At 45.4% G+C, this 122,699-nt stretch overlaps 4 protein-coding genes across 11 annotated transcripts in view; 3 read left to right on the top strand and 1 right to left on the bottom strand.

Annotated features, from left to right (window-relative positions):
- Window positions 1-15,751, top strand: part of slc26a11 (solute carrier family 26 member 11) — a 28,942-nt gene extending 13,191 nt beyond the window's left edge. For all 4 annotated transcript variants that reach the window (XM_072558797.1, XM_072558796.1, XM_072558798.1 and 1 more), the window contains exons 6-17: window positions 1,056-1,198; window positions 2,451-2,626; window positions 3,725-3,797; window positions 4,798-4,848; window positions 5,711-5,771; window positions 6,617-6,672; window positions 6,843-6,983; window positions 8,893-9,020; window positions 10,048-10,147; window positions 12,174-12,307; window positions 13,964-14,051; window positions 15,263-15,751. In XM_072558797.1, coding sequence (XP_072414898.1) covers window positions 1,056-1,198; window positions 2,451-2,626; window positions 3,725-3,797; window positions 4,798-4,848; window positions 5,711-5,771; window positions 6,617-6,672; window positions 6,843-6,983; window positions 8,893-9,020; window positions 10,048-10,147; window positions 12,174-12,307; window positions 13,964-14,051; window positions 15,263-15,336 — 1,225 coding nt within the window. In that variant the 3' untranslated portion in view covers window positions 15,337-15,751. The remainder of the gene's footprint in view (window positions 1-1,055; window positions 1,199-2,450; window positions 2,627-3,724; window positions 3,798-4,797; window positions 4,849-5,710; window positions 5,772-6,616; window positions 6,673-6,842; window positions 6,984-8,892; window positions 9,021-10,047; window positions 10,148-12,173; window positions 12,308-13,963; window positions 14,052-15,262) is intronic.
- A 1,765-nt stretch (window positions 15,752-17,516) lies between these two features.
- Window positions 17,517-28,886, bottom strand: arl16 (ADP-ribosylation factor-like 16). The gene is made up of 5 exons (XM_072558801.1): window positions 28,516-28,886; window positions 23,976-24,033; window positions 20,259-20,375; window positions 19,464-19,579; window positions 17,517-18,117 (listed from the first exon to the last, which is right to left on the bottom strand). The coding sequence occupies exons 1-5, from the start codon at window positions 28,575-28,577 to the stop codon at window positions 17,940-17,942; spliced, it is 531 nt and encodes a 176-aa protein (XP_072414902.1). The 5' UTR covers window positions 28,578-28,886; the 3' UTR covers window positions 17,517-17,939.
- A 20-nt stretch (window positions 28,887-28,906) lies between these two features.
- On the top strand, window positions 28,907-79,444 carry hgs (hepatocyte growth factor-regulated tyrosine kinase substrate). Of its 4 annotated transcripts, none has more exons than XM_072558792.1 (22): window positions 28,907-29,065; window positions 38,279-38,363; window positions 42,112-42,187; window positions 46,379-46,471; window positions 51,003-51,126; window positions 53,743-53,795; window positions 54,676-54,744; window positions 55,122-55,246; window positions 57,226-57,252; window positions 59,914-59,998; window positions 62,912-63,010; window positions 63,241-63,336; window positions 64,968-65,006; window positions 65,120-65,263; window positions 65,388-65,601; window positions 66,919-67,091; window positions 68,614-68,754; window positions 70,249-70,426; window positions 72,648-72,781; window positions 75,225-75,338; window positions 75,736-75,831; window positions 76,620-79,444. In XM_072558792.1, exons 1-22 carry the CDS (start codon window positions 29,029-29,031, stop codon window positions 76,731-76,733), a joined length of 2,316 nt encoding a protein of 771 aa, XP_072414893.1. In that variant the 5' UTR covers window positions 28,907-29,028; the 3' UTR covers window positions 76,734-79,444. The 4 variants fall into 4 exon arrangements, with proteins under 4 accessions (XP_072414893.1, XP_072414894.1, XP_072414895.1 ...); XM_072558793.1 differs by having other exon boundaries at window positions 65,391-65,601; XM_072558794.1 differs by lacking the exon at window positions 57,226-57,252.
- A 7,000-nt stretch (window positions 79,445-86,444) lies between these two features.
- mrpl12 (mitochondrial ribosomal protein L12) lies at window positions 86,445-98,514 on the top strand. 2 transcript variants are annotated; one of them, XM_072558803.1, is made up of 5 exons: window positions 86,445-86,614; window positions 89,274-89,457; window positions 91,725-91,799; window positions 97,197-97,331; window positions 98,066-98,514. In XM_072558803.1, exons 1-5 carry the CDS (start codon window positions 86,565-86,567, stop codon window positions 98,180-98,182), a joined length of 561 nt encoding a protein of 186 aa, XP_072414904.1. In that variant the 5' UTR covers window positions 86,445-86,564; the 3' UTR covers window positions 98,183-98,514. The 2 variants fall into 2 exon arrangements, with proteins under 2 accessions (XP_072414904.1, XP_072414903.1); XM_072558802.1 differs by lacking the exon at window positions 86,445-86,614 and adding an exon at window positions 88,528-88,619.
- Window positions 98,515-122,699: the final 24,185 nt, after the last annotated feature.

A 122,699-nucleotide genomic window follows, 5' to 3' on the forward strand; every position in this document is an offset into this window, starting at 1 on the left:
TAATGATCATTGTGTGCTTCAGAGTTTTGTCATTGATTAAAGTGGTTTGGAACACCCTGAGACGCACGCGTAGCGTTTTGATTTAATTTGCTTTCACATAAAATATTTAAAGTGCTGTGGTGGTAGTGTCTCTACCTTTGAACCAGGAAGCCCAGGTTCAAGTCCCATTTGGTCCGGAGGTGTGAAATAGTATCTCTCAACCAGGTTGATTAAGAATAAATCTAAAATACTTGTAGGTGCGCTAATGATGGTTTAAGCACCTCCTGTTCTCCTTGTCTTTTGAACTCTGTTTTGGGTTGTTTTTCTTTCAAAATGTTAGGCACAATATGTTTTGACTTTCCCAATCTGCGACTTTCTGATTTTCACTATTTGCAGTAAAGCTTTACATAGGGACATGCTCAGACTGGGAGCCACAGCGTTCCCTCTGCCCCTCACTCTCTGGGCAAGATTCGAGATGCGCACACACACTCTCTACTTTGCTGGGAAATAGTGACAATGAGGACTATCCTCTCATTTTCCTCTCGCCCCATCCCAAGATTCCTGACTTTTCCCATGCGGGATCTTCCTGCTCTCTCAGCGACAAGAGGCGGAGAACGAACGGGGCTGGATTAAAATAAATCTTGAATCCTATAGACCCCCACAATCCAGTGCAGGAGTACGTCGAGGGAGGGACGTTAATACAGTTAATGGTGGCAATGATGGTCGTTGATTCACTAACCAAACACCGGGTAGGGTGATCGTAGCATGTAATCAATGTCGTGGTATTGGGTTGGGTCTGGCCCCAGGGGGAGAGATCCCTTTCAGACACCAGCCAGGCTGTATAGTTGAGGAGCAGTGACGGCTACGTGTCAATCAAGTAGGAAGCTCCCATTAAAAAAGGGGGCATGTTATTATGGACAATCTCGTAGGGGGGGATATGAGGTGACGGGGTTTGGTGAAGAAGCAGGGCTGAAGCTAGCACAGACCGAAAGGGGCTGAACAATCTATCTTTGTGCCTGTCCTTCCACGTGGTGTCTGATGTGTTGTCCCTCCTCCTGGTTTGTCCCTCTGTCCAGGCTCGGTGACCTCGTGCTCGGCCTGAGCTCCCTCTTGCTGCTGGTGCTGTTGAAGATGATGAAGAACCACCTTCCGAAGCAATCGCATCGTCTGTCGCTGCTGGACAGGGTGTGCCACGCCATTGTCCACTTCGTGGGCACAGGTCGGTCGGTCAGTCAGTCAGTCAGTCTGTCTGTCGCTGCGTCTCCCCACCGTTGCTAGAATTGGAGCTGGTTATCCTGGGAACGAGTGGCCTGAGTGTGTCTGATTGGGTGGGCCGGTCGTCGCTTCTAATCAAAGCCATGGTATTGGGTCGGGTCTGGGCCCCAGGGAGGGAGATCCCTTTCAGGTCCCAGCCAGGACGTTTAGCTGAGGAGCAGTGATGGCAACATGAAACCTATCATCCCCCAGGGAGATGGCACCTTGCTCTGCCTTGGGGGAATCCAAGAGTGGCAACAGTTCAAGAAGGCAACCCCCCACCACCTTCTCAAGGGGCAACTATGGATGGGCAATAAATGCTAGCCCAGCCAGTGACACCATGTGCTGTGAGTGAATTAACTCCCTGTTTCCTGATCGATGCTACGATGGTGTGCTGATTTTGGAGGGGAATTCCTTTTTGAGGTTGGTATGTGAGATTAGAAAATATTACTGTCGGCTGGCAAATCAACTCAAGGTGATCTCTCTTGATAAGGAAAAGTATTCCAACAACTCTTGAGGATTCCAGCTCTCTCCAAGTATGGACAGAGCCTGACAGAGCTAAATTCCTTTGTTGTTTCCTGTTCTGCTCAATGTGGTCTTTATGCGCAGTTAAAAATCGCACAACACCAGGTTATAATCCAACAGGTTTATTTGGAAGCACTAATTTCAGGACCTGATGAAGGAGCGACGCTCCGAAAGCTAGTGTGCTTCCAAATAAACCTGTTGGACTATAACCTGGTGTTGTGTGGTTTTTTTTAACTTTGTCCACCCAAGTCCATCACCGCACCTCCAATCATGTCCAAGTCCAACATGCCATTTGCAACATCGCCTTTACATTTCATTTTAAATCCCACTTTATTGATGAGTGCAGTAATTGTTTCTAGTTGTGTTATTGAATAGGATTTCCTTTTTTTTTTCCTCAAGGGAGCTTTATTTTGGGGTCTTTCAAAAATCTGTTCAGTATGAGGGGGAGGGGGAGATTGGGAAAGGTAATAGGAGACTGAGACGGGGAGTGAGAGCGTGTGTGAAAGAACACAAGTGTTCCCTCAGCTCCCTGCAACCTTCAGCCACCTTTGTAGGGTCAAGCTCCGGGCAAAGTACAAATGGAGGTATACCAGAGGAGAGTTGCATCGTAGACTGGAATGGCAAAGAGATGTGGTGTCCTTTTTATGTTTGAGGATTGGGTTTAGTTGGAATGACCCTGTTCCCTTTTCCAGCCCGCAATGCTGTGGTGGTGATAACAGCCAGTCTGATTGCGTTCTGTTTCGAAAGTCAAAACCAACACGTGTTCACTCTGACCGGGAAGTCCACCCAAGGTCTCCCGCCTTTCCGGCTCCCAACCTTTTCGGATACAGCATCCAACAGGACTGTCAGCTTTTCTGAGATGCTTCAGGTGAGTGCTGGCTGTGTGAGCCAGTCCAGCGTGAAATCAAACATGATCCTGCACTGAAAACCAACCCGCGTTCACGTCCGAAATGCCAATTCTTCATCGACAGAAGGTCGGAGCCGTTTCCCTCCATTATCACCGCCACCTTCCCATCTCTTGGAGTCATACAGATGTAAACAGACCCTTCGGTCCAACCGGTTCATGCCGACCAAATATCCCAACTTAATCTAGTCCCACCTGCACGTTAATGGGGTTAGTGGGAACTTGCATCGATATGTAAGATTTCCAAATGATTACCCAGTCCAGATCTTGCCCAAGAAGCAACAATCACAATAAAGTCACTGCTCAGAGTGAAACTGATCTAACTGCTGTTGCTAGAACAACCGAGGATGAAACATTATTCAGATCTTCTTTATTTAATCAATCTCTCTAACACTATGAATATCACCTGATTCAATATTCTCCCATTAAATATTTCGCTATTCAACACCAATGGATGTTAATTGTATATTAGAAACAAAAACAGAAGTTGCTGGAAAAACTCAGCAGGTCTGGCAGTATCTGTGAAGAGAAATCAGAGTTAGCATTTCAGGTCTGGTAACCCTTCCTCAGAATGAAACTTAATTCTGATTTCTCTCCACAGACGCTGCTAGACCTGCTGAGTTTTTTCAGCAACTTCTGTTTTTGTTTCTGATTTACAGCATCTGCAGTTATTTTGGTTTTTAATTGTATATTGATTTATTTATATGCATTCAGTGGGCAATAATTGGGTTTTGTTTGAGCGTGTGTAAAGAGAGAGTTACTGAAACTGTGTGGGGTTGCATTTGGAGTTGTATACTTTTAATGTGCCACTCTTTAATAAGTCTGAGTGATAGTGTTTTAAAATTTGTTCAAGGGTTATGAGCATTATTGGCTGAACCAGTCTTTATTGCCCGTCCCTAAATGCCTGGGGGGCAGTGAAGAGTCGACCACATTTGCTCAGGGTCTGGAGTCACAAGACTCTTATTCACCAATTGGTTTTCTAGAATAAAGCAGCAGGGTTGGTGCTAAGTTGATTGTTAATCTGATCTTGATGCTGTACCAAATGCTGTCTGATCTTTCTAGAATTTTGGAGCAGGATTGGCCGTGGTGCCCCTGGTTGGGTTTCTGGAAAGTATCGCGATTGCCAAAGCTTTTGGTGAGTAACCAGCAAAAGTAACCTCACCGAAACCACGAGCAGCCCCACTGTTCCTTACACTGCTTGTTCACTGTTAGAGCAAGAGGACACCATTCACCCCACCTTCTCAATCACTCCATTCTACCCTGCCTGATCTGTACTTCGTCTCTTTGCCTGTCACTGCCCCATGTCCAACCTCAAACCAACAAAGTCTCTCCATTTGATCGGAACAGTTCCAAATGGGCTACTTTATTTCGGGAGGTGATGGAGGAGCGGGGAGGAGAGAGAGAGAGAGAGAGTTTTGAGATTTCCACCATCTCTCTTGACAGATTAGTTCCTGTCCTCACCCCTGAATGAGACGGAAGTGGGTACTGCAGGTGTTGGAGATTAGAGTCAATATTGGAGTGGTGCTGGGAAAGCACAGCAGGTCAGGCAGCATCCGAGGAACAGGAAAATCGATGTTTTGGGCAAAAACCCTTCGTTAGGAAGGGCTTTTGGCCAAAACATCAATTTTCCTGCTCCTCGGATGCTGCCTGACCTGCTGTGCTTTTCCAGCACCACTCTAATCATCACCCCTGAATGACCCCAGCATGAATTTTAAGGTTCTATCCATCGTTTTTAGTTCTGGAAAAATAGTTTCTGACCATCTTCTCCAAATACTCTGATCATTTTTACACATTTCCATCACCTACCTTTTTTCAAAGGAACGCAACCAAGACTGTTCCAACCTGTCTGAATGTAATCCTTTCAGCTCATAGTTGCTTCAGTGAATCTTTTCCGTGCCTTGTTCCAAAACCGCTATCTCCTTCATGAGGTTCATGGCTGTCAGTGTTGCCCTTCAATGACCTGCAGGGTCTGTCTAGAGTGCACAGAGACTATGCAACACTGACTCAGGTTTCTAAAATGTCCCCACACTCCCTCGCTTTAACTCAGGAGGATTCGGGATGGTGTATGTCATTGGACGTTGTTCACGCTGAGCTGTCAGGAGTTTCACTTTAATGACTTCTCTATGTTTTTGCAGCCAGTCAGAACAATTACAGAATTGATCCAAATCAGGAGCTCCTTGCAATCGGTAAGGGCTGGCGTTTTTGACTCACTGTGGGTTTATTCACCGTCTCCAGTCAGAATCTGGTGTGGGCACCCTTCCCCAATGAAGAGAATGGCACACTTGGTGCCAATTTCATAGAGATATACAGTGTGGAAACGGGCCATTCTGCCCAACTTGTCCATGCCGACCAGATATCCTAACCTAATCTGGTCTCATTTGCCAGCACTTGGCCCATGCCCCTCCAAACCCTTCCTATTCATATACCCATCCAGATGCCTTTTAAATGTTGTAATTGTACCAGCCTCCACCACTTCCTCTGGCAACTCATTCCATACACGTACCACCCTCTACGTGAAAAGGTTGCCCCTTGCGTCCATTTTTAAATCTTTCCCCTCTCACCCGAAACCTACGCCCTCTAGTTTTGGTGGGTGATGGTTTATTCTGAGCCTAGAGATGACCCTGCCCCAGGGAGGCAGTAAGACTGTCAGTTACCCCCCCACCCCCCCCACCCCCAACTCATGCTGAGTAGAGAAAGGGCCACTCCATGTGAAGCATTGGGCTAATTTCTGCAAAGCTCACCCTCCAGCTTCCTCCCAGTGGAAACTCCGTGAGAAAAGCCCTCCAAGATGTCAAACAAAAAGAAAATCAGAGTTTGACAAAAAAAAAAGACCCATTTCAAGGAAGGTTTGGAGACAGTGACACAACTCCTGCTTTTTGAAGGGCTTTCCAGATCGAAGTATCAGGATGCAGATTACCTCAGTGTCTGGCATTCCCCGGTGTGTCCCCTGTCCCCACTGCCCCAGTATTAGACCCCTCCCTCATGTCTCCCCTGGGACTGACTGAGCCCCTCCCCCCCCCACTGACTCTGGTCTACTTTGGGTTTCAGGTAGCGCAAACATTCTGGGATCTCTAGTTTCGTCTTATCCCGTAACCGGGAGTTTCGGAAGGTAGGTCACAGTTAGGGAATGGGTAGGCTGGGAGGAGCTGGGTTCAGGGAGGGAACCAGGAGCGAGGGGCTAGGGGTGTTGGTGTAGAAGGGGTTTCTGTGGTGCCATTGCCATCACAATGCAGCCTTTACTCAGCGCTTGGAGAAGCAAATATCCCTGTCACCACCCTCTTCCCCCCAAGCAGCTGGCTAAAGTGACAGAAAAGGGGCATTGTGGAGAACAAGAGGTGGGGGTTTGCTGAGGAGGGGAGAGGGATACCGTGCCCCAGGGTGGAGAGGGAGTGAGAATCGACCACCATCTCAGGTGGGGACAGGGATTGGTGTCACAAACAAAACGAGAGGTTGCTGGAAAAGCTCAGCAGGTCTGGCAGCATCTGTGGAGAGAGAGAAAAACAGAGTTAACATTTCAGGTCAAGTGGCAGTACCACAGAACATCTCTCCACAGATGCTGCCAGACCTGCTGAGCTTTTCCAGCAACTTCTGATTTGCAGCATCCGCAGTTCTTTTGCATTTTTAATTAGTCGGGATTGATGTGTTTTCTGATCATTCCTGTGACAAGAAACACACCAGTTTGGAATTGTCTGGGTGAACCTGTTAATTCACAGTCAACTGTGCTGTGGCTGAACTGGTTAAAACTCTTAAAAATGGAATAGTGTAGGAGAGATGGGCTTCAGATTGGTTCCACAGGTTGGCGCAACATCGAGGGCCGAAGGGCCTGTACTGTGCTGGAATGTTCTATGTTCTGTGTCAGAGGCTATATCACAGCTGGTGGATCCCAGTTTCCCCCCTCAGTTTCTGTTATAACGGGGTGTTCAGACTCTGTTTCTCTGTGTTTCTATCCCTCAGGACTGCAGTAAATTCTCAAACAGGTGTGTGCAGCCCTGCTGGCGGAATAGTCACTGGTGAGTCTGGCCTTTAGAACGTTAATGAATTAATCACCGGCCCTTTTCTGATCCCGGGTTGGCTCCACATTAATGCAATGTTTTTTTCCAACTTCCCCTCTGTGATGTCGGCCTGTCAGCCGGCTTGTCCGACCCTGCACATTCCCTCATGTTTTTTGTTCTTTCCCCAGGAGTTATCGTGCTGTTGTCTCTCGCCTTCCTGACCCCTCTCTTCTACTATATCCCCAAAGGAGCTCTGGCGGCTGTCGTTATCTGTGCTGTGTCCGGTGTGTTTGACTTGAGGATCGTTGCCACGCTGTGGAGGGTAAAAAGTAGGTGCTGGATGTGACCAAAGGGAAATCTCTCGCTGCTAACCTCTGTTGTTTCTACTCTCCCCTATTGTAGTCATGACTTGGAGGTGGCAGAGTTGAACTGGGGTGGACAGAGTTAAAAATCACACAACACCAGGTTATAATCCAACAGGTTTATTCAGAAGTACGTATTGTATGAAACAGGCCCTTCAGCCCAACTTGACTGTGCTGCTCAATTTTAATCTAGTCCCGTTTGCCTGTGTTTGGTCCATATCCTAAATATTTCTGTTCCAGACACTCACCACTGTGTGTGTGTGTGTCTGTGTGTGTGTGTCTCACTCACACCTTAAATCTATGCTTGAGACTCCTCTACCATGGCTGTCTGCCTTATCTGTTACCTCTCATGGCTTATTGACGTCTATAAGGTCATCCCTCAGTCTCTACCCTCCCGGGGAAAAGAAGTCCCAGTCTATTCAGCCTCTCCTTATAACACGAACCTTCCAGTCCAGGTAATATCCTGGTAAATCTTTTCTGCTCTCTTTGTGGTTTAGTAATTCCCTTTCTATATTCGGGTGACCAGAACTGCATGCAGTACTCCAGATGTGGCCTCACCAACGTCTTGTACTGCTGCAACAAGACGTCCCCAACTCCTGTACTCAAATGGACAGACTCTTTGGCTAATGCATTCACTTTAATCTTGTGGTGTGGCTTCTGATTCTCCTGCTAAGAGAGTCTGCAGGTAAATAAAGTTGTAAAGCTCTGCTTTCAGGCTTGGAACATGAGTCAACATCACTTTCATCTCTCGAGGGTCCTCTTGAGATTTTTTTTAAAGTTTTCGGGCTTTTTTTTGTTCGAGGGCTACTTTTGTATTCTGAGTGACCCAATGCCGTCAGATTGTGACAATACTGCCTGCACCTGTATTGACATTTGGACACTCTGTCAGATGCAGAATTAGAATGGATCATCATTAAGCCCCAATTCTCAACTTTCTGTCAAATTTGAGGCAGTTGCAAAGCCGGAGAGCGTTACTTTCCTCGATGTCACCCTGTACTCAGATTGGGACAACAGGCAGAAATTGAGAAGACTTTTCCCTAATAACTGACATGCACTTTGACACAAAAAGCCGCCACTCTCGTCACACCTTCTGCAGGCTGGGGAGGTCACAGCGAATGTGTTTCAGTCACATAGCTGGAATATTTTAACTAGGCAGCTACTATTTACTGCATCTCTGATTTAAGTTCAATAATTAAGTGTTTATTGCAGCAAGATCCACTGCATTGTTTCCAAGCCTAATGACTCCAGAACCTACACAGCCTTAAACTAGAGATTCCACTTTAAAATGCAAGAACTCATTCCCTCCGTGTAGAGTCACAGAGTTTCAGTCCAATATCCTAAATAAATCTAGTCCCATTTGACAGCATTTGGCCCATATCCCTGGTTTAATGTTTTCTTGGATCCAGGAGTATTGTTTATGTTGACGGGTTTTAAACTGTTTATCTTCTTTACAGCCTCCATGTTGGCAACCTCCCTCGAACTCCATGCCTTGCTGTAGCCCCCTACTCCCCTTGCAGTATCCTTTTTTTTGGGCACTCCTATTTGCTGTTTGTGGAAGCTAGCTGTGCAAAATTTAGTTGCCACATTAACTTAGATGTGTAAGAGCAAGTGTGTGAATAATATATCATCGGCTTTAAAGCACTTTCAATTGAGAGAGGTGCTACATAAATTCAGGTTTATCAATGTGATCTCCTTCAACCCTGAAGCATTGTGATGCTTGTTCGCCCCCATGTGGCTGAAATGTGTAGTGTTTGATTCCCAGCTCTCCCTTTAATCCCAGAGTGTTGTTATTTTGTTTGCTGCGGGAATAACACCCCTCTCCCCACCTCAGAACTGAGCACATCGAGTGATCCCGTAATCTATTTATTTTCTCCAGAACTGGACCTACTCCCTTTCCTAGTGTCATTCCTGGGTTGCTTTTGGGAAATCCAGTATGGAATTCTGGCTGGAGTTGCTTTGTCTGGGATAATTCTGCTCTTTAACATCGCCAGACCGGAGATGAAGGTAATAGTGTCTGTCTGTATTTGGGGATTGACTGACTGTGAAAGTGCCCAGTTTACCAGCCTGGCACAGTCTGCCCACATCACAGGGTACTTTTTTGTTTCTTATCCCCAGTGGCTGTTTTATCAATTCCTGATGAAGGGCTTTTGCCCGAAACATCGATGTCGAAGCTACTTGGATGCTGCCTGAACTGCTGTGCTCTTCCAGCACCACTAATCCAGAAGCTGTTTTATCATTGGCCATTGGATTACACTGACTGGATGGTGCTGGCAGGTCAGTTAGTGTCGGATTAAATTCCCTACAGTGTGGAAACAGGCCCTTCGGCCCAACCAGTCCACACTGCCACCTCCGAAGAGAAACCCACTCAAACCCATTCCCCTTCCCTATATTTATCCCTAACTAACGCATCTAACACTGTGGGCAATTTAGCATGGCCAATTCATCTGACCTGCACATCTTTGGATTGTGGGAGGAATCCGGAGCACCCGGAGCAAACCCACGCAGACACGGGGAGAATGTGCAAACTCCACACAGACAGGCAGGAATCGAACCTAGGACCCTGGGTGCTGTGAGGCAGCAGTGCCAGCCACTGTGTCACCCATCTGTGTCTGGCCCTCTGTCTGTAAATCCTGCCAATGTGGTGTTCAGGCTTGTAAGAAAGGGGTTTGTGTGTGTGTGGTACTCCACTGCCCCAGGGCAAGATGGGGGAGAGAGAGAGAGAGAGAGAGAAAGACCACACAAGGGGATCACTCAGCCAGTAGCCTGGGCTGGGGAGAGTGCTTGAAAGTTGTAATCCTGTCTATTATAACACTCTTTTTCCAACAAAGCAGAAAGGTAAGGGTCTGTCTGTCTGTGTCTGTAAAGTCCTCATTCTCTGTTTGGATTTCAGTTGTATCTGTGCGGCTTAACCCTTTATCCAGTATAATGACGGAGAATAATGAGCAGTGTGAAAATGGAAAAGTGTGGAATCTTAACTCACTTCTCTCGCTCGCTCCCTCTCTTTCTTTCTCTCTCTTTCTTTGTTTCTCAGATTTCTGATTACAGTACAGTTGTGGTACAGTTCCAGAGTGGTCTGAATTTCCCTGCTGTTGAATATGTCAGTGACCTGCTGTACAGGCGAGTATTAGAGGGTAAGTGGCAGCCTCCATGATCCTGCACTCGTCCCCAAGGTTCTCCCTTCTCAGTGGCAGTCCAGGGACTGAACTAGCTCTTGTTCTGACAGCTCCCTCACTGGAATTGGTGCCCAGACATACTGCTGTGTTTAGATTAGTGTGGTGCTGGAAAAGCACAGCAGGTCAGGCAGCATCTGAGGAGCAGGAAAATCAACATTTCCTGCAAAAGCCCTTCACGTATTCCTGATGAAGGGCTTTTGCTCGAAATGTTAATTCTCCCGCTCCTGGGATGCTGCCTGACCTGCTGTGCTTTTCCAGCACCACTCTAATCTAGACTCTGGTTTCCAGCATCTGCAGTCATTGTTTTTACCATACTGCTGTGTTTGGTAACTGTGATTTCATCACCCATGAAGGCAACATCCGAGTGACTGAATTTGAACAGATCATCCCACAGGGGCACAGAACTTGGAGCAGGAGTACATCATTCAGAGCTTGTTCCCCATTCCACTTTCCCTGTTGTTATAATTATATTTAAATGTAGAACAGTAGTGAGACTGCTGGTTTGTGATAGAGTGATGCCGACAGTGTGGGTTCAATTCCCACACCGGCTGAGGTTACCATGAAGGACTGTTTTTCTCAACCTCTCCCCTCATCTGAAGCATGGTGACCGTCTGGTTAAATCAGTAGTTTCTCTTTTTCTCTCTTTCTCTTTCTCTCTCTCTCTCTCTCTTTCTCTCTCTCTCACACTGTCTGTCTGTCTCTCTCTCACTCTCTCTCTCACACGCTGTCTCTCTCTCTCTCTCTCACGCGCACACACACACTGTCTCTCTCTCTCTCTCTCTGTCTCTCTGTCTGTGTCTCTCTCTCTCACACAAGCTGTCTCTCACATCTCACCCTCACATCTGTCTCTGTCTCTCTCTCTCTCACACACACTGTCTCTGTCTCTCTTTCTTTCTCTCGCTCTCTCTCACACACTGTCTGTCTCTCTCTCTTTCTCTCACACACACTGTCTGTCTCTCTCTCTCTCACACACAAGCTGTGTCTCACATCTCTCTCTCTCTCACATCTGTCTCTGTCTCTCTCTCTCACACAGGCTGTGTCTGTCTCTCTCTCTCTCTGTCTCTCTCACACACACTCTCCCTCTCTCTGTCTCTCTCTCACACGCGCGCTGTCTCTTGCTCTCTCTCTCTCTCTCTGAGAGAGCATTCCTATGGTCTAGTTGGATTGTTGTGACTTTACCTTTCCCTTGTAAACTGCAATCTTGGTCCAGTTGGATGGCTTCAACAATCCAAAATGTCTCTGTTGCACAATTGCTTTTGTACTTAACCCTCTATCGAACTCCTTGTTGAATCATCCAGCTTTAAACAGCTCGATCTTTGCTTCCCTGGTTGGTCACAATTTCCTTCCATCCTAAATTATGGATTTGCCTTCCCAGTTAACTTGCATTGAGACAGAAGCCACTGATGGGATTGTTTAGAATCGACCTCCCTCCATTGTTCAGATTTTCACTTCTCTTGGACTCCTCTGTAGCTCTCACAGGCTGTTTTGATCAGTGTCCAGTTCAACACTGCCACCCCCTCTGCCCACTCCCTCCCTCATCACCCTCGCCGTCCACTCCCTCTCTCTTCCTCCCCCATCCCCCAACCCCCACTCACCCCTCTCCCTAGCCGTCCACACTCTTTTTTTTTTTTTCCCCCCCCCCCGCCACCGTCCACTTCCCCCGCTCCCTCCATCTCCCCCTTCCCCAACATGCACCCCCCCCACCCCAACATCTACTCCCACTCTGCCCACTGCCCACTCCATCTCCTTCCCCCACCCCCCCACCACTGTCCACTCCTTCCCTTGCTGCCCACTTGCTCCCCCATCTCCTGGGTCACCGGACCTGCAGCATTAACTCTGGTTTCTCTCCACGGATGCTGCCAGACCTGTTGAGCTTTCCCAGCACTTTCTGTTTTTGTATTTGAAATGGTGGGGAGGAGTTCAGTAACAGGCTCCAAGATGACCAGCTGCCTGCTTTAATGAAGTGTGACATTTCCTTGCATAGCCTCCCCTCCACGGTGTGTGATTCTTGACGGTCTCCATGTCAGCAGCATTGACTACACGACAGTGAACGGCCTGCGGGAGCTCATCCAGACATTCCAGCAGCACAACGTCTCTCTACTCTTCTCTAATTTTCGGGTACGTGCTCCCAACACTCTTACACGTCCTGTTCATCCCTCCACCATTGATGGCTATGTCTTTAGTGTGTGCCACACTGCCATTCCCTCCCTAAAACTCTCCACATGTCTCCTCTTCACCCCAGCCTTTAACGTAGACCTCTCAGGCCTGCTTGGGGTTACCTGTTTGAAATTCTCATGGGGCCTGGTTAATTTTTGTTGTTCTTTCCTTGCTCTTTGGGACATTTCACCCCATTAAAGGCACTATATAAATGCAATGTTTTGTATTATGTGTGTGGTGAATTTAATCCTCACAATGAGCTCTTGATAATGATTGCCTCTGTGTTTCAGGCACTTGTCCCACCATTAAGCATCTCTCTGAGTCCGATGCAACATATTGTGTGTGTGTGTGTCTCTGATGTAAAGAAATAACAGCAGGAGTAGGCTATTCAGCCTCTCAAAGCTGCTCTGCTATTCCCTAGGATTATGGCTGACTCTCTGACTGATCAAGGTTCTGTCTCAGTCTTAAATATAGACAGGCTGTCTGTGGTATGGAGTTCTAAAGCCTCTCAACCCTCAGAACAAATTCCTCTTCATCTCCCGTCTTAAACTGGCGCCTCCTTTATTCTGAGACTGTGCCCTAGCCTCTCCCACGAGGGGAAACATCCTGTCAGCATTGACCTCTTACAAATCCGATACATCTCAATGAGGTCGTCCCTCATTCTTCTAAACTCCGGTGAGTAAAGTCCCAACCTGTTTAACCCTTTGCCCATAGACAATCCCTCCCATCCCAGGGATCATCCCAGTGAACCCTCTCTGAATTGCCTCCAATGAAATGATAGATTTTCTGAAATAGAGACCAGAACTGCTGACAGTGCTCTATATGTGGTCTCACCAGCACCTTGTACAGCTGCGGTAAGACCTCCCTACTCCAGCCCCCTTAGAATAAGGGCCAACATCCCATCAGTTTTCCCAATTGCCTGCTGCAGCCGTCTGCTACCCTTCTGTATATTGTGGACAAGTTTCTCCAAAGTCTCTTTGTGTTGCAGCTTTTGGCACTTTTTCTCTGTTTTAAGTAATATTCTGTTCTTTTGCTCTCCTTACAAAATGAACAACTTCACGTTTTCCCACATTAGACTCCCATTTGCCAACGTGTTGTCCACTTCCTTGACAGCGCTGCCCTGAGGTAGCGCTGTGCAGTCTGAGGTTCGATGTACATAAATGTAAATGACACGACGTTGCTGGGAGGGAAAATGTCCAAATCTTCCATTTTTTTTAAATACCCATTTCTCCAAAAATCAACCAGGAGTGGGGCAAAATAACGGCCTGCCTAGCAACGCCAAACAATACAAGGTGTGGAGGAGCCAGTGTTGGACTGGGGTGTATAAAGTTAAAAATCTCTCAACACCAGGTTAGAGTCCAACAGGTTTAATTGGAAACACTAGCTTTCAGAGCGACACTCCTTCATCAGGTAACTAGTGGGGCAGGACTAGAAGACAAAGAATTTAAAGCAAAAGATCACAGTGTCGGTCTATAACCTGGTGTTACGTAATTTTAAATGTCCAAAGTGATTTGCAATCACTGGAAAATGCGATTAGATTAGTTAGGTGGCACTGTTTAGCTGGGACAGAGACAGTGGGCTGTTGACCTTTATGACTCTGACTCTTTCTTGTTTCAGCCCAAGATTCTGTCGATACTGACTTCAGCAGAGATCGAAGGATTGAGATATTTTGATAGCACTGAGACAGCGCTTGGTTATTTACACGGTAATAACTTGCTTTAGATTATTGGGATAGTCTTCAGCCTTTTGCTCCTGTGTAGGTGGTCGTGGGCTGGCTTGCAATGAAACCCCAGGGAGCGGAGTGAAATTGGCACAAACCCATGACCTGCCAACCCACGTTATGGTTTTTATCATTGGTATGGGGCTGTGGGAGCTGCATAGTCACTTGCAATGTGAGCTTGAAGTGACAGACTGTGTCATGAAACATCCTTGTACCTTTGTTTCAGAATTCTTCTCCCCACCTTGGTACCTTGTGATGGTGTACGCCTCAACATCACTGCTCCTCTTGTTCACTAGCGCAGAACCATTACAGAGCAGGGTACTGGGTCCTGTACTGATTCTCCTGTCCTTTTCTCCACATCCCCCGCACATCATTTCTATTGAAATAATCGTCACATGGCCTCTGAACTACTCCCTAGTGCTGCTCGATCCTTTTACACAGGAGCCTGAGCATCAGCCTGTTGCTGTCAGACACAGGCTGATGTCCTCTGGATTGTAGTCACTCAGGGCATTTCTTTCATCTCCCTTCTTGAGGTCTATTCTAACTTTAGAATCGGGCTCTTGCTGGTCTCCGTCTTTATACTGCACACTTCTGTATCAAACAAAAGATGCATTTATTCCCAGTCCATTTAATCTGATAGTCCAATGCTGAGAAGGTGCTGCCTTTCAGCTGAGAAGTGAAACTGAGGATCTCTCTGACCCCACGGCACTGCTTTGAGAGAAAGCAGTGGAGCTGCTCATCCATGTTTTGCTCAGTATTCATTCCTCAATTAACTTCATTTTTTTTTTGAAGTTAGATATTGTTGCTTGTGGGAGTTTGCAGTGCATGGATTAGCTGCCCCATCTTTTGCATTGTAACAATGGTGGGTTATTTTTCAATGTGACTGTGTGCAAGTTGCTATATAAAGGCAAATTTCTTTTGTTGCCTCCCTATGGTGCAGTATCTTAGCTAGCCACTGGGGGGAGCGCCTGACTGACTTTCCTTCCCATGTTCCATTTCCACAACATGTTTGAATTCTGACTCATTTAAGATACTTCATTTGTTTTCTCGTGAATTTAAATTTGAGAGATCATGTTGAATGGGCAAAACTGTGTGAAATAAGCATCAAACTATATATTGGGCAAGTGGTCAGAGAACAGTGAAGTAGCAGTCTGGTTAGGAGATGTGTTCTGACAGGGTACCTTTCCTTTGTTCAGGAGATGACCACACACACGAGCTGGATGACAGTGAGAAACCGCTACTCAACCAGACTGAGAGACTGTACTCCTAGTCCGAAAGCACTACCTCTCTGCCAAGAACTTGCTGCTCCACAAACCGTTCAGTCTGATTAATGGTAAAAATAATACCATTGGGTAAGACACTGTGTGCCCGCTTGGATCACAGTGACAACAGCTCCTCAATGACATAACTGACCCTGAAAGGTTTGGACCCCTCCATTAATGGCGATTAGATTTTTGAACATCTTCCAAAAATCTCTCGCTCAGTCTCTTCACGTTAGTGATTTTTATATTTTCCTATTTTAAATGTTAACCAATTGATTTGTCTGAACCCCAGTGTAATTTTATAATTATCATGGTGTTTAGCATCTTTTTTTTTGACCATTACTAGCTCTGCATCCAGACTCCAGAGATTGGATATTGAAGCCAATAGATGTGAAGCTGGGAAAAGGCACAGCAGGTCAGACAGCATCTGAGGAGCAGGATGTTTCAGGCCGAAACCCATTGCAGCCTGAAACGTTGACTTCCCTGCTCCTCGGATGCTGTCTGACCCGCTGTGCTTCTCCCAGCTTCACACCTACTGACTCCGGTTTCCAGTATCTGCAGTTCTTACTGCCTCCATGCCTTTGGATATTGAAGGTTTGCTCTGGGGAGGCTGGTGGGAGGGAAACATTGCAACAAGCAGCTACTGTTTAGTCAGAACACGGGTCTGAGCCTCCACTAACTCTCTCAGTCAGAGCTCCCAGTCACTGAGCATAGTGTGTGCTCTTCAACTGTGTGAATCCTGGCCTCTTTCCAGTCCTGATGAAGAGTTTATACTCAAAACGTCGATGCTTGTCAGATGCTGCCTGACCTACGGTGCTTTTCCCGCATCACATTTCTTGACTCTTTCTGTGCTGGATCAGAGTGTAAATTTCCTGTATACTGCAAGATTGTAGTGTCCAAAACTATTGCTGTTTGACTGAGGCAGTCCAATTTAATAGTTAAATCACATCGCTGCTCAAGCCAGCGTACGCTTGCACTCCTGGGTTTTGTTCATTATTGCACACTGGTTGTGATCTCCACGCCCTGCCTCTTCCCCCTAAATATAAATCTAAGTGGAGGTCCCTTGCAGGTTGCTGGGTAGGCCATGTCCCACAGCGGCTGAGGAATGAATTAGTTGCCAGACACCGTAGTAACTGAGGGAATCATAGAAGTTACTTCAGCAGTTTTCACTCGAGGAAAGGGTCATTGGTCAGACTGAGTGACCATTTTGTCCCCCCAAGAGCCAGCTTTTCAGACAGTCACACCTGATCGACACTTCTACACTCTGTAAATATTTCTCTTTGTCCTGAGGGAAATGTTGCGTCTATTGTAAATTGAGAAGCTTCACCAACTTGCTTTTTTTTTTAAAAAGGGAACTTTCCAGTTTTTAATTGTTGAAAAGTCGAATTGTAAGGCTGTAGCCTAGGCCTTTATCCAATCTCTTTTTCTTAAAAAGCACACTGTCGGCGTGGAAGGTTTGTTGCAATTCGATGATTATTTGAATAAGGCCACATTGAGCACCAAATGGACACTCGTGGTCATCACTCACGGGGCTTTGTTTTTAAGTACTACATGAAACATTTTCCCTCCTCCGTAAATGATCTTCAGTTAAAATGTGAGGCAGGTTCTCAGGCTCCAGTAACAACAGATATTTCATCATCACAGTGGACCAAACTACTTCTGAAAGTATTCCTTTTTTCCTTGATCACAGAGGGTCCTGTTTTAAGAGATATTATATTACACAATCAAGGGATATGGACATTGCTGGCTGGACTAACATCTGTCTCACTATCCCTGATTGACCCTGAAGGGATCAGTGAGCTGTTGTCATGATCCCTGCAGTCTGGGGGGGGGTAAACCCAGTGATTTTAATCAAAAGGTGTCAGAATCTGCCTGGAATTTCTCTGAAGTTAAAGGTGCAACCCATGAAAATGAAGTTTTCCGTTTACTAGTCCTCCTCGTATCTTTGTAATGTGCTCTTCTGAAGGATGACGAAGATTTATCTGTTAATAATTGTGTTCATGTTGATTTTAAGATCTAAATTTTACCTTCTCTAATAAATGACTGGCATTAGCAGAGATGGATGATGCTATCTGTGTACTGGGTGGTATAAAACACCGAACTGCACTGTCATCCTACAATACTGTGTCTCTGACTGTAATCCCCAGTGACTGGGGCAATATGAAGAAATAGACTAACGTTACACAGCAAGTTTTGAATAGATTTTAATAACAGGAACTTTAGAACGAGCTGATTTTTTTTTGTGGCTGTGGTAGAGTTACACAAGGATATTGTGGTCGTACCTTGTGTAATTAGACAAAAGCCTGGCATTGTTTATAATGAAGCTGGAGACGATGATCATTTGATTCTGCATTGACATAACTGTATTGCTGAACCCGTCGTTGCTTCCGTTCTTAACTCCAACAACTTGAATCACTGTGTAGATGCATCACTCTTTTTCTCTCACACAAAGTCCTACTCGCAATTCCAGTCTAGAATTTACATCTCCAGTTACAAAGGGCAGTGTCATTTCCTTCATACCAATTGCTTTGAGTTGACTGTTCTATCCCATCAGTCTACCTCTGGGTCCTTCTTCTTCTGCTGTGAGTGGGATGGAGGGTTCTGTCTATCGTCAGGGTAGGCGTTTGCCCTTGCGATGTGAGTGAAGCCATTTTAAGATCTCATCCAGCCCACTGCCGTCCCACGCACTAACTTCCAACACACTGATGTTCTGTTTCGCACAAGCGATTATATCATCCATCCTGAACAGGCTTTTCATTTCCACTAGCGACATGGAGCAGGGCAGATCACTGAAATGAAAAGAAACTCTATTTAGTCCCCTCCACTCCGATACACAGAAAGGATATTCAGAAACCTCTCTCGATCTGAACCATTGCTCTGAGTTTTATTGGTTAGGCCACTTTTGGAATACTGCATGCAATTCTGGTCTCCTTCCTCTTGGAAGGATGCTGTGAAACTTGAAAAGGTTCAGAAAAGATTTACAAGGATGTTGCCAGGGTTGGAGGATTTAAGCTACAGGGAGAGCTTGAATAGGCTGGGGCTGTTTTCCCTGGATTGTCGGAGGCTGAGGGGTGACCTTAGAGGTTTACAAAATAGACAAGGTTTTTTTTCCCTGGGATCAGGGAGTCCAGAACTAGAGGGCATAGGTTTAGGATGAGAGGGGAAAGATATAAAAGAGACCTAAGGGGCAACTTTTTCACGCAGAGGGTGGTACGTGTATAGAATGAGCTGCCAGAGGATGTGATGGAGGCCGGTACATTTGCAACATTTAAAAGTCAAGTGGATGGGTATATGAATAGGAAGGGTTTAGATGGATGTGGGCTGGGTGCTGGCGGGTGGGACTAGATTGAGTTGGGATATCTGGTCGGCATGGACGGGTTGGACTGAAGGGTCTGTTTCCGTGCTGTACATCTCTATGACTAAGATGTACAGCATGGAAACAGACCCTTCGGTCCAACCCGTCCACGCCGAGCAGATATCCCAACCCAATCTAGTCCCACCTGCCAGCATCTGGCACATATCCCTCCAAACCCTTCCTATTCATATACCCATCCAGATGCCTCTTAAATGTTGCAATTGTACCAGCCTCTACCACATCCTCTGGCAGCTCATTCCATACACGTACTACCCTCTGTGTGAAAAAGTTGCCCCTTAGGTCTCTTTTATATCTTTCCCCTCTCAGCCTATCTATGACTCAATATTGTTTAGATGTAATGGCTGGTATTATAGTACAGAAACAGGCTGTTCAGCCCAGCTGATCCATTCCCCTGATGTGTACCATGGATCTCCTTCCCAGCCCCCTCTGCCTAACCCATGTAATGCCATCGTTTGCACCAGCTATAGGTTTAGGCAAAGTTCTGTTTAGAATTAAATAAAGTTCCCTTTTCTCTGCCCAAACTTCAGGATGATCAGCTTTAACCAGGCTGTGGCACCCGATTCCCTTGCAGTGTGAATTCACCCCGACAAAGCAGTGTGAGAAAAACAGTGCCCCAGAACTACCACAAGAAAGGACGGCTTAAAGTAATCAAAGCTGTAACAGAGAAAGGAGATTCTTGTAATAACTGTATATTCTGGGTGCAAGATCTTAGGGCTGTGTCTACACTCTATGACACATCCTATTGTTATCCATACTCACATTTTGTTGAAGAGAATGAGAACTGCCGTCTGTTGCAGTGGCTCAGCAGCTAGAACCGAGAGCAGCTGAATGCAGGAGGCGGAAACCTGAGTGGGATTTGCAGCATCGATCACGAACTAAGAGGAAAACATTCACCATTTTAGAGGCAGTGGAAATGGTTATCAACTCACAGCCTTGCTGGAGCTCTTCAGTTGCCAGGTTGGGCCTGGTCTCTGTTGCAATGAAATGACATGGGAAATCTCCTGAGCCCAGGACTGCTGACTGGGGAAGTGGGAAAGCTAGAGAGAGAATCGGCTCAGATTGCGCATGGCACACTGCACTTGTCTGTGCAGATTGCACATAGACATGTCGAGCATGTGCTCTTTGGATGAAGAGATATGCTTGAACATCAATTCTCCCGCTCCTCAGATGCTGCCTGACCTGCTGTGCTTATCCAGCACCACACTGTTTGACCCTGATCTCCAGTATCTGCAGTCCTCACTTTCTCTCCATCTACACAGACATTTGCCCAGCTTCCAGGCTGTCCTCAGGTGGAGGGGGATGAATATGGCAGGGAGAACACACAAAGGAAGCTAAGATCCCATCTGCTGGGAGATCAGGGCATGGTGTTAATGCCACTTTGTTAGTGCATGATATTTTTTTTCTGTCTGCCATCTGAGGTTTATAAATAAGATATAAAATCAGGAGGACAATTTTGGACAAGAATAAGCCATCGGTTTATCTCTCTACACAACTAGTCCTTGTACTTTCCATTAACAGTCAACTAGTGTGAGGATTCAAGTAGCCAATACTCACTATCACAGCCTCGCAATCCCTGTAGTAACTTGGCCAGATGGGGGCCATGCAGCCTCCCAGTTCCCGAATGGTAATTCTCCTCTTGTTAATCATGAGGTCAGTTAAATTTGTTCCCACCTGCAGGCAAAGCAGATCGATTGTAAAAGAAAATAAATGAAAATGAGATCAGACACTCTTTGGCATGGTGAGCTTGTGTTCCAAGACACAGTTGGGAGTATTAATCACCAGCATCAGAGTTACAATCGCACAGAATTTATAGCAGAGAAATGGGTCAGTCAGCCACACTGGATGGTGATGTTCCACAGCAGCCTCAGCCCTATCTCCATAGCAGCCTCCTCCCAGCCCTGTTTCCCTGACATTGACATACAGACCCTTCGATTCCTTTCCCCCACTTGGCTGATTTCGAAGAAATGGTGCTACCCACCTCTTCTCCTCCTCCACATGGTCAGAAGTTCCATGCTCTGTGATGGTATTTGATGGAACCATTTTACAATGACCTGGAACTCTCTCTACCAGGTTAGTGGAAACGGAGATAACTGATTATTTCAAAAGGATACTGGATGGTAACTTGAGGGAACTAAATGTATGGGGCCACAAGGACAGATCGGGGGTGGGGGAAGGGGACTGACTGAATTGCTCCACAGGGAGCTGACCTGAACTAAATGGGCCAAATGGCACCCCTCTACTCAGAATGACTTTATGCTCGATTGAACGTTAAATTAGATCAGTAGGTTTTAATATTATATCATTTCCAGTCTCTCTGGTTTGTAATCTTTCCCATGAGGTCAAGCTATTCAAGTTCCATTCCAGCCTCCTCAGCTGTTGGAGCACAAGTATGGTGTTACCTGAAACTTGCCTTCCATTTACCCACACTCCTTATTCTGCCAGAATCCCATAATACTCATCTTGTTTCCACTGGACAAAGGCAGCAACTGTCATGTGCAGATGCTATTCAATACAATCATGGCTGATCATCCGACACAGTACCCTATTCCCTCTTTATCCCTTTACTCTTTAGCCCAAATAAATATATTTAAATCCTTCATGAAAAATGTTCAGTGTTTTGGCCTCTACTGCTTCCTGTGACAGGTGGGAAAAAAAAATTCTCCTCTCCTCAGTTCTAAAGGGTCCACCCCATATCCTTAGGATGTGACCCTTGATTCTAGACTCCCCAGTTTTTGGACCCCATCATTCCCGCGTTTAGCCTGCCTAATCCTGTTAGAATTGTTTGGGTTTGTGTGCGATTCCACCTCCTCCTAAACTTCAGTGAACATAGTCCTAAGTGATCTAGTCTCTCTTCATTCGTCATTCCTGCCATTCCAGGAATCAGTCTGGGAAATCTTCATTGCACTCCCTGCAGAGCCAGAACATGCTTCCTCAGGTAAAGAGGCTGAAACTGCACACCAGGTTCGAAGGGCTGAATAGCCTACTGCACTTATTGTCTATGTTTCTCATGTAAGTGAGCTGGCCTCTTGTCTATCACTGACGCTGCAGAGACAATCCCTCCACCTGTGTGAAAGACAATAGCAGTCGAAGAATGTGGTGCTGGAAAAGCACAGCCGGTCAGGCAGTATCCGGGGAGAAGGGGAATCAGTGTTTCGGGCATAAGCCCTTCATTCCTGATAAAGGGCTTACGCTTGAAACGTCGACTCTCCTGCTCCTCGGATGCTGCCTGACTGGCTGTGCTTTTCCAGCGCCACACTCTTGACTCTGATCTCCAGCATCTGCAGTCCTTACTTTCTCCTGAAAGACAACAGCACTCGGCTGAAACAGCTACGGCCACATCTGAGAGAAGTTGAGGTACAGGATATGAACAGACGAAGGAACCATTTGTTCATAAGTAAGAATCTTACAGCCTGAACCAGCTCTCAATTGGCATGATGCAATTATACTTAGTTATAAGGTACCAGGCCTGATGAGAAAGCAGTCCGTAGCAGGACATGCACAAGATGAAGAAATTCAGGCTGTCTTGCAAGGTGTAAGATCATCAGGAGAAAAAGCCTTCCTTAAACTGTGTCAATGCCTCTATCTAAGTGACAGCTTTGCCTTAATTTGTAGTGCTAGTGTCATTGCCACAGCTCAAACTAGCTTGACAAGTTCTTCAAGTTGCTGTCTTTCAGACAAGACATTAAGTGCTGGTCCTATATGTCTATCAGATGTGAATACTGCACCACCTGATCTGCCTGTGTTGCCCTCCCTAGTATCCTGTGGTTTCTAAGCGACACTGCAACTGTAGAAGCTCCACTCTGGGCTGGGACTTCACTGTAGGGAGTGCTGCACTGTCAGTGGCTCCATTCTTGCACAAGTTTAAATCAGAGTTTGGCTAATGTCCATCATTTTCCTCCAGCCAAGGTCACCAACAATAGATTTTAGTGCCTACTGGAATAAGGCTTCTTGAATTGAATGAGCTTTATTGTCAAATCTACTCAAAACGTTTATACGTCACCACTTACAGCACCATCTTCGGTACAAAGGTACCCAGGAACGTCTTCTTTAGTTACAAGATCTTGGAAAATACAGAAATATAATGTCCCCCAGAACAGCGGTCTTCCAACTCACCCCAAACTGGCACCTAGCCTCCAGTCTGCAGTCGGCCCTGGATCCAGACTGTGCTGGGCTTCATCTTGAAGATCATGAGGCTGGGAGATCACTTTGGTATCATCTCAAGACCAGCAGTTAATTTACACATTTGCTGTTATGTTTCTAACATTACAACAAAACTGCATTTCAAAAATACTTTGCCGCCTAACTAACCTAAACAACATTTGGAAATGTAAGGCAGCCACTCAGCCCCTTTAGAGTACTGCAAGACTCATTTGTTAACAACTTATTTGATCCTGAGATACTTACAGCCAACACAGGAGTACAATTTCCTCATGGGTCTTACAATCTTTGGTTTAATAATTGAACAACTGTGAGAAATCTAAACACTAAGTATGATGTTAAAACTCCCTCAAACAGTAAAGGGGGAATGGGGAAATGAAATGGCAAAGTTGTGCCAGATTCAAAATTGGGGTGAGGTGATGGCCTAGCGGTATTATCACTGGTCTATTAATCCAGAGAAAGTGAGGACTGCAGATGCTGGAGATCAGAGCTGAAAATGGATTAATAGCTGAAAATGTGTTGCTGGAAAAGCGCAGCAGGTCAGGCAGCATCCAAGGAGCGGGAGAATCGACGTTTCGGGCTTCCTGAAGAAGGGCTTAGGCCCGAAACGTCGATTCTCCTGCTCCTTGGATACTGCCTGACCTGCTGCGCTTTTCCAGCAACACATTTTCAGCTATTAATCCAGAGACCCAAGTAATGTTCTGGGGACACAGGTTTGAATCCTGCCATGGCAGATGGTGGAGTTTGAATCCAATTACAAAAAAATATGGAATTAAGAGTCTAATGATGGCCGTGAATCCATTGTCGATTGTTAGAAAAGCTCATCTGTTCACTAATGTCCATTCGTGAAACTGCCATCCTTACTCGGTCTGGCCTGCATGTGACTCCAGACCAACAGCAATGTGGTTGACTCTTAACTGCCTTCGGGGGCAATTAGGAATGGGCAATAAATGCTGGCCTGGCCAGTAATGAACGAATAAAAAAAAGGTCACAATGTGCACTATTGTCAATCAGACAGTTGCTTTAAGATGCTCCAAGGATTCCAACTCAGAATAGATAAAGCTTTGTGGCAAATCCTCTATTGAAGACATTGAGAAGTCGGTCTGACAATACCGTGGGCAGTGTAGGTGGAGGCTGTTCCAGTTCCTCAGTGCTTTCTTTCAAACATATCTGTGCAAATGGGTCAAAGATCCAAAAAGTGAAAATATTGAAAGATATGAAATGTATTTTTTAAACTAGATAAATTCATGTCATATTCTGCAAATATTCATGTCTGTGATGTACCTCAACAGTCCAAACTTGAACATGATTTGTCTTTCCTTTAAAACCATAGGCACTGCATCATTTTTAAAGGAAGTTATGGCTTCTAGTCCCACTCCAGGGACTTGAACACTAAACTCTGGGCTTCCACGCAGCGCAGCATTGAGGGAGTTAAAAAAAATGTTGGAAGAATTCAGCAGATCTAGCAGCATCTGTACAGATAGAGAGAGAGAGACTGAGAAAATGTTGAGTCTGATATGGCTCTTCTTCAGAACTACTCTGATTCCTTCCCAAAGAAGAATAATATCCGACCTGAACACTAAATATGTTACTTTGTCTATAGGCACCAGATGACCTGCTGACTTAATGATGTCTAAAATCACTGTCAAACCAATTAGATTTAAAATCACAGTCAGACTCAATACTAACCAAAATCACAAACAGACTGAATGCATTTATCATGATGGTCAGCCTTGAGACTGGCTTTAAAGAGACTCTCTCTGCAATGAGGTTTTTACATAGACATACATTTTAAACAGACTGTTAAAATATTGTCCCAGAGAATGTTTGAAATATTATCCCAAATAGAGTGTCTGTTTAAATATTATCCCAGAGAAAAGGTCCATTTAAAATATTATCCCAGAGAGACAGACTCTGAGAAAATATTTTGAACAGACCCTCTCTCTCTGGAATGATGTTTAAAACAGACCCTCTCTCTGGGACGGTGTTTTAAACAGACCCTCTCCCTCGCGCTCTCTGGGATGATGTTTTAAAGACTCCCTCTCTCTGGGATGATGTTTTAGACAGACCCTCTCTCTCTCTCTGGGATGATGTTTTAAACAGACCCTCTCTCTCTGAGATGATGTTTTAAGCAGACCCTCTCTCTCTGGGATGATGTTTTAGACAGACCCCTCTCTCTGAAATGATGTTTTAGACAGACCCTCTCTCACTGGGATGATGTTTTAAACGATCCTCTCTCTAGGATGATGTTTTAAACAGACCCTCTCTCTGGGATGAAGTTTTATAAGACTCCATCTCTCTCTGGGGTGATGTTTTCAACAGCCGCGCTCTCTCTGGGATGATTAGATTAGATTAGATTAGATTACATTATAGTGTGGAAACAGGCTCTTCAGCCCAACAAGTCCACACTGACCCGCCGAAGCGCAACCCACCCATACCCCTACATTTACCCCTTACCTAACACTATGGGCAATTTAGCATAGCCGATTCACCTGACCCGCACATCTTTGGACTGTGGGAGGAAACCTGAGCACCCGGAGGAAACCCACGCAGACACGGGGAGAACGTGCAAACTCCACACAGTCAGTCACCTGAGGCGGGAATTGAACCTGGGTCTCCGGCACTGTGAGGCAGCAGTGCTAACCACTGTGCCACCGTGCCGCCCACAGTCCACACTGACCTGCCAAAGAGCAACCCACCCAGACCCATTCACCTACATTTACGCCTTCACCTAACACTACAGGCAATTTAGCACGGCCAATTCACCTGACCTGCACATCTTTGGACTGTGGGAGGAAACCAGAGCACCCAGAGGAAACCCACGCAGACACGGGGAGAACGTGCAAACTCCACACAGTCAGTCGCCTGAGGCTGGAATTCAACCCAGGTGTCTGGCACTGTGAGGCAGCAGTGTTAACCACTGTGCCAACGTGCCAACGTTTTAGACAGACCCACTCTCCCTCTGGGATGATGTTTAAAAGACTCCCTCTACCTTTGGGGCAATGTTTTAAACAGACCCGCTCTCTCTGGGATGATGTTTTAAACAGACCCTTTCTCTCTGGGATGATGTTTTAGACTGACCCCCTCTCTCTGGGATGATGTTTTAGACTGACCCCCTCTCTCTGGGATGATGTTTTAGACTGACCCCCTCTCTCTGGGATGATGTTTTAGACTGACCCCCTCTCTCTGAGATGATGTTTTAGACAGACCCCCTCTCTCTGGGATGATGTTTTAGACAGACCCCCCCTCTCTCTGGGATGATGTTTTAAGCAGACCCGCTCTCTCTGGGATGATGTTTTAAACAGACCCTTTCTCTCTGGGATGATGTTTTAGACAGACCCTCTCTCTCTCTGGGATGATGTTTTAGACAGACCCTCTCTCTCTGGGATGATGTTTTAGACAGATCCTCTCTCTCTGGGATGATATTTTAGACAGACCCCCTCTCTTTGGGATGATATTTTAGACAGATCCTCTCTCTCTGGGATGATATTTTAGACAGACCCCCTCTCTCTGAGATGATATTTTAGACAGACCCCCCTCTCTCTGGGATGATATTTTAAACAGACCCTCTCTCTCTGGGATGATGTTTTAAACAGACCCTCTCTCTCTCTCTCTGGGATGATGTTTTAGACAGACCCCCTCTCTCTGGGATGATATTTTAGACAGACCCCCTCTCTCTGGGATGTTTTAGACAGACCCTCTCTCTCTGGGATGATGTTTTAGACAGACCCTCTCTCTCTGGGATGATGTTTTAGACAGACCCTCTCTCTCTGGGATGATGTTTTAGACAGACCCTCTCTCTCTGGGGTGATGTTTTAGACAGACCCTCTCTCTCTGGGATGATAATTTAGACAGACCCTCTCTCTCTGGGGTGATGTTTTAGACAGACCCCCTCTCTCTGGGGTGATATTTTAGACTGACCCCCTCTCTCTGGGATGATATTTTAGACAGACCCCCTCTCTCTGGGATGATGTTTAGACAGACCCCCTCTCACTGGGGTGATATTTTAGACAGTCCCCCTCTCTCTGGGGTGATGTTTAGACAGATCCCCTCTCTCTGGGGTGATGTTTAGACAGATCCCCTCTCTCTGGGGTGATGTTTTAGACAGACCCCCTCTCTCTGGGATGATGTTTAGACAGACCCCCTCTCTCTGAGATGATGTTTAGACAGACCCCCTCTCTCTGGGGTGATGTTTTAGACAGACCCCCTCTCTCTGGGATGATGTTTTAGACAGACCCTCTCTCTGGGATGATGTTTTAGACAGATCCTCTCTCTCTGGGATGATGTTTTAGACAGACCCCCTCTCTCTGGGGTGATGTTTTAGACAGACCCCCTCTCTCTCTGGGATGATGTTTTAGACAGACCCCCTCTCTCTGGGGTGATGTTTAGACTGACCCCCTCTCTCTGGGATGATGTTTAGACTGACCCCCTCTCTCTGGGGTGATGTTTAGACTGACCCCCTCTCTCTGGGGTGATGTTTAGACAGACCCCCTCTCTCTGGGGTGATGTTTAGACAGACCCCCTCTCTCTGGGATGATGTTTAGACAGACCCCTTCTCTCTGGGATGATGTTTAGACAGACCCCCTCTCTCTGGGGTGATATTTTAGACAGACCCCCTCTCTCTGGGGTGATGTTTTAGACAGACCCCCTCTCTCTGGGGTGATGTTTAGACAGACCCCCTCTCTCTGGGGTGATGTTTTAGACTGACCCCCTCTCTCTGGGGTGATGTTTTAGACTGACCCCCTCTCTCTGGGGTGATGTTTTAGACTGACCCCCTCTCTCTGGGGTGATGTTTTAGACAGACCCCCTCTCTCTGGGGTGATGTTTTAGACTGACCCCCTCTCTCTGGGGTGATGTTTTAGACTGACCCCCTCTCTCTGGGGTGATGTTTTAGACTGACCCCCTCTGAGATGATGTTTTAGACATATCCCCTCTCTCTGGGGTGATGTTTTAGACAGACCCCCTCTCTCTGGGGTGATGTTTAGACTGACCCCCTCTCTCTGGGATGATGTTTTAGACAGACCCCCTCTCTCTGGGGTGATGTTTTAGACTGACCCCCTCTCTCTGGGATGATATTTTAGACAGACCCCCTCTCTCTGGGATGATGTTTTAGACAGACCCTCTCTCTCTGGGATGATATTTTAGACAGACCCCCTCTCTCTGGGATGATATTTTAGACAGACCCCCTCTCTCTGGGATGATGTTTAGACTGACCCCCTCTCTCTGGGGTGATGTTTTAGACAGACCCCCTCTCTCTGGGATGATGTTTTAGACTGACCCCCTCTCTCTGGGGTGATGTTTTAGACAGACCCCCTCTCTCTGGGATGATGTTTAGACAGACCCCCTCTCTCTGGGGTGATGTTTTAGACTGACCCCCTCTCTCTGGGGTGATGTTTTAGACTGACCCCCTCTCTCTGGGGTGATGTTGTAGACAGACCCCCTCTCTCTGGGGTGATGTTTTAGACTGACCCCCTCTCTCTGGGATGATGTTTAGACTGACCCCCCTCTCTCTGGGGTGATGTTTAGACTGACCCCCTCTCTCTGGGATGATGTTTAGACTGACCCCCTCTCTCTGGGGTGATGTATTGAACAGGGTTGATGTTAATCTCTGGTTTTCTCTCAGAGGGAAGGCCCAGCCTCTGGTTAAAGGATATTGTGCAGCCTCTTGAGCAGCAGAGTCTTCCCCACCGCAGTGACTCCCAGCAGCAGACACATGGCTCCAGTTCCGGACTTTATGGTTTTATGGGGATGTTGGTGAGTGATTGTCCCGAAACTAAAATTAAAAACATTTTAAATTAAACAGATCCCCGTGACGTCATAGCGGCGCGCCCGCCACCTCTTTCCGCTTTAAACATTTTCACATCCACCGGCCGCTTCCTGTCTCCGTCTCCGAGTCACCGCCGCTTTCCGCCAGTTAGTGATTTATCGAGTTATTGATTTATTTTCAAATTGATCGGTTTTGTTGTGATGTTCTCGAAGGGAGGGGTCCGTGCTCGTGTGACGTCAGTAAGCGGCGCCCACCAGCTGCGGGAGGACCCCCCGGAGTGACCGGAAGTAGCTGGCTGTGGAGGAGCCGGGCTCGGCGGCGGCTGCTGACGAGAAACAGAAACAGAAACAAACCCCCGAGAGCAGCAGCGGCGACAGCGACAGCGACAGCGACACGAAGATGGGGAAAGGCAGCGGCGCCTTCGAGAGGCTTCTCGGTGAGAGGAGGGGGCGGCCGCGGCGATGGCGACGATAATCTTCGGCCTTCTTTGTGTTTCACTGCCGACGTTTCACAAACAGAAGCCGGAGGCTGCGGCCTGGAGCTCGGGGCCTGGGGCTCTCGGGCCTGGGGCCTGGAGCTGGGAGCTCGGGCCGGGGCCTTGACCCTGGACATGGAGCTCGGGGCCTGGAGCTGGGAGCTCGGGCCTGGGGCCTGGAGCTGGGAGCTCGGGCCTGGGGCCTGGAGCTGGGGGCCTGGGGCTCTCGGGCCTGGAGCTGGGAGCTCGGGCCTGGGGCCTTGACCCTGGACATGGAGCTCGGGCCTGGGGCCTGGAGCTGGGAGCTCGGGCCTGGACATGGAGCTCGGGGCCTGGGGCTCTCGGGCCTGGACATGGAGCTCGGGCCTGGAGCTGGGAGCTCGGGCCTGGGGTCTTGACCCTGGACATGGAGCTCGGGCCTGGAGCTGGGAGCTCGGGCCTGGACATGGAGCTCGGGGCCTGGGGCTCTCGGGCCTGGACATGGAGCTCGGGCCTGGACATGGAGCTCGGGGCCTGGGGCTCTCGGGCCTGGACATGGAGCTCGGGCCTGGGGCCTGGAGCTGGGAGCTCGGTAAAAACAATAACTGCAGATGCTGAAAACCAAATACTGGATTAGTGGTGCTGGAAGAGCACAGCAGTTCAGGCAGCATTCAAGGAGCTTCGAAATCAACATTTCGGGCAAAAGCCCTTCATCAGGCTCACTGCCTTTATTCCTGATGAAGGGCTTTTGCCCGAAACGTCGATTTCGAAGCTCCTTGGATGCTGTCTGAACTGCTGTGCTCTTCCAGCACCACTAATCCAGAAGCTGGGAGCTCGGGCCTGGAGCTGGGAGCTTTCCTGATGCCTTTTCCTTGGAGGGGAAGCGGCTGCTGGAGCACCCTTCTCCCGGATTGTGTTTCCTGTCAGATTCCCAAAGGGGTGTTTGTGGCGGAGGCTGGTACAATTACAACATTTAAATGGCATCTGGATGGGTATATAAATAGGAAGGGTTTGGAGGGATATGGGCCGGGTGCTGGCAGGTGGGACTAGGTTGGGTTGGGATATCTGGTCAGCATAGACTGAAGGATCTGTTTCTATGCTGTACTTCTCTATGGCTCTCATGAGTTTCAGGGTTTGGGATAATAGGAGCTGGTTCAAGCTCCTCCTGTAGAGATCACTCCCACAGAGCCATCCTGTTGACAGTCACAGCTACATCCCTCTGTCATGGTCATGGTCAGTCCATGAAGGACTGGGTACATTTTAACCTGAAGTGGATGATAGGTATGAAAATCACGGGACTCGGGTACGCAGGGAATATTGGTGAGGATGGTGTTGGAATCTCACTCTGAGCTTTGCACAGAGCTCTGATGAAAGAAGCAAAAATGAGAATCAGTTTGGCAGACTCTGGACTGAAGAGACACGTTGGCATCCTGAGTCTAGATCTTTACATGGAAATTTGATCTTGTTGATAAAGGGGAGCAAAAACTTTGGAGAGGACAGTGAGTGACTATCAGGAATGTTCCTGTAATATGGATATTAGGAATGGGAAGTGCTGTCCAGTTATGGGCAGATTAACTATGTTTTTAATCATAGGGTGTTGGGGATTTGAAGTCACTGCTTGGAAAGTTGGTTGAGGCATGAATTCTTGTAGTATTTTAAAACTCCTTTGATATATGCTTGAAGCATCATAGTTTACAGACTATAAGCTGGGAAATAAAGTTAGGTTGGACATCTCTTTAGTTAAACTGACACATAATGAACCAAACAGAATACGTTTGGTTGTTGATTTGATGTTTCAACACAGCATATGTATTGAACATACAGCTATGTTATGGTTCATCCCTGGAGCAGGTATGACTTACCCCCAAACCTCATTCAGAGGCAAGAATACTACTACAATGGCACTAGAGCCCTGTGTGGAGCATACAAATTGATTTCTATTGACAGTTTACAATATCTGATCCCTGTGTTAATCTGCTTTCACTTTCCCACGTCTGTTAATGAGAGATGCTGTTTTTGTTTAATGATTAAGGAAGCATGTATCACTTTCATCATCAATGACCTGTATGAATTGTCATTTCAAGAATTATTAGGGCTTAGTGCATCAAGACCATTCAGAGTCAGTACACATGCTACCTGATAGATTATGGGTAATCTTTGTAGAAAATTGACTTCTGTTTCTTGAGGTTTAGGGAGCCAGTAGGTGATTTAATGGTGGATTTGTTTGGATTTTGAAAGAAATTATTAGAAACCTTGTTGTAGTTGTGAAGGAGTTCTTTTAAAAGATTTTTTTCATGGCATTTGGATATCGGTGTCACTTGTCCATCCCCAATTAAACTAAATTGTGGCCATGTCACAAAAGACAGTTATTGGAGTCAACCACATTATTTTGGATCAAGTGTATTGTGCTGAGGTAAGAATGACAGATTCTCCAGTAAATGTGGAGGATTTATCATGGAAAATAAGGGAATGGCAGAGGAAACAAACAGAAATTTTGCAAATGACCCCAAAAATAATTGTAAATTTGTAAGTGAAAGGAATGGAGGCAGACAAAACAATTATAATTACCAGGGAAATGCTGCTGGTAACATTATTAGAACTAAAAGCTGACTAGTCTCCAGCTCCTGACAGACTTCATTCTGGATTTTAAAACGCGTGGATGCTAAAATAGTAGATGTATTGGTTTTAACTTTCCACACTTCTCTGGATCCTGGAAAAATCTCTTCATATGGAAACATAGTAAATATAGTAAAGGAGGCAGATCAAAAATACAGGTCAGTTAGCCTAAGTCTGCCATGGGGAAATATTGGAATTTATTACTAAGGACGTTTTCAGTGGAGCACGTAGAAAATCAATGCAATTGGGCATTGTTGTCATTTTTTTGTGAATGTATTGGAGTTTAGTGGCAAGCAACTGGATAAAGGGAAGCTAGTAGATCTGTCATACATAAATTTCCGAAAGGCACTTGATAAATGCCACACCAAAAGTTAATATGTTACCTAGGGTGTAAGGTGTAACATATCACCATGGATAGAAAGTCGGTTAGCTAATGGGTACTAATCACCATAAATGGGTCATTTTCAGTTTGGCAAGAGTTGTGTGCAAAAGGGATCAGTGTTGGATCATCAACGTTTTATAATTTATATCAGTGACTGGGTAAAGGGACGAATGTTTGTTAAATTGTTATCGTAAGGACAGACTGACGGGCAGAGGGGGTGGAGTGGCCTTGTTGGTAAGGGAGGATATTCAGTCCCTTGCGCGGGGGGACCTAGAGTCAGGGGATGTAGAGTCAGTGTGGATAGAGCTTCGAAACACTAAGTGTAAAAAGACCCTCATGGGAGTCATCTGCAGGCCCCCAAACAGTAGTCTGGATGTCGGATGTAAGTTGAATCAGGAGCTGAAATTGGCTTGTCGCAAAGATGTTACTACAGTTGTTATGGGGAATTTTAACATGCAGGTAGACTGGGAGAATCAGGATGGTATCGGGCCTCAAGAAAGAGACTTTGTGGAGTGCCTCAGAGATGGATTTTTAGAGCAGCTGGTGCTGGAGCCGACGAGGGATAAGGCGATTCTGGATCTGGTATTGTGTAACGAACCAGAATTGGTCAGTGACCTCGAAGTGAAGGAGCCATTGGGAAGTAGTGACCATAATACAATAAGCTTCAATCTGCAATTTGAGAGGGAGTGGGTACAATCGGAAGTGACAATATTTCAGTTTTGCTACATTTGTACTGACTGTTGATGAGGAGAACTGTACAGATTTGGTCTCCTGATTGAAGAAACAGTGTAAATGCATTGAAGCAGTTCAGAGAAGGTTCACTTCGGTTGGGGTTGGAGTTGGCTTATAAAGAAAGGTTGGACATGCTGGTCTCATGCCGTTTGAGTTTAAAAGAATGAGAGGTGATCTCATAGATCAGGAGATCTAGTTGGATTGCAGAATTGGGCAGAGAAATGGCAGATGGAGTTTAATCCGGACAAGTGTGAGGTGATTCAGGTGCAAATTGTACAATAAATGGCAGAACCCTTAGAGCATTGACATACAGAGGGATCTGGATGCACAGATCCCTGAAAGTGGCAGCATGGGTGGATAAGGTGGGCAAGAAAGAATACAGTACACTTGCCTCAATCGGCTGGGGCTTTGAATATAAAAGTTGGCAAACATTATGTCACACCTGTACAAAACTTTAGTTAGGCCACATTTGGAATATTGCATGCAGTTCTGAGTGTCACATTACCACAAAGGCATGGATGCTTTGGAGACTGTGCTGAGAATGTTTATCAGGATGTTGCCTGGCCTGGAGGGTTTTAGTTATGAGGAGAGGTTGGATAAACTCGGATTATTTTCAGCGGAAAGACAGAGGCTGAGGGGCAACCTGATAGAAGTCTACAAAAATTGAGGCATAGATCAGGTGGATAGTCGGAGGCTGTTCCCCAGGGTGGGAAAGGTCAACTACAAGAGGGACATTGGATCATTTTGAGGGAAGCTTGATTTGTGCTGACAAGCAAGTAAAAATGATTTGGGGTGGGTGGGAACATGAAATAGAAGGCACAACCAGATCTTGGTCTTATTGAAAGACACAACAGGATCGGGGCCAAAGAGCCCGAGTTCATGTTCATGTTTCCTCCCTTAATGGACATTAGTGAACAAGATTTTTTTTGAGACAGTTGCTAGTTTTGTGGCCACCTTTACTGAGCCTAGCTTTCAATTCCAGGTTTTAATAACTGAATATAAATCCCATCATCTGCTGTGATGGAATTTCTACTCATTGCTGGGAAATTTTACTGCAGTGCCACTGCCTTCCCCAACACAAACATGGGATAACTTTGGAGTTAGAATCAGGCCATTCAAGATAGAAATTAGGAAGCGCATATTTGTGTAGGAAATAAGGAATTGTGTTATTCTATCTCCACAGAAAGCCCAATAAATAACTTTAAATCTTGGATCGATAACTTATCCCAGAGAAAGGTTATGGTACCATGAGCGAAGGATCGATTTAACATGTTGATCAGCTGTGATCTTGTTGAGTTGAGGAACAGGAATGAAGGCCTGAAAGGCCTTTTCTTAATTTGTTGATGGAATGTGGATATGAGCCAGCATTTGTTGATCATCTCTTCATTGCCCTTGAGAGCAGTGGTGATTAGCTGCTGCTTTGTGTAGGCGCACCCGCAGTGCTGTTAGGGAAGGAGTTTCAGGATTTTGACCCAGCAACAGTGAAAGAACGGTAATATAATTGCAAACCATTCTGTGAGTTTTGTTCTGGACTCTGTAGTAAACTGCATGGTGAACTAGAACCTTTGTAATGTTTACACCAATGATTACATGTTTGTATCAATAATAAAGCAAATTCTTACCATCGGAGATCATGCTTCAATGAAACTGTCTTTGACAGAAGTCCATGTTTAACTAGAATCCATAGGCATTTACCTTTTTTAATCTGTCTCACTTCCCCAACCACTTATCTGATTCATACAGTGCATTTGTTGTTGTGGTAACTGGCTTTGACTGTGCTTGTGATTCCCTGTAATGGAAAAATATTCAGGACAGATTGGAGATCAGCCCAATCTTGTTGGAAAGTGGAGTAAAAGGTGGAAGCTGAATGATCTCCTGTTGCTGTGGATTTATCGCTGTTATCGCGAATGATCTTTCCATTCTGTCAAATTGTAGGCTTTGTGTCAGGAGCCTCTGTTCAATGTGTCTGCTCCACATGATCCCTTGTTTTGGAGTTTTATTTTAAATGAAACTCTGCTGTGTATTCAGTCAGATGGAAAGCTAATCTGCTGTTGATTCTCCCTTTAATCAGGTGCTGTTAGGTCCTCTCTGGCTAACGTGTGGCTGAGATTGACAAGAAATTAATGGTTAGATCCCCTGACCAGACTCCTGCAAGGAACATTAACCAGCAAGTTGAAGTAACATTGTCTCCACTTGAAAAGCAAGATGGAGTACAAACAGCCAAACTCAATTATGATTTTATTTGGAACGGTTGTTTGGAAACGGTTGTTTGTTCATGAAGCTATGCAACCGCGCCGCTTTTAACAAAGATACTGAAACATGGCCCACTGTCCTTCGGCAAAGTTACCCAATCTCAGCCTTCATAAGGACTTCTTTTTAAAATCAATTGCAGTGAACCTGAATACAATTGACATTGTAGCCTTCCAAATAAAAGCCAAACTTTTATGATTTGGAAATACCGGTGTTGGACTGGGGTGTACAAAGTTAAAAATTTTAAACTATTAACTTTTATGATTAACTTTAAAGAGTCATAGTATTCATTATTTGATGCAAGTAACTAAAGCAGTATCAATTTATATTTATCAATGTGAATTGTGTTTAGATTTTGATTTAAGTTTATTTCCTCCCTTTTTACTTGCTCAGTTAGCTCTAATTCCAAAAGAAGGATTTATAATGTTTTGGTTAATCACAGAGAGATTAATGATGAGGCCTTGATGGTGACTTCACTAAATCTGTAATCCAGAACCCAAGCTAATGTTCTGGAAGAGCAAGTTTGAATTTCACCAAGACTTTTGGTGAAATTTGAATTCAGTAAAGAAAAGACTAGTCCAATGGCAATCATTGTCAATTGTTATGAAACCTATGTCATAGAGTCATAGAGAAGTACAGCATGGAAACAGACCCTTCGGTCTAACCCATCTATGCCGACCAGATATCCCAACCCAAACTAGTCCCACCTGCCAGCACCCGGCCCATATCCCTCCAAACCCTTCCTATTCATATACCCATCCAAATGCCTCTTAAATGTTGCAATTGTACCAGCCTCCACCACATCCGCTGGCAGCTCATTCCATACACATACCACCCTCTGTGTGAAAAAGTTGCCCCTTAGGTCTCTTTTATATCTTTCCCCTGTCACCCTAAAGCTGTGCCCTCTAGTTCTGGACTCCCCAACCCCAGGGAAAAGACTTTGTCTATTTATCCTATCCATGCCCCTCATAATTTTGTAAACCTCTCTAAGGTCACCCTCAGCCTCCGACACTCCAAGGAAAACAGCCCCAGCCTGTTCAGCCTCTCCCTGTAGCTCAGATACTCCAACCTTGTAATCTTTTTATATCCTTGTGAATCTTTTCTGAACCCTTTCAAGTTTCACAACATCTTTCCGACAGGAAGGAGACCAGAATTGCATATAATATTCCAACAGTGGCCTCACCAATGTCCTGTACAGCCACAACGTGACCTCCCAACTCCTGTACTCCATACTCTGACCAATAAAGGAAAGCATACCAAACACCCTCTTCACTATCCTATCTACCTGCAACTCCACTTTCAAGGAGCTATGAACCTGCACACCAAGGTCTCTTTGTTCAGCAACACTCCCTAGGACCTTACCATTAAGTGTATAAGTCCTGCTAAGATTTGCTTTCCCAAAATGCAGCACCTCGCATTTATCTGAATTAAACTCCATCTGCCACTTCTCAGCCCATTGGCTCATCTGGTCAAGATCCTGTTGTAATCTGAGGTGACCCTCTTCACTGTCAACTACACCTCCAATTTTGGTATCATCTGCAAACTTATTAACGGTACCTCTTATGTTCGCATCCAAATCGTTTATGTAAATGACAAAAAGTAGAGGACCCAGCACCGATCCTTGTGGCACTTCTTTAGGAAATTTCCGTTCTTACCTGGTCTGATATATACGTGACTCCATATTCACAGCAACATACACTGTTCAGTCCAGCTGAGTTTGATTCCTAATGCCTGACCTCTGGACAATTGGTGATGGGCATAATTGCCAGCCAGCAGTACCTATATCCTGTAAATGACCTTGATCTTTTTTTTAGAAAAGGGCATTTTACTTGTGTTTTGCATCCTGTAATTGGGCGAACAGAAACAGGGCGTTGATGCACAGAAATGAAAATATATAAGACATTCTAATCCCTTTCTTCAGAAGAGTAACCAACCCTTCTTTCTGAGAAAGACATCTCATTGATTCTTGCTGCCACAGCATGCTAATTGTCTCCCAGATGTCATCTAGTAGATAGAGGGGAACCAGTAGATGTGTTGTATTTGGACTTCCAGAAGGTGTTCGACAATGTACCTCACAAAAGTCATGAGATAAAAGCTCATGGTCTTGGAGGTAGTATATTAGCACCAAGAATTGGTCATGGCCAGGAGCCAGCAAGTGGGAATAAGGGGTTAGTTTTCCACAAGGATCAGTGTTGGGACCTCACACTGCTTACAATGTAAATTTAATGACTCTGGAATAAAGTCAATAGATGGAAAGGCAGATTATGACAGGGATGCAAACAGTTTACAGAGATATTATTAGATTACATAAGGCAAAAAATTGGCAAATGGACTATAATTTTGGATCGTGCAAAGTTGTACATTTTGGAAGGGAGAACTAGAAAACAGGTTGTTATTTAAATGGAGAAGAACTGCAGAAAGCTGCAACACAAAAGGACATGTGCATGAAACATCAAAAGCTAGCACACAGGTACAGCAGGAATCAGGAAGGCCAATGGAAGGTTGACCCTTATTTCAAGGCAGTTGGAGTATAAGAGTAGGGAAGTCTTACTGCACCTGTACAAGATGCTGGTGAGACCACATCTGGAATACTGTCAGTAGCTTTGGTTCCCTTATGTAAAATATATCACTTCATTGGAGGCAGCTCACAGCAGGTTCCCTCGGTTGATCCCTGGTAGAGAGGGACTGGCCTGCACGCAAAGGTTAAACAGGTTGGGACTCTACTCTCTGAATTTTAGGAGAATGAGAGGTAGTCTCATTGAAACATGGGGATTCTTAAGGGGCCTAACAGGGTAAATGCTGAGAGGGAAGGCCGAGGACCGGAGGGCATCGTGTCAGATTAAAGGGGGTGCCAATGTAAGACTGAGATGAGGAATTTGCTCTGAGGGTTCAGAGCCTTTGGAACTCCATCCTACAGAGAGCTGTGGGGCAGAATTCTTGTGCATGTTTAAAGCTGAGGTAGACTCTTGATCAGACAGGGAATCAAAGGTTATGGAGAAAAGCCAGGAGAGTAGAAGTGAGGAATGTCAGATCAGCCATGATCCTATTGGATGGCAGAGAGGGTCAAGAGGCCAAATGGCCTTCTCCCGTTTCTATTTCTTATGGCCTTAACTGTGACTCATGAGAGAGGTCTATGGTACAATGTTGCAAGCAGAGTGCTAAGAATATCTGTTTATCCTTCTGTGTTTAATTTGCTTCTTTCTCTCCCTAAACAGACAAAGCAACCAGCCAATTACTACTTGAAACTGATTGGGAATCCATCTTGCAGATCTGTGACCTGATTCGACAGGGAGATGCCCAGTAAGTGTTTTTGGAAGACGGGTGTGATCAACGCTTTTCATTTTTGTCGAAAAAATTGGTGTTTTTGCTTGGACAGTGAGTAGAGTGTCCTTGTGTGTTTGTAGTGTCTCCTGAAGAAGATTCTTTGCTCATGCACTTGTCAATTCTTGAATGCCCTATTATTTGAGGTACTCGCTTTCCTGGGAGAAGGTGTCTTCAAATACACTTTGATATTTGCAGATTAACAGAAGAGTAAAAAATGGGAGCAGGATCGCACATTCAGCCCATGAGCCTACTTCACAATTGGATAAGATCATGGCTTATGCTGGTATTCTTACTCTGTTCTGTAGATCCTTGATTCCTACAATTCACAGATCTCAGCCTTGAACACATTGACCAAACAAGCATCTGTGACCTGTCTGGCTGGTGATTCACAACCATTTGAAGATGACCCCTTGCCCCAAGACTATCTACCCTGGACCATTGCTAATATCACTTCAGTTTGTCCTTCTCTACCCTGTATCAAGGTGCACTTCCAAATATTGGTCCTACTCTTCACTGTTGCAAACACTGAGAGTCGGAAGGTGACAAAGTTTACCACATAATGGAAGAAGGGAGGGTAGGACAAGCCAGGTAACGACTCCTGCTGGATTGTGGGATCTGTATGCTAGAGCTCAATTGGAAATTGGCACGATTGTGTGGAATTGTGTTAGCCTGAGATGACAAATGTAGCACGATCAAAGTATCTTCAGGAGGTTCCTGACTGGGATTCATAGAAGGCATTATCAATCACAGCAATATGTGGACAGCTCCCGTGGCATGGTCAAGAAACCAGATGAATAGGAAACTTGGTTAGGACGACCTGGCAGAGTAAGGGGGATAAAAGCAGTCCCAGTGAGAGGAACCTAGCTGCTCATTGGTCTGGCTTCTGTTTCTGGTACGTACCAACTGACACTTTGACTCTGTATGAATAAGAAGTGACAGCTTGTTTCTTGTACTTGAAGTGTTTTGGAAGATTTGAAATGAAATTCAATACAAATACAGGCTTCTTTTTTCTTTCTCGAATTCTCTCTTGTTAGAGATGGTCATTGCGTGACGTTTATTTGATTTGACTGTTAGTTATCACTTCTCAGCCCAAGCCTGGGCATTGACCACATAGTTCTGCATTTGAACTTGGACTGCTTTAGTACCTGAACATTATGCAATCGTCAGCAACATCTCCACTTCTGACCTTTATGATGTAGGGAAGGTCATTGATGAAGCAGCTGAAGATGGTTGGACCCAGGGCAATACCTTGAGGAGCTCCTGGAGTTTCCTTACCCCCCCCCAATTCCCATTGAGTAAAGCTTTGCTAAGGTTTCTTGATGTCCTACTCAATCAAATGCTGCATTTATGCCAAGACCAGTTACTCTCCTTATTTCTGGGATTCACCTCTTTTGTCTATGTTTGGATCAAAACTGTAAAGAAGTTTAGACAAGAGTAACCATTGAGGAGCCCAGAGTGAGTATTAGAGAGCAGTTGTGGTGCTGAGTAAGAACTACTCAGTAGTACCATTAATGCCACCTTCCAGTACTTTGCTGATTGAGTGTAGACTGGTCGGATGGATTGGGCTTTCCTTGTTTATTTTTATAGACAGGCATTCTTGGACAGTTTCCACATTGTTCCAGTACTGTAGTCGAACAGCTTGGGTTTGGGTGTGGCTAATTCTGGAGCACACGTCTTCAGTGTTATTAAAGTGGAGTAATGCTGTTGAGGTGATTTGAGATGCTGGTCTGATCAGACTTGGGAGGTTTCTTTTCAGTTTTGGCTGCTCTCTGTTGGTCCTGGAGGGAGCTCATTACAGATATCAGAAGTTCAGTCATTTTACTGTTATGAGTAATCATATAAACTTGAAATTAGATGTTTATAATTCAGAACAATAGATGTAGTCAGTTTTAGTCTTGCAAACATAAACTTAATCTGTGATAGATTGTTTCAGTGGACTGTGAAAATGAGCATTGCTTCCGGATAAAGTTGAGGCATTTAAAGAGGATGTAGATAATAAATCAAGAAGTAAGAATATATGTAGAGATAAGTGAATTAGGGATATTTACAAAACAGCACAGATATGGCAAATAATGTAAAGTATTATTGTGGTCGACTCCTTGTTCCTGTCAAAACCTGGTCAGGTGTGTTTTAGATATCTGATTAGTGAGTATCCACTTTTGTTAACCCCCTCCAAGGGCACTCTTTAGTGTCTGGTCTCAGCTGAAGAGCCTAGTTTGAAAACCCTCCTGCCAGGATTTAAATAAATATCAAATCTTGAGTATGTGCAATCAGATTTACGTTGACTAACATAATGTGAAATTTGCTTAAATTAGAAATCCTATCTTTTAAAAACAAAACCCCTCTCTTTTTTTTCATCCTCTTTCTGTAGTTTTCTAATCTACAGTGTGTAAAACAGCAAGACCATGATGCATTCTGCAACATTTTAAGAAAAAATTGGAATTGAAATGGAAAAGAAAGCATACTGAATGTCAGTCAGTGACTATATGCATTAGTCATGGCTACAACTCCCCGCTGCTGAAACCATGTTGTTTACTAGCTGTGAGAGATCTCTAAAACGGCCTCCAGAGAAGAGTGGAGCTGCAGCATTCCACGCTGGCTGGTGGTTTTGTTTCAGAGTAAATGTGAAAGGGGGGGAATGTTTGAGGGAGAGATCCAAAACAATGATGTGCACCTTTAACATAGTCAAATTCCCTAAGTTGTTTCACATGAATGTCATTGGTGCAGTTTGCCACTCAGTCATAGAGTCCTAAAGCATGGAAACAGACCCTTCAGTCTAACTAGTCACGCTGACCATGCTTCTAAACTAAACTGGTCCCACCTGTCTGCATTTGGTCCATCTCCCTCCAAACCTTTCCTATTCATGTACTTATCCAAATGTCTTTTAAACCTTGTAATTGTACCTGCATCCACCACTTCCTCTGGTAATTCATTCCACACGTGAACCACACTCTGTTTAAAAAAAAAAGCTGCCTCTCGTGTAATTTTTAAAATCTTTCTCCTCTGACTTTAAAAGTATGCCCCCTAGGTTTGAACTCCTCCATCTTTGGGAAAAGACCTTTGCTATGTTGGGATGGGTGGGGGAGTTTTTGAGGATCATTTTGTCGGAGAGAGAGGGGAAGGAATTTCCAGAACATGGAGCTCAGACAACAAAAGATCTGGTTTCTGTTGGTTGAGTGAGTGCTGCAATTAAGGATATATAGGCAAGACAAGAGTTTTCATTAAAAAAACAAATCCAGGTTCTCCTAGTGTGAGTGTTTTAAATTTTAAAGAGTGATTCATTACACTGCCTTGCAGTGAGTTAGAAGCTAGAGTAGTTGATGCAGTGCTCACACTGCCATCACTTACTGAGAAAGTGGTCGGAGGGGAATCTCTGAACAATCCATTGATGCTTTCTGCCACCTCTCTCTCGAGTTGATGGCTGACTACGATGTTGGTTCGCAGCATTGGGACACGACACTCTCCCATAGCATGAGAAACAAACAAACAATTTAGGTTATTCCCTGATTGTTTTCCTGCATCTCTCAGAGCCTGGATCCCAGTGAAGTTAGCTTACGAACTGGAGCTAATTCACTGACCCACCCTGTTTTGAGGACTGACTCCAGATGGAGGTGATTCTTCACCTTACCCCCCACTCCCACAGGTACGCATGATGATATGACTCATGATCTGATCAAAGAAGCAATTACAATCTTTTAACTGAAGATTTTGTCTTTCTGCATAGGGCTAAATACGCAATTGGTGCCATTAAGAAGAAGCTGAATGATAAAAATCCCCATGTAGTTCTTTATACTCTCGAGGTGAGTGTTTCCCAATACAGTGATCATGGGGTCAAAATGGAAAGTGTGGTAACCTGCTCCTCCTCCTCGGAGTAGATAAGGGTTTGTGTTTTAATAAAAACAATTCTTAAAAGTCAGCGCAACTCAGCAGGGCCAGCAGCATGTGGTGAGACTGAGTTAATGTTTCAAATCCAATATGATTTTTCCTTGTGAAGTGCTTCAGTTGGATTGTGATGTAAGATGCGAGATTTATCTATATTTTTAATATTTACTTTAGAGTTTGGATTTGAGCTTGTGAGCATCTGGGTTTTGTCCTGTTCTGGAGGAGTTAATGATTAACTTGCATTTCTGGAACAAAATTTCTTTATAAAATGCTGAGAGTTTATGAAGGTTTCTGAGAATTCATTTGCATTGTGAGAGATTGGGGGAATCAAATAAACAGTGTATTACATTGGGCATTCAGATGGAAGACTTTGGAATTTTTTGAGGGGCTTAGGGATTGCAGGTTGAAAACAAAGCTTTGGTTTCATTTTGGCAGATTTTATGGAAGTTTTGCCTACAGCTGGATATGTACAACGTTACTCCTGGTGAAAGGAGATCGTTCAGCATTGTTAACTGGGTTACTTCCAGTATAGGCAATTTAGTTGGAGACTTCCTGACCAGAATTATTGCAACTATGAAGGTGTTATTTGATGCTGTGACAGTCTAAGCAGAGTTATATGAACACTCAAGGAATGGGCTGTCAGACTTTCAAGGTGGGGAATTGAAGCCACAGTAAAGTTTAATCCCTGTAGATCTGAATAAGAGGGAATTTTGTCTGGTCTGAGAACTGTAAAGGATTCTGTGGGGATTAATGGGATTGTATTTTACTATTGTTTTAAAATCTGTAAACTTCTGTTATATGTAAATAGTTTGGTTTATATTATTTTATCTTTGTTTCTTCTGAGTAATGAACTTCTGTTTTACTGTTCAACTGTTTCTGCAGCATTGGGTTAGTTTCAGTGCGGTACTGCCATGTTAAAAACCAAAAAACAAAGTTTACCATCTGTCAAACCTGATTTCAGCCTGCAATCTGACTTGTCCAGTAAACAGCTGGGGTCAAAACAGGGTTCCACCCAAAAGTCATTTGGACTTAAAATATTAACTCCGTTTCTGTTTCCACCGAGGCTGCCAAACCTGCTGAGATTCTTTAGTCCCTTTTGATTTCTGATTTCCAGCAGCTGCAATATGTTTGCCTTTGTACAGCATCGAGCTGCTTCGTTCAACTCTTTGAAATATGGGGGGGAGTGGGTGCTGAGCCTGTTGAATGTGGTGCCTGTTGTGCCTGTTGTGCATGTGTGTTGTATACTGAATTGCTATAGCATCCTGGTAGATAGGACTAGTAGTACCCTGTAATCCCACACTGCTAAAGCAATGCAGTTGCAATGAAAGCTGCTGCTTATACCACCTTTACAGCTGCCAGGTTAAACTCTGTTGGAGTGAACTGAGAGAGAAATGATGCTACTGATTAAGTAAACACAGTGAAATGGTGTTGTTCAGATGGGAGGAACTGAGATGTGCAATTTATTGAAGTAGTTTACACAACTGAACATAGAATCAATAGGAGCTATTAACTGGAGAGCAATCTGTTGTCATCAACTGCTAATACTGCTGTATGTGAACAGTCAAATTATCCTGGATTTAATTCCTGACACTCTGGAATCTGTGTAGGCTAGTTCACGTTATATAACACAGTTATGTCATGCTGGAATCTTTTTCCAAGGGTTTAGTTATTATCAGGTTTATTGACATGCGTGTGCTGAGAGTTTTACGCCCAGATACTCATTTTGAAGCATGGAGTCCTGAACAATTCACAGTGGGCATTGAGAAAGATGGGGCTGTCAAATATAAATTGGGGTGTTTTTGAGATGCTAGAAGCTCTTTTTGTACTGGACAACAATTTTTTAAAAAGTTAGTTCCTGCTTTTGTTACGAAGGTTTTGATGGATTCGTGATGTGGAGTAAGCTTTCTGCCAGCCCTGATGACCAAGCAGCATGTTTTGTGGGGATGTGTCCCCTGGGAATAGAGGATGACAAAATGTAATTTGAAAGACAATTTGACACATGTGCATTAGTCTTCCAATGGGGAGAGAAGAGCTTTGGTGTGTTTAAGGAAAATATTCTCAGCAGGTAGCTTGAGGCTGTGGCAGAAAGCATTACATAGTGGTTTGCAACACCTCTAAAAACCTTTGCAGTTATGTTTTTCCTACTTCACTTTCGGTTGGTTACAACCTTGATGAAATAGTATTATGAGTATTTCGTGTCTGTCTTTACAAAGATGAGGCATGATGCAGGTTTTCAAATTAGGGAGGTGTGTTATGAAATAATAGATAAATAATAGTATAATGGAAGTTCTGGAACAATTAACCTCTTTTTAAAAGTAAGTATAACACCTGGGACAGTTGAATTGTACCCTACGCTGTTCAAGGAAGCCAAGGAGGAAGTAATAATGTTTTGAGGATTAGTCTCTAATCCTCAGTAAATACCAGAGATTTGGAGGTTTGAGAATGTCGTACCATTATTCAAAAAGGCTGCAAGGGAAAGGGATTGGCCAAACCATAATCAGTCTGACCCCGGTAATGGGTAAATTACTGGAATCATTCATAAAAATCCTACAGTGTGGAAACAGGCCCTTAACCCCAACAAGTCCACACTGACCCTCCGAAGAGTAACCCACCCAGACCCTTTCCCCTACATTTACTCCTGACTGCTGCACCTAATGGGCAATTTAGCATGGCCAATTCACCTCACCTGCATATCTTTGGACTGTGGGAGGAAACCCATGGGGAGAATGTGCAAACTCCAGACAGACAGTCGCCCAAGGCTGGAATCAAACCTGGGTCCCTGGCACTGTGAGGCAGCAGTGCTAACCACTGACCCACCATGCCACCCTAGAGACAGAAAATTAGCTGTTACCTGGAAAGGCCCAGATTACTCCAAGATCACTCCAGTGTGGTTTTGTGAAGGAAGGGTTGTGTCTTACTAATTGAATTCAGTATTGTTAAGGAAGTAACAGAATATTGATGGCAATACTATCAGTGTTGTCTACGTCGATTTTAGTCCAATATTTAACAAGGTCCCATATGTAAGCCTGTTAAGAAAAATTCAAACCCATAGAATACAGAGGAATGAACTGAGTTGGTTCTTAGTGACTGGAAACAGAGGAAGAGCAGACCAATGTTTTTGCAAACAGAGAGTGCTGTCTGGTGCTGTTCCAGGTTTCTGTTTGGTTCCTTGTTGTTTGTGATCTCTCTATATAGATATTATATAGTGTGGACCGCACAATTTGGGAAATTTGTAGACAATACAAAAGTTGGTGGAGTAGTTGACAAAGAAGATGATAAGTCAACTGTAGGAAGGTGTCAGTTGTTTGAGTGGGTGGAAAAGTGGATAATGGAATTTAGTTTGGAGAAGTGCAAGGTTATGCATTTGAGGAGGGCAAACAAAGTAAGGGAATGCACAATCACCTGGAGGATATCGAGAGGAGGCAAACAAATGAGAGACCCGGACATGCATATCCACTGGTCCTTGATGTTAGCAGAACAGGTAGATAAAATGCCTCAGAAGGGATTTCCGATGTTATCCGTCATTGGTGAGATCTTGAATACCAAAAGCAGAGATCTAATGATAGAACTTTATAAGATGCTACTTAGGCCACAACTAAAGTTTTGTGTCCCATTGTGGTCACCCATTGCAGGAAGAATGTCATTGGTGTAGAAGAGTATAGAGGAGGTTCACAAGAATGTTGCCGGGGCTTGATAACTGCACCGAGAAGGAAAGACGATCAAGACTAGGGTTGTTTTCCTTAGAACGGCAGAGGCTGAGGATGCGATAAAACCAAAGTGCTGGAGAAACTCAGCATGCCTGGCTGCATCTATGGCATAAAACAGCTAACATTTCAAGGCCAATATGACTGTTCTTCAAGGTTGTTCTTTCTCAAAGAAGCGTCATATTAGACTCAATGCTGACACTGCTTCTGTCTCCACAATTTAGTTATCTTGGGTCAATACTTGACCTGTAGGTGCTGTGGACAATTTACGGCAATATAATTTTATAGTTTCGATGGTTTCCTTTTGTGAGGTGGTTTTGGGGCTTTACCAGGTCTGAATGATCAATTTGTTGAACTGAAACACTATTTTCACGTTGGTTGCTTACACCCTAATTTCTCCTTCAGGTTTTGGAATCCGTGGTGAAGAATTGTGGCCAGACTGTTCACGATGAGGTTGCTAATAAACAAACAATGGAGGAACTCAAAGAGCTGTTCAAGGTAACTTGTGGAACAGTGCCACCAGTTCTGGATCTGACTCTGCTCTGTGTTGGAGGTCAGGGCTTCCTTTCCCAGCATTTCAGCTGAGAGTGTGCCCTGTCCAGTATAGCTGGACTATGCAGGAGCAGGTCTCAGTCTGTGTTGACATGGACAGGGTAGCAGTGATTCCTAGGTTGATGAGGGATAGCTGTGCTAGGTTTTCTGCTGCTCATGCTGTGTAAATGCAATTACTAAATCGCTGTTCCTTGTGAAATTCACTGAGTGTGAGTGTGTTCCCAGAGGAGCAACTGGCTCTTGCCGGAAGATATCAGAGGCAGAGCAGAACTCGGAGAATTAGAATTGCAGGTTCTGGGATTTAGATGTTTCAATAAGAACAGAGAAGATGGAAAAAGAGGGGGGAGGTGTGGTATTGTTAGCCAAGGACAATATTACAGTCATAGAAAGGACACTTGAGGATTTGTCTACTGAAGTAATATGGGCTGAGGGTTAGAAACAGGAAAGGAGAGGTCACCCTGTTGGGAGTTTTCTATAGGCCTCCGAATAGTTCCAGAGATGAAGAGGAAAGGATAGCAAAGATGATTCTGGATAGAAGTGAGACTAACAGGGTAGTTGTTATGGGGGCCTTTAACTTTCCAAATAATGACTGGAAATACTATAATTCACGTACTTTAGGTGGGTCAGTTTTTGTATGCAGGAGGGCTTCCTGTCACAGTATGTAGACATGCCAACAAGTGGCGATTGGATTTGGATCTACCAAACATTGGATTTGGTACTAGGTAATGAACCCAGCCAAGTATTAGATTTGGAGGTAGGTGAGCACTTTGGTGATAGTGACCACAGTTCGGTTATATTTACTTTATTGATGGAAAGGATTAGGCATATGTTGCAGGACAAGTGTTATAGCTGAGGGAAAGGCAATTATGATGCGATTAGGCAAGATTTAGGATGGGGAAGAAAACTGCAGGGGTGGGCCCAGTAGAACTGTGTAGCTTATTCAAGGAACAGCTACTGCATGTTCTTGATAAGTATGTATCTGTCAGGCAGGAAGGAAGTGGTTGAGTGAGGGTACCGTGGTTTACTAAAGAAGTTGAATTTCTTGTCAAGAGGAAGAAGGAAGCTTATGTTAGGATAAGGCGCGAAGGCTCAGGTAGGGTGCTTGAGAGTTACAAGCTAGCCAGGAAGGACCTAAAGAGAACTAAGAAAAGCCAGGAGGGGACATGATAAGTCATTGGTTTTCTACAGGTATATCAGGAATCAAAGAATGATTAGGGTAAGATTAGGGCCAATCAAGGATGTAGTGGAACGTTGTGCATGGAGTATGAGGAGATAGGAAAAGCACTAAATGAATATTTTTTATTGGTATTCATACTGGAAAAAGACAATGTTGTCAAGGAGAACACTGAAGTACAAGCTACTAGACTGGACTGGATTGAGGTTCACAAGGAGGAGGTGTTAGCAATTCTGGTAAGCGTGAAATTCGATAAGTACCCTGGGCTGGATGGGATTTATCCCAGGATTCTCTGGGAAGCCAGGGAGTAGATTGCAGAAACTTTGGCTTTGATCTTTCTGTCATTATTGTCTAGAGGAATAGAACCAGGAGACTGGAGGATAGCAAATGTTGTTCCCTTGTTCAAGAGGGGAGTAGAGACAACCCTGGTAATTACAGGCCAGTGAACCTTCCTTCAGTTGTGGGTAAAGTGTTGGAAGGGGTTATGAGAGAGGATTTATAATAATTTAGGAAGGATTTAAGGGATAGTCAACATGGCTTTGTGAAGAATAGGTCGTGCCTCACAAACTTTATTGAGTTCGTTAAGAAGGTAACCAAACAGGTGGAGGAGGGTAAAGCCATTGATGTGGTGTGTGTGGGTTTCAGTAAGCTATTCGATAAGGTTCCCCACGGGAGGCTATTGCACAAAATATGGAGGCATGGGATTGAGGGTGATTTAATGGTTTGGATCAGAAATTGGCTAGCTGAAAGAAGACAGAGGGTGGTGGTTGATGGGAAATGTTCATCCTGGAGTTCTGTTACTAGTGGTGTACTGCAAGGATTTGTTTTGGGGCCACTGCTGTTTGTCATTTTTATAAATGACCTGGATGAGGGCGTAGAAGGATGGGTTAGTAAATTTGCGGATGACACTAAGTTTGGTGAAGTTGTGGATAGTGCCGAAGGATGTTGCAAGTTACAGAGGGACATAGATAAGCTGCAAAGCTGGGCTTAGAGGTGGCAAAGTATGAGGTGATTCACTTTGGAAGGAGTAACAGGAATAGAGTACTGGGCTAATGGTAAGATTCTTGGCAGCGTAGATGAGCAGAGAGATGTCTGTGATCATGTACATAGCTCCCTGAAAGTTGCCACCCAGGTTGATAGGTTGTGAAGAAGGCAGACAGTGTGTTAGCTTTTATTTTGTGGAGGGAAATGTTTTTCGGAACCAGGAGATCATGTTGCAGCTCTACAAAACTCTGGTGCGGCTGCACTTGGAGTATTGCATACAGTTCTGGTCACCGCACAACAGGAAGGATGTGGAAACTTTGGAAAGGGTTCAGAGGAGATTTACTAGGATGTTGCCTGGTGTGGAGGGAAGGTCTTATGAGGAAAAGCTGAGGGACTTGAGGCTGTTTTTGTTAGAGAGCAGAAGATTGAGAGGTGACTTAATAGAGACATATAATATAACCAGAGGGTTAGATAGGGTGGGCAGTGAGAGCCTTTTTCCTCGGATGGTGATGGCTCGCATGAGCGGACACTGCTTTAAACTGAGGGGTAATAGATTAAGGTCAGTTGTCAGAGGTAGTTTCTTTACTCTGAGAGTAGTGGGGGCATGGAACGCCCTGCTGCAATGGTAGTAGACTTGCCAACTTTAAGGGCATTTAAATGGTCATTGGATAAACACCGGTGAAAATGAAATAGTGTAGGATAGATGGGCTTCAGATTGATTCCACAGGACGGCACAACATAGAGGGCCGAAGGACCTGTACTGCGCTCCAATGTTCTATGTTCTAGACAGCAAGTATCTAAAGCCTTTGGGAGACATGGGAAAACATGCTGTGCAATGGGAGCACTAGCCAAAACTGTAAGGAACTGTAATACCATTCTAAACAGCAAATAATGAAAATACAGTGCCCATCATTTTAAATAACTCAGCCATATTATAACGAAGTAAGGTGGAAAAATCTCCTGGGAAACCATTTGGTGCTTACTGTTTTCAGTGCAATGATTTGTTTCCTCTTCCCATTTGCTTCCCTTTCTTTCTCCTTTCAATTTCTTTGTTTCCTATTTATAAATTCTATTTGCAAATTGCTTTCAGGTTTAAACACGAGTGGATTAATATCCCATTCCAAGTCTTTTGACTGTCATATCCCACTGAGGTAACAATCATTAAATTGTTCTGATGGTAGGGTCACCAATCTGAAACCTTAACCCTGTTCCTCTGAGCTGCTGGGTCTTTCCAGTATTTTCTTTTCTTATGTCAGGTCTCCAGTGTGTGCAATATTTCTTTTTTTGGATCATTATACTGTGGCTGTCTGTTTCTGGGATGAAAATATCACAATGATCCTGCCTCCTATAAAGGCAGACAATCTTTTTTACAGTGCTTTAACCCTGGTCCGGTAATTCATAGAAATGCTATGTTGGAAATCCCCGAGTACTATTGGAATCCACTGAGCTTGACTTCATGATGAGTCCATTTTTTTTTAAAATACATAAACTTCCTTTCTGCCATTTAATCTGAAGCATTTTTCGCCTGGAAATGATCCCAGAGAATTGACAAGGAGACTCCTGTCTCCCAATAGCATTTGGGCAACATCTACTTCCTGATGACTCGATGTATCTTGTGATTGTAAAGTTCCACCCTGTTTTAGAGAGATCAGCTGATTGAAGGTTGAATTTGCTGACACAGCTCAAACTGCAGGTAAGACTGAGGTGAAAAAACTTTGCAGTGTAACAAAATGACATGAGTTCCAAACTTTTGGGCTGTATGTGAATCTTATGGATGTGAAATTATCTGCCTTTCTCATGAATAACTTTGTACTCAAGTTAACTTCCTCCTGATAGGGGTAAAGGCCAAGTAGCTCTGAGCAGTGGCATAGGCTGCAGTTCGAGTGAATTGACCAAATTACCCCTCGGTTGAAGATGGTTAGCTGTTTTCTTTACACAATCCAACATCCATGTGGATTGTATCAATCACAGAACCACAAAATCTGGAACCTTTAATTTTTCTGACCCATCTGCCTTGTGGAACATTGAGAAATCTATGTAGATACTTTCCAATTGACCGAGGTTATTACACACCTCTGAAGCAGGATCATATCCCCATCAATACCTCCTCAATCCCCCTTATAACTTTCTCAACCTCCGTTAAGTTAACAAGACTTGAACTTATCTTAACAAAACCATACTGACCATCCCTGATTAATTATTAATTATGTCTGGTGTTTTGTTGGTGCCTTTGTTTTCTGAATGGTTATCTTACAGGGGCAGAATTCTCTGCCCTACTGGTTGTGTTGCTGTTTCAGTCAGTCAGTTCTTGCTTCACAGAAACAGGTAGAGACGAATGTTCGGACCAAGATCTTGCAGCTGATCCAGGCTTGGGCTCAGGCCTTCCGCAACGAACCCAAGTACAAAGTGGTACAGGACACCTATCAAATCATGAAGGTTGAAGGTAAGAAAGTCTCAATGGCAGTTTGTGGCATCTGTGAATTAACCAACAATTGACCAGCGTTTGCAGAACTCTTCAGCCAAGAGGGCTGAGTGGGTAGTCCCTCCTGGCCTCCTCCTGTGGTCCCTGGCATTACAGATACCAGTCTTCAGCCAGTTTGATTCCCTCTGTGATATCAAGAAACAGTTGGAGTCACTGGATCCTGCAAAGGCTACGGGTCCTGACAACATTCTGGCAATAGGACCGAGGTCATGTGCTCCAGAACCTGCTGTTGCTCTAGCCAAACTGTTCCAGTACAGTTGCAACACTGCCAGCTATCCGGCAATGTGGAAAATTGTCCAGGAATGTCCTGTACGCACACAGCACCGCAAATTCAATCCAGTCAGTTACTGCTCCATCACACTGCTCTCAATCTTCATAAAGTGACAGAAGGTATCATCAACAATGCTATCAAGCAGCACCTGCTGAGCAAGAACCTGCACAGTGTGGGGTTCTGCCAGGGCCACTCAGCTCCTTACCTCATTGCAGCCTTATTTCAAGCATTGAGAAAAGAGCTGAATTCCAGAGGGGAGAGTGACAGTGCTTGCCATTAGGCTGCATTCAACAAAGTGTGGCATCAAGGAGCCCGAACAAAACTGCAATCTGTGGGTGATGGGTGCAAACTCTCCGCGGTTTTGAATCATATCTGACACGTAGGAAGATGGTTGTGGTTGTTGGAGGTCTGTCATCTCATCTCCAGTACATCTCTGCAGGTGTTCCTCAGGGTAGTGTCCTAGGCCCAACCAATGACCTTCTCCCCCCCCCCCCCCCCCATCATAAGGTCAGAGGTGAAGAAAAGAAGCTCTTTTTCTCAATGCTTGAACCAAGGCTGTAATGAGGTCAGGAACTGAGTGGCCCTGGCAGAACCCACACTGGGGCATCACTGAGCAGGTTATTGCTGAGCAGGTGCTGCTTGATAGCAGTTAATGACACCTTCCATCACCTTATGAAGATTGCGAGCAGTCCGAAGGGGCAGTAACTGGCTGAATTGGATTTGTGGCTTTTTGTGTACAGGACGTTCCTGGCAATTTTCCACATTGCCGGATAAGTGGCAGGGTTGTAACTGTACTGGAACAGTTTGGCTATGGTGCTGATGATTGTGCAATGTTCAGCACCATTCACAACTCCTCAGATACTAAAGCAGCCCATGATCAAATGCAACAAGATCTGGACAATATCCCAGTAACGTGCATGCTGCATAAATGCCAGGTAGCGACCATCTCTGAAAACAGGCAATCTAATCATTGCTCCTTGACATCCAGTAGTGTTGCATCATTGAATCCCCCTACTGTCAACATCCTTGAGGTTACCATTGACCAGAAACTCACTTAGACTCACCATATAAACACAGTGGGTTCAAGAGCAGGTTAGAGGCTAGGGATACTGTATTGAGTAACCCGCTCCCTAACTCCCCAAAGCCTGGCCACCATTTACGAGGGCAAGTCAGGAGTGTGATGGGATGCAGGTATCTGTGGGTGTAGGACTGGAGGAAATGAGAGATGGGCCTGTCACCTTTTTGGAAACTAGAATGAGAATGTTACTATTAAAACTAGAGCTCCGAGAGCACAGGAGTGATGGGGGAATGGGACTTGGTGGGAGTTCAGTAACGAGCAGTATGGTTTTGGGTGACCCCCAGTTTGTGGATAATTGAATGTGGGAGACAAGTCAGGGCTGTGTGCGGATGGTGAAGTCTGCACCTGCCTAAGGCATGAATTAAGGTTTTTGTAGCAAGTTCCCAGCTGTTTACTCTGATGGGCTTAAAATGACTGAATACTTTGACTAAACATTTGCTGTTTTTACTCTTATTTGATGTATGCCATGAGAGTAATTGATATCCAATTTGTAATATCATATGCAGAGACTGGTGTGTACGCTTTACTTCCTGCTGACAGATTACTCTTTTTTTTTTAATGCCTAACCCAAGATTCAAGTTCCATGTGACATCTTGGATTTTTGTATGATGTGTGTTTGTTTTAAAAAGTTATTGCCTCCATGTAAAACCTTGCTTTTTCTTCCTTGTGTACCCATCAGGGAGGAACCCTACTCTTTCTTTTTACTCTTTCATGCCGTGCTATCATATCCTCGTGTCAAGTGTACCTTGTCTGTGTTACAATATTTTTGGTTAACTGACGACACAGTTACTTTGATTAATGCTGCAGGAAGGTTACTGATCACAGCAATCAGGATCAATATCGGGTTTGAAATCACATATTTTGCGAAATTTGATTTTAAACCAGATATTTATCCAGAATCAATATCATTTTGCTTTTAACCAAATGTGACCACCTTTTCTGTTTGGCTTTGATTTTCAATTTGTTCTCCTTTTGCCTATTTTGCTGAAGTATGAGTCTGTAGATATTCTCTCATCAAACTGTTAGAGATGTTGTTACACACCAGGTCAGACTGGAACCTAGGCCTCTCATCTCAGCGTTAGGGACACTAACACTGCACCAGAAGAATGCTGAAGTTTGCATCTGACTTCCATATTAATTATACATAAATCAATATGAATTAATTATGACATGGATGCCTTATGGTGTAATGTTCTGTGTTAATTCTAATATCTTTTTACCACTGCAGGGAACGTCTTTCCAGAGTTCAAAGAGAGTGATGCCATGTTCCTTTCTGAAAGGGTAAGAGCTATCATTACCAGCCTTGTTGGAGTTGGTATAGGTTTTAGTGCACAAGTTGAAGGCAAGAGAGAGTGCCTTCTGTTGTAAATTTGAAGAGGCCTCATTTATTGCTTGGTTTATTAATGAAATTTGATGTTTTAAGTATTTATGTTCTTTGTGATCGGATATTAATGTTGTGGTGAATTCACCACAGCACGCTCTGTTCCTCATGGGGCCATAATTTGATTGCTGTGAAACATTGTGTGAAAGTATCAGAAGAGTGCACTTTTTCAGACCGGCAATTTGTGCAGGGTTTAATTTCCTCTGAATGTTATATTAATGAAGCCTGCACCCAGTTCATGTCGCGGGGAATAATTATATTCTTTGGACAAAGGAAGATTGGATTTCCTTTGCATCTTTGGCAAGCGCAGGACATCCCAATGTGCCTTAGAACTAACAAAGTAAGCAAACATTTTATTAACCAGCACCTATGTGACCAGGAGTGTCAGTTGATCAACAATTCTGGTTGATCAAGAGCTCCACATAATCTACGTAAAAACATACACTAAATTATAGGAATGTAATGCAGAGATACACATCACTGTTATACTTCATTTACAGCGTAAATCATTTAATGATATTTTGTCTTAAATAAAACTTACCGGCAGAGAGCTTTCTCACTTGCACCTCAACTGACTACTCGGAGATCATAATAATTCAGTAAATATCTGGTATTTGAGGTATTTAATTTTTGCTCATTTATCGAGAGTTTGGTTTATAAGGTGCCCGTTAAAACCAAGTTTGCTGTCCTTATATAGCAGGAAATATGGCTGCTCATTTGTGCAATATAAGAAAATCTTCCCTCAAGGATGCAAAGGATTTTTTTTCTTTCTCTCTGTAGGCTCCTGATTGGGTAGACGCTGAAGAATGTCATCGGTGTAGGGTGCAATTTGGCGTGGTCACCAGGAAAGTAAGTTAATAATTGTTCTTTCATATAGGCTAACTCCTTTTATTATCGGCCAGTCATTACACATGCAGATCATATCATTTGACTCTCTAAATGAGCAGCCAAGACATTTTGGCAGTCTTTAAGTAGCTATACCACTAGGGAGATATTAGATATATATATATATAGAAGCTTGATTTATTACCATCTTTAACTATTACTGCTTTGTAGCCAATAAATTATCATTGCAGTTCAGTCACTGTTATGATGGAAGATAACATGACAGCCAGTTTGTGAATAGCAAAATAAATAACTGGATAGTTTTACTTTAACCGCACAATCACATCAAACTCCTGGATTTGTTGTTGAATGCCATTCTGCTTTTTAATTCTGTTCTCCAGCATCATTGCAGAGCATGTGGCCAGATCTTCTGTGGAAAGTGTTCCTCTAAGTCCTCCACCATCCCCAAATTTGGGATTGAGAAGGAAGTCCGAGTTTGCGAGCCATGCTTTGAGCAGCTGAACAAGTTAGTAACTTTGGTCTTAATCTGTAGGACTTCAGAGTTGGTTATTGTGCAGCGACAGCGAGTTGGATTTCTGTAAAGATGTCACTGTGCACTTAAGAGTCTCCTGTTTTACCCCTCTCTAATATTGCCTGGTCTCTGGGTGATGCTGAGCAAAGGTAAGGCGTTTCCTCTGGGGTTTGGGGATGTGGGGTGGGGTAGAGTACCTGACGAAGTCAACTCCTGAGAAGTTGCATCCAAATAAATGCTGTTTCAGGATTTATGGAAGGGTAGTCTCGCTATTCGCAATATTGCAAAGGAAGGTACATAAACATTTCATTCATTTTTCTTGATTGTCATGAAGCTACCTGGATACAGTCTGATAACAGTCCACTCCTGTCATACTCTGGCATCATTGTAAAGCTCATTTTGACAATTCTATCCCATTTTCCTTTCTATTGTCTCTTCATGGAACTTTGCCAACTAGTGCATCTTCTTTTTCATCTACTATTGATGAACACCATCAGCAGGCACAACTCTTTATTCTGTAACTTTCTGCTAACTGGAGATGCCATGACCTTCCTCCCCTGTTCCATGTAGTTCAGATTGATGTCATAATCATAGAGTTTTACAGCATGTAAAGAAGCCCTTTGGCCCATTGTGCCTGTGCCAGCCATCACCTAACTGTTCCCATCCCATTTTCTCGCATTTAACCTGTAACCTTGTATGCTTTGGAATTTCAAGTGTTGATCTAAATATTAATTAAATGTTACAATGTTTCCTAACTATACCAGTCTTTCAGCTGGTGAGTTACTGGTATCCCCACCCTCTGGTCGAAAGAATTTTCATCAAATCTCTTCTGAGCCTCCTGCCCCTTACCTTAAATATATGTCCCTAGTTATTGACCCCTTGACTGAGGAGTAAGTTGCTTCCTCTCTGTTTTTCTAAATTTTTCCACCTCTACCAGATCTCCTTCAACCTTCTCTGCTCTAAGAAAAACAACCCAAGCCTATCTCATTTCTCTTTATAGCTAAAACACTCCAGCCCACACAACATCCTGGTTAATCTTCTCTGAGTACAGTCCAGTACAACCTTTTTATAATGCAGTGACTGGAGCTATGTGCACAACTCCAGCTGTGACCTAACTTTATAACTGATTTATAAATGGTGACACGAACCTATGTCCAATCTTAGTTTGTTGACTGAGCGTGAATCAACTCTGCCATTCTTATTTTGCATTTCTAATCATTTACTAGCCAATTGTTAGTGACTTTGGTGGCAGTCACTGTCCTATATAAATAAAAGTAATGGGAGTGAATCTTCCAATACATGCCCTGCAGAGCCACATAATGCCTGAAATCTTCAACATGGGCAGTTGATGTGCCAAAACTGCATGGGCAATATTTTGGTACCATAATTTACAATGATTAATGTCACTAGAATAACTTAGCCAAAAAATTAAAAACAAGAGATGAGATTTGTGAATAAAGAACACAAGCTCATGTCATTTCATCTTAATAGATGATCTTAAAATTGACCATTCTTTATTCACCTTGGCATACTTTGCTGGATCTTTGGAAATTACTCTTAAATACACAATTCAGAAGTATTTTGGTTTAACGGGAGTCCAAATGCAGCTTTCTAGTTGACTTCAGGTAGACTTGACTGTCTACTTTAAAAACTGTACTTTAATTGCCCTTTTCAAAGCTGGTGTCTTGCTTTGTGTGCAAAGAGGTTTTGCTCCTTTTTGTAAGTCTAGCATATTGTTTTGTGCCCGTTGCTGGATTCCACTTACTCATGCAATTTGTAAAAGAATCCCTGCGTTTGAATGGGGCAACATCTGACATGGCTCAATGAAACTATGTGAAAAAAAATAACTGAGGAGCTCCAGCCCGAGCGCCATTAGTGTTTATTTGCGTAGGCTGAGTGCAACAGTTCAGGTTGTTAAAAAAAAACTTGGTGTGTATGTACCTCCATGGTGACGTATAATTTTTTTTTCACAGAAAGGAAGACCTTGACAGCAGTAACATGTACGCCAAACTTTATTCTCATTGAATTGGTAGATTGTAATTAAACCAATATTATTACCTCGTAACTTCAGCGTCGTATAAAATACTTTTGCTGCTTTTTGAGTAAATTATATATTTAATTACCAAGATTGTAAAAGATTTGAAGTGGTATAGATATGTAATTTAACATTGTTTATTAACTGTTGACAGTCAGTATAGGTTTCCAGCAAAGCTTAAGATTGCAGTAAATGAAAGAGTACGCTGTTTATATCGGTAAAACATGTCCTTCTAAATTGGAACCATTCAAACTGGAATCAATGCCCACAGCTGGGACTCTCTTCCCCTGCAGCGTATGAAGTTGAAAGATAACTTTATAGAGGTTTGTAAAATCACAAAGGGCGTAGATAAGGTGAATAGCAAGGGTCTTTTCCCTAGGGTGGAGGAGTTCAAAACTAGGGGGCATATTTTTAAGGTGAGAGGAGAAAGGTTTGAAAAGGACACAAGGGAGAAAGTTTTTACAGAGTGGTTTGTACGTGGAATGAACTGCCAGAGGAAGTCTTGCATGCAGGCAAAGTTACAGTGTTTAAAAGAGATTGGATAAGTTCATGAATAGGAAAGTTTTGATGGAATGTGGGCCAAATACAGGCGGGTGGGACTAGTTTGGTTTGGGAACATGGTCAGTGTGGTCCGAAGAGTCTGTTTCCATTCCTGATGAAGGCCTTCTGACCGAAACATCGACTCTCCTGCTCCTCGGCTGCTGCCTGACCGGCTGTGCTTTTCCAGCGCTCTCTATGACTCCATGACACTATACCTGGAACCTGAGTGGGCACTGTGCTCATTTTCAGTCCCACTGGCATTGGTTTGGGGGAATCATCATTAGATTTAGAGAGTAGGAAAATTGGAATCACTGTAGAAATATCACTGCCTTGGGACTGATCTGGGTAAAAATAGGAGTAGCCCTATGAAGAGGGTAAGCAATGTTGACTGCATCTCCAAGTGATAAAAGATCCATGCAGAGAAGTGAGATGTGCACCAACCATCCTTCAGAGAGCCTTTCTTAAGCCATGTGAATGTGTGCATTATCTGCATATTCTTTGTTTAATTTTTCCAGTATTTCGGTAGGCTCCCATTGAGGATCCAACCCACGTACCAGTGTTTCAGAAAGATCAGTAATTTTTTTTTTAAATGTATTTTCTCATCCCTCCTGGTCTTGCTCTGGCAATGCTGTCACAAATTAATTATAGTGACACCTGTAAATCCAAGCTCCAAGGGTGCAAGATTTTGTTACTCTGATAAAGACACTACCAAGTTTCCAGATCCAGTAATGTCATGGGTTGCTGTGATGGCAAGATTTTCTGCTCATGTGTCCGTGCTAATCACCCAAGCTACTGGGTTCTATGTAGGAAACACTTGTGTTAAACCCAGGTCCCTCTTGATCAGGCAACCATGAGCAAGTCAGGCATTTGCAGCTTGGAGAGGTGATGACCTAGTGGTATTCTCGCTAGACAATTAATGCAATGATCTGAGGAGCTGGGTTCAAACAACACTGGCATAAATTAAGCGTTGAAATCAATAACAGGTGTAGAGTTAACAGTCTCATGATGACCGTAAAACATTGTCAATTGTTGGAAAAACACATCTAGTTCAGTAATATCACTCAGGGAAGGAAACTGCTGTCCTTGCGTAGTCTGGCCTATATGTGACTGCAGATGTGGTTGACTCTCAACTGCCCTCTGGGAAATTAGGGATAATCTGGGTCATAAATGCTGGCTTTGCCAGCAATGCCCACATGCTTGTGAATGATTTAAAATGAAGTTTGACTGAGACCCACTATAGACATGTTTGCTGTAATGTTTGAGGGTTATCCTATTCCCATTCAGGTGCCACCATCCCTTGAGGCAAGTGTGAAAGTATTCAGAAGTCAAAACGTGTTTTTTGTCCTTGATGTGGTTCCCTTGTCCAACAAAGCAAAAGGCTTATTCCTCACAACTGAGGCAGTCACCTTGCCTGGTCCAAGTGCTAATGGAACAGAAGTGCCTAGCAAACACATTCAGCAACTGACTGGACCAGACTTCAGTTTCATCAAAGTAGTCGCAGAAAGAGTGGCAATTCTCAAAGCTTGGCAAGAGTTGGATTTCTCATCCAATTGCTGCAAATGATGAGGACCTTTTGAAACTGTTTCTCTTTTCCCACTGAGCATCACATCATAGCCACAGTCTGCAGCTGTAGTGTCTCCCCCTCAGGTTCTGGCCAATGATGTGGGCGTGTCAGCCTGTGTTTACCACATGAAGGAAGCATTGGGCCTCTGACCATTAATGTTTAATCGCAGCAATTCCAAAATTACCAGCATGAGTCTGATATGTGAGCTGAGATTTCTGATCTACTGACAAATAAAATGCTTACCAGTCCTTAATCCAACAGCACCTCTTGGTTTACACTTCCCAACAGCTTTTTGAATTAGTGACACAGGCCATTGTGTTTTTGTTATATTGTGTTTGCATAGACTTTCCAACATTAGCAGGTTCCAGTGAGGTAGCTGTCTGGATTCCTGAGCTTCTGTATATGAATGCTAATCATTTCAGGTTTTCCAGAAAGCACATAATTTGCTGTCATTTGCATTGAGAGATTGAAGTGGTGTTTGTCTTCCAATAAAGGTTGACCTTTTTCTTATTCCTTTCCCAGGAAATCTGAGGTCAAGTCCACAACTTCAGCACCAGTTGACCTTCCACCTGAGTACCTGACTAGCCCTCTATCCCAGCAGTCACAAGTAAGCAGCAGTCCAGTAGAGTTCAGCGTGTTTGTAGTGTCCTTTTGCACAGCAGATGTTTTGATATTTTAAATTTGTGATGAAGTGGGTTTCAAAATTTAAATGATTACATTTCAGCTCACTCCTGCCAATTAAAACCTGATGCATCCTGATGCATAAATATCACCATTCTGGGAGTTATCATTGAAACCCTTACCGGAAACGGCATTGGACCAGCCATATACATGCAGTGTGGCTACAAAGGCAGGTCAGACCATGGGAATTGTATGACAAGTAAAGAAGGAGACAGAAAGCAGGAAATTACAGGTCATTTTGCCTCCCGTATCATTAGGAAAATGCTAGGATCTATTACTAACGAGGGTAGAGCAAAGTACTTAGAAAATCTTAATGCAGTCAGGCAGAGTCAACATGGTTTTGTGCAAGAGAAACTGTCTTTGACTAATTTGACCGAACAACAAGCAATGTAGATAAATGTAGATATACTGTACTGGAGTTTTCAGAAGCATTTGATAAAGTGCCACATCAAATGTTGTTACTCAACTAAGGTTTTGTGGTGTAGAGAGGTTACACATTAGCTTGGGTAGAGGATTGGCTTACTCAGTAGGAAGCAGAAGCTGGACATAAATGGGTTGATTTTGGGTTTGCAGATGTGACCAGTGATATGCCACAGGGATCAGTGTTGGGTCTGCATTGTTTACAGTTTATATCAATGACTTGATGAAGGGTACAGTGTAGTTGCTAAATTCATTGATGGCATGCAGCAAATTGTGAAGGAAGACATGGCGTCTGTAAAGGAATACAAATAGAATAAGTGTGTGCTCAAAAATTTGGTAGATTGAGTGGGAAAATGTAACCTTGTCTACAATGGCAGGAAGAATAGAAACGCAGCATGTTATCTAAATGGTGAGAGAAATCTGAAGTGCAGAGGATTCTGGGTGTGCTGCTACATTAATTTCAAAAGGTTAGTCTCCTTGTATAGCAATTGATGAAGGCACCCTTTGTGGAAGGGAAATAGAATATTGAGGGAGGAATATTTTGCTACAGTCATACTGAATGTTGATGCAATCACATTCGGAGTTTTGGTCTCCTTAAACACATTTACATCCTCTCTTAGGAGCCATTCTGAGAAGGTTCACTTGGTCGGAAACTTGGCCAGATGGATTGTTGTATGAGGAGAGGTAAGACAGGCCAGTGGAGTATCCACTGGAGTTTAGAAAAGAGTAAGAAATGACTTGATTGAAGCAAAGAAGATCCTGAGGGGTCTTGACAGGTAGAAATGGGGAGGATGCTCCTGTTGTGGGAGAATCTAGATCGAGGGGTTACTGTTTAAAAATCAGGGATCACTCACTTAAAACAGCCAAGTCAAAATTCTTCCTCTCAAAGTCATGAGTCTTTGGAACACTCTTCCTGTAAAGACAGAGGAAGTGATGCCTTTGGATATTTTTATGGCAGAGGTGGGCAGATCCTTGGCAAGCAAGAGGGTCGGTATAAGGTTATCAAGGTTAGGCAGCAATGTGAAGGAGTAATCCAATCAGCTGTGATCTTATTAAATGATGGATTTGCGGTGCTTGTTCCAATGCTCATCACTTGATTGGATAAATGATGAAAGGATGGTTTTCCCTTGTGGGAGAGACTGGAAGTATGAGACGTGGTTTAAAAATCAGGGTTCTCCTATTTAAAACTGAGATAAGGAGGAATTATTTCTCAAGATTGTATCTTTGGAATTCTTTCCTGAAGATTGGTGGAGGTTATGTCATTGAATATATCTAAGGCAAAGTGGATAGATTCCTGTTGAACAAAGGAATTAAAAGTCAAGTGGGTAAGGAATAAGGTGGAGTAGAAACCACAATATGATTAGCCCTGATTTTGTTGCATGGCCTTATCCTAATTCTAATGTCTGTATTCCCCAACTCTGTCCACCATCTACAAGGCATATATCAGGCATATGGCTCAATACTGCGCATTGGTCTGGATGAGTGCTGCTCAAACAATTCTCAATAAGCTGAACACCATCCAGGACAAAGCAACTTGCTTGATTGGTACCCAATTCACCACTTTGAATATTCGCTTCCTCCACCACCAACACAAAGTCACATCTGAAAGATACATTGCAGTAATTCACTAAGACTCCTTGGACGTACCAAACCTGTGTCCACTACCACCTTAAAAGAACAAGAAGAGCTGGTGTGTGGAAGCAGCACTGCTTGCAAGTTCCACCCGCCATCCTGACTGGAAACTACGTTGGATGTTCCTCCATTGACACTAGAACAATGTTTTGGCGCTCCTTATCCAACAACATTTTAGGTGTAGCTACACCACAAATACTGCAGCAGTTCAAGAAGACAGTTTAGCACCACTTTTCCCAGCTAGTCTTGAGAAGGTTTGTAGCTCAGGTTGAGATTCTGGATGTAGGTTTGCTCGCTGAGCTGGAAGGTTCATTTCCAGATGTTTCGCCACCATACGAGGTAACATTTTGAGTAAGCCTCCGAATGAAGCACTGATTTCTATTTATATGTATGGATTTCTTTGGGGGTGGTGATGTCATTTCCTGTGGTGATGTCATTTCTGGCTCTTTTTGCCGGGGGTGGTAGATGGGGTCTAACTCGATGTGTTTGTTGATAGAGTTCTGGTTGGAATGCCATGATTCTAGGAATTCTCGTGCGTGTCTCTGTTTGGCTTGTCCTAGGATGGATGTGTTGTCCCAGTTGAAATGGTGTCCTTCCATATCTGAATGTAAGGATATTATAGTGAGAGAGGGTCCTGCTGGTGGCTAATTTTTTTTCCCAGTAATCATTGGGAAGGGCAATAATTGCTGGCCCAGCCAGTATTGCCCACATTTTGAGGAAAATGTCAGAATTCTGAAAATGTGTCTCTGACGGCCCTTGTGTCTTCTGCTTTCTGATTATGTGACAGTTGCCTCCTAAGCGTGATGAAGCTGCCTTACAGGAAGAAGAGGAGCTTCAGCTAGCAATAGCCTTATCCCAGTCTGAGGCAGAGGAGAAGGAGAGAATGGTGAGTAAAGCTTTTTGAAATTAAACTGCTCCAACTCCTGAAAATGTGAACTAAAGAGAGTAAATGCTGGCAAACATTTGGCAAGTCATGTAGTGTTTGTAAAGAGAAGAACACAGTTTGTGTGCCTGGAAGTTCAGTTAATAACAGGCGGTACACTGAGCTGCATGAGTTTATAAGACAGTTGATATGTGCTCACTTATGAGAATGACCTGAGACTTCTCCTTGTGCAGAGACAGAAGAACACTTACTCCATGTATCCAAAGACTGACCCAACACCAGTCACCTCTTCAGCACCACCAGTCAGCAGTCTTTATTCCTCTCCTGTGGTAAGAGTTCTATGTCAGTTTTTGAATGTTCCTAACCTGAAGAACAGTGCTGGTTGTATATGATGTCTCTTGTCCCTTCATTTGGTTAATTGAACTGAACCTTGTCCTAATTTTACTTATTCGAGCAAAGGACTTGCTTTTGCCATGCACTCTGTCGTGATTTAACTGGAAACAGTGCACTAATAACCATTCCTCACTGTTCCACAAGCCATCATAAAATGTGAGAGAGTAAAATTCCAGTGAGGCCTCCAAAATGACTTAATTATGCCTGATTCACTGTTACTCAGAACAAAAGCAATTCACACCAGGTTTGTAAGTAACAGGGAAGAAAAACTCTTTATTGTAACAGACTTAACTTTAACAACAGCATTGAATGGAAATGATTTCTAACCCACTATGTAATTTAGGCTATACCCCTTCAAAAACACCCAATATACTCTCTCTCTATCATGATTAAGTCAGAGATAAGACCAACTGCACATGGAAAATTAATAGACAGTGCAAATTAATTTCTGATGATCAAAAGTCCAGATTCCATGGATGTATTAAGTTAACTTGCATCCTTTGTCATTTTATTTTATGTTAGTACTGATGACATGCTGTATCGTGACAGTTGCTTCTAGGTTCAATGGTTGATCAGGTGGACCTAGGTCTTGTTTTGTTGTAGAACTCTTTCATCAGCCCAAATACTGAGAGAGAGTGTGAGAGAAAGATAGATGCTTTCAGTCTGCAGGCTCTGGAAGTTTCTCTCACTCTGCTACTCTGGCTCTTGTACCTTCTGAACACCTTGCGACTCACCCAGAGGACTGTTATCAGGCAGAGTTTTCTTAACTCGAAAGACACTGTCTAGAATTTTCCTCCTCATTGCTTCAAAAAGCAACATTTTACCGCTTTGAGTTGCAAATCTCACAGATAACTTCCAATTTAGTTTATTGTCCTCAAAAAAGAAAATATTATGATCTCTTACTACCTGTGTCTCAAGGTACCTTTTATAGTGTGGTCACTGTTGTAATCTTCGGGGAGAAAGTGAGGACTGCAGATGCTGGAGATCAGAGCTGAAAATGTGTTGCTGGAAAAGCGCAGCAGGTCAGGCAGCATCCAAGGAGCAGGAGAATCGACGTTTCGGGCATGAGCCCTTCTTCAGAATCTGAAGAAGGGCTGATGCCCGAAACATCGATTCTCCTGTTCCTTGGATGCTGCCTGACCTGCTGCGCTTTTCCAGCAACACATTTTCATCACTGTTGTAATACTAAGCGCCTGTTTTAGTGATGTTTGTATCCTTGCTTGGTGGCTGTAAATTTTACCCTTGAACTGGAGGTTTAGGTAGCCCAGGAGAAGAGAACCTCTACTTTGCCCTTGAAGCAGTAAGATTATTATTAATGTTAACTCTCACAGGTTAACTCCAGCACGGAGAACTGGCACCACACTGCTTACATTGAGTGGCCATGTTCACTCCCACAGCTCCAAATATCAAATTTGTTCTGGAAATCTTGAGTTACCTACTTATTTACATCTGATTTGCATTGTGAGAGAGAATGTCTTTACTGTGCACTGAGAGGAAATCCATGCCGGGTTTAGTGACGTTGAACATAAAATGCCAGTAAGTCAAACATCGTATGTTTTTCTTACAGAATTCTTCTGCCCCAACAGCTGAAGAAATTGATCCTGAGGTGAAAAATAATCCACGTTCATAACAAATTTTCAGAATTTTTCAAATGTAAGTTTTCAAATGAGGCAAAATAGTTTGTTTTCCTAACTTGTCCTTTTTTTTTGAAAAAAAAAGTTGGCTCGATACCTGAATCGCAACTACTGGGAGAAGAAGCAGGAAGAGGTTAGAAAGAGTCCCACTCCTTCGGCCCCAGTCTCTGTGGTGGAGTCTGTAACCCAGCCTATTGAAACTCAGACCACTCCTGTTGCAGTTGTAGAGGTAATTAATGGGGAAACGGCTTTGGGCTTCTTGCTTCGCAAGAATAAACGCAGCCAATAAACTCTGCCCCTTGTTTTATGTGAAGACCTCTGACCGAGTATCTGTCTTCCTTTTTGTGGTTCAGCAGCAGTACCAGAATGGAGAGTCCGAGGAAAACCACGACCAGTTTCTAAAGGCATTGCAGAACTCCGTGGTGACATTTGTGAACAGGATGAAGAGCAATCACATGCGTGGCCGCAGCATCACCAATGACACTGCCGTGCTGTCTTTGTTCCAGTCCATCAACAACATGCACCCTCAACTCTTGGAGCTGCTGAATCAGCTGGATGAGAAGCGCTGTGAGTACCAGAGGCCAGGGAGAGATCTCTGTTTCAAAATAGGGTGTTTTTTCATTTGTCCATGAGATGTGGGTCTCTCTGGCAAGACCATCTCTAATTATAAAGAGGGCAGTTACGAGTCAACCACATTACTATGGGTCTGGAGTCACACATAGGCCAGACTAGGTGAGGATAGCAGATTTCCCTTCCTGAAAGATATTGGTGAACCAGGTGGGTTTTATAGCTATCGACAATGCCTGGTTTTCATTGAATTCAGATTTTAGTAGGCCATATTGAAATTCAAGCCTGTATCCCCAGAACAGTAGCCTAGATTTTTGGATGACCAATCCAGTGATATTAGCACTCTGCCATTGCCTCCCCCAGGTTCCGTAGTACAAGTAGGTGAAAGGGCTAGAAAGGTTTGATAGTGGGCTGTGATAATGTCTAGTGGGAGCATAAACCATAAGACTTCGGACCAATTGTCCTGTCTTCATGCTTTCCCAATCAGCTGAGTTTCCTGCCTATCCACTATCCAATGGTCTGTCAGTGTGTTGGCAGAAATCCAGGAGCAGCCAATCTGACCGTGGATCCTGGCCATGGTATCCAGCAAGAAAGAGGCAAAAGTCTAATGAGACTTTTATCAAACTGCTGTAGGATGTGAAATTCTCACTGATTATCTCCTAATATTTACAATAGCTTCCTTAGTCTGTCACTCTGCTTGTGAAACCCTTCAAACCACAGCATGAATTAAAACACCAGTATTGGAGCTGGTTAGGATACTTCTGGTGACCAGATTGACTGTTCCCTTTTGTACTCTGGGTACTGATTAAAGGAGGGAGAGTGCAGTCCGAAATTGGCAGTCAATTTAGAGACCCCAGTTCTATGATCATAAGCTTTTAATTAGTTAGTTATTAATTCTGCTGTAAGATAATGATTTAAGGTATTTGATAAGATCCTTAGGAGAAATGAGGTTTGGGTTTAAACTTTTGAATGTGCGGTCTCAAAGGGGTGGTTGATTGAGGTGTAATAATGACGATCGAAAGAAAATCTGATGTAGACATGAAAGGAGAACACTTGGAAGGTAATGAGGAAAAGTTGACGTGCTCCACAAATCTGATGGCTCTGCCGAAGAGCTGATTTGGGCGCGTGTTCTGTGGAATCCAAAGGTGTCACTTTTGGAATAAAAACTCCATTCGAAAGCTCCAACACACAAGGATTCGGAAGATACTTTGATCAAAGCGATGCTTTTATTAAAATCTGTGATCAATGGTTGGCAAAACAAATGAACCATTAGTTGGTTTAGTTCAAGTGATTTTTATTGTTGTTGTTTTATTTCAGTGTATTACGAAGGTCTGCAGGACAAGCTGGCCCAGATCCGAGATGCACGCGGGGCACTGAATGCTTTACGCGAGGAACATTGTGAAAAGCTGCGGCGAGCTGCTGAGGAGGCTGAGCGCCAGCGCCAGATTCAGTTAGCACAGAAACTAGAGATCATGAGGCAAAAGAAGCAGGTGGGTGTGGGTGGGTGGGTGTGGGTGGGTGGGGGTGGGTGGGTGGGTGGGTGGGTGTGTGGTCTGAGAGACTGTTGACATTGTGGGGCTTTTGTTTAATATCCATTAAATAGCTGTCCTGTTTCCTACCTCGCTCATACCCAGACAGATTTATAAAGTTCCAAGGCCTCAAAGGATTAAATACTTGTATTGAAGGATCCTTCATTATTGTAATGTCTTTCATAGCACACAATATGTTGGTCATTTAGCCAATTTGGCCAGCTAATTTTGATACAGTGTGACGTGAACAGTGTGGGTTCAGTTCCTCCACTGGCTGAGATTGCCATGAAGGATGCTCCTTCTCGACCTCTCCCCTAATCTGAGACGTGGTGATCCTCCGGTTAAACCACCATCTCTGTCAGAGAGCAGCCCCTATAGTCTGGTGAGATCTGTATGGTGTATATGACTATCTTACTTTTTAATGTCACAAAGTACTTTACAATCATCATTGGACTCTATGTCAAAGGGAGAGATACGAGTGGTAATGTCACTGAACTGATAATCCAGAAGCCTAGGCAAATGCTGTGGGAGACATAGATTGAAATCCCACCATTACAACCAGTTGAATTTAATTTGAAATTGATGGCTAGACTCGATAATGATGACCATGACAGCATTCATCAATTGTTATTTAAAAAAAACCTCGCTTGCTCATTACTGTTCTTGGGAAGAAACTCATGCCTCATGTGGCTGACATATGATGCCAAACGCATAGCAATGTGATTGACTCTTAACTGCCTTCTGAAGTGACTGAACAAACCATTCCATTTGAGGGCAATTGGGGATGGGCAACAAATACCACTAATAGCCAAATTCCATGAAATGATAAAGGGAAAAAAAAATCTCAATAGCCAATTCCGCAGCAAAACCCATAAACAGCAGTGAGATAAATGACAAAATAGTTCGGTTTTGAAATGCTAGTTAAGAGATAAGTATTGGCCAAGAAATCCGGGCCAATAGTTCTGCTTCCAATACTGTTAGGGTCACCTCGTGGTTTCTAGGGAAGGTAAGACTGCCTCAGTTTAACATTGTAAAAGAGCCTGTGCGTGGGTAGAATTTACATTTCTCTTATTTTCCCAGTGAGTTACTTAATTCTCCAAAATTCTCGGAAGTGATATGCAATCAAGGCAGCTAGTTACAGAGATGGTGGGGTGACCTTCACATCTCATATGTTCCAATCCCCTCCCCAAAACACACGCGTGCGTGTACACACACCCCAGACTGCCCAAATCGACACACTGACTGAATATCTAGTTTGCTGTTAGAGATCTGTTCTGTGATATCTAACACATTGTACAAAATGCAGCAAAGCAATGCCTGAGACTTCAATTAATCTGACGCTCCTGTTTAACTTGAATCCTCCCTATTATTCTGCTTCTCTCCATGCCCCCTTCTAGCAGGGGTTTGTGTTTCCTAATGGCTCGCTTCAAAGCAGTGTCAGTCTTGAAATGAGTTCTGAACCAGTTGTTTTGTTGTGTCTCAGGAGTATCTGGAAATGCAGCGACAGCTTGCCATTCAGAGGCTGCAGGAACAGGAGAAGGAGCGGCAAATGCGCCTGGAGCAGCAGAAGCAAACCATTCAGATGCGAGCGCAGATGCCGGCTTTCCCACTGCCGTATGCACAGGTTAGAGTTCGCTGTATGAGTAAGTGTCCCGGTCAGGGGAGCGTGGTTGTAACTCAGTTGGGAGAGAGGGAATGTCCTGTAAGTGAGAGCAGAGTTTAGGCAAATGAATAAATTAGAATCAGTGTTGAGATTATGTTGTAGCCTTCTATTCTTAGAGTCATAGAGATGTACAGCATGGAAACAGACCCTTCAGTCCAACTTGTCCATGCCGACCAGATATCCCAACCCAATCTAGTCCCACCTGCCAACACCCGGCCCATATCCCTCCAAACCCTTCCTGTTCACATCTAAATTCTCTTAAATGTTGCAATTGTACCAGCCTCCAACACATCCTCTGGCAGCTCATCCCATACACGTACCACCCTCTGTGTGAAAAAGTTGCCCCTTAGGTCTCTTTTATAGTTTTCCCCTCTCACCCTAAACCTATGCCCTCTAGTTCTGGACTCCCCCACCCCAGGGAGAAGACTTTGTCTGTTTACCCTATCCATGCCCCTCATAATTGTATAAACCTCTATAAGGTCACCCCTCAGCCTCTTGACACTCCAGGGAAAACAGCCCCAGCCTATTCAACCTTTCCCATAAGCTCAAATCCTTCAACCCTGGAAACATCCTTGTAAGTCTTTTCTGAACCTTTTCAAGTTTCACAACATCTTTCTGATAGGAAGGAGACCAGAATTGCATGCAATATGCCAACAGTGGCCTCACCAATGTCCTGTACAGCCACAACATGACCTCCCAACTCCTGTATTCAGTACTCTGACCAATAAGGGAAAGCATGCCAAATACCTCCTTCACTATCCTATCTACCTACGACTCCACTTTCAAGGAGCTATGAACTTGCACTCCAAGGTCTCTTTGTTCAGCAACACTCCCAATTCGCTTGATTTTTGTTTTTGACACTGCTTATGCAGTTCTTAAGTATCACTTGTTTTGTTTTTATGTGGAGGATTAAAGAGTATTTGTAGGAAAGGGGTTATGACTGATGCACATAACCTGGTGCCCTGTTGTTTGTAACTTGCCTTTCTCCACATCTTATGCAGTTGTTCATCTGTATAATGATGGATTAACCTGTTCCACTCTTCAAAGAAACTAAACTTTAATAGGGAGCAACCTGTCTAAGTAATAGGTGTGCGAGTCCAACTGGATTTTAATTTAATCTGTGTCCAGATGCTATCTCAACTGCTTAAAGTTTGTTAGTTTGACAACTGATGTTGTAACTCCCTTGTGCCTTTGTGTTGGTCTTGTTTTGTGGATTTAGTTACTGCTTTTAGAAGGAAAACTAGGTTTTTACTTGTTCTATTTTGTTTTCAGTTTTGAGAGTTCTCTTTTTCGGTTATGTTCCAACGATTTGTCATAGTGCACCATGAAGTCTCCACGTGGTTGATATGCTGACTTATTGTGTGGTACTTATTGGACAAATCACTGCTCGAGATATTTAAGTAATTAAATTTCACAATCTACTCCTGTTTAATCCTAAATGTTCCTTCTGCCTAGCTCCAGTCCATGCCCCCTGCTAGTGGCGTTATGTATCAGCCCGCAGGTCCAACCAGCTTCCCTGGCACTTTCAGCCCAGCAGGCTCGGTGGAAGGATCTCCAATGCATTCTGTCTACATGAATCAGTCAGGACAGCCAGGCACTGGACCATATACCTCGATGCCAGTCTCTGGAGCAGGTGAGGTGCGGCTACTGAGTGGCCAAGCAAAGCACTCTGGGCACTGCTGCTTTGCATCAAACACTGGCTAAACACCGGGTGCTTGTTTTACATCCCACTATCTCATTCTTGTTGCAGCCATTCTGTGGGTTACCAGGGTCAGGATTATGACTCAGTTGTTATCGAGTGAGGATAGGAAAGTGGAGCTGAGATCACAACTAGGTCTGCACTGATCTTATTGAAAGGTATACAGAACAACCTAGAATTTCCAAACGAGACAGGCGGGGAGTATTTTGTTCGGATGACTGGTTGTTCAGATAACGTTTTTATGGGACCTTGAGATCATGCTCATATAATCTGAAAATTGGATAATTGATGAGTAGGATTCGAGGGCCAAATGGCCTCTGTATTCCCAAAATCAGTGATGCTGATACCTCTGTGATGTTCTTCCTCTGAAATACTTGTCTGGTGGACCATCAATAAAGACATATCATTAACAAATTCCTATTTGCAACAGTGACTGCTAATATTTCTGATACCGAGCACCAGCAGCATTGGTATAACAATGTAAATCGGGTTCATCCATAGAAAGGATGATCACTTAATTTTCAGTTGGATGTTGGAAGGATGTTTCCCCTTGTAAAACAGACTAGAACTAGGAGCCACAGTTTCACAATCAGGGGTCTCCCATTTAAACCTGAGATTAGGAGGAACGTGCTCTCTCAGAGGGCCGAGTCTTTGGAACTGTCTTCCCCAGAGAGTGGTGACAGTGGGGGCACTAAATACTTTGAAGGTAAAGGTAGCTAGAATCTTGACCAACAAGGGAGTTGATACTTCAGGTGTAGGTGTGTATGTGGAATTGGGGTCCAAATCTGAGCTGTCACAATCTTGGTGAATGAGCAGGTAGGATGATCGATCACCTCTTCCTAATCTGCGTGTCCCACAGTTATTTAGATATGATTTGATTTATTATTGTCACTTGTACCTAGGTAGACTGAAAAGTTTTGTTTTGCATGCACTACAGTCAGGTCAGTAAAGTACATAAGGGTAACAGAGCAGAGCGAGGAATACAATGTTAGAGCTGCAGAGAAGATGCACAAACAGCGAGATCAATGTTAAATTTAAAGTGTGAGAGGTCCTTTCAGAAATCCAGTAACAGCGGGGAAGAAGCTGCTCTTGAACCTGTTGGTACGTGTGTTTTAAGCTTTTGTATCTTCTGCCCGATGGAAGGGATTCTAAGCAGGGTGAGAGGGTTTTTGTTTTTATGTTGGCTACCTTCCTGAGGCAGCGAGAGTGTACATGGAGTCATTGGTGGCTTGCTTGATGATATGGGCTGTGTTCAAAACTCTTTGTTATTGTCTATTGCCAGTTACCTGAGAAGGTATGAAGTACCTTTAAGACCATTTGCTGCTACTGCAATTTATAACCAGTAGTTTGCTAGGTCATCTCCGATTAGTGGAACAGATTGGACTTTAAATGCACGTGGACCCGACAGGGTATAGCAACTGTTCCTTTGCCTGGTGCCACGATCAGAATGGTTTCACAACTTTAAAGTGATTGAATTAATAGCATAGTACCATAACCACTGAACTATCACATAGCAACACACTGTATTTGTATACTTTCAATGAAACATTCCAACATACTCATCAGAGCTTTATAAAACCACAAATCGACATCAAGTCGCATTAACACAGTAGGGACAGGTGGGCCAAAACTTAGTCAATTGTAGTTTTTGGGAGTTTCATAAAGAAGAGAGTGGGGTGAAGGGGTTTATTGAGATGCACAAGAGACCAGTGTTTGAGGAGCACTGGGGAATGGAGAGGTTACAAAGTTATGGAGGGATGAGGCCAGGGAAAGGATTTGAAACTCAGGAAAAAGAATTTTAAAATTGAGGTGTTGCCAAACTAGGAAACACTTATGTTAGTTATTTTAATCAGTCTGTTTGGACGTATTATAACAGACCTCTGAGGCACACAGTACCTGAACATGAGCCTTCGGACCCAGAGGTAGGGACGTTACCACTGTACCACAAGACCTTTTAGTTTGGGTTATCTGCTTTGGTTAAGTATTTGTGACAGTCTGATCCAGTGTGTTGAGAACAGCTCGGGCTATTCAGTTACTCCACATCCAATCACTTCACCCTCCAGCGTGTTCTTTGTTCAGCTGGATAATGTGTGTTACTGTTTTATCTGTTGTTTCTGTATTGTGTGTGTATTCATACATTTCCTGTGCACCTCAGATCCCAATATGGTGAATCCTTATATGTACCAGGCGGCAGCTCCAACCAGCCAGACCACTCAGCAAAGCCAGGGAGTGTCCACCACAAATACTGGGTATTCAAACTACCAACCAACTCCTACGCAGAGCTACCAGGCAAGTCTACATCCCGATCCTCTCGGCTGTAGACCCCAGTTGGGTTTAATTAACTGTGTGTGGTGTGCTGGAGAATGAGCTACTTTTTGGTGCTGGATTGAAGTGTTGGCACAGTGTCTCAAATCCAGCTGTCCAAAAACTGGTGATGTCTGATTGTTAGGTGTTCATCTCTTGTGAGATCTGTGTGAGCAGAGTAAGCATGGACCACAGAAGCCACTCTCTCTGGTTAGTTCCAAAGGATGGGAACAACAAGAGTTAGATCAGGAGATGTGGGAGTCAGCCGTTCAGCCCGTCAGGTTTGCTCTGCCATTCGGTCAGCCCGTGGCTGATCTGACAATCCTCAACTCCACCTCTCTGCCTTTTCCCCACAACCCTTGACACTCTTACTGATTAGAAATGTCTCTTGTCAACCTTGAATATGCTTAATGACCAACCTTGCCAGCCTTCTGCAGTAAAGAATTCCAGGGATTCACTCCCTTCTGAGAGAAGAAATGCCTCCTCATCTCTGTCCCAAATGGACAACCCCTTACTCTGACATTATAGCCTCTGGTCCTAGAGTCTCCCATAAAAGGAATTCACTGCAGCACTTAAAGACCCCCCCACCCCCCGGCCCTCCTGGGTCATGAAGCTGCCTTCCGTGATAGGATTACATCCGGACTCTCTCCATAAAGGTCTCCAGCCATGGAAACTTATAGTCAGAGTAACAAACCTGGGTCTATTCATTTCTTTCAACAAAATCTGGGATCTGCCAGGATTTATTTTCCGCCAAATCCCAGTGGATGGATCACAGGAGTGGAGCACAGTAACACTGAGCCTCCAGCATTGCTTCTTCAGAATTCCAGATCATATTTCCGTCCTGTGCTATCCACCTTCCGAGTTGGACTGAAGGATCTGTTTCTGTGCTGTATATCTCTATGACTCCAATAACCGGATTCCAAAATCAGAAAATCCAGCACAGCCTCCGTCCTGAGCACGCCAGATTTTGGTTTCACTTTGATCAATTTTGCCTTCATATTTTTATCCCAGCGTTCTGAACTAAATGCCAGATTCTTCCCCTGCCCCACCCAAAGTTTGGCCCCTCTCTGTATATCTAGGCAGCTAACTCTGTCTCTTTGGATCCCCTGATGGGTGCCACTCACTCTTGCACTCTCTCCTGCAGGTCTTTCCTCTCGCTTTCTCACCCCTCACACTCTCACACTCCTCGTTCTTGCACACTGTCCCTCATTCTCTGAGATTTCCTTCGAGTCTCCTGGTATTGTCTGTTTCGGTGACATTTCCTTGTAATTCTGCAGCCCTGTATATGATATTCTCACTGCACCCACTGTCTGAAGAGGGTTAAGGTTGTTCAGGTTATTGGTTATTGTCACCTGCGCTTGTTAGGTGCAATGTACTGAAGGCTCAGTTTTGTTCTATTGTGACTAGTGTTTGACCTCCAGAACATGTTGTGATTTTGAACAGTATTGGGTGTTGGAGAATAGGCTGTCCTCTGTATCATGGCAAGCGAATGCTGAGCTATGGAGCAACATGCCATCCATTGCGCAGTGAAGTGTGAAGGATACACTGGCGGTTTGTGAGAGGAGGGTGACCTTTTTGGTGTACTTGGTAGGAATTTCATTCTTGATGTTTGGGTTGGCTCAATGCAGTTGCTAATTCTGCACTGTCAGCTAATTTGGCCTTGCTGGTCTTCAGCAATCAGGTTCAATGACCTACCACCTCCTTGAACACTGTCCGGTCCCCTCTGCTGAACAACAAGTGTGAAACTTACTTGGACCACCTTCTCCCCCAACAGTCAAATAACTGACAAATATTCACCACTTGGCTGCATGACCAGCACTGATATAAAAGCTACCAACCAGCCCCTCCACAGGCTGAACAGACAAGTTGCTGCAACTTTTTGGTGTGTGGATCCTGATTTCTCTTAAATGTTTTTGCATTTAGGAGATGTGCTCTGGGCAATAAGAGCTTCACCTCCATGGGGGCTCAGTGTCTGACAGGAGAGTAGAGGAGTCGAATTGTGTTGATTAACCAATTACTTTGATTGTGTGTGTGTGTGTGTGTGTGTGTGTGTGTGAGAGAGAGAGAGAGAGGGTCAGGGGCCTATTCAGGCTTGTCAGAGCCCGTACATGTGCGTGTGTGTGTTGGAGGCCAATTCATACTCTGCCAATGTCAGAGCTCACGTGTGTGTGTGTGTGTGTGTGTGTGAGAGAGAGAGAGTGAGTGTGAGGGGACCCATTAGGGTTCTGTGCCTATGTCAGAGCTCATACATGTATGTGTGTGTGCTGGGGGCCCATTCATACTCCATACTAATGTGAGAGCTCGTGTGTGTGTGTGTGTGTGTAATGGGATTGGCCTGGCTGTGTATGTGTGGAAGGGAATGCGTACATGTTTACATATACAAGCTGTTCTCCTTCTGTGGCCGCTCACTCTGAATCTTCTGTTGCAGAATGTGGTTTCCCAGGCACAGGGCGGAACACTTTCCCAACCTCCGCAGTCAGGAGGATTGGGCTACATGGGATCCCAGTCTGTCCCAATGGGTTACCAGACATATAACATGCAGGTAGGCTGTACTACTGCTTATCTTACTAATCACTGTGCTATGAGACCATCTAAAGTTTGATTACTGAATGATCAACAGTTCTGAGGTTAGAGAGATCATCAGTGAAACAGTTCGCAATCCTTCAGAAATTCAATATCTCCCATCCTAAAGCACATAAAATGAATCTGTTTTCTGAAGTCAAAGTTTTGTATCTACCGACTTTTATATTTCAAAAAGACATTGTTCTTTAGTGTGATTTAACTGGATTAATGAACTAAGCCAGAAAAGAAATGACTGTTTAGCTCTTTGATTCATCCTATGAAGAGAGACTGGCATTTATTGTGAATGTATGGCTTGATATTTTATTCTATCTCTGCTTTGTTTTGTACGGTAAATACTCACACTGTTGCTCCAACAGAATATGATGTCTACTCTCCCAGCTCAGGATCCTGCCATGAGCAACTTACCTCCACAACAGTCTTACCTCCCAGCACAGCAGCCCATGTATCAGCAGGTAGGTAGTGAACCAGGATTTCTGTAGGGATCCAGGCTTCAGCAATTCAGTCACTGGTTTTTACAAACTGGTTTGCCTTCAGGGGAGAGTGGGGTGGGTTTGGGGATCCTGCATTTTGTAAATGGACTGCTTTCCAAATTTGAGTTCTCTGCTTTGATAGACCATGAATGTAACTGTTAGACTAATGCACCAAGTTCTGATGTTGCTGTTGTGTTGCATGCTAACTGGTGTCTTACTGAGCTCCTAAAATGAACCGAGAGGAAATAGAGCACAACTCCCTACTACCGGGTTTTGGGGAGGGAGGAGGTGGTGTTTGTGAATAGCAAGCAGCAACAAGATAATGATCGCTATCTGTTTTGATGCTGGTTGAGGGATAAGTACCAGTCTGGTTGCTGCTCCTCTTTGATAAGTCCCATGGGATCTTTTGCATTTACTTGAGATAACAGGCAGGCCTTGATTTAACTTCATATCTGAAAATCGGCGCCTCAAGCAATGCAGCAGTCCCTCCATACTGCACTGGAGGGTCAATCTGGATTATATTCTGAATTCCCTCTGAGCTGCCACCTCACAGTTTGGTGTGAAGTAAAAGTGTTGAGTCTGAAAAAAATCACGTCTGCACTGAGAATTCAAGAGCGATAAAGGGTGGTTACTCATGGGAACAGTTTCTGTCTGGTTTTCTGCAGCTCCTGTCAGGGTGGTCAGGGACCGAGCCAGAGGCCTGAAGCACAAAATGGGGAGCAGTTGTTGTCAACCAATGTTTTTAACTCTTCTGTTCCCTTAATTTGCAGATGGCACCCCCTGGAGGAGCACCACCGCAGCAGCAGCCGCAACAGCCACAACAACAGATCCAGCAGCAGCAGCAGCAGGCTGGCTCAGAGGCACAGCTCATCTCGTTTGACTAACATCTCTCCAGAGGAGCTGGGGGTGACAGTCACCCTCACACCAGGAGGTGCAGGTTGCCAGTCAATTATTGGAGGGGAGTGAAGAAAGAAATTGGGAGTGTATGCTACCAATGGCTGGGTTAACATTTCAAATAGACGCTGGCTTTCTTAAAGTTCTGATCTTCTGTGAAAGGCTCACATGGACTTGGCTACTGACCAGAAATATCTAATTCCGCTCTGTGCCACCTTGGTGCAAATGGTTGCGTGTGAGAGTGTGTTGAAAAGGACACTACAGGTGATCTTCAAGGCAGTAAACTTAAGTCGAATGTTCATGGTTGCAATGCCATAACTGGAGGTTGATGCTAACCTTGCATGTTGAACCGTGAGGAGTTTTGTGAGAGCGCAGACAGGTGTTTGGATGGGATTTTCTCTTTCTTTTCTTCACCCGTCACGTTTTAAATCAAAAGTGGCTGTGCACTCTTGTTTTACGTTTGAGTCTTGGGCCATATGAGCGGTTAGATGAGTAATGTGAACAGTGAAAGTGTTTGGATGTTTCCTCCTTATTTAATTTTCTTAGCTCTTTGGAACCATATTGTTGATCAGCTGATGAGATAACTTCCTGTGACAGGCTGCCTCTCCTGTCTCTCCTCCCCCTTTGCCTCCCAACACGTGTGAACACATGCGAGTGTGCACACACAAACACAAACACACGTGCACAAAATCTTTCCTCCCCCTTCCTCTTGAAGCTGCTGAAATGTACCTCTGTGGGTCCCGTCTGTCCCCTCACCACAAACTCCGTCACTTCTTGCAGATCTAGGGACACTCTCCCAGGAGACATCAGATAGAGACTCTGTCTGTACTTTCAGATACTCATGAAACAATCCCAGAAGACTATTTCAGGCAAGGGCAGGGGACTTCTCTCCAGTATCCTAGCTGGTATTCATCTCCTAGCAGACATTACAGCAACAGATGATCTGATCAGTTGTCTCTGTGCTGTGTGTGAGTGCTCACTGTTTGCACATTGGCTGCTACCTTTCCTACACTAACGCTGTGATTAAATTTCAGGAAACTTTGTTTGCTGTGTCCTGAGTCTATGAATGGCACTGTTTAAACACAGGCCCTTTTTTCTCCCAGGAGTGGCTTTGGTGGAAAGTATAATTGGACACTGGGTGCAACACTGGTCACAACTTTCTATCTTCTCACCTGAATTAGACTCCAAGGTTGGGGGACTGGGTGTCTCGCAACAGTTCTCACCTGGCATCTACACAATAACTTCATCGTTAGAGAGCAGAGCATGACTTTGAATTTCTATCCTCTGCTACTGTCTAGTCACGGTGTACTGCAGCAATGCTCACAAGTGGACTTCCCTAGCTTTCTGTGCCTGATGTCAGACTAAGCAGAAGGGAAGTACCAGATAGCTAAGAGTTACCTTTTTGATTAACAAGCCTGAGAGTGTACCTGGGAGGAAGTAGGGACTTGGGTGTGACTGAGCAGAGGGACTCCCTCCCTGGGTAGGTGTCACCTCTGATTGAGTTGCAGCTTCTGTGTCCGGACATGGGTACATTAGCCACTCCCCACTCTTGCTCCATGAATCCAGTGGAACTGGTCCCAGTATCCCACTCCAGCCCCCTTTTCTTTTTAAGTCCCTGTTTGCTGAGTGCTGTTGTCTGTCAACTGTTATCTGTTGTCCTGGTAAAACAAGTCACACTCTTGTTTAGACCAGTGAGGATTAGCTGCCCCAATGAGTTTACCACTGAGCTGCTGACTGGAATTCAGAGAAAGCCAGTGGAATCATTTAGGGATAGCACGGCCTGTACAAAACTCTTGGTTATTTCTTCAAATGATAGTACGTTGAATAAAATTAAAAGGTGTACAAACATTGGGAAGCCTCCTGGAGGCTCTGTGTATGAAACTGCCTTTACTTCTCAGTTATTGGTTACCCCTTTCCCTCAGTTTGTGGAAAAACCTTTAAAATGTTGGGTAGGGGGTGGTGGCGTGGAAGGACAAGGCTGAGCCGCCATGACAGTTGGTACAAATTAATTTTTAATAAGAACAAAGGTTCTGATTGCACACTTTAAACTGTAGCTCAGTTGTCTGAGTGGACTACAGGCCCAGCTTGAACTGTGCAGATTGCACATTTTGATTAGGAACCCTAATCACACTCTGGTTTTAAGTGACAGGTGGACATTGCAATATGGAGATAAACTGCTTGCTGACCTCAACTACACACCGCTCTCAGACGCTGGAGTCACAGGCACTCTGCCGTGGAAAGTTACTGTCCTCCATGAACTGTTGCTGCACTATAATGGAACTCAATATAGTTGACCTTAACCAGTAACCATCATCAATCTAGCAGATTATATATATATATAGTGTAGTCACTCTCAGTTGTATATGCGTGTTCATTGGAACATAAACAAATGTCTAATTTAAAAAGGCTCATCTTCATAAATAGGGCTGCATGTTTAAATTTAATTGTCTATTCATTTGCAGTATAATATTGTATGGGATAATTTGCATTGTTGTGGCTTGGGTAAAGGGGTACAGGTTTATCCTATCTTTATCCTGGTGTCAGTAAGACGCTGAGCACGCATGTTCTGTTATACTATAAATGAATGTGTCTCTATTCTTCTGTACTTTTTCCTTAATACAACACTGTTCTGCTTTCTCCACTGTTTCAGCTGATTTTGAAACCATATTTAATAAATGTTTTTTCCTCTTCATGTCATTCACTTCCACGGACTTGGTGTGTGCTTTAATGGAGAGTTAAGACACCATGAGTTGTGATGATCTGGAAGGTATTGCTTGAAATGGTAATGGAAGAGCATTCTTGCCAAGCGCATCAGGTTAAACACCATCAGAGAAAGTTGTGTGTATCTATGGGCGAGGGCTGTGGAACAGATAGCTTTCACAGAACCTGCAATGGGCTGATGGGCTGAATGGCCACTTCCTGCTTTTCCACAATTCCATGGTTCTCTGGTTGACATCCTACCGCAAGACACATCCATCAAACCAGATGTCTGTCCCTTGTGATAGTGTCCCTACCTCTGGGCCAGACTCTGTTCAAGTCCTTCTCGCCCTAGACGTGTCATATGTCTGACCGCTCAATTAAAAATATCGGAAAGGTGGCTAATAGGATCAACAGGTGAGATGGAGGGTGAGGTCAGAATAATGGGACTCAGTGCTACAGCTGGATGCTGGAGACACTGTTGATTAGTTGGAACTATAACACCGCATGAACGGGAAGGCCAGCTTTGTCTCAGTCTGTTTTAAAATAAGATTGCACCAATACATACTAGAAGGCTTGAAACAAGTTGTGATTATTGTAAAATTTACAGAAAAGAAAAACAAGCTTTTTTTAATATAATCTTACCTGAATGTAGGTTCTTCTGAAATGTAGCCCATGCTAAGCAGGAATTGCTGAGCAGCTGCCATTTGGTTCATGGAGTTAGATAAAGATGGGATTGAGGAGACTCCTGTGGAGCCAAAATTGAACCAACTGGTTTGTTACTGTGCTGGGATCTGTGACCTCCAAACACCTAGAGAGTCATCTCTGGGGTGAACAAATTTTGAACAATGCTGCAAGGCACAGAATTTAAATTCTATTTGACTCTCTGCCCACTTCTTTTTGAAACCACAGTATATTTTTCATGCTTTCCTCTCCCAGTTTTCACTTCATTAATTATTCCTGATTCCACTGAGCATGCAGTCTCATGCGTGCACTTTGGAGAACACCTAGAGCTTGTACATTCTGCACTTCGTGCTAGAGTTTAAAGCAACAGATGCCTCTGATGAAGCTTTCATAGCTTTTCTGTGTTCTGGCTACCACCCTTCAATATAGCCATCGGGCAAGAACCTGTTCCAAAACAGGATTTGTACTTTGAATCTCATGTTTGTGGAAAGGAATATTAGTCGTAAAGTTTGTCCTCTTGCAATAACAATCTGTTTAAGGTCAGTACCTAAAACTTGGGAGCAGAAATAGTGTAGTTGGCCCTTCAAACCTGTAACACCATTCAGTAAGATCATGGCTAGTCTGGTTTTTTTTTCGACTCCATTTTGTTCCCTGCACCCCAGAAAGTTGGGGCTGTGTTTTCTAATAAAAATTCTAAATTGTTATTGAATAAATTTTAAGGGCACAATTTCTACTACTTTCTAAGAAGATGCATTCCAGAGAAGAAATGTTCTCCTTATCTACCTTACAAGGGAGACTTCTTAGAGTTATAGTCATAGAGTTGTACAGCACAAAAACAGACCGTTGTATTCAACTCATCCATGCTGACCAGATATCCCAACCCAATCTAGTCCATTTGTCAGCACTTGGCCTATATCCCCATCCAGATGCCTTTTAAATGTTGTAATTGTACCAGCCTCCACCATTTCCTCTGGCAGCTCATTCCATACACACACCACCCTCTGCGTGAAAAGTTGCCCCTTTGGTCACTTTTATATCTTTCCCTTCTCACCTTAAAGCTATGCTCTCTAGTTCTGGACTTCCCCCCCCCCCCCATCCCAGGAAAAAGACTTTGTCTATTTATCCTAACCGTGCCCCTCATGATTTTATACACTTCTATGAGGTCACCCCTCAGCCTTCGACACTCCAGGGAGAACAGCCCCAGCCTATTTAGTCTCTCCCTACAGCCAAATACTCCAACCCTGGCAACATCCTTGTAGATCTTTTCTGAACCCTTTCAGTGGATAAATCTGCTAAGATTTGCTTTCCCAAAATGCAGCACCTTATTCTTAAACTATGACTCTAGTTTTAGCCTGGGAGAAAGTGAGGACTGGAGATCAGAGCTGAAAAATGTGTTGCTGGAAAAGCGCAGCAGGTCAGGCAGCATCTAAGGAGCAGAGGAATCGACGTTTCGGGCATAAGCCCTTCTTCAGGATTCCTGAAGAAGGGCTTATGCCCGAAACGTCGATTCCCCTGCTCCTTAGATGCTGCCTGACCTGCTGCGCTTTTCCAGCAACACATTTTTCAGCTCTAGTTTTAGCCTACCCATTGGAATAAACATCCTCTAGGTCTCCACTCATCTCAGGATCAAATATTTCAATAGGATTGCATCTCATTCTTCTAAACTCTAGTGGATACCAGTCTAAACTGTTCAACCTTTCTTCACAAAATAAGACCTTTATCCCTGGACTGTGATGAGTGAACCTTCTGCAGAGAAGTTTTGGTTTTTAAATAAGGAAACCAAAACTGTACTTGGTACTGAAGATGTGGTTTTGCCTGTGTCCTGTAAAGTTGCAGTAAGACTTCCCTACTTTTATGTTACATTGCCCCTTATAATAAATGGGAACATTCCATTTGCTTTCCTAATTACTTGCTCTGTATGCATACCAAACCTTTTGAGATTCTGTACCAGAATGTCCAGATCCCTCTGTGCTGCAAAGCCCTCTCCATCTAAATAGTAAACATCTTTCTTATTCTTTGTGCCAAATGGACAAGTGGACAGTTATCAAAATTATACTACCAAATTTTTGCCCACTCACTTAACCTGTCTATATTTGCAGACTCTCCTTCAGCTTGAAAATGATTACAAGTCGTCAAAGTAGTCCCTTCCATCCACTGTGAATGTTACATGGTCAATAAAACTACTACATCCGTTTAGTATGCTTTCCCTTTCCAAAGCCATGATGCATTGTGATTTAATTATACTGTTGCAACAGCCCGCACCTTTCAAAGACAGGTTTTAAGCTAACTGGCCCTTTGGTTTCTTGCTTTCAGCCTTGTTTATTCTCCCAAATTAAAGTGCAAGACTTGCTACTTTGCAATGCTCTAGGATTTTCCTGGAATCTAAGGAATTTTGGAAGATTACAACAAAGATATCGGTTTGTTCCATCACTTCTTGTAAGACACTAAGATGCAGCATCTGATTCTGGGGTTTTGCCAGTCTTTAGTGCCAATAGTTTGGCTTGCACTTTTCCCCTGACAATAGTGAGTGTTTTCAATTATACTAGGGAAATTTTCAAAGTCTTCTGCCATTTCTTCACTTTTCATTATTAATTCCTCAAATTCTCTCTTTTACAATGCTGACACCAGCTTTAGTTTTTCCTTTCCTATTGAAATGCCAATAAAAACTCTGCATGATATATCATGAATGATCTGATGAAGGGCTTTTTCCCCGAAACTTCGATTTTCCTGCTCCTCGGATGCTGCCTGACCTGCTGTGCTTTTCCAACGCTACTCTAATCTAGACTTTGATTTCCAGCATCTGCAGTACCCACTTCTGCCTGTATCATAAATGAGTTTGAGTTTTAGCCAAATTCTGAGGGCACTTCCTGCAGCAGGGAGAGAGCATCAATCCATTAATGCTGCAAGGAGAGAGCATCAATCCATTAATGCTGCAGGGAGAGAGCATCAATCCATTAATGCTGCAGGAAAGCCCTTAAAGACTTTTTTTTAATTTCAAAAATATAGTTTATTCATAAAATATTTTGATGATCTGTACAATTGGTCATGCCATACATCTGTAAATATTCAATTTCTTGGTATATAGAGACAGAGTAATCATTCATATATACAGGTCTGTACCATTACATATTTAGCTGAGGCGTCAGCAGAGCCCAAATGACTGCGTGGGCCCCTTGTTCTTCTTAGGCAGGTCTTTCCCCACTGCGCCTTGACGGCAGCTGCCCCAAGCTTCAGCGCGTCCCTCAACACGTAGTCCTGGAGCTTGGAATGTGCCAGTCTGCAACACTCAGTCGGGGTCAACTCCTTCAGCTGGAAGATCAACAGGTTTCGGACTTCACCGAGTTGATGATCCTCCAGGCACAGTTGATGTTCGTCTCGGTGTGTGTCCCGGGGAACAGACCGTAGAGCACGGAGTCCCACGTCATGGCGCTGCTCGGGACGAACCTTGACAAACACCACTGCATTCCTCTCCAGACTTCTTCTGCGTAGGCACATTCCAGGAGGAGGTGTGTGACAGTCTCGCTCCCCCCCGCAGCTGCTTCGAGGGCAGCGTGCGGTGCGGCTGAGAGTCCGGGCGTGCATGAAGGATCTCACAGGCAGAGCCCTTCTCAGCACCAGCCAAGCCATGTCTTGGTGCTTGCTGGAAAGTTCTGGCGATGAGGCATTCTGCCAAATGGCTTTGACAGTCTGCTCAGGGAACCGGTCGACAGGATCCGCCCTCTCCTTTTCCCGAAGGGTCTCAAGGATACTACGTGCTGACCACTTCCTGATGGACTTGTGGTCAAAGGTGTTTTTCTTCATAAACTTCTCCACGAAGGACAGGTGATACAGAACGGTCCAACTACTCGGAGCGTTCTGCGGCAGTGAGGCCAGGCCCATCCTTCACAACACCGGGGACAGGTAGAACCTCAGTACGTAGTGACACTTGGTGTTTGCGTACCGGGGATCCACGCACAGCTTGATGCAGCCACACACAAAGGTGGCCATCAGAGTGAGGGTGGCATTGGGTGTATTTTTTCCCCTGTTGCCCAGATCTTTGTACAGCGAGTCCCTTCGGACCCGGTCCATCTTTGATCTCCATATAAATTAGAAGATGGCCCGGGTGCCTACAGAGGCACAGGTTCTGGGAATAGGCCAGACCTGTGCCACATATAACAGCAATGACAGTGCCTCACGCCTGATGACCAGGTTTTTCCCCACGATGGAGAGCGATCGTAGCTTCCATCTGCCCAGTTTCTGCCTCACTTTGCTGATACACTCCTCCCAAGACTTGGCGCACTCTCCAGCCCCCCCGAACCAAATACTCAACACCTTCAGGTGGTCGGTCCTGACGGTGAAGGGGATAGAGGATTGGTCGGCCCAGTTCCCGAAGAGCATGGCCTCGCTCTTGCCTCGGTTTACCTTGGCCCCCGATGCCCGTTTGAACTGGTCACAGATGCACATGAGTCTGCGCACGGACAGCGGATCCGAGCAGAAAACGGCAACGTCATCCATGTACAGGGAGGCCTTAACCTGCAGGCCCCCGCTGCCAGGAATAGTCAGCCCTCTTAGGCTCACATCCTTCTTGATGGACTCGGCAAATGGCTCTATGCAGAACACAAACAAGGCAGGAGAGAGAGGGCAGCCCTGCCTGACTCCAGATCTGGCTGGGAAGCTATCTGATTCCCACCCATTGATTGAGACTGCACTGACAATGTCGGTGTACAGCAGTCTGATCCAATTGCAGATTCCCTCCCCAAAGCCCATTTTGGAGAGAACATCTCTCATATACCTGTGTGATATCCTGTCAAAGGCTTTCTCCTGGTCCAGACTGATCAGGCAGGTGTCCAACCCTCTGTCCTGCACGTAGGTGATCGTATCCCCGAGGAGTGCGAGACACTCAGCGATCTTCCTGCCTGGTACAGCACAGGTTTGGTCAGGGTGAATCACTGACCCCAGTTGGCGATTACCTTTGACAGAATTTTGTAATCTGCATTCAACAGTGAGATCGGTCTCCAATTTCTGAGTTCCTCCCTCTCCCCCTTCTGCTTGTAGATGAGGGTGATGATGCCTTTCCTCATGGATTCACTCATGGTACCTGCCCGAAGCATACTGACATACACCTCCAGCAGGTCCTGGCCAATCAAGTCCCATAGAGCAGAATAGAGCTCGACCGGTAGGCCGTCACTTCCGGGAGTTTTATTCTTTTTGAAGGACTCGAGGATCTCGGTCAGCTCATCCAGAGATAGCGGCTGGCGTCTAAGACCTCCGTGATAGAGGACAGGAACGATTAGGAGGCTGCGCAGTCGGTTGGCTTCATATCATACAGACTGGCGTAGAAGGATTTGCTGATCCTCATGACATCAGCCTGAGTTCACGTTATCGAGCCATCTTCATCCTTCAGGCTGCTGAGCACGGAGCTCTCTTTGTGCACCTTCTGGAAGAAGAAATGTGAGCACGTCTCATCCTGCTGAACCGAGCGGACCCTGGACCGGAAGATTATCTTGGAGGTTTCCAAGGCAAAGAGCGAGGCTCGCTGACCCTTCACCTCCTTGAGGTCCTCCATGACATTGACCCCCATCATCTGCAGCAGGAGCAGGTTCTGCATACTTTGCTGGAGCTGGGACAGTTTTCCCCGCCTCTCTCTCACCACCTGAACACCTTTGAGGATGAAGAACCTCTTGATGTTCCCTTTTACTGTTTCCCACCAGTCCGCTGGGGACTCAAAGAGGGGCTTCACGGTTCTCCAACCTGCGTAGTCCCTCTTGAGCTCCTCAATGTTTCCCGGGGTCAACAGCTTTGTGTTCAGCTTCCACGTTCCCTTACCAGCCCGCTGCTCGTCCTGTAGGTGACAGTCGACCAGCAGGAGGCAGTGGTCAGAGAAGAAGACGTCGGTGGATCTGACTTGAGAGCGTCAGGCACACAAACAGGTTATCTATCCTTGAGCGGATAGACCCGTCTGCCCGCGACCAGGTGTATCTATGCTGCACACTGTCTGTAGGGGTGCTGAAGACATCGTGCAGTTTAGCATCTTTTGCTATGTCCATCAGGGCTCTGGAGGAAAGACCTTAAAGGGTTATGTCCTTGAGATACTCCCTGTATCATTAATGAAGCAGAGTATTAGACCTACTAATGCTGTAGGGAGATACTTCAAGGACAGTAATACTGCAGGGTATGAGCCCCATTAATGTCCCTGAGGCTCCTCCCTGCAACATTAATAGGTCTCATGCTTTGTAGCATTCAGATCTGATTCTTGTCAATAAAGTTATATTGCATCCTGGCAGCGCGGTGGCTGTGATTGGTCAGGGTGTCAATAAAGTTGAATTGAATGCTGGCGGCGCGGTGCCTGCTGGGTAGGTCACGGCCTAGAGGTGACAGTGCCCCACCCCCTCTGGCCGCCGCCATTGCTCCATGTGGGAGCCGGCAGCTCGGAGGAGGTGACCATCGGCCCGCGGGGGGAGATGTTAGCGGCTCTGGGGAGAGGGACCGGGACAGCCTGGGGCCTAGTCAGGTACAGGACCGGGGATTGGAGGGGGGAGAGTGGCTGGGGACTCGGGGACAGCGTCCCACTTCAGACCCCCACCCCCCTCCCTCCTTCACCCCCCCCACCCCCCCTCCCTCCTTCACCCCCCCCCACCCTCCCCCTCCTTCCTTCACCCCCCCCACCCCCCCTCCCTCCTTCACCCCCCCCACCCCCCCTCCCTCCTTCACCCCCCCCCACCCCCCTCCCTACCCCCCTCCCTCCTTCACCCCCCCCACCCCCCTCCCTCCTTCACCCCCCCCCACCCCCCTCCCTACCCCCCTCCCTCCTTCACCCCCCCCACCCCCCCCCCCTCCTTCACCCCCCCCACCCCCCCTCCCTCCTTCACCCCCCCACCCCCCCTCCCTCCTTCACCCCCCCCACCCCCCCTCCCTCCTTCACACCCCCCCCACCCCCCTCCCTCCTTCACCCCCCCACCCCCCCTCCTTCCTTCACCCCCCCCACCCCCCTCCTTCCTTCACCCCCCCCACCCCCCTCCCTCCTTCACCCCCCCCAACCCCCCTCCCTCCTTCACCCCCCCCACCCCCCTCCCTCCTTCACCCCCCCCCCACCCCCCCCTCCCTCCTTCACCCCCCCCACCCCCCTCCCTCCTTCACCCCCCCCCACCCCCTCCCTCCTTCACCCCCCCCCACCCCCCTCCCTCCTTCACCCCCCCCCACCCCCCTCCCTCCTTCACCCCCCCCACCCCCCTCCCTCCTTCACCCCCCCCACCCCCCTCCTTCCTTCACCCCCCCCACCCCCCTCCCTCCTTCACCCCCCCACCCCCCCTCCTTCCTTCACACCCCCCCACCCCCCTCCCTCCTTCACCCCCCCACCCCCCTCCCTCCTTCACCCCCCCCACCCCCCTCCCTCCTTCACCCCCCCCACCCCCCTCCCTCCTTCACCCCCCCCCACCCCCCTCCCTCCTTCACCCCCCCCACCCCCCTCCTTCCTTCACACCCCCCCTCCTTCCTTCACACCCCCCCCACCGCCCCTCCTTCCTTCACACCCCCCCACCCCCCCTCCTTCCTTCACACCCCCCCACCCCCCCCTCCTTCCTTCACACCCCCCCACCCCCCCTCCCTCCTTCACCCCCCCCACCCCCCCCCTCCCTCCTTCACCCCCCCCACCCCCCCCTCCCTCCTTCACCCCCCCCACCCCCCCCTCCCTCCTTCACCCCCCCCACCCCCTCCTTCCTTCCTTCAGCCCCCACCCCCTCCTCCCTCCCTCCTTCACCCCCCCCTTTCACCCCCCACCCCCTCCTTCACCCCCCCCACCCCCTCCTTCACCCCCCCACCCCCTCCTTCACCCCCCCTTTCACCCCCCCCCCCCCCCACCCCCACCCCCTCCTTCCTTACTGGATAAAAACAAATTACTGCAGATGCTGGAATCTGAAACCGAAAGAGAAAATGTTGGAAAATCTCAGCAGGTCTGGCAGCATCTGTAAGGAGAGAAAAGAGCTGACGTTTTGAGTCTAACTGACCCTTTGTCAAAGCTCTTTTTGCAGCAGAGGCGAAGGAGCTGAGAGAAAGGGATAGAATCCTTACAGGACGTAGGGTGAGAAGAGCTGTGGTCCAGATAGCTGTGGTAGTCAGTGGGCTTATGATGGATATTAGTGGATTGACTGTTGCCGGAAATGGAGACAGAAAGGTCAAGGAAAGGAAGGCAAGTGTCGGAGATGAACCAGGTGAAGGTGATGGAGGGATGGAAACGAAGCAAAGTTTATGAATTTTTCCAGGTCAGGATGAGAGCATGACGCCGCACCGAAATAGTCATCGATGTACCGATAAAGCAGTTATGGGAGGGGACCCAGGTAGGCCTGGGACAAGGAATGTTCCACATACCCCATGAGAAGGCAGGTATAGCTTTGACAAAGGGTCAGTTAGACTCGAAATGTCAGCTCTTTTCTCTCCTTACAGATGCTGCCAGACCGGCTGAGATTTTCAAACATTTTCTCTTTTGGATGCAAGGTCTCCCAGTTGGCACTATCTGGGTGGTGAGTTTAGCCTCTGCCATTACTGTGGCAGCAAATACATTCATATAAAAGAAACCTCCGTCTTGACTGCACCACTGATAGTTAGCTCAGTTGGCTGGATGGCTGGTTTGTGAGGTGGAGTGGTGTCAACAGTGTGGGTTCAATTCCCGCTTCAGTTGAAGGTCCCATGAAAGGTCCTACCTCCCCAGCCTCTATCCTCCCCTGCGCCACGGTGACCCTCAGATTAAAATCCTGACTGGTCAACGCATTCTGATTAGAGATCAGCCTGGGACGTTTGCTGCAACTGTAACTTTTCAACCAGTGTAGTGTTGAACCAGTGGGTATATACTCACAAACACCACAAAGTGTATTACCAGTGATTTCAGCGCTGAGTATGTTGGAGACAGCTATAGCCCTCACTCCAGCAGAGTGGGTATGTGCAGACCACTGTTCCTAGGTTTCCTCATTGCACTGTTTTCCCAAAGCTCCATGTAAATTTGCTGTCCACTTTACTCTGTGTGATAGCCGCAGGTGATGACGGCCTGGCCATTTTTACACAAATTCTGGGGAAATTACTCCTCGGGGACCAGCTCCAAAGAAACAGCTAATGTCTTAAGGCCTCAGTACACCGATATCTCCATTTGAATTCCATGTTTCTATCCGATCTTTTGACAGGAGAGAGTTGCGAACATTCTGTGCACTACGTGCCCTGAGGACCAGTGCCTGCAATCATGACAGCCTGGCAACACCACCCCTCGACACCGCCCCCAAAGAATACTCACCAAAGATAAAGCAGCTGGTACAGGAAATCGCGAGCTTGACCCTTCTGGAAATCGCTGACTTAAATGAACTGCTTAAGGTACGTTTACAGAAAGGATCTCCCTTTGTCTGGAGGTTGAAAACATTGTGTCGATACAAGAGTAGAGCAGGCTGGGATGTTGACAAGGGGCTCGTAGGCAGTCCTGCCACCAGCTGGCTCCTCAATCCTGGGGCAAGAGAAACTGGGAGATCTCCCAATGCCAGTCCCGGCCCTGGGGAGAACCACAACTCTGTCTTGGAGTCAGAATGTTGTGAGTTCCTCCCACTCCTGAGCACTTGAGCAGGAAGACTGTCCAGTGCAGTACTAGGGAAGGTATGGCACTGTTATTTGAGAGGGGCTACAACCACATCAGTGCTGCAGTGGGTAGTGAGTGGTGCTTTATGGTGCAACGCAGCATAGGAAAGCTCACAGGCTGGTATTCCAGTTATCTTGCTGGTTTGTGGTTAGCTTTAGTATACCAGGTGGTGGACCTTCAGGCCTCCGTGTCCCTGAGGAAAGATCATTCGGGGTTGGGTTTGTTTGCACTCGCCAGTCTTCAGGGGATTTATTTGAAATTTATAAGATCCTGAACAGTCTTGACAGAGGGGGCTTGGAAAGGCTGTTTTGTATTGAGGTTTGGTCCAAAGCTAGGGGACACTTCTAAAATTAGGGCTCAACCTTTTAGGACAGAAGCGAGGGAATGTATTTCTGTGTGGGCTGCGTGATCTGAAGCTTTCTGCCTCAGAAGACAGTGCAAGTGGGCAGTCATTGAATATTTTAGAAGTGGTAATTTTTAGAAGTTGTTTCTCGTGAAGAAAGGGAATTGGACGTTATTGGGCATCAGTGGCGAAGTGCTAATGGCGGATCATCAACCTTTTCAGAGATGTTACTACACGCCTCTGGGGCAGGTGGGACTTGGAGCTCAGGCCTCCTGGCTCAGAGGTTGAGGACATGGCCATTTAAGGCAGCGCGGTGGCTCAGTGGGTTAGCACTGCTGCCTCCCAGCACCAGGGACCCAGGTTCGATTCCAGCCTTGGGTGACTGTGTGGGCTTCCTCTGGGTGCTCTGGCTTCCTCCCACAGCCCAAAGATGTGCAGGTTTAGGTTGATTGGCCATTGAGTGTTCAGCGATGTAATGGTGAAGTGCATTAGGCAGGGGAGCTTAGAGTAATAGGGTAGGGGAACGGCATACTCTTTGGAGGGTCGGTGTGGACTTGTTTGGCCGAAGGGCCTGTTTCTACACTGTAGGGATTCTATGAGGAAAGGTGCTTATACTATACTAAATATCCGAGAGATTTGCATCACGAATTCTATATGGGATGGTGTTTCCCAAACGTTTTCCAAATGTGACCCCATTCCAGGCTTGAAGTTTATCACGGTGGGGGGGAGAGCACCGAGTTTGGAGGTTGGGAAAGTGCGCCATGGTGGCCATTGCTGCCTCAGCACCCAGCTGTCCCTGGGGTCCCGGCCCCCACTTTGGGAAGCCCTGGTATAGAGATTGTGGAGTTTTCTTTAGGCACTGTCTCTGAGTGTGTAAGTAGACAGGAGGCTGTTCATGTACCTGATGGTGAATGAGCAGTGACAGCAGTACGACACAAGCTGTGGGTGATTTGGGATGGTTCCAAGGTTCAAGATGCCCTGAGCTGTTGCTTGTTTTCAGTTCAGAGATGATCCAACATCGAGTCTCTGTCAGGCTGTGGTTTAGGCAGTTACTATCATAATGTGACCCCTGTCAAATTTATCTTGCACTGTTTTCTCCCCATCTCATTTAAAATTGCAGAAAGCAAGGCAGGAAATCTGGCAGGGTACTGGGGGCAAATAATGTGAATCAAGAGGTTGGTTATTGTTGGTCACTTATTTACATTGAGGTTTGATTTGGTGCTTCCACTCTCGGTAAACACATTGCGATTGGAGGCTGTGATAGTGTGAAATTCTGAGTGACCAATCAACGTGCCCTCTCAGAAGTCAAATCTGTTTCATGATTTATTCTTTGAAATCACTGCCCTACACCCCCATGACACTTGCAGCTTGCTGGAGGACCAGAGGCAGGAGGTGTCAACATATTGTCTTTGAGGATAGCTAAGTGACAATTTGTGTGTATGCGTGCTTTGTGGATTGATTGAGGGCAGAAGCGGTTCCCATTGGGTCCTTGATACAGTGAGCTCTGTGTAACCAGCTGGTGTACATGAGTTGGAGATCACCATTCACATCAATCTTTCCATGCAGCTAGATACAGGTTTAGATTCCCTGTGTTATCCCCCTGGCTCTCCCTGTGGGGACATTGAATGGAATTGGTTGTGTGTTATAATTAATACTCTCCTTTCACAGAAAACATTGAAAATTCAGGATATCGGAATGATGCCGATGGCGGGACCGGTAACAGCCGCTCAGCCGGATTCCCAGGTAACAGCCGCTTAAGGGACAGCTCCCACTGACTCCCTTCCCATGTGGAAACAGCCAGCCTCTAGAAACGTGAGCTGCATCCTGACGCGTTGCTGCTTGTGGGGTTTTTCCTCTGCCCCATCAGCCTGTGCTCCTGGGCCATCGGGGATTATAAAATTCCTGTCCCCCTTTTGAAATTTCTGCATGGCGTTGTCTCTCCCTCACCCGTCCAAGCCGACCAGATATTCCAACCCAATCTAGTCCGACCTGCCAGCACCTGGCCGATATCCCTCCAAACCCTTCCTATTCATATACCCATCCAAAAGCCTTTTTAAATGTTGCAATTGTACCAGCCTCCACCACATCCTCTGGCAGCTCATTCCATACATGTACCACCCTCTATGTGAAAAGTTGCCTCTTAGGTCTCTTTTATATCTTTCCCCTCTCACCCTAAGCCTTTGCTGTCTAGTTCTGGACTCCCCGATCCCAGAGAAAAGACTTTGTCTATTTACCCTATCCATGTCCCTCATAATTTTGTAAATTTCTATACGGTCACCCCTCAGTCTCCAATGCTCCAGGGAAAACAGCCCCAACCTATTCAGCCTCCCTCTATAGCTCATATCCTTCAACCTTGGCAACATCCTTGTAAATCTTTTCTGAACCCTTTCAAGTTTCACAACATCTTTCCGATAGGAAGGAGACCAGAATTGCACGCAATATTCCAACAGTGGCCTCACCAATGTCCTGTACAGCCACTACATGACTTCCCAACTCCTGTACTCAATACTCTGACCAATAAAGGAAAGTATACCAAACGCCGCCTTCACTGTCCTATTTACTGCGACTCCACTTTCAAGGAGCTATGAACCTGCACTCCAAGGTCTCTTTGTTCAGCAACACTCCCTAGGACCTTACCATTAAGTGTATAAGTCCTGCTAAGATTTGCTTTCCCAAAATGCAGCACCTCGCATTTATCTGAATTAGACTCCATCTGCCACTTCTCAGCCCATTGGCCCATCTAGTCCAGATCCTGTTGTAATCTGAGGTAAACCTCTTCACTGTCCACTACACCTCCAATTTTGGTGACATCTGCAAACGTACTAACTGTACGTCTTATGCTCGCATCCAAATCATTTATGTAAATGACAAAAAGTAGAAGTCCCAGCACCGATCCTTGTGGCACTCCACTGGTCACAGGCCTCCAGTCTGAAAAACAACCCTTCCTCACCACTCTCTGTCTTCTACCTTTGAGCCAGTTTTGTATCCAAATGACTAGTTCTCCCTGTATTCTGTGAGATCTGACCTTGCTAATCAGTCTCCCATGGGGAACCTTGTCGAACGCCTTACTGAAGTCCATATAGATCACATTTACCGCTCTGCCCTCATCAATCCTCTTTGTTACTTCTTCAAAAACCTCAATCAAGTTTGTGAGACATGATTTCCCACGCACAAAGCCATGTTGACTATCCCAAATCAGTCCTTGCCTTTCCAAATACATGTACATCCTGTCCCTCAGGATTCCCTCCAACAACTTGCCCACCACCAAGGTCAGGCTCACTGGTCTATAGTTCCCTGGTTTGTCCTTACCACCCTTCCTAAACAGTGGCACCACATTTGCCAACCTCCAGTCTTCCGGCACCTCACCTGTGACTATCGATGATATAAATATCTCGGCAAGAGGCCCAGCAATCACTTCTCTAGCTTCCCACAGAGTTCTAGGGTACACCTGATCAGGTCCTGGGGATTTATCCACCTTTTATGCATTTCAAGACATCCAGCACTTCCTCCTCTGTAGTGTGGACATTTTGCAAGGTGTCACCATCTATTTCCCTACAGGAGAAAGTGAGGACTGCAGATGCTGGAGTTCAGAGCTGAAAATGTGTTGCTGGAAAAGCGCAGGACGTCAGACAGCATCCAAGGAGCAGGAGAGTCGACGTTTCGGGCATGAGACTGAAGAAGGACTTATGCCCAAAACGTCGATTCTCCTGTTCCTTTGCTGCCTGACCTGCTGCGCTTTTCCAGCAACACATTTTTCAGCTCTATTTCCCTACAGTCTATATCTTCCATGTCCTTTTCCACTAAATACTGATACAAAATACTAGTTTAGTATCTCCCCCATTTTCTGTGGCTCCACACAAAGGCTGCCTTGCTGATCTTTGAGGGGCCCTATTCTCTCCCTAGTTACCCTTTTGTCCTGAATGTATTTGTAAAAACCCTTTGGATTCTCCTAAATTCTATTTGCTAAAGCTATCTCATGTCCCCTTTTTGACCTCCTGATTTCCCTCTTAAGTATACTCCTACTGCCTTTATAATCTAAGGATTCACTCGATCTATCCTGTCTATACCTTTCATATGCTTCCTTCTTTTTCTTAACCAAAGTCTCAATTCCTTTAGTCATCCAGCATTCCCTATACCTACCAGCCTTCCCTTTCACCCTGACAGGAATATACTTTCTCTGGATTCTCGTTGTCTCATTTCTGAAGGCTTCCCATTTTCCAGTCGTCCCTTTACCTGCGAACATCTGCCCCCAATCAGCTTTCGAAAGTTCTTGCGACAGACAGACCTGCGCTATCCCACAACCAATGGATCTAAGCTCTGCAGTCCTGCCACATCCAGTCATAAATGGCAGTAGACAACAATTCGCTCAAGGAGCAAGAGGCTCCACCAATATCCCCTTCCTCGATGATGGAAGAGCTCAGCCCATCAGTACAAAAGATAAGGCTAAAGCATTTGCAGCAAACTTCAGTCAAGTGCTGAGTGGATGATCCATCACGTCCTCCTCCAGTGGTCCCAGGAATCGCAGATACCAGTGTCTCGCCAGTTCGATTCACTCCACGTGATATCAAGAAACGGCTGGAGGCATTGGATACTGCAAAGGCTACAGGCCCTGACAACATTCCGGCAATAGTACTGAAGACTTGTGCTCCAGAACGTGCTGTTCCCCTGGCCAAGTTGTTCCAGTGCAGTTACAACACTGGCACCAACCTGACAATGTGGAAAATTGCCCAGGTATGTCCTGTACACACAAAGCAGTACACAAATCCAACTCTGCCAATTACTGCTCAATCAATCTGCTCTCAATCATCAGTAAAGTGATGGAAGGTCTCATCAACAGTGCTTTGAAGCAGCACCTGCTCAGTGATGGCCAGTTTGGGTTCTGGCAGGGCCACTCAGCTCCTGACCCCATTACAGCCTTGGTTCAAACATGGACAAAAGAGGGGAGAGGGACAGCCCTTGGCATCAAGGCCAGATTTGACCAAATGTGGCATCAAGGACCCCTAGCAGAACTGGAATCAATGGGCACTGGGGGGCAAACTCTGGTGATTGGAGTCATACCTGGTACGTGGGAAGATGGTTGTGGTTGTTGGAGGTCAGTCATCTCAGCTCCAGGACATCTGTGCAGGAGCTCCTCAGGGGAGTGTCCTAGGCCCAACCATCTTCAGCTGCTTCGTCAATGACTTTGCCTCCCTCATAAGATCAGATGTGGGGAATGTTTGCCGATGATTGAACAATGCTTATCACCATTCACAACTCCTTGCATACTAAAGCAATAAACGTTCAATTGCAACACGATCTGGACAATGTCCAGATTGGGTTGAAAAGTGACAACTAACAGTCACACCACACAATTGTCAGGTGATGACCATAACCATTACTCCTTGACATTTAATGACGTCACCACCACTGTATCTCCCACAATCAAATCTTGGGGGTTACTGCAACCAGTAACTGAGTTTGACTAGCTGTACAAATGAAAGCAAAATACTGCAATTGCTGGAAATTTGAAACAAATGCAGGAATAGTTGGAGAAACTCAGCAGGTCTGGCAGCATTTGTGGAGAGAGAAAAGACCTTTCAGGATGCTCCCAGACCTGCTGAGTTTCTCCAGCATTCACTGTATCATTGTAAATCCTGTGGCTACAAGACCAGATCAGAGGCTAGGAATCTCGACTTGAAATGGGCAAGAAATGCTGGCCAGCTGGCAATGCCTAGGTTCCCAAGAGTGAATTTTTAAAAAGCAGGGGGGTTTTTTTGCAGAAAATGGGCCTAAAGTGGAAACTGTACTCTGAGGATCCAGATCTTCTCTCACCAGGCCCAGAGAGCGCACAGCTGCTGGCCTGAGGGAAAGGACCAGGTCAATAGTACAATTATCCAGGAAAGTGTTACCTCCTGATTGTTCTGTGCAGTAATCACTAGACCTAGTCCTAGTTATATTCACTTCTCACTAGAAATGCCCAGTTAACTAATATATCATTAGTTTTGAGTCATTCTGCTATAACACGCTGTTGCGTGTTGTTGCTGTAGCGCGATCGATGAACTGGGGGCACTGTTTCTAAAGTGCAAACTTTTAAACCGTGTGTTGACTCTAACGCCATTCCAGCCTCATTAGTTTAAATGGTGCTGCTGTCGTGCGATTCCCTTGCAACACGAGATTGATTGAGAACTGAACAATCGCATTGACAGTGTTCAGTTGACATTGCATTCAGCAGCTGACCAGGAGGCCTTCTGTGTGATAGAGCGTGGACACAGTTCATACAGTGAATTGGGAATTGGCCGGTTGTTTTGTTGGAGTTCTGGATTCTAATGTGAAACCCTGCACTTTCCTCTGGTACGGGCAATAAATCCAAACTTTGACAGTGAGCAATAACACCAGCTGTGACAATCCTGCAATACTGTACATACATAGACATGGAGTTGGTTAGCTCAGTTGGCTGGTTTGCGATGCAGGGTGATGCCAGCAGCGGGGGTTCAATTCCCCCACCGTGAAGGTGTCTCCTTCTCAAGCTCTCCCCTCACCTGGGGCGTGCTGACCCTCAGGCTGAACCACAGAATCATAGAGATGTACATCACGGAAACAGACCCTTCGCTCCAACCCGTCCATGCCGACCAACTATCCCAACCCAATCTAGTCCCATCTGCCAGCACCCAGCCCATATCCCTCCAAACCCTTCCTATCATATACAACATCCAAATGCCTTTTAAATGCTGTAATTGTACCAGCCTCCACCACATCCTCTGGCAGCTCATTCCATGCACGTACTATCCTCTTGTGAAAAAGTTGCCCCTTAGGTCCTTTTTATATCTTTCCCCTCTCACCCTAAACCTATGCCCTCTAGTTCTGGACTCCCTGACCCCAGGGAAAATACTTTGTCTATTTACATTATCCATGCCCCTCATAATTTTGTAAACCTCTATAAGGTCACCCCCCACCCCAGCCTCCGACGCTCTTGTGTCTCTCTCTCTCTCATGAGAGTGCAGCCTACAGTCTGCTAGATCCACAGTGACATTCCCTTTTTTCTTTAAACACGGTATGTTCCCTGAGCTCTTTGCTCTCTCTCTCTCTCTCTCTCTCTCTCTCTCTCTCTCTCTCTCTCTCTCTCCCCGCTCTCATTTTCTCTGGCGTTGTTATGTCCAACAGGCAGACGAAGAGACTGCCCAGGTAAAGAAGGAGAAATCAGTTTTCACCGTGAAACTGACGGAGTTCAAAGCAGCAGAGAAAGTGAAGCTCATTAAGGAAGTCAAGAACTGTATCCCTGGCCTCAACCTGGTGCAGGTGAGTTAGAATGAGTGATCCCATTGGAACGGGCTTGATGGCCAGCCCCTGAGACCTGGCACCCTTGATAACAAGGTCATGCCCGCTCTCGGACCACAGGTCACTGAGTATGGGATGGAGCAGGGTTTTGTACTGGTTATAAAAGCAGTAACTGATATGAAACCAATGCAGTGCTTGGTTACATTGATGTAGGTACATTATGTTTTTTTTTGAAATTTTACCCCTTAACAACTGATGCAAAAAGTGGCCAGTTTTGAGTCGGATTTCATAGAATCCCAACAATGTGGAAACAGGCCATTTGGCCCAACTGGTCCACACCAACCCTCTGAGGAGCACTGCACCCAGACCCATCCCCCTACCCTGTATTTCCCATGGCTAGCCCACCTACTCTACACATCCCTAAACACCACGGGCAATTGAGCATGGTCAATTCACCTAACCTGCACATAGGCATAGAGATCTACAGCTGTGAGGCAGCAGTGCTAACCACTGAGCTACCATGCAGCCTGTGCTGTTCCCTTGGTCGAAACATTGTCGTGGTTGTGGGACAGTGGAAATCCGAATCCTTGCTGCCATTGCTGTCTCCCCCTTTCCCTTGCTGTCTGAGAGCTGGGGGGGAGGGGGATGTGGGGGGTTGGTTGGGGGGGAGAGGGTCTCTGTCCCTGCTGTACTGTGTGTCACTGGGTCCAGAGGGTTCCCCCTGTTTTGCAGTTAACCTGTCTGCTTATTGCCAGGCGAAGAAACTGGTGGAGTCTCTTCCTCGAGAGGTGAAGGCTAACGTCGGGAAGGAGGAAGCAGAGAAACTGAAGGCAGCTCTTGAGGCAGCGGGAGGAACTGTTCAGCTGGAATAACGTGCCGGCAGGTCACCATGGAGACTGGTCACCAGGCCTTCCTCAGCCCTGCCTCCGCACTGACTGGTGTCCTGGAGCTGCTGTATACTGTCATTGGACTTACTTTCCAGTGGGGAGTTTGGTTTGACCAAGATATTGTTTGTACATGTGTGTGTGTCTACATATTATGATTTTATACCACTGCCTGAAGGTGCAGTTAATGGTCAGATAGGACTTAGAGGTTTTGTAAATGCTCACCCTCTGCAAAACCCGGAATACAGATATAATCAATGGAATCTCCGTGTACAGCAATGATTATTCTCACCCATCATTAAATGATGCAAAGAAAGAAACTTGTCAGACTCAGGGGGTGAATGTTTTTGATTCCATGCGGTGACCTCATACTGTGCACTAACTCAGTTGAGTTGTTCTGATAGCAGCTGGGAACAGGAGCATCGTCGTTGGAGGTGGCGAAGCAGGCTTCAGGATAACAACAGTGCCTCCGTGTTCACAGTGATGTGAATTTAATCACCAATAGATCGTCCGCCCCAACACCGACCTCCTTCCTCCTGTCCCAAAGGTATAGAGGTAATAATGAGTGCTGAGTTTCACATTAGAGACTGATAAAGGTTAGACTGCCTCTGCACACGGCAATGGCCTTCTGATTTCCAAAAGCAAGTGTTCTCCCTTCCACTGAGAGGGTGATGCATTGTAAATCGAGCAGCAGCCAGTGCTGTTAGTAATGGGGTGCCCATGGGCAGGGTCAGTATTATGTCTTCTATCTCTGGTCTCAGCCCCTATCAGTCCAGGTGCTATGGTCAGTGTAAGGAAGGGACCTCCCCTCTACTAAAGGGCTGCGACATAGAACAGTACAACACAGTACAGGCCCTTCGGCCCTTGATGTTGTGCCGACCTTTTATCTCTAAGATCAGACTAACCTACATCTTCTATGTACTGGATTAGTGGTGCTGGAAGAGCACAGCAGTTCAGGCAGCATCCAACGAGCAGCGAAATCAACGTTTCGGGCAAAAGCCCTTCATCAGGAATTTCACTGCTCGTTGGATGCTGCCTGAACTGCTGTGCTCTTCCAGCACCACTAATCCAGTATTTGGTTTTCAGCATCTGCAGTCATTGTTTTTACCTTGTTGATTTTTACATCTTCTATGTGCCTATTCCAAGAGTCGCTTAAATGTCCCTAATGTATCTGACTCTACTACCCCTTCTGGCAAAGCGTTCCACACTGTGTAAAACCTACCTTTGACGTCTGACATGGTTTGTGCTGTGCTGATGTGAATTAGATTAACAGTTATTGAAAGCCCAGTAAATTTTAGAGCAGGGGATTTTTGTATAGGTGAGGAGTGACTTCCCGAAATCTTGTGGACAGCCACTGTTTTTTTTTCCGACTTGCCTCCGCTCTCCCTTTATTGGATGTGGCGATTTTGGTAATTGATGATTTTGTGCAGCCTGTGGGGCTGAAGATGCTACTGCTGCTGGAAGTGAAGTGTTCTCACACAGTTCACACACAGTCTGTGCAGCATTTGTTCAGTTCACTTCACTCACAACCTGCTCTTTATTCACTCAGCTCATAATTAATACTCCATACCCTCCCGATTCATGCATTCGCTGCCCCACCCTGCACCTTTTCTGGCAATTCCCCAGGAGCTTGAAGAGGATGTAATGCTGCCTCCATTGCAACATAGCTAACTCACATGAACGTGCCAAGCGATCACACCCTCTGCTCCTGTAGACTGAATAATATTTGCTATTCTTGAGTCTGACCTGAGGAGGAAAGTGCATGAAACTGGGAGACAGTGAGTTGCTGTCCCCGGCAGTGAGCTTGGAATTTCCTGTCCTCCTGGTGCTGGTGAATGGTGTTGGCCTGTGGTTATCTGTCAGGGCCCCTAAAGTACCGCTACCCAAAGTCCTATTGGTTATCTGGGACCACTGAGATGGCCTTTTAATTGGGGGAGGGGGTGTGCTGTTTGTAATCTGAAGAAGGGTTATACCCGAAACATCGACATCTGCCCCCCCTGATGCTGCCTGGCTTGCTGTGTTCTTCCAGCCTCCTGCCTGTCGACTTTGGATTCTCAAAGCAGTTAAAGACCCTCCTCCAGCCCGGCTGATTTCCTGTCTTGTTTGAGAGCAGCAGTGACCAATTACATATTTACTGTCCCTCTACATGATCGAAAAGGGATGTTTTAGGGAATGTCTTTGAGGGAGGGATTCCAGAGCTCCAGACTGAGTCAGTTCTATCAGCCTCTGATGAGTTATCTTACTGGGAGCTATGATAAGTGCGGGTGATGGTGAATTCTCCACCACTTATATTCCATGACTGTTGTTTTCAGTGAGGTCAATGTGCGAAAGGCAGCTGTTTAATGTTTCATGCCATGATCCAAACTTACACACACACACACACACAGTGTAATGTGTGTGTGTGTGTACAAACAAGGTCTGTTGAACCTGAGTGATGGGAGGCATCTGCTTAGTTACTAGAAAATACACCCTGTTGCAGACTGACTTTCTAGAGGGATGAGGAGCTTCTCGTGGCATTGTCTGTTTGGCAGTAAGATTCCAGTTTAAATACTCGGGGAGCTCTGAGGTGACCTAATCCCTAATATTGGCCTGGGATCTTTCGGTCGCTGGATTGTATTAAGCACGTTCTCCTTGTTGCAGGCAGCACTGCCCTCTGGTGGTGTCTCCTCACATTTACTGTTGCTCTGGGGCCCATCTGGGCACAAACGTCTGCAATTCTCAGGTGAATCATAGAGTACGGCATGGAAACAGACCCTTCAACCCAACCCATCCATGCTAACCAGATATCCCAAATTAACCAAGTCCCATTTGCCCATATCCCTCTAAACCCTTCCTAGTTGTGTACCCGTCCAGATGCCTTTTTAATATGGGTAATCCAAGATGGAGGGCAGGAAAAAGTTGTGGCTGATCCTACTTTTTTGAAATATTTTCGGTGTTGGAGCTGATTTCCTCGAATTCCAGAAGCAGTAATTGCTGTTTTGTGAGCTGTTGAATTGTTTTGGAACTTTGAGGGGGGAGAAAAACTATCAAAGCAACGGCCCTTTTAAAAAGGGAAAAGGCAGATCAAGGCTGTGACCACTTGGGATGTGAAACAAACTGAGCAATAAACTCGCACTGCTGTCTGACTCAGCAGTGAATCTGCACGGCTAATTGTCAATGCTGTTTGATTTCAAGTATCTCTGGACATGAAAGTTCATAAAAGAAAAATAAACAAACAGTAAAATTCACAGCTGTCCTTGAGGACGCTCAGAGCAGAGGAGCAGCTAAGTGGGTGGTTTTAAGATCTAAGCTTACCAGGTTTTTTCTGTTAATCTGCAACAATGAGTAGCATGGGGTGTTTCTTTTTTGAGTATTGGTTTTTTTTTTATTGAGATCTGCCTCTTGATTAAACTTTAAAAAAATAAAAGCTTAGGTACTAAGTTAGCTTGGAGCAGTAAGACTGGGCTATTTTCTGGGTCTGTAGATGATTAAGGTGCAAAGATAGAGTGATGTGTTCTTCCTGTTGGATGTGGAAGATTAGGGAGACTTTCCATGTAACGATGATTACGTGTGCAGGAAGTGTCGAGAGTGTGGTGCTGGAAAAGCACAGCTGGTCAGTCAGCAGCCGAGGAGCAGGAGCATCGATGTTTCGGGCATGAGCCCTTCATCAGGAATGAGGCTTGTGGGTCAGGGCTGAGAGATAAATAGGAGGGGGGTTGGGGTTGGGGGGGGCAAGGTAGCTGAGAAAGTGATAGGTCGGTGAAGATGAGGGAGACGGTGATAGGTCTGGAAAGTGGTGCTGAGTTGGAGGCTTGGGACTGGGATAATGTGGGGGGAGGGGAAATGAGGAACCTGTTGAAATCCACATTAATCCCATGTGGTTGCAGGATCCCAAGGCAGAATATGAAGTGTTCCTCCTCCAGGCATCGGGTGGTAATGGTTTGATGGTGGAGGTGGCCCAGGACCTACATGTCCTTTACTGAGTGGGAGGAGGGGGTTGAACTGTTCAGCCATGGGGCGGTGGGGTTGGTGAGTGCAGGTGTTCCAGAGATGTTCTCTGAAACAATCCGCGTGAAGACATCCTGTCTCCCCAGTGTAGAGGAGACCACACCAAGTGTAACGGATGCAGTAGATGCATCCTCCCACCGACCTCCACATCTAACGCATCATCTTCTACCACCAAAAGGACCCCAAACCAGTGATGTATTTCCCTCCACCCCTATGAGCATTCCAAAAAGACCATTCCTTCTGCGACTCCCTCGTCAGGTCCACACCCCCCACCAGCCCACACCCCACTCCTGGCACCTTTCCCTGCCACTGCAGAAGTGCAAAACCTGTGCCCACGTCACTCCCCTCACCTCTGCCTAAGGCCCCAAGGGATCCTTCCACATCCATCAGAAATTCACCTGCACCTCTACCAATGTCATCTATTCTGCCTTGGGATCCTGCAACCACATGGGATAAATGTGGATTTCAACAGCTTCCTCATTTCCCCTCCCCCTACATTATCCCAGTCCCAAGCCTCCAACTCGGCACCACCCTCCAGACCTATCCATCACTCCCCCACCCCCCCGACCTATCACCTTCTCCCTCACCTTCATCGAACTATCACTTTCTCAGCTACCTTCTCCCCAACCCCACCCCCCCTCCCATTTATCCCTCAGCCCTGACCCACAAGCCTCATTCCTGATGAAGTGCTTATGCCTGAAACATCGATTCTCCTGCTCCTCGATGCTGCCTGACTGGCTGTGCTTTTCCAGCACCACACTCTTGACTCTGAGCTCCAGCATCTGCAATCCTCACTTTTTCCCTCTGCAGGAAGTGTGTTTGGTTGCAGATCCTATTGGATGGCATGGATCAGTTGGAGTGGCAGAAGCAATGAGGAATTGACAGGAGCTGGGGGGAGGGTGTAATGAACGGCAGTTTCAGGAAGAGAGATAAACTGTAGGTACAGTCAGTTAGATGGGTTACAGCCAGGAAAGGTAGGAGAAATATGCAGATAGTGCAGGAGTCTCCTATGGCTACCCCCATCTCAAACAAGTATGCTGTTTTGGAAAATGTAGCAGGTGATGGACTCTCAGGGGAATGTAGCACTGACAGCAGGTTTCTGGTACCAAGACTGGCTCCAATGTAACGAGGATTATACCCCACCCTGGGGAAAAGACATTGTATTTACCCTCTCCATGCACCTCGTGACTTTATAAACCTCTGTAATATCACCCCACAACCCTTGAGGGTCCAGGGAAAACAGCCCCAGTCTATTCAACATCTCTCTTTAGATCAAACCCTCCAACCCTGGCAACATCCTTGTAAATCTTTTCTGAACTCTTTCAAGTTTCATAACATCTTCCTATAGGAAGGAGACCAGAATTGCATGCAGTATTCCAACAGTGGCCTAACCAATGTCCCATACAGCCGCAACATGACCTCCCCACTCCTGTACTCAATACTCTGACCAATAAAGGCAAGACCAAATGCCGCCTTCATCACCCTGTCTACCTGCAACTCGACGTGAACTTGCACCCCAAGGTCTCTTTATTCGTCAACACTCCCCAGGACCTTACCATTAAGTGCTTTGCTCTGATTTGTCTTTTTAAACTGCAGCACCTCACATTTATCTCAATTGGAATCCATCTGCCACTCCTCAGCCCATCTGATCAAGATCCCATTGTCCTCTGAAGTGACCTTCTTCACTGTCCTCCAATTTTAGTGTCATCTGCAAACTTACTAACCATACCCCCTATATTCACATCCAAGTCATTTATATAAATTTTGAAAAGTAGGGGACCCAGCACCGATCCTTGTGGCACTCCACTGGTCATAGGCCTCCAGTCTGAAAAACAAGCATCCACCACCACCCTCTGTCTTCTACCTTTGAGCCAGTTCTGTATCCAAATGGCTAGTTCTCCCTGTATTCCATGAGATCTAACCTTGCTGTTCAGTCTCCCATGGGGAACCTTGTCGAGCGCCTTACTGAAGTCCATATAGATCACATCTACTGCTCTGCCCTCATCAATCCTCTTTGTTACTTCTTCAAAAAAATTAATCAAGTTTGTGAGACATGATTTCCCACGCACAAAGCCATGCTGACTATCCCTAATAGTCCTTGCCTTTCCAAATACATGTAAATACTGTCCCTCAGGATTATCTCCAACAACTTGCCCACCACTGATGTCAGGCTCACTGGTCTATAGTTCCCTGGCTTGTCCTTACCACCTTTCTTAAACAGTGGCACCACATTGGCCAACCTCCAGTCTTCCAGCACCTCACCTGTGACTATCAATGATACAAGTATCTCAGCAAGAGGCCCAGCAATCACTCCCCTAGCTTCCCACTGTTATAGTGTGAAATGCCTGGAGAAGAGACATCATTCCTTGTCCTTTTGTTGGAAAATGAACCAATATGGATTTGTTTGTATGGACACACCCTGTACAAAGCAATCACACTATGTCATGTGAGGTAGAACTTTACGATGGGTGATGGCTCTGTTGCAGATGAAGACTGTCAGAAGGTTGTATTTATTGATTGCAGTTTGTTCACGCCTATCTGTAGCAGGTAGGTTCCCCCATGGCCAGTCCCGCTGAAGGTGTGGTCGCTGCTGGGGACATTTGGATCTATCTTCCTGTTTTTTTCCCAAATGCTAGATCTTTATTCAGTATCAGAAGATCATAGTGTCATAGAGATGTACAGCATGAAAACAGACTCTTCTGTCCAACCCGTCCATGCCTACAAGATATCCTAAATTAATCTAGTCCCATTTGCCAGCATTTGGCCCATATCCCTCTAAGCCCTTCCTACTCATATACCCATCCAGATGCCTTTTATATATTGTAACTGTACCAGCCTCCACCACTTCCTCTGGCGGTGTGACTGCAAACACTGCTGATGTGCCATTTCTAGGCATCAGTGTGATTCACACTGGCAATGGTTCATGTCACCCACAGAGACAGACTTATCCAGGGAGTGCTCAATGTTTGTATGGGGCCCCTTTGTGTCAATCACCAGTATTCAGCTGGTTAAGTAGCATAACTCTGCGTGGGTGAATGTCCGTTATCTGGATAACCTGCCTCACCCGGTGTAGATGGGCTATGGAGGGTGACATATTGGATTATTAGGGGATCTGTCAGAGTGGATGTCGAGAAGTTGTTCCTCTTTGTGGGAAAATCAAGGATCAGAAGATGTAATCTCAGAATGAGGGGTCAATCACTTATGAAGACAAATTTCCTCTCTGAGGGTAAGAAATCTGTGTAATTCTTGATCACAGAGGGCTGTCAATGCTGGGTCGTTCAATTTATTCAAAGCACAACACTTAACATTTGGATGAGAACTTAAAATGCCAGGGCATTGTAGGCTGTGGGCCAGGTACAGGTAAATGAGACCGGTGTAGTATAGTGTTAATGGTCTATGCTGTGTGCCTAAGATATGTTTGAATCAGGCCGGGAATCGAGTGAGATGGGGGAAAGCACAAGCAAGTGGATTGGGGATCCTCCCAGAGTGGCTAGCAGGGTTGATGGGGTGAATGGCCTACGTCTTATGATCTAATCAACATCACTTAAGAAAGGGTGGGATGGTGGCTCAGTGGTTAGCACTGCTGCCCCACAGCCAGGGACCCAGGTTCAATTCCAGCCTCAGATGACTGTGTGGAGTTTGCACATTCTCCCCGTGTCTGTGTGGGTTTCCTCCGGGTGCTCTGGTTTCGTTCCACAATCTAAAGATGTGCAGGTTAGGTGAATTGGCCAGGCTAAATTGCCTGTAGTGTTCAGGAGTGTGTAGGTTAGGTGAATTAATCAGAGTAAATGTAAAGCAATAGGGTAGGGGAAATAGGTCTGGGTGGGTTACTCTTTGGAGGGTCGGTATGGACTTGTTGGGCCGAAGGGCCTGTTTCCACACTGTAGGGAATCTATGAAATAGTTTATAGTTCTATCAATGGGAACTGTCTGTGTGTAAGTAGGTCACCATGTTTCCCACCTGGCAACATTTCAACTTTTGCTATAAAGCACTTGGAACAGTATATCAGGTGCTATGTGAATGCAAATCTCTTTTCCCCATGACTTGAGGCTGGGTGCTAATGTTGCTGAGAGATTGTTATCACAGCTGTCATTCAGCGAGTAGGGAGGCAGTGATACAGCTGTTGTTGCATCGTCCTCTGGAACATTCCACACCGTGATCCAGGGCTGTCCCTCAGCAAACAGTGGAAACTCATGAAACATGAGGAAGACCAAACAGGCCCCAAGGACTTCAGTTCAAGTCAGGGCGAGGTCGGAAACCACAGGAAAACACACACACACACACACAGTCGCAATCACTTCTCCCAAAAACAAGTCACCTGACAAACCTGCTCTTGCAATTTGGCTTGTAAAATATTTGCAAGAGGGTGCAAAGATCACGCTGGGTCAGAGACGGGATTTCAAAATGGGCCAACTTCAAATGGCGTTCAGTGGCTGACTGGCTCAAAGCTCGGACTGTAGCTCTGAAACACCACTGGGGCCACACGAAGGAGGAGGGAAGGGAACTGAAAGCTGTGGTTAGAAACTGGACGTCTGGATTTTAGCAGACTTCCAGTTTTAAGGTTTGAAGTAAGAGTGATGCAGAATTCATCCCAGATAGCGTAAAATCCAATATAGGGAGTAGTTTGAGGAGTTTATAGGTTACTGAGTTAAACTCGACACAGTTGGGATGATCAACACCTGCAGTTACTGTTTAATCAAAGAAAGGGAGAGAAAACATTCCTGTTACTGTGATATAATTGTCATTCTCTCCAGTTTGAGTCCTGTCCTTTCCCAGCCCATGGTTACCATTCTTTTCAAGTGTCCACTGTACCCAAGCCCCCGTTAGAACCATTTGTTTATGGAATGCACTTTAATTAGATTAGATTAGATTACCCACAGTGTGGAAACAGACCCTTCGGCCCAACAAGTCCACACCGCCCCGCCGAAGCGAAACCCACCCATACCCCTACATTTACCCCTTACCTAACACTACGGGCAATTTAGCATGGCCAATTCACCTGACCTGCACATCTTTGGACTGTGGGAGGAAACCGGAGCACCCGGAGGAAACCCACGCAGACACGGGGAGAATGTGCAAACTCCACATAGTCGCCTGAGGCGGGAATTGAACCCAGGTCTCTGGTGCTGTGAGGCAGCAGTGCTAACCACTGTGCCACCGTGCCACCCCCAGACGTTAGGAGCAGAAGTAGGCCATTCGGCCCATCGAGTCAGTTCCTGCTTTCAATGAGACCATGGCTGGTGTGATAGTCCTCATCTCCATTGTCCTGCCTTTTCCCTACAATATGGAAATATAAAACAGAGGCACAGGAGTAGGCCATTCAGCCCTGAGTCTGCTCGCCCATTCATTACGATCAGGGCTGATCATCCAACTCTATCGTCTCTTCCTGCTTTTCTCTCTATCCTTTAACCCCAAGTATTTATCCAACTCCTTCTTGTAAGGAGCCATGATTTCCTTAATCGTTTTTTAAAAGGTCCACTCAGCCTCAAATATATTTAATGACCCTGCCTCGACAGCCCGTTACAGTAAAGAATTCGATAGATTCGCTACAAAAAGGAATTCCCCCGCTCTGTCTTAAGTGTAGATCCCTTATTCTGAGGTGACGTCTTCAGGTCCTAGAACTTTTCCGAAGGGGAAACAACTTTTCAGGATTTGCCCTGTCTAGTGCCCTAAGAATCTTATGTGTTTCAATAAGATTGTCTCTCATTCTTCTAAATATGGGTGAATATAATATTCAGCACCTTTACTCTTTCTGTCAAAGTGCATGATCTCATATTTCCCCCCATTATATCCTATCTGCCAAAGTTTCATCTACTTGTTACCTTCTCTTTGTGTTACCCTCATTACTTGTCTTCCCACCTACTTTGAGTCATCCATAAACCTGGCTATGGCACTTTCATATTTTTCATCCAAATTATTAATATATTATTAATAATGGTGGCCCCAGCACTGATCCCTGTAGTATCCCATTAGTTGCAGGTTGCTGGTTGCCATCCTGAAAATGTCCCCTTACCCTAACTCTCTGTCTTCTCTCACTTGGCCAATCGCTTATCCATGCTCATAGAAACGTAGGAACAGGAGGAGGCCATTCTGGCCTGGTCCACCATTCAATATGATGATGGTTGATCATTCTATCCAATACCCTGTTCCCACTTTCTAACACCAGGGGTTTTTATTCCATATGGTCCCTTATCAAAAACCTTCCACTGCTCCCTCTTTATCTATCCTGCTCGTTATCTCCTCAATGAATTCTAGTAAACTTCTGGGTCATTCGTCAGATTCCTGATGAAGGGCTTATTCCTGAAACATCGATCCTCTTGCTCCTCGAATGCTGCCTGACATGCTGTGCTTTTCCAGCTCCACACTCTTCAACTCACTTTCTCCTAGTAAATTTGTCAAGCATGATTAAGCTATGTCAACTCTATAAAATTGCAACACTTCAAAGGATGGGTACATGAATAGGAAGGGTTTGGAGGAATATGGGCCAAGTGCTGGCAAACGGGACTAGACTAGTTAGGATATCTGGTCAGCATGGACAAGTTGGACTGAAAGGTCTGTTTCTGTGCTGTACATCTCTCTGACTCAGCTTGATTATATTGTACATTTCTAAATGCTGTGCTATTATGATATCATAGTCATAGAGATGTACAGCCCGGAAACAGACCCTTCGGTCCAACTCGTCCATGCCGACCAGATATCTCAACCCAATCTAGTCCCACCTGCCAGCACCCGCCCATATCCCCCCCAAACCCTTCCTATTCATATACCCATCCAGATGCCTCTTAAATGTTGTCGTTGTTCCAGTCTCCACCATTTCCTCTGGCAGCCCATTCCATACACGTACCACCCTCTGTGTGAGGTCCCTTAGGTCCCTTTGAAATCTTTCCCCTCTCACCCTAGACCTATGCCCTCTAGTTTTGGACTGTCCCACCCCAGGGAAAATACCTTGGCCATTCACCTTATCCATGCCCCTCATGATTTTATAAACCTCCATAAGTTCACCCCTCAGCTTCCCTTTATAATAGACTAACATTTTCCTAATATTTGGAGGCGCCGGTGTTGGACTGGGGTGGACAAAGTTAAAAATCACCCAACACCAGGTTATAGTCCAACAGGTTTATTTGGAAGCACTAGCTTTCGGAGCGCTGCTCCTTCATCAGGTGGTTGTGGAGTATAAGATCGTAGGACACAGAATTTATACCAAAAGTTATAAATACTTTATAACGATCTTATACTCCACAACCACCTGATGAAGGAGCAGTGCTCCAAAAGCTAGTGCTTCCAAATAAACCTGTTGAACAATAACCTGGTTTTGATTTTCCAATAACACACGTTAAATTGACTACCTGTTTCTTCTTTGTCTCCTCCCCCTTTTGAATTAACTTTGTTACGTTGGCAGTTTTCCAATACTCAATGGCTAAGGATTCTTGGAAGACGACTACGTATCTTGGTAGCTATTTCTCTAATGTCCTACGATGCAACCCATTGGGTCCTTGACGATGCACAGTTCCAGCAGAGCTCCATGTATAATGAGCTCAGTGGCTGGTACCCTGTCCAATTCCTCAGATTATAGAACTTGGGTGGTATGGTGGCTCAGTGGTTAGCACTGCTGCCTCACAACACCAGGGACCTAGGTTCAATTCCACCTTGGATGACAGTCTGTGTGAAGTTTGCACATTCTCCCTGTGTCTGCGTGGGTTTCCGCCGGGTGCTCCGGTTTCCTCCTACAGTCCAAAGATGTGCAAGTCAGGAGAATGGGCCACGCTAAATTGCCCGTAGTGTTAGGTGCATTAGTCAGTGGGAAATGGGTCTGGGTGGGTTACTCTATGGAGGGTCGGTGTGGACTTGCAGGGCCAAAGCGCCTATTTCCACACTGTAGGGAATCTAATCTTGCCTCTGAATCAGGCATTTGTGGGTTCAAATCCAGATTTGATGACACCATCCAGTTTGACACCCTTGTGCCAATACAGCACTATACCATCACGTACTGTGTTTTATTAACTGCTACATTGACATGACTTGCCATCTATAAAGTGTGTAAAAACACACCCCACTTTACTTCCTTGCACTGCCTTTCAAATTGTTTCCTTTTGCTCATGTTACCTCCATTTAATTTCTGCCAAACTATGTCACCTCACACTTCTCTATGTGGAAATTATTCTCTTCTGTATTTGCCCATTTAACCACCCTGCCTGCTTCCTCTTGAAATCTATCGCTGTCTTCAACACAATCGTAATTGTGAGGTTTTAGATTAAACCTGAGTCGCTGAATGTAAATTCGGTTCAATTTGATTCGGTGGTGTCCCTCTTGGCTCTCCTTTCAGTTCCTGTGTCTTACTGATAGAACCGGTCTAACTGGTCACTGCTGGCTTCCTTCCTTTGATTAATATCGTATCACTGCTGGGGTTTTGTAACAAGCAGGATAGTAGCCATTGTCCATTCAACAAGCAAATAACTCCGTTAGGAGGATAGAATTTCAACGTGAGGCATTAACTCTGCAGCAATGTCCCTTGCCAGCGCTGCATTGCAACATTCTTTGGCAGAGATTCTGGATCGGGGAAGATCAATGAATAACTCAGCGATTGCCGGAGTGTAAGACATTAGAGACACGTTGCTCCTGAAGACTGACTTCACAGAGTTTTGGAACATCCAAATGGCAAATTTACTGATAGACAAGACAATTCCTTTTTTTAAAACGAGCTTTCATTTCATCCTTTTACTTGTTGGGGGGGGAAAAGAAATGATATTTAGAAGGAAATAGAAATGATAGCACAGAAAGAGACCATGTGACCCAGGCAGAGTGACACATTAGCCCTTTGGACCAGTAGGATTTTTTTACAATCACCTGGACCCCTCCCATCCACTTCAAAGTTCTCATTTCCCCATCACCGGGTGAAGAAATTTCTCCCAAATTCCTGACTGAATTTGCTATTGACCTGTCTCACATTTAGGATCCCATAACAAAGAGGAACATCTACTGAGTTTCTGGAGGAACATCTACTGAGTTTCTGGAGGAACATCTACTGTTTTTGTGTATTGATGATCCACACTTGTCTCAGCCATCAGGACCGAATCATAAGAATACCAAATCTCAAGGGGAACGACAATTTAATGTCTTCAGCTTGTATGAGGCGGCATAACTTCAAATTGAGGGGTGATAGGTTTAAGACAAACGTCAGAGGCAGGCTCTTTACGCAGAGAGTGGTAAGGGGGTAGAATGCCCTGCCTGCCAATGTAGTTAACTCAGCCACATGAGGGAGATTTAAACAATCCTTGGATAAACACATGGATGATGATGGGATAGTGTGGGGGATGGGCTTAGATTAGTTCACAAGTCGGCGCAACATCGAGGGCCGAAATGGCCTGTTCTGCGTTGTATTGTTCTATATTCTATATTCTATATATACCGCATGAGAAAAGGGTGCTGATTGGAAAACCTTTACATATGCTTCAAACTTCTCTCTTCCAGACAAATGAGCCTCTTTAATATTAAAAGGACCTAAACGGCAACTTTTTCACACAGAGGGTGGTATGTGTATGGAATGAGCTGCCAGAGGATGTGGTGGAGGCTGGTACAATTACAACATTTAAAAGGCATCGGGATGGGTATATGAATAGGAAGGGTTTGGAGGGATATTGGCCAAGTGCTGGCAGATGGGACTAGATTAGGTTAGGATATCTGGTCATATTGACAAGTTGGACCGAAGGGTCTGTTTCTGAGCTGTACATCTCTATGACTCTAACCTACCTGTTGGAACATCCAATACAGATTAGGATGTGGGTGTAAACTAATTTAGGGTAACAGGCCTGACGCGTGTCCCATTGATTGTCAAGGGACATGGTGCATATTTTACAGGAAGGCAGTGCTGGTCTGGTTGATTGGATTGATAGCTGGTTAAGTGTCTCTCATTCCCCTCATGTTGATTAATCAGTAAAATCCCTGAAATCCGGTGGATTTTTCCCTGCATTCCAGCTTTAGCGGCTAATTTAGTTGAAAGTCCGGGAAGTGTGCAGCGTATGGCTGTTTGCTTCATTCTAATTTCTATCGCCTCCGGCCTTGGGAAGGGCGGGAGGAATCTTTATGGGGGTTTCCTGATGAGGTCCTTGTAACCGAGTGAATCTCCTTAAATCTACTGACACCCCGAGTGTAAAATTCAACTGAGAATTCAGGACCTCGATGGGTATGTGTCTTTACAGGAGGAGAATTTAAACCAGGATTGCATTCGTTCGGGGCAGGCTTAATGTTCAGGCGGTGTCTGCACAGGGACAACTCCTCACATCCTGGATTGCTGGGGGTGATTATTATTCCATTCTTACGTGGGACGTGAGTGTCGCTGGCTGGGCAACATGTTTTCCCCTTTCCTAACTGTGCTCAAATTAACAAAGATGAGTGTTTGTTCCTTTACTTTTTTTCTCGTTATTTATTCATGGGATGAGGGCGTCACTGGCTAGGCCAGAGGACAGTTAAGACTCAACCACATTGCTGTGGGTCAGGAGTCACATGTAGACCAGACCAGGTAAGGATGGCAGTTTCCCTCCCTAAAGGACATTAGTGAAGCAGATGGATTTTTCCTGATAATTGGCATTGTTTCATAGTCATCATTCGACTCTTAATACCAGATATTTATTGAATTCAAATTCCACCATCTGCCGCGGAGGGATTCGAACCTGGGTTCCCAGGACGTTATCTGGGTCTCTGGATTAACAATAATACCACCACGCCATCACCCTCCCAGACTCGAAACCAGACTAACAAGTCAGTGCAGTACTGAGGGGCTGCTGCACTGTCAGAGATTCCGTCTTTTGTGCGAGACATTTACCTAAGGTACCGATCGAATTAATGACGAGAAATTTCAGTCACTGCTTTGGGGAAGGGAAACAAAATTCAGGAATACATGCAGAATGGGAGGGTATTCAGAGAGGAGAGAGGACATGGAACACCTTGGCGAGCAAGTCCACAAGCTCCTGAAGCTGTCAGTACAGATAGGTAATGGGATAAAGAAGGCATTTAGGGTACTATCTTTTACTGGGCAAGCTGTTCAATGGGAAAACAGGGAATTAACGTTGGAACTATACAAGACCTGTCTCTTTTATTTGCTCATGGGATGTTGGTATCACTGGCTGGACCAATATTTATTGCCCATCCCTCGTTGCGCTTGAGAAGGTGATGGTGAGCTGCCTCCTTGAACCGCTGTAATCCTCCTGCTGTTAAGCAACAGCTGTAATTTTGTGAACAATTCTGGTCACCACAATACAGGAAGGACATAATTGCTCTGGAGAGATATCGGAGGAGATTTACAAGAATGTTATCAGGGTTTGAACATTTCAGCTATGAAGAAAGATTGAATAGACTGCGGTCACGTTTCTTAGAACAGAGGAGGCTGGAGGGGTGTCATAATTGAGACAAACAAAATAATCAGGGGCTTGAATAGAATGGATAAGGAAGGCCTATTCCCTAAGGTGGATAGGTCAATTGCCAGGGGACACAAATTTTAAATTATTTGGTTGATGGGTTAGAGGTGTGTGTGTTTGTGTGTGTGTGTGTGTCTCTGTGTATGTGTCTGTATGTGTGTATTGATATTGTGTGTGTGTCTCTGTATGTGTGTCTGTATATGTGTGTGTCCCTGCATACATGTGTCTATTTGTGTGTGTCTGCGTGTGTGTCTGTGTGTGTGTCTGTGTGTGTGTGTCTGTGTGCATGTGTGTCTGCGTGTATGTGTGTGTCTATGTGTCTGAGTATGTGTCTGTATGTGTGCGTCTGTGTGTGTGTGCTTCTGTGTGTGTCTGTCTGTGTGTGTGCTTCTGTGTGTCTGTGTGTGTGTATGTGTGTCCATGTGTGTGTGTCTGTGTGTGTATATGTCTGTGTGTCCATGTGTGTGTGTCGGTGTGTTTATGTATGTGTCTGTGTTTGTTTGTGTATCTGTGTGTGTGACTGTGTGCGTGTGTCTGCGCGCGTGTGTCTGTCTGTGTGTGTGTGTGTATGTGTCTGTGTGTGTGTGTTTATGTCTGTGTCTGTGTGTGTGTCTGTGCGTATCTGTCTAATCTTCTCACGACATGGTTTCAATTCCTGCAATAGCAAAGTCTAAAATAAGAATCTAGGAATCAGAGAGTCAAAGGGATGTACAGCACAGAAGCAAACCCTTTGGTCAAACCCATCCTTTTAAATGTTGCAATTGTACCAGCCTCCACCACTTCCTCTGGCACTCATTCCGTACATGTACCACCCTCTGTGTGGAAAAAATTGCCCCTTAGGTCCCTTTTATATCTGGTACAATTGCAACATTTAAGAGGCATTTGGATGGGTATATGAATAGGAAAGGTTTGGAGGGATATGGTCCTGGTGCTGGCAGGTGGGACTAGATTGGGTTGGGATATCTGGTCGGCATGGATGGGTTCGACCAAAGGGTCTGTTTCTGTGCTGTACATCTCAATGACTCTATGACTCTATGCTCCTCATGATTTTATAAACCTCTATAAGGTCACCCCTCAGCCTCCGACGCTACAGGGAAAACAGCCCCAGCCTGTTCAGCCTTTCACTATTGCTCAAATCCTCCAGCCCTGGCAACATCTTTGTAAATCTTTTCTGAACCCTTTCAAGTTTCATAACATCTTACCGATCGGAAGGAGACCAGAATTGCATGCAATATTCCAACAGTGGCCTAACCAATGTCCTGTACAGCCACAACATGACCTCCCAACTCCTGTACTCAATACTCTGACCAATAAAGGAAAGCATACCAAACGCCTTCTTCACTACCTTATCTACCTGTGACTCCACTTTCAAGGAGCTATGAACCTGTACTTCAAGGTCTCTTTGTTCAGCAACACTCCCTAGGACCTTACCATTAAGTGTATAAGTCCTGCTAAGATTTGCTTTCCCAAAATGCAGCACCTCACATTTATCTAAATTAAACTCCATCTGCCCCTTCTCAGCCCATTGGCCCATCTGATCCAGATCATTTTGTAATCTGAGGTAACCCTCTTCGCTGTCCACTACACCTTCAATTTTGGTGTCATCTGCAAACTTACTAACTGTACCTCTTATGTTCACATCCAAGTCATTTATGTATATGATAAAAAGTAGAGGACCCAGCACCAATCCTTGTGGCACTCCACTGGTCACAGGCCTCCAGTCTGAAAAACAAGCATTCACCACCACCCTCTGTCTTCTACCTTTGAGCCAGTTCTGTATCCAAATGGCTAGTTCTCCCTGTATTCCATGTGATCTAACCTTGCTAACCAGTCTCCCATGGGGAACCTTGTTAAACGTCTTACTGAAGTCCATGTAGATCATGTCCACCGCTCTGCCCTCATCAATCCTCTATGTTACTTCTTCAAAAAACTCAATCAAGTTTGTGAGACATGATTTCCCACAAAGCCATGTTGACTATCCCGAATCAGTCCTTGCCTTTCCAAATGCATGTACATCCTGTCCCTCAGGATTCCCTCCAACAACTTGTCCACCACCAACATCAGGCTCACTGGCCTATAGTTCCCTGGCTTGTCCTTACCACCCTTCTTAAACAGTGGCACCACATTTGCCAACCTCCAGTCTTCCGGCACCTCACCTGTGACTATTGCTGATATAAATATCCCAACAAGAGGCCCAGGAATCACTTCCCTAACCTGATCAGGTCCTGGGGATTGATCCACTTTTATGTGTTTGAAGACATCCAGCACTTCCTCCTCTGTAATATGGACATTTTTCAGGAGGTCACCATCTATTTCCCTACATTCTATATCTTCCATGTTCTTTTACACAGTAAATACTGATGCAAAATATTCATTTAGTATCTCCCCCATCTCCTGGGGGTCCACGCAAAGGCTGCCTTGCTGATCTCTGAGAGCCCCTATTCTCTCCCTAGTTACCCTTTTGTCCTTAATGTATTTGTAAAAGCCTTTTGGATTCTCCTTAATTCTCTTTGCCAAAGCTATCTCATGTCCCCGTTTTGCCCTCCTGATTTCCCTCCTACTGCCTTTATACTCTTCTATGGATTCACTTAATCTATCCTGTCTATACCAGACATATGCTTCCTTCTTTTCCTTAACCAAAACCTCAATTTCTTTAGTCATCCAGCATTCTCTTTACCTACCAGCCTTCCCTTTCATCCTGACAGGAATATACTTTCTCTGGATTCTCATTATCTCATTTCTGAAGGCTTCCCATTTTCCAGCCATCCCTATACCTGCGAACATCTGCATCCAATCAGCTTTCGAAAGTTCTTGCCTAATACCGTCAAAATGAGCCTTTCTTCAAATTTAGAACTTCAACTTTTAGACCTGTTCTATCCTTTTCCATCACTATTTAAAAACTAATAGAATTATGGTCGCTGGCCCCAAAGTGCTCTCCCACTGACACCTCAGTCAACTGCCCTGCCTTATTTCCCAAGAGTAGGTCAGGTTTTGCACCTTCTCTAGTCGGTACATCCACATACTGAATCAGAAAATTGTCTTGGACACACTTAACAAATTCTTCTCCATCTAAACCCTTAACACTACGGCGGTCCTAGTCGATGTTTGGAAAGTTAAAATGCCCTACCATAACTACCCTATTATTCTTACACATAACTGAGATCTCCTTACAAGTTAGTTTTGCAATTTCCCTCTGACGATTAGGGAGTCTAAAATACAAGCAGCTCTAGAAAATTTCCCTGCCAGTAAATTAGTCCCCTTCCAATTCAGGTGCAATCCGTCCTTCTTGTCCAGGTCACTTCTACCCCAGAAGAAATTCCAACTATCCAACAATGTGAACCCTTCTCCCGTACACCAGCTCCTCCGCCATGCATTCATCTGCTCTCTCCTCCTATTCCTATTCCAACTAGCTCGCAGCACCAGGAGTAATCCAGACATTACTACTCTCGAGGACCTCCTTTTTAAATTCCTGTCTAACTTTCTATGTTCTTCCTTCAGAATCTCAACCTTTTCCCTTCCTATGTCATCAGTTCCAATGTGTACAATGACCTCTTGCTGGCCCCTCTCCCCCGTGAGAACATTCTGCACCCTCTCCAAAACATCCTTGACCCCGGCACCAGGGAGGCAAAACACCATTCTAATTTTTCGCTGCTGGTAACAGGAACGTCTGTCTGTACCTCAGGCTAGAGAGTCCCTGAACACAATCGATCTCTCGGAACCTGACGTACCCCTCGTTGCATTAGAGCCAGTCTCGATACCAGACACTTGGCTGTTTGTGCCACGTTCCCCTGAGAATCCACCACCTCTACATTTTTCAGAACAGCATACTTGTTTGAAATGGGGATAGCCACAGAAGACTCCTGCACTACCTGCCTACCTCTCTTACCTTTCTTGGAGTTAACCCATTGATGTGACTGTATTTGTGGCTTTTCCCCCCTTTCTATAATTGCCATCCATCACATTCCCTTGCTCTTGTAAATTCCTCATTGCCTCTAAATGTCTCTCCAACTGATCCAGTCGATCTGATAGAATTCACAATCAACGGCCTTTATTGCATATAAATTCCTCAGTATCCCATAAGCTCTCCCTAAACTCCCACATTCGATAAGAAGAGCATATTACTCTACGAAAGGCCATTTTTGCTTCTTTCAATCTATAGACCCAAAAAATAGCACTGTCTTATTCCTCTACAAAACACTGCTCCAGGTTAAATTAATACTTATGGCTTATATTTTTACATTTAATCAAGAGTCTTATCTCAATAAAACATATAATCAAGAAAGAACCCACTCTATTCACTACTGCAGACTTATTGTAAGGCCACACTTAAAAATATCCACTTATCTGTTTCTGTGCTGTGACCTCTCCCAAACAGGTCCCTCCAAGATCAATTGTTTAATTTTACTGTTTGTTAATTTTCCCAGACGCACTTCGATATGCAGCAATACATGAGTTCAACAGTAAAGGCAGTAACTGTGCAGGTTCACTGCTGTGTCAGTTAGCAGTGTGGGTTTCTCTCTCTCCCTCCCTCTCTCCTGCAATGACCTCACCATGTGCTGCCTTTGGTCTGTTCCTCTCCATTTTAAAACTGCCGTTGTTTTGACTTTTTTTCCTCCGAAGTTCCAAAACAATGTAACAGCTTATAAAACAGTAATTGCTGCTCCTGGAATTGCACCTCCAGCACCTAAAATACCTCAAAAAAGGAGCAGCCTGTTACAGCCCGAAATTTTTCCCGTCCTCCATCTTGGATTACCCAGAATCCTTGATAAAGGTCAAACGTCACACGACACCAGGTTATAGTCTAACAGGTTTATTTGGAAGTACAAGCTTTTGGAGCGCTATTCCTTTGTCAGGTAGCTAGTGGGGCAGGATCATAGGACACTATAAAATTCTGGGGTGGCGCACTGACTCAGTGGTTAGCACTACTACCTCACAGTGCCAGGGGCCCGGGTTCGATTCCGGTCTCAGAATGTCTGTGTGGAGTTTGCACATTCTCCCCATGTCTGTGTGGGTATCCTCCAGGTGCTCCGGTTTCCTCCCAGAGTCCAAAGATATGTAGTTTAGGTGGATTAACCATGCTAAATTGCACATAGTCCTCAGGGATGTGTGGGTGGGGTGCATTAGTCAGGGGTAAATGTAGAGTAATAGGGTAGGGGAATGGGTTTGAGTGGGATATTCTTCGGAGGGTTGGTGTGGACTTGTTGGGCCAAATAGCCTGTTTCCACACTGTAGCAATTCTATGACTTCCAAATAAACCTGATGGACTATAACCTGGTGTGATTTTTAACTTTGTCCAACACCAGCACCTCTACATTATGATAAAGGTAACCATGTATCCAAAGTATATTGGACATCCGGTTCACTAATGTCCTTTTGGGAAAGAAATCTGCCATTCCTACCTAGTCTAGCCTACATATGACTCCAATATGGTTGACTCTTAACTGCCCTCTGAACAATTAGTGGTGGTAATACTGTCTACAATCCTGGCACACCTTACTATAGGAAGGATGTGGTTGTACTGGAGAAGGTGCAGAGAAGATTCGCCAGAATGCTGCCTGGGATGGAGTAATGAGGACATGCTGGATAAGCTCAGGTTGAGAGGGGGGACCTGATTGAGGTCTGTACAATTATGAAAGACATGGACAAGGTGGATATGAAGCAATTGTTCCCCTTAGTTGAAGGGTCAATAACAAGAGAGTATACTTTGAAGGTGAAAGGCAGGAGGTTTGGAAGAGGTGCAGGGAGAGTAGTTGAGATGGGAAACACCGCAACTGTTAAAAAGTACTTGGGTGAACAATTTCAACATCATACCATTCAAGGCTGTGGGCCAAGTGCTGGAAAGTGGGACTAGAGTCGATTGAGAGTAATTTTCTGTTGGTGCGGATTCAATGGGCTGAAGGGCAGTGAGTGTATCCATGATTCTATGAAGTCACACTGTAATAATCCATCAAACCCACTGGGACCTTGACCACTGAGAAGGACAAGAACAGCAGATGCAATGGATTACCACCACCTCTGAGCTCCTCCCCCAATCCTGATTCGGAAATATATTGCCATTCCCTCGCTGTCGCTGGGTCAAAATCCTGGAACGCCTTCCAACAGCTCAAGCAATTCAAGAAGGCAGCCACACCTCCCCCCACCACCTTCCCTAGGGCAATTAAAAATGGGCAATAAATAGGTGATGCTCATATCCCATGAAATAAAAAATAACCCTTTCAGTTCCTGCAGTAAAACAAAGAACTGCAGATGCTGGATATCTGAAAAAATTGCTGGAGAAGCTCAGCAAGTCTGGCAACATCTGTGAAATGGAAACAGAGTTAACAGTTCAAATCCAGTGTCCCTTCCTCAGTGCTGAAATGGGTACTGATGAGGGACACCAGGCTCAAATTCTTTGAGATGGTAACAAGCAGGTTAGACAAATGAGAACCAATGGATATGAACTATTTGGATTCCCAGAAGGTGCCGCACAGGAGGCCGCTATATAAGATCAGATCCCATGGTGTTTGGGGAACAATGCTGGCAGAGGATTGGCTGACTGGCAGAAGGCAGAGTTGGGAATAAAGGAGCCTTTGTCAAGATGGCAGCCGGTGACCAGTGGAGTTCTGCAGGGGTCAGTATTGGGACCACAACTATTCACGTTATCCATTAACAATCTGGATGAAGGAACTGAGTACACAGTTGCCACATTTTCAGATAACACAAACATTGGTGAAGGCACAGGTTGTGTTGAGTAAGCAGGAAGGCTTCTGAAGGACTTGAACGGATAGGAGAGTGAATGGAGGAAGTCTGGGGAAATCTAAAACTCCAAGTGACTTGGCAGTCCTAGTTTAGGATTCCCTTAAAGTTAACATGCATGTTCAGTTGCCTGTTAGGAAGACAAATGCAATATTAGCATTCATTTCAAGAAGGTGAGAGTACAAGGGCATGAGATACATTGATGAGGCTGTATAAGGTTCTCATCAGACCACATTTGTGAGCAGTTTTGGGCCCTGTATCTAAGGAAGGATGTGCTGGTCTTGGAGGGGGTCCAGAGGAGGTTTACAAGAATGATCCTGGGAATGGAGGACTTCCCATCTGAGGAGCGGTTAAGGACTCTGGGTTTAGAGGGTTAAAGGTGATCTGATTGAAGCTGACAGAATACTGAGAGACCTAGATAGAGTGGACGTGGAGGAGATGTTTCCATCAGTAGGAGAGACTACGACCCAAGGGCACAGCCTCGGTGTGAAGGCCCAGCCCTTCAGAACTGAGATGAGAGGAAATTTCTTCAGCCAGAGGGTGGGGAATGTGTGGAGATCATTGCCACAGGGGGCTATGGAGACCTAGTCACCAATTGTACTTAAAACAGAGATAGCTTCTCGATTAGTAAGGCGAACAAGGATCAGAGGGAGAAGACAGGAGAATGGGCTTCAGAAATGTATCTGCCATAATCGAATGGTGGAACAGGCTCAATGGGCCGAATGGCCTAATTCGTCTCCCTTATCTTATGGTCTTAGGGAAACGCTAACTCTGTTTTCTCTCTCCACTGATGCTGCCAGACCTGCTGAGTTCTTCCAACAATTTCTGTTTGTTCCTTTCCTGGTTGTATTATACAGGGTAGGAGTGCGGGGGATGGGGGAGAGAAGTCATGCATGGAGGGGTTTGTAACCTAGAGTGTGGTGCTAGAAAAGCACAGCAGGTCAGGCAGCATCTGAGGAGCAGGAAAATCGACGTTTCAGACAAAAGCCCTTCATCAGGAATGAGAGGTTTGTAACCTAAAGTGTGGGGAGGGGGGAGATTGTGATTGAATGGGGTTTCAAACCCTGGGGACAGGAGGGGGAGGTGGGGTAGTGTGGAGGAAGGAGGCCATTCATGGTGGGGTTTGAAACTCAGGCTGAAAAGCTTTCATTTTTTGGAGGGAGGGGAGTGGAGGTGCCCCTGTGCTGCGCTGCCAGACACTCTTCCAGAACTTATACAATGTGGGTCAGTGGGTCAGACAGCATCGGAGGAGCAGGAACGGCGCGTTTCAGGTCAGGACTCTTCATCAGGACCAGGGAGAGGGAAGGGGGCTCAGACAAGAGTGGTGCGTGTATGGAATGAGCTGCCAGAGGAAGTGGTGGAGGCCGGTACAGTTACAGCATTTAAAAGGCATCTGGATGGGTATATGAATAGGAAGGGTTTTTAGAGGGATATGGGCCAAGTGCTGGAAAATGGGAGTAGACTAGTTAGGATATCTGGTTGGCATGGACGAGTTGGACTGAAGGGTCTGTTTCTGTGCTGTACATCTCTATGCCTCTAAATAAAAGGTAGGGGGGATGGTGATGGGTGAATGCACATAGGGGATTGGTCAGTGGGAAGGTGGAGCAGATTGGTGAGAAGGAAGTTGGATGGGGCAGGAAGGTGAGGGAGGGCTAGATGTGGGATGAGGTTGGGGGGGGTGGGGAGATTTAAAACTGGTGAAACCTAAGTTGAGGTCAATGGGCTGTAAGCCCCCCAGGCACAATATGAGGTGGTGTTCCTCCAGTTTGCGTATGGCCTCATTTTGAAAGTGGAGGTTGGACAAGTCGCCGAGGGAGTGGGAGGGGAGAAGGTGAGGGAGTGAGAGGGGAAGGAGGAGTGGGAGAGGGGTGTTGCCATGGCTGGTAACTGGAAGATGGTGTTGATTGGAGCTTCCAGAGCACAGATGCTGTGTGAATCGGTCCCCGAGTCTGTGCTCGGTTTCTCCAATGTAGAGGAGACCACATCAGGAGTAGACCAGGTTAGAGGGAGTGCAGGTGGATCTTTGCTGGACTTGGAATGATCGTTTGGGGCCTTGGACGGAGGTGAGTGGGGAAGTGTGAGGGCACGTGCTGCACTTCCTGCGGTGGCAGGGCAAGGTGCCCGGTGTGGAGGAGAGGGTGTTGGAGAGTATGGACCTGACCAGGGAGTCACGGAGGGAATTGTCCCTACGGAGAGAAGATGGGGTGGGGATGGAAATATCTTTATGGTGATGGGGTCAGCCTGCAGGTGATAGAAATGGAGGGTGATGCGTTGAGTTTGGAGGTTGGTGGGGTAAAATGTGAGGACTGGTGTGTGTGTGTGGGGGGGGGGGGTGAGTATTATCTCTGTCTTTATTGTGGTTGAGGGAGGGG

This window comes from Chiloscyllium punctatum, chromosome 39 (genome assembly GCF_047496795.1).
Source record: "Chiloscyllium punctatum isolate Juve2018m chromosome 39, sChiPun1.3, whole genome shotgun sequence".
NCBI lineage: Eukaryota > Metazoa > Chordata > Chondrichthyes > Orectolobiformes > Hemiscylliidae > Chiloscyllium > Chiloscyllium punctatum.

Excerpts from the sequence above, each read along its gene's own strand:
- hgs (XM_072558792.1), top strand. The coding sequence starts at position 29,029 with ATGGGGAAAGGCAGCGGCGCCTTCGAGAGGCTTCTCG. Across the intron at positions 38,364-42,111 it reads ATTCGACAGGGAGATGCCCA|GGCTAAATACGCAATTGGTG; the intron begins GTAAGTGTTTTT and ends CTTTCTGCATAG. Across the intron at positions 53,796-54,675 it reads CCATGTTCCTTTCTGAAAGG|GCTCCTGATTGGGTAGACGC; the intron begins GTAAGAGCTATC and ends TTCTCTCTGTAG.
- arl16 (XM_072558801.1), bottom strand. The coding sequence starts at position 28,577 with ATGTGTCTGCTGCTGGGAGTCACTGCGGTGGGGAAGACTCTGCTGCTC. Across the intron at positions 20,376-23,975 it reads CTCCACCTACACTGCCCACG|GTGGGAACAAATTTAACTGA; the intron begins GTATTGTCAGAC and ends CTTTGCCTGCAG. Across the intron at positions 19,580-20,258 it reads GGGATTGCGAGGCTGTGATA|TTCGTGATCGATGCTGCAAA; the intron begins GTGAGTATTGGC and ends TTTTCCTCTTAG.
- mrpl12 (XM_072558802.1), top strand. The coding sequence starts at position 88,543 with ATGCTGCCAGACCGGCTGAGATTTTCAAACATTTTCTCTTTTGGATGC. Across the intron at positions 89,458-91,724 it reads ACTTAAATGAACTGCTTAAG|AAAACATTGAAAATTCAGGA; the intron begins GTACGTTTACAG and ends CTCCTTTCACAG. Across the intron at positions 97,332-98,065 it reads CTGGCCTCAACCTGGTGCAG|GCGAAGAAACTGGTGGAGTC; the intron begins GTGAGTTAGAAT and ends GCTTATTGCCAG.